Genomic DNA, 144,179 nt, shown 5'->3' on the forward strand with positions numbered 1-144,179 from the left:
GTTGACTGAAAACGTGGGCAAACTCCCGCAGGAGAACTCGCAGCCTCTTACGCTGTGAGTCGGACAGGTCCACTGATCCCGCGCAAAGCGCATCCAGCCATCCGTCATCACGGTCCGAATGCGGTCGCGACGGAGGATCGGTGTGCACCTGACCCACGAGCGGTTCCTCACAGGGTGCCGGCGTCGCGTGTGCAAGCACGGTCCCTTGAGGAACCACGGCCGTTCGCGATCCCACATTAAGGACTGCAATGAAGGGGTCCCCGTCCCCTTTTACCAAAGTCTGAGCCGCTAGCAAATCGGGTCCATTGACCCCGGCTCGAGATGGTCCCAACAAGACCCCCTGATCCGCAACCCCCTTAGCAAACGGCCGACGCAACCTAAGAGGGATGAGCATCTGAGCTCCCGGGGGTACGCGTACAGTCCTCGCCACGAGCGCCTGCACCATCGCAAATGCCCGATGCTCCGTGGCGGGGGAAGACAAAAACATTATACGTCGGCCCGACGGGAGTTCGATGCACCCCTGGTCGATCAATATACGGATAGGCATTTTGGCCAAGAAATCCGTCCCCAACAGGCACGGAACCGCCAGTGAGGAGGAAACTAATACCGGCCCGGATAATTTGATGTCCCCAATGCAAATTTTCGCGCGGATCTGCCCAATGATGCCCAGCGAGCCCCCGTTAGCAGCATAGCATGGCACGTCAACGGGGAGCAACGGACGGCTTTGAACGGGGAGGATGTTATAAATCAAATCAGATATAATGGTCGCCGATGCTCCCGTGTCAATTAAAACCCGCACCTCAACCCCATCAATGTGACCGACCACGACCGACGACCCCGCCGACGCGGCAACGACACGATGGGTGAGCTCCGACCACTGGCCCGGTTGGAGCGCTCACCGCATTTCGGAACACTCCGACGCAACACCCGGCGATTTGCGAGCCCTGTTCGTTTCAGCGAGTGAGTGTGTGACAGATGTGTGCATAGGCCAAACGTGTGAGGTGCCACGACTCGCCGTATTTCTCTGCTGGAGCTTGGGTGGAGGCGGCGCGGCGTCCGGACGAGGCGTCGCTCCGCGCCGTCGAGGAGCCCGGCATCTTGAAGCCACGTGGCCCTGAAGGCCACAGTTGTAGCAGCGTGTGAGCGCCCCAGATGGCCTGGGCTGCTCCTGGCGGCTCGGTCCGTTCCGAGCCTGTGGTCCCGCAGATCTCCACTCCCCCAGCCGCTCCAGCCCGCAGACCTCCTCCGATGGGAGGGTGGTAGCCGCCATGGCATGGCCGGCCACTCCCTTGCCGGCCTTGCGATGCAGGGACCGCAAGCCCGCGTGGATGTGGCGCGCAACCAGCAAGGAAGACATCTCTGTGTCGTCTTGTGCCAAGACGGCAACGTCCAACTCGTCCGCGAGTAGCAACAGCTTTTCCGCCACCATAGCGTCCACTCCCTCCTCGTCCATCCGCGGAAAAGCTGCCTTCGCCAGGGCCAGGAGAGCCGTCCGGAAAGCCAGAGGCGATTCGTTGGCGCCCCGATGGCGATCGTGGAACAGCTGCCTGCAGTCCGAAGGTGGGCCGTAGACAGCAGACAGAAGCTGCAGCTCCAACTGCAGCGTGGCGCGCTTTTCCTTAGGCGCCGAGGTGAGGGTAGCCAGGGCGTCGTTGTCCAGCATCGCCGGCAGCGTGCGTAGTGCTTCATTGTCCGTCCAATTCGCCATCTCCTGATAAGCGAGGAACCGTCTCTTGAAGCCACCCCAGTCCCCGTCCGCGCCCACGAACTCTTTGAGAGGCGGTAGTCGCTGCTGTAATGTGACGTCCGTGGTCGTGTATCGCGCCCCGTTGTTCCCGGCACTCGATACAGTGTGGGCGGGCCGAGCGCATGGCATCGCCGGTTGCTCCGTTGGCGACGCGCTGGCCGGTGTTGATGACGTTGCGGCTTCTGCTTGGTACTCGGCAGTCACCTGACGCAGGCCGGCCCCGCCCTCTGCTCCCACCATAGCGATGGCGGGAAATTTGACCGCGAGCCGCGTCGAGGTGGCGCGAAACGGTGCTGCGTGTCGGCCGCCGTCGCCCCGTGCAGCCTCTCCAGCCCCCAGCCGCGTGATCTCTTCCAACGTGGCGGCCGCTGCGTAGAGCAGCTCCGCCAGGCGGGAGTGAGCCAGCCGAAGTCCCTCGGCCGACGCTCCCCACCCTTCCTGTCGTTGCGGCGCGGGTGTACTCGGCCCCGGCTGCTCGGATCCGACTTCGGCCATCTCTGGTGCCGAGTCGGCCGAGGTGTCCTCCATCTCCGGCTCCCTGGTACGAGTCGACCCTCGTGTGTCCATCGTTGAACGATCACTTCTGACAACAGATGTTGTAAGATGCAGGAGGCTCGGACGACGTAGTTGGAGGCACACTCATTTATTAACACCAACTTATGTACAGAGACGGGGATACACAACACTTGAAGGGGTATCGGCCCCTTCACCCGTCTAACAGGGAGACCCAATGTCTAACCCGGCTAGCCTACGCCCAGGTCCTCCACTACGGAGCTAGGGGAGGCTATCTATCCCAGCCCTGGTCAAGCTGGGATCCCGGCACCCTGAGTCTCCAGACCGGCTCTTATAAGAACATCAGTCTGGGCTCTCGGGGCCACGCCACCGGCTTTCCCTGGTCGGTCCTGACAAGGACAGCGAGCCAGGGGAGTTCCGGGGCCTACTCTAACTGGTCTTCACTCTTCGCTGGTTAAAGCTAACACTCGACCCCGAGCCCTCCGGCTCACCACCTTTTATAGCAATCGGCCCCCGGGGGGGGGCCGTGGGGGATGCAGGTGCGGACGTCGGTGTGAGCACCTTCTCTGTGTACGGCCATAACCACGCCCCTTGTGTTTGTTACCCATCCGTGCCCATACACCTTCACAATTACACCTCTACACATGCTTTGACAACAGAAGTGCATACTGAATGTGGGGGTACCTACGATGATTACAGCAGTGCATACTGACTGTGGTGGCACCTGCTATGATTACAGCAGAGCATACTGTGGTGGTAGCTACTCTCACTACAGCAGTACATACTGTGGTGTAACCTCCTATCATTACAGCAGTGCATAGAGGCAGTGGTGGTACCTGCTATGATTACAGCAGTGCATACTGACTGTGGTGGTATGTGCTATCACAACAGTAGTACATGCTGACTCTATAGCAGTATATATCGACTGTATAGCACGAACCTGACAGAGTGGCGTGGTGGGGCCTAGTCCCGTGCAGAGCCCCCGGCCTTGCCTAGATTGCCCAGCCAGCAGGCTGGGCTGCTACCCCCACCATCCCCCCGGTCGCGCAACAAAATACTATCTAGGCGCTATATTAATATGTACGGACTCTATAACTGTATGCATCGGGGTGGGGGGGGGGTAAGAGGACATCACACAGTGAAGAATGTACCTCAGCATTGTGTGTTTGTAGCATTTTTTCCGCGAAACAAAATTTCCCCCTCACCCCTACCGGACGCGTGTGACTTGGCATGGTCCTTCCCCCCCCCCCCACCAAAAATGCGTGAGTTGGTCGTGGTCGAGAGATCGTATTAAATAATGAAATAAAAAAATCGCACTAAATCGCTCATTTAACTAATTTAAAGGTGAGGGACGTGTACAAGGAATAGTGCTTGCCTAACGAGGGGCTTACGGCGTGGTACCTGCCAATTCTTTTTTTACGTCAACCCCACCGTTTGAGAGCCAAATCCCTCGCAGGAGCAGGAACATAGACAGACGGACAAAAAGTGACATATATAAGATGACTTCGCACTGCTTACGTTTTGGGTGACGCTCGCTCTCCCATTGGCTAGGTTGCCACACTGAGGTGCTGCTCGCCTCTCGACACTTGTCGCAAATTGAACAGTGTAGTCTCCGACGACGATTCCCCCGACGCATCACCTTGTCAGAACGCGTTTTTACTTTCAAGGCCACCGTGCTATCGAAGAATGTATCAAAGTTGATGTTCTTCTTGGTTGTATCGGTATGTGACTTTACCGAAAGAATCAAGAAGATGAATCCCTGCAGTCACGAAAGCTTTAAATCGAAATTTAAAGTTGATGTTCATTCGTGATCGTGCACCACTGCCGATGCAGCAAGTATCTCCATGGCTTGAGGTAAGGGGGTGGTTCAGGGTTGGGCTATGGCGAGAGTAGTGCGTAAGACAAAACAATCATTGTCGCCCTTGTGGAGGATACAAGTAACATGATTCATACGCAATATATCTCCTTTGTGGATGCAGACAACGTATCTACACAGACGCGTGTTGAGTATCTTTTTTCTTGTCTAAATTAGAGCGCCACTGTGGCGAGATGTTAACTACCTCGCCTGGTGTGAAGGAGATCATGGGTTCGACCCTGACACCTGTATATTTGGAGTTTGCATGTTCTCTGTGGTCGCGTGGATTTTTCTCCGGGTGCTCTGGTTTTTCCATCCACATTTTGAATGAACGTGCATTTAGAGTATTTGCTGATATAAATATCCACGTAATAAGCCACTTCGTTGGCCTATTTGTGGGCAGGTTGCTTCTGAAAAGGAGCTATATAGCTCAATGAGCCTTAGTTGGTAAACTAAATTTCAAAAGTAGTTTAAATAGATTACATTTTTATTTTCCAAGGTTCTCAAATGCTTTGTGGCTCTTTCAGTTTCAAATAATTGCATCTTATATTTTAAATGTTGATGTTCAAACGCAGAGTTTGGGGGTGTGAATATATTAACACCAGGTTTTTTTGCCAGAAAGGCTAAAATCCTATTCTTATTTTCATAATTTTGGATAGATACTGGGACAAAGGTCCCAAAGATATAAATGCTTGACCCGAGCTATAAGTGTTCAGACACTGGTGTTGTGGGTATTGTTAGCGTTACACGCGGTTACCACGACTTACCTGGTGTAGCGTCAGCCATGGGTCAACAGGGGTCAACGGCGAGTACGGCCTGTATCAAGTAACGCCGTGAGGCCAGGGAACCCAGAGGGCGGCTGGGAACTGGAGGTATATACCGACACAACATCGGGGAGGGGGGCTGGGGTGAAATATTAAGTGAGCAGAGCAGACTATGAGGTCATGGGATCGCAGTGCCACGCCCTCCCCCAGACCAAGTACACACTCGCAGGGTGTGTATTCGCCAACCGGATGCCCTTCCAGAGTAAACAGGCTTAGTCAGACATTAATGAGTACAGGTGCATAGACAATAGGTCGAGAAGTAACCGTCGCAACGCTCCATGTAAGGGAAGGAAAACGATTGAAAATCACAGGTAGGCGCACAATTGACCGCGCACGATAACGTAACTCCGGATTTTTGAAGTCAAGGGGCATAAAATGGGGAGCCAAAAACCATTCAGATCAGAGTTCATCTCCAACCTCTTGGCCGCCAAGACCGACTCCCTGCCATCCTGCCTCCTTGAGCCGCTCACAGCATCGACGCCAACGAGTGCCGCTACGAGACAGCGATAGATCCTGTTCTCTTCCATCTTCGTCCCTCCGACTCTCACAGCGTCCATGCGACGCCGTGAGTACAGCTGCGAGGTAAGTAATTGGGCGTGTGAGTATTTGGGGACTTGGATAGCAGTAGGCTAGGCTCTGCTCGCAGAATATTCTCTCCGGGCAGTGAATAAAAATTAGCACAGCGCATCGGTGTAGTGTCTGTGATTTGTGTGTGTGTGGAGCGACTGCGTGGGGGAACGCGTGCTGTGGTGTGTGCGCTTGTTAGGTTATAATCGCCTGCAGGGGCGCGCGCGTTTTCGCCGCCGTGTTAGCATTAGTGATGGTGTACGCGGGCGTTTGTGGAGTAACTCCGTGTGGCTGTAAGCCAGCAGCTTGAGTATGTCCCTCAGAGAGGGCGCTAGCGCGGTCGGCGGGGGCCCGGCGGGAGCCGACCAACGCGGTGGAGGAGGGAGTGGAAGGGGCAGACATCGCGCCTCACCTGCCCGGCGAAGGCGGTGGGGTGGACGTGGCCCCCACAACTACATTAACCCCCCTTGCCCCCACTTTGGTCGTCGCACCTGATTGGCTCTCAGTGACGACGTCACAGTTACTCCCCTCTAAGACAAAAAACGTGAGGATTTCTCCACAACTCTGGCTGTCTCCTGATGATGCCGGTTGCAATTACCAGCGAAACGTCAGGGTACTCTGTAAATGTTGTAGTGAGTGTACTCTCCAACACATAACCGGTGTGCTGAACTCGTAACTAACTTCCACGTTTTGTTTCCGTGACAAACTTTACTAATTGGCTATCTCGCGTGGTGGTGGGTTTAACGACATTCATATTTCCGTGATCTAACCCAAAAAAAAAAACTCTTTTGGCCAATAAAAGCCGACTGATCGGGGCCACGGTGGCGAAATGTTAACTGCCTCGCCTGCTATGCAGAAGGGCGCGGGTACGATCTCAACCCTGACGCCTGCTGCTGTATATTTGGAGTTTGCGTATCTCGCTTTCCCCGTGCTCGTGGTCTTTTTTTTCCTCCGGGTCCTCCGGTTTCCCCCTCCACATTTAGAATCAACATCACGCGTTTAGAGTTTGGAAGCCACAAATGTCCACGTGATAAGCCACTTCGTTGAGCTGTCATTTGTGGTGAAGTCGCTTCTGAAAAAGAGCTTGGTTTCAATTAATTAAAGACAACGCGTTTTTAATTGTTCAGATTGCCGTGGCTGGGGCGCTCGAAGCTGCCGCGTTAAGTGGTCGCTCAGAGTTTCAGCGACGTTCTAAGGCGAACTGGCAAACGACATAGAGGGGCCTTTGTTTACATATGGGCAGATCATCAGTATTGGTTCAAGCAAAGCCCGACCGCTGCTGATGAGACCAGTGCCTGCCTATACACACCTGGGCAGCTCACCTGCATGGGATCAAGTGAGCCTGACTGCTCATGATGAGACACTGCATGTCGAAACCAGTCGCTGCCTGTCAACATCTGCCAATTCACCTGCATGGGATCAGGCGAGCTTGGTTCTGCTACTGATGAGACCAGTGCCTGTCTATACACACCTGGGCAGCTCACCTGCATGGGATCAAGCGAGCCTGGCTCTGCTACTGATGAGACGCTGCATGTCGAAACCAGTCCCGACCTACAAACTACACGTCAGTCCAGTCGGTGAGTGACGTCACCACACAAGCGTAAAATGATGTCACTCGTTAAGTCCGCGCGTGAAGTTACGTCACCGCGCAACGTCGAACGGTGGAGTGACGTCATCGCATTGGCACGGCCCGTGGCGTGACGCCACCACGTAAATCCTACGTGGCATGACGTCACCGCGTACTGCGTCGTGACGTCACTCGGGCGGCCTGCCCCGAGGAGCTGCAGGCGGAGGAGACCGTGAGGCTGGTGAGGCTGATGGCGGGCGGAGCGGAGGCGCGCGTGGCGGGGAGAGTGAGCGAGTGGGGGGGCCCGGGCCGGCGAGGGAGACGCGGCGAGGGGGTCGCGGCGAGGGGGTCGCGCCCCCGGGGCCCGCGGGACTCGGCCCCGCGGGCCCCGCGCGTCCTGGGCCCCACGGCCGCTGCTTTGGATCCCGTAGAGCGGATGCGCGCGGCGGCGACTCCCATTAGACGAGGCGCTCGCGGCGGTCGCCCAGCAGCCAATGGGAGGCAAGCTGGCGGTGGCACGCGCTCGGAGCAGCTGAAGTGGACTGCGAATTGTAGCGCGAGGATAGACCCCGGGATAGGGGTCCCGGGTTTAGAGGTCCGGGATGTCGAGGTCCAGGTCTCAGGGTCCCGGATGTCGAAGTCCAGTTCTCAGGGTCCCGGGTTTAGAGTTCCAGGTCTCGGGGCCGCGGATTTAGAGTTCCAGGTCTCAGGGTCCCAGGTTTAGAGTTCCAGGTCTCGGGGCCCCGGGTTTAGAGGTCCAGGTCTCAGGGTCCCAGGTTTAGAGTTCCAGGTCTCGGGGCCCCGGATTTAGAGTTCCAGGTCTCAGGGTCCCAGGTTTAGAGTTCCAGGTCTCGGGGCCCCGGGTTTAGAGGTCCAGGTCTCAGGGTCCCAGGTTTAGAGTTCCAGGTCTCGGGGCCCCGGATTTAGAGTTCCAGGTCTCAGGGTCCCAGGTTTAGAGTTCCAGGTCTCGGGGCCCCGGGTTTAGAGGTCCAGGTCTCAGGGTCCCAGGTTTAGAGTTCCAGGTCTCGGGGCCCCGGGTTTTGAGGTCCAGGTCTCGGGGTCCCGGGTTTAGAGTTCCAGGTCTCAGGGTCCCAGGTTTAGAGTTCCAGGTCTCGGGGCCCCGGGTTTAGAGTTCCAGGTCTCGGGGCCCCGGATTTAGAGTTCCAGGTCTCAGGGTCCCAGGTTTAGAGTTCCAGGTCTCGGGGCCCCGGGTTTAGAGGTCCAGGTCTCAGGGTCCCAGGTTTAGAGTTCCAGGTCTCGGGGCCCCGGGTTTAGAGGTCCAGGTCTCGGGGTCCCGGGTTTAGAGTTCCAGGTCTCAGGGTCCCAGGTTTAGAGTTCCAGGTCTCGGGGCCCCGGGTTTAGAGTTCCAGGTCTCGGGGCCCCGGGTTTAGGGGCCCAGGTCTCGGGGCCCCGGGTTTAGGGGCCCAGGTCTCAGGGTACCGGTTTTAGTGGTCCCGGGTTTAGGGGGCGCAGCTGTCGGTGTCCCGGGTGTCGATGCCCCAGGTTTAAGGGCCCAGGTTTCGAGGCCCGGGTTTAAGGGCCCATGTTTCAGGGTCTCAGGTATCGGGGTTTAGGGTCCCGGGTCTCCGGGTTTAAGGCCCCAAGGATCTCGGTCCTGGGTTTCGGGGCCCATGTCCCTGGTGTAGTGGCCGAGGTCTCGGGTTTTGGAACCTTGGATCGGGGTTTAGGGATCCGAGTCGGCGCAGTTATGAACTTGGGTGTGGAGACCTGGGAAGTGGGTTCATATTCCTGAACCTGGATCGTGGTGTTAAGAGACCTAGGGTTAGGAACCCGTGTTTTACAACCTGGGGTAAGAGACCCAAGTAAACGGGGTTAGAGGCCTGGGTTTCTGGTCGTGAGTTTAGGGTTCTGGATTAGAGCCTGGGTTTCAGTGTGAATGCAGTTTTACAACATAATTGCTATTATTAAGTGTGTTTTTAAATCTGTAATTATGAGATGATTTGGAGTCTGCCTTCAAAAGGAGCTTCTTAGCTCAGTGGGCTTAACTCGAAAATTCACTCCTGATTTTGTTAAAGTTCTGGGGTTTTGCAACCCGGAGTTAAGTATGCAGGGTTTACGTTCGTGTTGAGAAACATGAGTTCATGGTCCTGGGTTTATGGGACTGGGTTTAGCAACTTGAGTATAGGGGCCTGGATTTAGGGATCCGTGTTACGCTTTCTGGGTTTAGGTTTCTGTGTTTAGGGTCCTCAGTTCAGGGGCTTCGGTTTAGGTTCCTGGGTTTAGGATTCTGGGCTTAGGGGTCCGTTTAGGGTGTTGAGTCAATTTCAGCAATCATGACAAATTATACTGAGCAACTATAAGTCAGCCCGCCATCACTCTGACACGGCTGCTGCGTGGAAGGAAAACTAGGGTATCCGTGTTTGTCGTTGTGTTTGTCGTTGTGGTTGGTGATGTGGGTGTGTAGTTGTGTTTGAGCGGTTGTATTTGTGTGTAGAAGGTGTTATTCTTTGGTTCTTTTCGGTTAAGTCACGTCTAAAAATAAAATAATAAATTAAAATAACATATTACGACGTTTCGATTGCAACACAAGCAATCATCATCAGGTATAAAAGAAATAGCAACAAAAATCTAACTAGAAAACTATAGACAGACATACAAGCAAACAGACATCACAACGGCACACAGCAAGAGGACACACATCGGCACAAAGAGAGGGGTCGTTTCTGTGACGGTCCCTTAAATATAGAGAGGGGGGGGGCAGGGATGGAGAGAGGGAGGGGGCAGAGAGAATTAGCATATCAATGAGTGTACGGCCACGTACTCCTGTTGCAAGTAAGATGACAATGTGGAAGGGGCACGCAAAATTGAAAATTAGGAGACAGGCACACGAAAATTAAATAACCTAGCAAAATATCGAAATGTGATGTAATACAACACAGAGAGTCGGTTAACACACAATTAACGCATAGCCTGGTTGATTACGTGTTTCAAAATTTGCTAAGTTAGAATTTTAAGTGTGAAAATTCCGAAGAGAGGACACAGGCAGAGAGAACAAATAGCCAGAAAGAAAAAGGATAAGCTTAAAACTTCCCCGTAGAAGTGGTTCAATCTTAATTTAGGAGCTTTCGTGACTGCAGGAATTATTCTTTGGTTCTTTTCGGTTAAGTCACGTCTAAAAATAAAATTTAAAGAAACGTTTAAAGAAACGTCGTAATATGTTATTTTAATTTATTATTTTATTTTTAGACGTGACTTAACCGAAAAGAACCAAAGAATAATTCCTGCAGTCACGAAAGCTCCTAAATTAAGATTGTAGAAGGTGTTGTTACACTGGTCTGGTTGTGGTTTACGATTCTGCTTTGTGCACATGTCGTGCTTGTCATTGAACATTTGTTCACGGTTGTGGTTGAAGAGGTTGTGTATGGTCGTGTTTATGTGCTTTGTGTGATGTATGATTGTTCCAGTGGTTGGTGTTTATGGTCCTTGTTTTAGGGTCTTGAGTTTAGTGATGAGGGTCTAGGGTCCCGGACTTGTGGTCAAATAATTTAGAATTCTGAATTTAGGGTCTTGGGTTGAGGGCTTTAGAGTGCTGGGTTTAAGGTCCTGAGTTTATGGTTCATGGACCTGATTTTACGGTGCTGGACTTCTAGTCGTAGGTTATAGGAGCTGGGTTTATGGTCTTGGGTTAGGATCCTGGGTTTAGGGTCCTGGGTTTTAGGTCTTGGGTTGAAGGCTCCGGGTATAGGGTTCTAGGTTTAGGGCTCTATGTTTAGGGCTATGGGTTTAGGGTCCTGGGTTCAGCTTCCTGGGTTAAGGGTCTTGGATTCAGGGTTTTGTTTGAGTTTATTTTATTTGTTACATGGATGATCCTGTTTATCCATTGTCCTGGCTATTTTACAAAGGAGATCCGTGGTGCATGAGCACACACAACAAAGTAATACACCAATAGTGCAGAGAACGAGTACACTGTCCTTAAAGATGATTGCACAACTTACAAATGAATATTTAACGGTTGTATATTAACACCTGAATAAAAAAAACGTGTAAATGTAATATGAGGCGCCAGAGAAAGTTAGGTACACTTGCGAGAGTAACTCCTATATTTTAGTCTTAACAGAAATATAAGCACACGCCAATTGTAAGAGATGATGCAAACGTAGGAGCAAGAGGCGCCAGAAATAAGTTCGGTATATTTGCAATTATGCTGTGTGTTGGTTGAATATAAAAATAAAGAGGGCAAGTGAAGAGAGGGAGCTTTAGATTAGCGGCAAGAGTTTGTAGCGTGTCGCATCAACACGTAACTTTTTCTTTTTACCAAACAAAGTTTTAGTGAATGGATTGTTTAGTAGTAATAAGGAGGTACCTCTGAGGCTATGGGAGGGAGAGGAACGAAGTGGTCCTTGAGGATGAAGACAGCTCTGCGGATGTCCAGTGTGGGGGACAGACTTGAGTTCATGTACAGGTTGCAATGACGAGTTTTGTGGGGGGGGGGGGGGGCGTCACAGAGAGCGGAGTGGTTTCATTGAATGAGACCTTTTAATGTACATTAGTAAGATAGGCGGGAAATGGTGTCACAGTCGTCAAATATGGGCTTTAAATTTCGATTTAAAGCTTTCGTGACTGCATGGATTCATATTCTTGGTGTTTTCGGTAACGTCACATAGAAGGGAAATAATACAATAATAAAAATAAAACATAGTAAGATTAAAATATATATATTTTTATAATTTTATTATTTCCCTTCTACGTGACTTTACCGAAAGAACCAAGAATATGGGCTTTAACTTTATTGAAACGGAGTCGAGGTGGAATACAGCGTTTGTTTCTGTATAGGAATCCATTTTTTTTGTTGGCCATGTGGTCGATATGGGTCTCGAAGACAGTTTAAATTCCAGGATAATGCCTCGAGATTTAAAGTTGTCGGTCTGCTCAACAAGGTTCGAGTCCAGAGCCACGATGTACGTAGGTGGTGAGGCAGGTTTGGGACACCTGGAGAATAACAACGTTGGAGTTTTTACCGTTGAGGACCAGCTTTAGGAAATTAAGGTGAAGATTATCGAAGTCCTGTTGTAGTGGCGTGCATTTTATGTTTGTATGTTGAACTTCTATTGCACCGTACGTAGCCAACCGTGCTACTCGGAGTTGCAGGGAAACATTGGTGAGTGAGGATGGGTGCCCGGGATAAGTGGCGAGCAGTGATGAGTGAGATGGCGAGTGTAACTTTCTGACCCACCTTTTGGACATCTGTGAAAAAGAGACGAATAACTTTATAGATTTCTCCAGGATGAATACAGATTATGATTGTGTTAATCATAGATAATAGTGTTAAACGTTGGTCAGGATTTTTGTGAGTGTGTTTCTGGGAGTGTTAATGAATCATGATGATTGATGGTAAAGTGGTGAGTAATGGTGAGCTTTAGTGAGTAATGATAAGCATTGGTGAGTTTTTACAAGTGTTAGGTGGGAGAAATGGTAGCATTCATGTGGCCCACCACTTCTTAAGTGTCTCATTGCACGACTAATATCATCGCTTCGGCCTTTTTGAAAAACGTTCATATATACGATTTCAAATAAGAGTGTAAATCCTATCCGAGTAGGACCTCCATTCCGAGTGTATCAACTCAACGTGGAAGGCCTCTCGCATGCATAGTGCGACGTGCCTGCCAAGTGTTGACATCAAGAAAAGATTGACGTTGCGCTGCAGGAAACCCAAACGGCAGAAGGCAACTGATTTTGAAAGTAATGGTGAGCGTTAGTAACTTTTGGCGAGTGTTGCTGAGTAATGGTGGACTCTGTTCTCTGCAGGCCAATGGAGCCAGAGCTCATCACTTCGATGACTTCACAGCGGGGGATGCCCCTCTCCTCACAGCAGGGGGGGCCCCTTCAAGACCTGGAGGCCGAATCCCCGGCACCACCCCCTTACCTTGCCCCGCCCCCTTACCCAGATCCGGCCGACATGATTGGTCTAGCCGGGTGTGACATCCCTCCACAAGGTCCGCCTCTGTACCTGGCTTCGTGTAATATCACACACATGGCCCCGCCCCCATGTGATGTCACGTTCCTGGCACCTCCCCCGGCACCACCCCTGCACATGGAGGAGCAGGAGGCTCCATTGGATCTTTCAATGAGCTCCCAGGACAGGGTGACAGGTGAGTGTGTGGGTGTAAGTGTCTCTGAGTATGTGTGTGTGTGGGGAGCGGTGGCTCAATGGTTAGCGCGCTGTGCTGGGAGCCCGGCGACCCGAGTTCGATTCCCACTCGTGGCCAACACCAGTGACGAATATCTTAACCGGTCATGAGCCTCCCCTAAGTCGACTCGGCCACCAGTACCTGGTGTGATGTGTAAAAATTTCCACTGGGGAGACAAAGGCGGCCGGGAGTTGTGTTAGCCACCCACCCCTTCGTGTGCTGTGCCAGCCTTCGTAGGTGCTATTTAACAGCACTTGCCCCAACAGACTCTTCAGGCTACAGGGAGATATTTGTGCACAAGGGGCTGATAATCTCTTCACCTTAGGTTAAATCATGGAGAAAAAATAAGCTTGTGCCAGAGAACACAGAGAGACAGGTGTCTATGATGTCTTCTGGACAAACCCCATTTTGCAGTCAGAAGACTGTACCCCCTCACCTCAGGGTCCCCCAGAAACAGCAGGAAACCACTGCGGTTGGTCACGTGGAATGTTCGATCGGCATTGGAAAAATTCTAGCCTGACTACGATCCATCCTGGGTTTAACCAAGCTGGATTGTGTGAGACGCTCACAAATCCTTGAAAAATCTGGGCAAAGTTCCGTCGGTGAGCTCCTCTGGCAAGCAAGGCTGCATTGGCTGGGTCATGTAGCCCGCATGCCCAGCCGCCGCATGCCCAAGCAGCTTCTGTTTGGCCGGATAGAGGGCGCTAAATGAGTGCGGTACGGGTTTGGGAAGAGATTGACTGTTGTAATATAGGAGGATGTGGAGCTGATTGGACTTGTGGATGACTGATACCAGCTGTGTCAAGATCAGTCTTTGTGGGGGAGGAGGCTTGTGAAGGACGCTACTGGGAAGTTGGAGACAGTCGCCCTCCAACAACGAACGCAGCGGAGGTGGCACAGTGGGGAGCACAGTTTGTGTATCTGCCAGTCATCCCAGTGAGTCAATTCATGGCACCTAGGTCTGTCCTGTGAGCTTCTGCCAGCAAGCCTTTCATACTCCTACTACGTAGCCTCAACATGCACCGAGACTGGCACAAGCATTGTCACTGCCACTTAGTGGTGAATGGCGGCTGTGGTTGTATGTATGTTGAACTGTATGTATGTTGAATTGCTTGCGCGCACCGTATGTAGCCAACCATGCTAATCGGATGAGGACCATGCTAAATCGAAGGTGCTTGGTTAAACCCAGGTGTGTTGTGTCGGTGGAGTGGTGTTGCAGTGGTTACCGGACTGCGCTACAATCCCGGCAACCCAAGTTCGATTACCGATCAAGCCAACATCAGTAAGGAATATCTGAACCGGCCCGGAGCCCTCCCCTAGTTCCACTCAGCCTAAAATGAGTATCTGGTGCAGTGTGTAGTAAACATCATATGCGAGACAAAGGTGGCTGGGCTTGGTGCTGGCCACCCACCCTCTCTTGTGCCATGGCGGGCTGGGTACTCGCAAACAGCACTTGTCCCCAACAGCCTCAAGAGGCTACTGGGGAGATCTCTGTCTTTTTGTGTGTGTGTGCATACGTTTTGTGATTCTGACTTCAACCCAACAGATGAGGCCCTGGATCTTTCCAGACGGACGTGCAGATCATCAACACATAGGTGAAGGAAACACACCACACGTAAACACACACCACACGTAAACACACGCCACACACAAACACACACCACACGTAAACACACACTACACGTAAATACACCACACGTAAACACACACCACACGTAAACACACGCCACACACAAACACACACCACACGTAAACACACACTACACGTAAATACACCACACACAAACACACACCACACATAAACACACACCACACGTAAATACACCACACGTAAACACACACCACACGTAAACACACACCACACGTAAACACACACCACACGTAAACACACACACCACACGTAAACACACACACCACACGTAAACACACCACACGTAAACACACCACACGTAAACACACCACACGTAAACACACCACACGTAAACACACACCACACGCAAACACACCACACGTAAACACACACCACACACAAACACACCACACAAACATACACCACACGTAAACACACACCACACATACACCACACATACCATGCACACACCGTCCGCACACCACACACTCTCACCATCCCTCATCCCTCCCCTCCCCGCTTGCGCTCCCAGGACCCCTAGTGTGTGGACCATGCCGGCAGCTCCGGATCTCGGCTCCAAACCCATGTCGCTCTCGGTTCCGGACCCCGGCTCTTTGCCGGTGCCAATTGTGGGGGGCGGCCCCCTCGAGGGTTTCCTGTCGCGCTTGTGCTGCCAGCACCAGCGGCTGCTGCTGGGCCTCCTCCGCTACGCCACCAACTCCCGCGCCGCCATCGCCGCTGCCGGCGGCGGTCCCGCCGTCGTTCGACAAACGATCGGCACCGCTGAGGAGCCGGGACCGGTGCCCGGCAGTTCGAGGGAGCCGACCGCCGACCTGGTGATGACGCCGGCGCTCGGCTGGGGCCCCTCCGGCCTCGCCGGCCTGGCCGGCGGCCCCACGTGCGACGGCGGCGTCGCCGCGCGGCTCTGCGAGGAGGACTCCGGCGGCCGGGCCACGGCGCCGTTCGGCGTGAACGGAGGCGGCGCCGCGCCCATCCACTTCCAAACACCGGGGCAGCCGCCGTGGCTGCCGGTGCAGGCGGTGCAGCCGCTGCGAGCGCGGCAAGCGGATGCGGGGGGTGCCAGCGAGGCCGGGGCTCGGCCCGTCGACCCGCCGCCGGCGCCTTCCTCTTTCCCGGGCGGCGTCGGCGAGGCGGAAGAGGGGGAGGGGGCGGCCGGTGTCGTCGAGGGGCCGGCGGCGACCACGGAGGAGGATGGCGCGGAGGGATCGACGGCGCCCGGCAAGCGCTCGGCGAAGAAGCGTAAGAAGAAGAGCCGGCGGAGGACGGCGGCGGTGACGGTGGCCGGGGAGGGGACGGAGGCGCGGGCGGGCGGGCTGGGCCGCGGCGCCGGCACCGGCACCGCCCGCAAATCGTTGGCCCCGGGTTGCGCCCGCACCACCTCCTCGATGCCGCACCTCCTCCTCCAGCAGCAGCAGCAGCGGCAGCAGCGGCACCGGCGCCGCCACCGCCACCATCACCGGCGCTGCGGCTACGAGCGGCCGAGCTCGAGCGAGGCGGCGCAGTGCGACGTGGTGTACGTGAGCCGCCCCGTCGACCCCCACGGCGACGGTGCCGGCGAATCCGCGGAGAACGCGGCGGGCTCCGGGAATGACGGCGCCGACGGCGACGACGGCGCCGCCGCGGTGGCTCCCGCGGACGCCGGCGTCTCCATGGCTGCGTCGGCGCCCGCGCCGGTACCGGCGCCGCCGCTGTCGCCGGTGCGGTGCTACGGCAAGCGCTCGGCTCGCAAGAGCACGCGGGGCCACGTGAGCGGCGCCGGCGGCACGTGGGAGGTGCACACGGTGCGCGTGGCGCGGGCGGCGCTCATCGGCGTCCCTGACGTCGGGCGCCGGCGCGCGCTCTCCGACAATAACAGTCGCTCGCTCCCCAACAACGCCGGTGCCGGAACGGGGACCGGCGGTCACCACCGCCGGCGCACGCCGCCGGCGTCGTGCCACGACGCCGACGGCGCTCTCTTCCCCGCTGCTGGCGAGCGCCATCAGGCGCCGTCGGAGAACGAGCCGGGGGGCGGCGGGGGTGGGGAGATCTCGAAGACAGCGGTGCCACCGGTGCCGGCGGGACCCTCGGAGGACGACGTGGTGAGAGTGGAGGACAGCGCCCGCGTCGCTCGGCCCCCACCGCGGGCGGAGCGAGGGGCGCGAGCGAGGATGAGGAGCTGGCGTGGCCTCCGTGCCGGTGCTGGCGCCGCCACCAATGCCAGGAAGACGGCACGAGGCTCCGGTCTCGTCGGCGCCAGCGCCGAGATCGCGGCGTCCCCCTCGGCTCGAGCTCCGCCCGCCTCCTCGTGCCAGATGGTGCCGCCCGAACGGTTAGCCGCCGCCGCTGTTGTTGCCGGTCCATCGATGCCGGCCGCCGAGCTCACGGCGACCGACGGTGATGGCGTCTCCCCGTCGTTCCTCGACCGCGCGGCTCCACCGACACCACCACCACCGGCGGCGGCGACCCTGGCGCCAACGGCCGAGTCCGGCGAGCCTTCCCATTTGCCCAGCACAGACTCGCTCGCCGACGCCAACCGCTCTCCCGTCCCACCGGCATCTCCGGCGGTGAAGGAGGAGGAGTCGGCGCCGCTGGTTAGAGCTGGGACAGAAGTGAAGAGGGAGGAGGAGGAGAGGAGGAGGAGGGGAGGAGACGCGGCGCCACCGCCCACGCCGGAGGTGGCGCCATCTTCTTCCCTGGGAGCTGGCGCGGGAGGGGGCCGCGGGGAGGCTGGCGGTGGAGGGGGGTGTGGGGGATCCCCTGCGGGGGCGGGGGTGGAGGAGGAGGGGGAGGGGGCGCACTCCACCCGCGAGACGCAAGCGGCGACGGCGGCGACGGCGCCAGCTCCTGCCACACCGTGCCCGGTGAGCGGGCAACACTCGGAGACTTCCGGGGACGCGGGGGAGGCGGCGGGGGGGGAGGGGGAGGAGGGAGGGGGCGAGGGCGGGGCGACCCCCCCTGGAACGGCGCGGGGGGGGGAGGAGGGGGTCGAAGGGCGGGGGCCGGAGGCGGCGCGGGAGGCGCCGTTGTGGGCGGCTGTGCATCGCCGCCGCCCGCGCGAGGGCGCGCCGGTGGCGCCCGCCCCCCCCGTCCCCTCCCCCGCCTCTTCCTCCTCCGCTCCCCCCCGCGACGGCTCCGCACGCCGCTCGGACCGCGCCGGAGACGCGGTGGCGCGGAGAGGCCCCCGTGCCACGCCGGCTCGGGGCGCCGGCGGACGCCGCCTGGCGGCCCCCTGCGACGGTGCCGAAGCCGCCGCGGCCGCCGTCGCCGCCGTCGTCGTGGTTGGAGGAGGATGAAGCGAACGCGGCGGCCGGCGCCGTAGCCTTCACCAGGGCGTCCGTTGAGGGCAACGGCGCCGAAGCGGCGGCGCTCCGCGCGCGGGGTCGCAGGCGGCGCCGGGAACCGGCGTCGCCGCACGACAAGAGGAAGAAATGCCGGCGCAACGAACTTCAGCTGCTGTCCATGGCCGACACGCGCAACGGGCGCGTGTGGCGCGATTTCCTCGACTCGGTGGAGACGGTGGCAGCCGTGCCGGCGCCACATCCCGACGCGGACATCGTCAGGGCGGCGCGGGGGCGACGGCACGACTCCGGGGAAGCCGGTGGGGGGGTTGGGGAAACCGTGGCGGCGAAGAGGAGTGTGGGGGGACCCCCTTCTCCCCCGGCATCGCCGGTGCCAAACGACGACTCGGACAAAGACGCGGGCACCCGCGGTGACTTTAGCTCCGATGAGGAGGAGGAGGAGTTTGAGGATGATTACGACGAGTTGGGCGACTACGATGAGGACGATGAGGAAGAGGATGTGGAGGCACTGCTCGCCCGCTGGATTCCCGCCGATTGCGCACGGCGCCTGCGAGCGCTCACGGAGCGCTACCACAACATGGCGGCCGGGTGGGTCACGGCGCCGGCCCATCCGCCGTCCGCCAGTCGAACCCACGGCGCCGAAGCAGAGGCCGAGCGTGAGCCGAGCACCGCCACCCCGCCGAGCCACGCCACCGGCGCGTGCGCTCGCGGGGATGGCGACACGGGGGCAGCGGCGAGCGGTGCGGTGGACGGAGCGGCGAGCGGCCTGCCGTGCGTGAACGGCGCGTGTGAAGCGAGCGGTGCTGGGGCGAGCGTGGGGAGCGAGTGCGGCGCGATCGTCGACGGCGCGTGCGGCGCGATTGTCGACGGCGCGTGCGGCGCGATCGTCGACGGCGCGTGCGACGACAACGATGATGACGACGACGACGACGATGCCGACGACGCCGACGACGCCGACGACGCCGACGACGACCCCGCGTGCGGCGCGAGCGACTCGGGGGGCACGAGCGCGGTGAGCAGCGCCGGTAGCTCGTGCGGCGTAGACGGCGTGGTTTGGTCAACTCGTGGCCCCGGCGCCGTGCGTCTCCTCTTCAGCCGGCCGCTTCGCGTGTCGGATGTCCGCCGTTGGTTCCTGGAGCCGACCACGACGACGACCGCCGGCGGCGGCAGTTCTGGCAGCACCGGCAGCTCCGCGAGGCCGAGCGGGACCGGCGCCGAGACCGCGACCGCCCGGCCGGACCGGGGAGCGAAAGGGGGCTCGGCGCACCGCCACCGGGGCCCACGGGGATCGGCGCGGGCCCCGCGCAGGCCTCGACGGGACGAGGGGCCGGGGAGTCCCCGGCGTCGCCCGGCCGGCGCCCGCGTCGGCGCCGACGACCGCGTCGGGAAACACCTCAAGAAGTTCGCCGACAACGAGCCCACGCGCCGGGCGGGGGCGGCGGTGGGGACAGGGGGGGGGGCTGTGCGGGCTAGAGGGAGGGGTCAGGTGGCACCGCCCCCCACCGCGGAGGTAGCGACGAGGAGGGCGGCGGCGAGGAGGAGGAGGAGGGGCGAGGAGGAGAGTTCGCGAATCCTCCGCAAGTACCAGCACATGAGGGGCAAGGGTCTCCCCAGGAGGGGAGGCCCTTGTCACGGGAACGAGGAGCAGGAGGAGGGGGCGGACTCAACAAGGAGGCGACTGCGGACGACAACGACGATGGGGAAAGTCGATCACGAGGAGGAGGAGGTGCGGCCCCAGGGAGGGGTTAGCATTGCGCGGCGCGGTTTCCATCAGTCGTGAGCGCGCTGTTGTTATTTTAAAAGCGATGTTTCAAGCGGGGTTTGAAGTGTTGCAATGTTACTAGGCCTTTACTTGACACGTAGTAGGTCTTACACGGCCAAATTCATTCGTAATAAAATTTTGGGTTAAGCCACTTAATGATCTGGCTAAACTTTTGCCATGTTTCATCTTCCACCACCCGACACGAACAAAGCCAAACAATTGTCGCATCCTATGCAATCAGCTTTGCAATAATGCGCCCCTTTAAAATCGTCGTTCAGTGCCACGACGTTTTTAAAGGGTCATTATCGCACGAATAGTGCACGATTATATTGTCGTTGAGCCTAATGCAAGTTTCCTGACCTTATGCTCCGTGTGCCGCAGGCTGTGCCGGCGGTGCGAAGAGGAACCGGCAGCGACGGCGGCGGCGATGTCGCCGCTAACCGTGGAGGCGACGTCCCCACCGTGGGGCCCACCGAGACGAGAAGAACGCGTCGGGCGCCGGCAAATGTTGGGGTCGTCGTCGTCACCGGCACCCGGGAAGGACTGCGCGGTGCCGAGACGGCGGCGCTTAAGCGCCGGGAGATGCCAGCAAAGGCCGTGGAGACGGCCGTGCCTGCGGCAGCGAGGGGCGGCATTGGCGGCGGCATTGGCGGCGGCATTGGCGGCGGCATTGGCGGCAGCATTCGCGTTGACGACGATCGGCAAACCGTGCAATGGGCGGGGCCTGCGATGGCCACGAGACACGCCGGGAGGAATGCTTCGCCAGGCGGCGAGAGAATGGCTCGCGCGAGGGCCCACGGCACCGTCGAGGAGGCGGAGACGGTCCGGCGAGGGGCGCCGGGGGCGGGGCTGGTGCGGCGCTGTGGGAAGCCGGGCGGAGACCGCGGGGTGGGCGGGGGGGGCGGCGTTGGCGACGGCGGCACCAAAACGCAGCGGGGGGACGCCGCCAAAACTGCGCGGGATGCCGAGAAGGCCACGAGGCACGCTGGTGGAAGGCAGCGTGGCTGGGAGGTTGTGGAACCCTCAGGGGAGCGCGAGGCGTCGCCGCGCAGGCTCACGCGCAAGAGGAAGGCCGAGGAGGAGATGCTGGCAGCCCACGCTGGCCGTGCCGTCCTCCGCAGGGGGCGGTGAGCTGGCACCGCTCGGTGACGAGAGACTCGCCGGTGGACACGGGGCACACAGTGGGCGGACGAGGTGGATGTGTGGCATCTATCGCAGCGCGGAGAAGACCCGCCGGTTGATTTCCCCACCTGTCTTGACGTGAAACGGTCACTGTGTGCAAGTCACGTCGGTGCCGCGATTTAGTTTTTTTCTATTTATGAACTCCGGGCCGCACTGTAATAACCGCGCTGTGCCGTACGTTTCACATTGTATTAAGAAGCACAGATGAGAGAGGTCAAGCCACAATGTGGTGTGTGAGCCCTCTGTGGAGTGTGGAGAGTGGTATATGGTCAGCGGTGAGTGGTGAGTGGCGAGCGATGAATATTGAGTGGTGAGGGGTGAATGGTGAGTGGAGTGTGGCGAATGGTGTGTGGTGAGCGGTGAGTGGCGGTGAGGTGCGGGAAGCTATAAGCCCCAGGCTACTGTGGGCTTGCCTTCCCATCAACCAGAGGTGAGGAGTGGTGGTGGTTACTTATGCCCCCACCAAAGATGTACATCAGTGGAGGGATATAGGCAAGGCCGATGAGTCAGATGCCTTCTATGACCTGTCACAGGTGCGAGCGTAAGTGGCCCCTCATCCTGTTGGGTGACTTTAATGCCCGAGTGGGTCATGATACTGGCACCTGGGCTGGAGTGATTGGAAGGCTGAGCAGAGATGATCTCCCAAGCAAACTGCTGAGGGAGGGTGGCGTCGTTGCGCAGACTTCTGTGCCGGGAAAGGTCCTGGCAAGGATTATACACTGGTCAACAAAAAAAAAAATTTCTGGCCTGGACTTTTGCAGCTGTTTTAGACTAATTTCAGGGTGCTGATTCCAAATCTGATCTCAGATTTGCTCTATCACATCATTTTTTATGCTATCGGCATACCCCGTTTTCATTGATTTTACCCGAAATTAACTCTTGTCACTTATGATTGCAAGTTGTTGCGAGTCAGTGACTGCTTTAGTGTTAAAATATGGTGCTGTATTTTTAGGATAGTGTTTATATCATTTTATGTAGATATCCACATTTATTTAATATTTTTCTTCTGCAGTTTTTATTAAAAATGCAATATTTGATATCTCAAAAACCTGATGTGATAGACAAAAACTGATGCCAGATGTGGCATCAGCACCCTAAAATTACCTTAAAACCGTTGGAATACCTTATGCCAGAAAAAGTGTGTTGACCAGTATTATTTAATATCGCCTTGACAGGCACGTTGAGGAAAGGTTTGCGGAGCCTCAGTGTGGTTTCAGGCCTGGGCGGTCCTGCACAGATGCCATATTTTTGATCCGTCTGCTACAGCAGAGGTGTAGACACCTACATCTCTACTGTATTGACCTGGTTAAGGCCTAAGATACCATGAATAGGCCTGGGCTCTGGGTTTTTTGTCATGCTTTCGGAGTCCCTGACTCTCTGCTCACAATCATTAAGGACCTTCATGATGGTGGGAAGGCCTGGGTAAAACTACGTTGCCGGGAGTTGGAGCCATTCCCTGTTCACTTGGCAATGCGATAGGGATGTCCTCTGGCTCCCACATATAACATATTTTTCGACTACGTAGTTCATTAAGCCTTCGGTGGCTGTACCGAAAAAAAATCTCTATTTGGTACAGATTCAATGGGAGGCTGATCGATGCCAGGGTGCGGTCAAGGGATGGCTCCCTATTGGTCAACCATGTTATATATGCTGATGATCTGGTGATTGCTGCTCACTCAGCGAAGGAGTTTGAGGCGCTGCTGCTGAACCTGGAGTGTGCCACTAAGATGTGGGGCCTTACCATCAGCCCCACCAAAATTAAGCACCTACCTGGGTATTTTGTACCATCAGACATTCCACCCCAACAACTCCCAATTGGTGATGGGGCAGTTGTGGAGAGAGTGGAGAGTTGTCCATACCTGGGCAGTGTGTTTATGACCAGCTCCGTTTTGACAGCAGAGGTCTCCGAATCAGTTGATCGGCATTATCTTTTCATCGGCCGCGTAACGCTGTGTGGAAGTTACCTGGTCTGTTGCTCCACATGAAGCTTGGGTCTTCTCGGCCATGGTCATGCACTCCCCTCTCTATGCTTGCGAACATCTTCAGTGGTTAGAAACATTAAGGCTGGCTTGCTTACAATCCATCCTGGGCTTAACCAGGCTGGATTTTGTGAGGAGCTAACAAATCCTTGAAACATCTGGACAAAGTCCCATCGGTGGCTGGGTCATGTAGCCCCCATGCCCATCGGCCGGACGGAGGGGGCTAAACGGGCACAGCACGGGCTAGAAAAGAGATGGTGTAATATAGTACAAGAGGATGTGGAGCTCCGTACCAGCAGTGTCAAGATCGTCCTCTGTGGAGGAGGTTTGGGTAGTTGGAGGCAGTCGATGCTCACAACAACGAGTCTGGCACAAGTGCCATGGTGATGTCACCGCCACTTAGTGGCGAATGGCGGTTGTATTGAATGGTGAGGGATGTGTGCTGAGTGGTGAATGGTTCAGTGGTGTATGGTGAGCATTGAGTGGTGGATGGTGTTCAGCGAGCGGTGCGTGGTGTATTTATTTATTCCCAACCTCCCCCCGTGTCGTTAATGTCACCGTCTCCTGGAGGTAAGTTATTCATAACTTCAGCAATTGCCCAAGGAGCACGGAACATGGTACAGAGGGATTGGGCCCTGACACTTCATTTCTCTAGCCTGCTACCCACAGACCTGGGTAGCAGGCAAAAAAAAAATTAGATTTGCAATTTTTTCATAGTACAGTTAGAGGTAGGAAGCAGTGAAAACAGGATGTTTTATTCTTTATGGAATTTTTCTCAAACTGTATTATAGTGCACAATAAAGTATACACAATTTGTAATAATTTAAATCAATACCTCTGCATAGCGCCCAATTGTTAATTTTGGCGCTGCTGGTGCAGCAAGAAATGAGATTACTTTGAGCGACTAAACGGCCGCTGCGTGTGTGGCAGCCGCTTGTGACACCGCCGCAATGGCAAGACGGCAACAAAGATGTTTTTACCCGGCATTGACCACCGCCAAGGAAGGCACTGCGGGAATGACCTCGTTTACAGGGGCACCTATGGTCTCCCCGGCGGTTGCTTCTGGTGAATCAATCGCTGGTCTTTTAGCTGCTGCGGTTGCCACAGAGGACGAGCGTGTGCACTGCTGCGTCGCAGCCGGGGTGGTACCGGACAGCACGGCAGTCGCCGGTCAGTACGATCCTCATCGAGGCGCAGCAGCAGAAGCCCCTGAACGTCGTCGCGGAGAGTGGCGTGCCAGCTGTCATTTGCTGCAGCATGGGGAAGGAGCTGCGTGCACGTGGCATCATCCTGGCCTGTCGACGCGCCTCCATCGGTGGCCATGAAGTGACCAGTCAACTGGACGATGTAGGGCGGAGGGGTGGTGCCGCTTGTCCTGATCTACCCACCCATCAAATTCAGCCGTGAAAAAAATCTTCCTCTAAATCTTCATAAGCCACGAAAGATCTGTTTTTGAAGAGCCACGGATGTGCATTCCGCAGAAACAAACCTCAATTTTCTTCTTGGTTCTTTCGGTAAAGTCACGTAGAAGGGAAATAATAAAATAATGGAAATAAAACAAAATAAAATTCTCACGACGTTTCGGCCACAACACAAGCAGCCGTCCTCAGGTGAAGAACAGGTCTGTTGGAAAGACAGCGTCCGAATGAACACCACCAAGCTTGGCAGCGTATATTTAAGCTGGGTTAGAGGAGGAGAGCGCCTTGACAAATTAATTTACATATCAAATCGAAATTTAAACCTCAATTGCCTACTCCTTGGTTCTGTCGGTAAAGAACCAAAGAGTATGGATCTCTGCAGTCACGAAAACTTCAAATGGAGATGAAACCTCAATTGAGTGCACAGCTCCATTCAAAACAAGTGTTCTGAGTGGTACAATTCGGGTAACTAAAAGTGATGTGGTGAATCGGGATGTGACCGTGCGAGACGAATCTAATGACCGACTGCTGCACCACCCCTTGAAGCTGATTGTGGAGTATCTACGCGAGCTTTTTGCAAGGATCAAAAGTTATTTAATAAATAATAGTTTTATTGACCCTTTCTAGCAATAAAACAGGTGTTAAGATGATCGAACAGCAAGTAAGATACGTTTTGCAAGGTATCAAGTCTGCATTAACCACGCAGACAGCCTTCTGTATGGCCCCGTCTCGCCAGGCCAGAGAACACCCACAGGACAAAGACAATCTTGATTTGAAGCAGAACAAAGACAATGCCAGTCTCACAACACGGAGAGCTCGGGGTCCACCAGTTACATGCACGGGATACCTTTTTGTCACGATCAAAAAAGGATGGAAAACATCGGATGATTATTGTGTTCACACCCTGGTGTGGCTTTAATAATGACAATTCACGACGTCCGCTGCGTGGTGCCTGGGCTGCTTGGAGGTGGAGGGCGGCACCTTGCACGGCACGGAGCGTGTCCCACCGTGTCTCACAGTGTCCCACCGTGTCCCACCGTGTCTCCCCCGTGTCTCACAGTGTCTCCCCGTGTCTCACCCCGTGTCTCACAATGTCTCCCCGTGTCTCACAGTATCTCCACGTGTCTCAACGTGCCTCACCGTGTCTCACAATTCACCTTTGCCGTGGCGGAAGGCGTCGTACTGCACACATTTGTTCATGACACCGTATGTGTGTGTGTGGGGGGGGGGGGGCTGAAGCCCGGACCTGGGCCTCCCCTAGGTCGACTCAGCCTCAAATGAGTACCTGGTGCGGTGTGTAAACATCGCTGCCACTGGGGAGACAAAGGCGGCCGGGCGTGGTGCTGGCCACTCACCCCCTCGTGTGCCGTGCCGTCCTTCATAGGTGCTCGTGAACGGCACTTGGCCCAACAGTCTGTGAAGGCTACACGGGGAGTCTTTGTTTTTGTGGACAATGCCCCTTCATAGCGCACAGAAAGGCCAGAGAGGTAGTCGAGTGGATACGAGTCAAGAGACTTCACTTGTTTACGCCATGGGGCCCGTATTGAGTTATATTTGATTTTGCACCACTGCTAATGTAACAGCAGCGTATAATCAATAAGGACGAGTCAATATTGTGTGCACCAAGTGGAAGACTGACGTAAAGTCGCCATGGCGACCCGACACATCAACATTCACGTCTACTAAAATATCACCAGAGTAGGTCTCCATGTTTGGTGTCGGTGACCCTTGGGCCGCCATGTTGGGTGAGTGTCGGTGACCCTTGGGCTGCCATGTTGCGTGAGTGTTGGTACTCTTGGGCCGCCATGTTGCGTGAGTGTTGGTACTCTTGGGCCGCCATGTTGCGTGAGTGTTGGTACCCTTGGGCCGCCATGTTGCGTGAGTGTTGGTACTCTTGGGCCGCCATGTTGCGTGAGTGTTGGTACCCTTGGGCCGCCATGTTGTGTGAGTATTAGGTTTTTTCGGTAAAGTCACGTAAGTAAAAAATTAAAATTCTGGGAGGTCTTGCCGCCGATGGTTTTAGAGAGGGACGTTTGGTTGGTTCAATTAGGTAAGTCGAACTCGTGATAATTTTGTTGGTTTTTTCGTTAGGCTATTAGTAGGATCGATTTTAATTTTGGAGTAACTCCCATCATTAAGTAGGTCCAGGATTTTGTTGTTGTATGAATCTTTATCCATGATGACCGTGGCATTGCCCTTGTCTGCCGAGAGGATGACTATATCATCTCTCTTTTTTAGGTCCGCGAGTTCAGAGCGTTCGTTTTTGCTAATGTTACTAGTGGGTTTCTTAGCATTTTGAAGAATAGTGGCTATTTCAGCTCTTGCTACATCCGCATGGATGTGTCCTATGCCTCTGAGGGCAACATCAATCTGAGAAATCACATCCTCTACTGGTATATATTTAGGGGTGACGGCGAAATGTAGTCCTTTGGCCAGTACCGTTTTTAGATTGTCAGAAATTGGGATGTTACTCTGATTAATAACGGTCTTGTTAACATCCAGCTTTGTGATGTGTGGCTCTGGTTTCTTCTTAGATAGGAGGTTGAATTTAGAAATCAGGTTAGCTTTGTATTTGGCTGAATGCTAAGAAACCCACTAGTAACATTAGCAAAAACGAACGCTCTGAACTCGCGGACCTAAGAAAGAGAGATGATATAGTCATCCTCTCGGCAGACAAGGGCAATGCCACGGTCATCATGGATAAAGATTCATACAACAACAAAATCCTGGACCTACTTAATGATGGGAGTTACTCCAAAATTAAAAACGATCCTACTAATAGCCTAACGACAAAACCCAACAAAATCATCACGAGTTCGACTTCCCTAATTGAACCAACCAAACGTCCCTCTCTAAAACCATCGGCGGCAAGACCTCCCAGAATTTAAATTTTTTACCTACGTGACTTTACCGTAAAAACCTGAGAATATGAATACTTGCAGTCACAAAAGCTTCAAATCTAGAATGTTGTGTGAATGTTGGTACCCTTGGGCCGCCATGTTGGGTGAGTGTTGGAACACTTGGGCCGCCATGTTGGATGGGGAATATGGTCATTCTGACTGCGCAGTGGTGGCCGACGGAAAGACGCGAGGCGCCTGCGCGCTTGCAATTGCAGCCAATGGGAGGCGAGAGCGCGGACCACGTGAGGCGGCCATCTTGAAATCGTGTTGGCGTCGTCGCAGCTCTCCCGCGTGAATGAGCGCGGATCGGAGGCAGCGTCTTTCCCCCTCAGCCTCTCGCTCCGTGTCTCTCCCCCTGAGCCTCTCGCCTTGAGCCTCTCCCCCTCGGTGTCTCTCCCCCTGAGCGTCTCTCCCCTCAGCCTCCCGCCTTGAGCCTCTCCCCCTGAGCGTGACTCCCCTCAGCCTCCCCCTCGTAGTCTCTCCCCCTGAGCCTCTCCCCGTTTCTCCGTTTTTCTTCGTTGTCTCCCGTTCCAGCTGAGGCATGGCGGACGTGACTGCCCGCAGTCTCCAGTATGAGTACAAAGCGGTGAGTGATACGCAGGGACGCGGGGACATGCCACTAAATAAGCAGGCTACACACAGGAGGCCGCGTGGCTGATGGGATGTGGAGGGGGAGAGTTGTGAAGACGGAAGGCGAATTAACTTTCTTGATTCCACACCGGTAATCTGTGAATTGGTTTGTTTAATTCTCATTCTCGAGGATGCTTATGTCGCCAATTGTTGTGTTGGTGTGTGATTTGTTTACGCCGTGCTAAGCGTTGTGTTAATGATGCAGTGCTCGCACGTGTTGGGGCGTCATGCCGCGTGTGTCGTGCTGCACCACCTCCGTGTTGAGCCCAGCGACACGTGCGGCTGTGTAACCTGCAGTTATTGAGAGCAGCCTCATCACGCAAGACTCTTTCACGAGGGTCCTGGCAGAACGTTTGCAGTAGGTTGGCGATGTTGCTGCACATGCTGCTGTGTGCAATCCGAATTGTGTCATTCGCAGGTTCATTGACTCGGCATTGGGATGTTCCGTGTCGATGAACGGAGTGCGAGCGAGAGAATCAGAATATTTATCCTGGAGAAATACGATGAGCTATAAAGATTTTTTTCACAAATGTCCAGTATGTGCGTGTAAGAAAGTTACATCAACAAACAATACAACAAAAAACCGATAGGGGTGCAAAGGTATAGGAAAGGTAAGCAAATCGCTAAAAATAAACAAACTACGCCTTTTATTTTACCAGGTAAGGCCAACTGAGCGATTCGTTATTTTTTCAGAAACGACCTGGACACAAATCATAGCACAACGAAGTGGCTCATCATCCTCATCACCATCGTGTGGAGATGTCCAGCAGCCGAATAGAGAGGGTCACCCAGGGCCGTGCCCACGAGTGTGTTAACAAAACCCTTGTCACAGTCTGTCAAGATCAGTGTGGCCCTCAAAGTGGGAGACAAACAATCAAACATGTACATCATAGGCGACGTTTTGTGCTCCTTTTTCGTAGCACACACAGAAGCGAGTCGGCGTGGAGGAAAGTTGGCCTCTGTCCGAACAAGGCCCGTTGCACAGAACGTCGCCTATTGCAGGGGTTTTCAAACTTGTTTGGCTACTACTGTTACCTCCCTTGTTGGATTTGGTTTCACCCGAGCGTACCCCCCTTGGCTGACTTACCGTGGTTCCGAGAAATAAATGTGTGAATAATGAACGTCAATATTGTAACCAAAAGTCTTATTTTGTGAGGTATCCTAACTAGCTAGTAACTGCAATCGAATCAAACAAAATTCAAGGGACGCTTTGCACGCGTGACATGTGTTCGTGCACGCTGGTTACTCTTGGAAACCACATTGCTTACCATCAATGAGTTTAGAAAGGTCTTTTATATCGGTCTAGGTTACCATATGGATTACAATGTATCGTAGTTATTTTATATTGGCAGATTCATATATGATTATTCACCAATGTCCCCCATGCATGAAAATTTCACGCATTTTTATAAATCACCTCGTGTACCCCCTGGGACATTGCCACGTACCCCCAAGGGGTCCGCCCACCCCCGGTTGAGAACCACAGACCTATTGTTTCTATTTGTACCTCTTAAGGCTATGGTGTTATTCTGACCCGGAACGTGTCGAGATGTCGTTGTTAATTGTGCTTGTGCACCACCGCCAACGCAGCAGCAGCGGCAGCATCGCCACCAAATACAGATAGTCCCCGAGTTACGATGGTCTGACTTACGATATTTTTGACTTACGATGGGGTCGTCGTAACGCATCTCCATCGTAAGTAGAGAACTACCTGTAATACGTTGTCAAGCGTGGCACGTGAAGTGAGAGTGCAACCGCGTTAAGTTGATGGGCCAACACGCCGAGTGTGTTGGGCGTGCACACCCTGTGCTGACGGTACTGACGACGATCTCAGAACTCGAACCTGGTGCTGCAAGCCGACCGCTCGCTGATCGACCGCACACGGCGCGACGAGGCCACCGGGGAGGTGCTCTCCCTCGTGGGCAAGCTCACCGGCTCCCGCATGGGCGACCGTGCCATGCGCTCCAAGCCCGTGCTGCTCGAGGAACGCAGAGCCAAGTACGTTTGGAAGGTGGTGGGGGTGAGGGGGTGCATGGGGAGGTGGTGTTGAGAGGGTTTTGAGGTGTTAAATCTTAATTTTAGAGCTTTCGTGACTGCAGGAATTACTCTTTGGTTCTTTCGGTAAAGTCACGTATAAAGATAAAATAATAAATTAAATAATAGCATACGACGTTTCGATTGCAACACAAGCAATCATCATCAGGTATAAATGAAATAGCAACAAAAAATCTAACTAGAAAACTATAGACAGACATAAGCAGACAGATATCACCAAGATACATAGAGAGTAACACAGGCACAGAGAGGGAGATCGTCTCTGTGGCGAGGCCTTAAATAGACAGAGGGGGTGGTGTTGGTGGTGAGGTGGTAATGAGAGAGGGTGAGATAGTGGGAAGGAAGGGGGGTGAGGTCGTGATGAGAGAAGTGGTGGGGAAGGGTGGGTGAGGTGTGGATGGGGTGGAGGGGGGGTAAGAGCAGAGGAGGGTGAGGTATTGATGGTGAGGTGATCATGAGAGGGCTTGAGGTGGGGGTGAAGAGGTGGGAAAGGTGAGGTAGTGGTGAGAGGTGGAGGTTATGGTCATGGTGAGGGGGGTATCAATGTATTGAGCAGGGAGGTGTGCGTTCGGTCAGTGTTCTTTCTCCTTATCCCATCTCCCTGCTCGTATTATCTTTCCCTTCGCCGCTGCGCACTCCTCACGACCTCCTCCTCTTGACGCCCGTGCCCTCGGCACCTCTTCTCCGCCGTGTAGGCGACGTAAGCGTGACGAGGACCGGCATGACATGAAGAAGATGCGGGGCTACACGCTGCTGTCGGATGGCATCGACGAGATGGTGGGCATCGTGTATAAACCGCGCACCAAGGAGACGCGCGACACCTACGAGGTGCTGCTCAGCTTCATCCAGGCGGCGCTCGGGGACCAGGTACATCCATACGCGTATGCGCGTCCATGTGTGTGCACGAGACGGTGCCGTGCGTGTGTGCCTGTGCTGTGACTGTGCTGTGTGTGTGTGCCATGACAGTGCTGTGACGGTTCTGTGGGTGTGTGTGTTTGTGGCGTGACGGTGTTGTCGGCGTGTGTGCGCGTGATGGTGCTGTATGTGTGTGCCTGTGTCGTGACGGTGCTGTGTGTGTGACGGTGCTGTGCACATGCGGCAGCCGCGCGACATCCTGTGCGGCGCTGCCGACGAGGTGCTCGCCGTGCTGAAGAGCGAGAAGCTGCGCGACAAGGAGCGGCGGCGCGACATTGAGGGCCTGCTGGGGACCCTGGAGGACTCGCGCTACCACGTCCTCGTCAACCTGGGCAAAAAGATCTCCGACTACGGCGGGGAGACGCACACACAGAACATGGGTAACCTGCTCACCCGCACCGTCACGGCACCCGCCACGGCCACGACCCTCGTCATGGCCATGACCGTGGCTGTCATTTTTCACTTGTCTCTGTGTGTCTGTTCCTGTGTCTGTGTGTCTTCATGTGTCTCAGTGTGGCCATGAGTTAATGCCCGAGCGTGTCGATGTGTGTTGCATGTGAGTTTCTATGTATGGAGTGGTGGCGTAGTGGTGAGCACACTGCACTGCGAACCCAGTGACCCCAGTTCGATTCCCACCCACGGCTAACATGACAGTGACAAATATATGAACTGGTTCTGGGCCCTTGCTAGGTCGACCCGGCCTTAAATAAGTAGAGGTTCTTCAAAAAAACACGTAAAAGGAAATGTAGTAATTCGGAAGAAATGTGTAGGGGTATGTTTCGGACAGTCATTAAAACACTACTCCTAACCTAAAAATGTACACCTATATCACTTTTCACAATGCAAAAACAATAATAAACAACATAAATATGAAAACTATTGAATAATAATTGATTTAAAACTGTATTAATTAACCTTTTCACTCGCCAAAATATCTGCTGTATGTTGGAATGAGTGGCAAGGCGCTCCTGCTGCCACTGCAGGGGCACCATAACGCGGGTGTTGATGGATGCCACAGCCTCCCGGGTGGCTTCACGTTTGATGAGCTCGCGGCGTGTGGCTGTACGTGGTGCGGTGTGTAACAACAAAGGCGGCCAGGCGAGGTGCTGGCCACCCACCTCTCTTGTGGGCAGTGCCCACTCTTTCAGAGGTGCTTCACGCTAACAGTACTTGCCCCAACAGTCTGTTAAGGCTACTCGATGGGGGGGGGGAACTTTGCCTTTGTGTCTGCGTGTGCAGACGACAACATTGACGAGACGTACGGAGTCAACGTGCAGTTTGAATCGGATGAGGAGGTAGGAGCTGAGCCGGCAGGGACCACCATCACCATCCTCACTATCATCACCATCCTCACCATCGTCACCGTCGTCATCACCATCATCGTCGACGACATCACTGTTGTCACTAATACCACTACCACCATCGACACCATCACCATCATCACCACTATCACCACCATCATCACTATCACCATCATTAGCACCATCATCACCACCACTATGCCGTTTATCAACACCATCATCAACATCACCACTTTCACCATTAACACCATTACCATCATCACCGCCACCATGATCACCATTAACACCATCACCACCACTATCACTATCAACACTATTACCATCATCACTACAATTCGCACCATTAAAACCATTACCACCATCATTCCCATGATCATCATGATCATCATGACCATCATCACCAACAGCCATTATCACCATCAATATCACCACGTGTCCCGTGCGTGTGTGTCCTGTGTGCATGTCCTGTGTGCATGCGTGCACGTCCTGTGCTTTGCCACCATCAACGCCATTATTCCATATCACTGATGTGGGTTGGGTGTTGTGACGCGGTTGTGATACAGTTGTGACATGGTTGTGACGCGGTTGTGGGTAGGGTGGCGACGAGGACGTATATGGGGAGGTGCGTGAGGAGGCCTCTGATGAGGACAGCGAGGGAGTGGAGGCGGCTGAGGAGGCGACGCTGTCGGCCAATGTATGTCACACCGCACCTCGTCACACCACGTTACACCACGCCACACCATACACCACATGCTTTATATACCAAACACCGCGTCGTACCACACCAGACACGCACACCATAGTGGTTGTTGTGCTACGATGACGGGCCATCGCCCGAACCATCGCCCGTCACGTACCTTGTTTTTATGACCACGCGCACACAGCTAAACAACGTGCACACACGCAGAGTGCTGAGTTGTGTTGTCATTTGTGCACCACCACCAACACCACCACCATCACCAGATCATTCGTTTGATGGTGCTTGTTGGATAGTTTCTGTGGTGGTGGTTGTGTGGTGGTTGTCGCTGGGTGGAGCGGAGGACACGTCTGTTTAATTGTGTGGTGGTTATGGTTGTGGTTGTAGCTCGGCGGAGCGGAAGACATGCTCTCGGCCAAGAAGAAGGAGCTGCACCCACGCCAGGTGGACGCCTTTTGGCTGCAGCGGCAGCTGTCGGCCTTCTACGACGACGCCATAACCTCGCAGCGCAAGGCCGATGAGGTCCTCCACATCCTCAAGGTGTGAACCGCTCGCTCACTCGCGCACTCGCTCGCCACTTGATCACCCACACCCTCTCTTGTTGATCCCCGCGTGTCAGTGTCAGTCTAAGAATTGGTGGCGTATCGATCTCGTGCGTATCTTGTGTTCACCTGTGCATGTTGTTTGCACATGCGCGGGAGTCCCGTGTGCGTGCCTTTGCATGTGTGCGTGTCCCGTGTGTGCGTGTGTCCCGCGTGTCCCGTGCGCATGTGTGTGCGTGTCCCGTGTGTCCCGCGTGTCCCTTGCATGTGCGTGCTTGTCCCGTGTGTCCCGTGTATCACGTGCGCATGCGTCCTTGTTCCGTGTGTGTCCCGCGTAGACGGCGAGTGACGACCGCGAGTGTGAAAATCAGCTGGTTCTACTGCTCGGGTTCAACACCTTCGACTTCATCCGCACGCTGAGGCAGCACCGCATGATGGGTGCGTAACCATGGCAACCATGGCAACCATGTAACCAAAGCAACCGACAGTGCCCCGCTCCATGGTGGTTAACCGTGTGTGGTTGTTTGGTGATATTGGTATTTTAGTTGATGATGATGTTTCACTAGAGTGCTGTACTACATGTTACTCGTGAGCTCTGAGAGCAACGTTAGCGATGACGATAATAATGGTCGTGACGATGGTGATGATAATGGTCGTGATGGTGCCGTCTCTGCAGTGCTGTACTGCACGCTGCTGGCGAGTGCTCAGAGCGAGCAGCAGAAGGAGGAGATCATCGGGAAGATGGAGTCTGACTCAGAGCTGAGTGCTATCCTGGCCGCGCTGCACGAGACGGACAAGGCCGACCTCGTGCGCGAGGAGCGGACGCGCCGGGAGAGACAGAGGCAGTCACGTCTGGACACAGGGCTGGGCACGACGGAGATGGAGCACGACTCGGAGGTGAGAGATATGCGGGGACATGGGGCTCAGCCCGACGGAGATGGAGCATGACTCTGAGGAGAGAGACGCGCGGGGGCATGGGGTCACGGTGGCGAGATGTTAACTACCTTGCCTGGTATATAGGAGGTCGGTTGGAGTTTGCATGTTCTCCCCGTGGTCACGTGTATTTTCTCCAAGTACTGTGGTTTTTCCCTCCATTTAGAAACATGCGTTTAGAGTATTTGACTGATTTAAATTTCCACACAATAAGCCACTTCGTTGAGCTATTGTTTGTGCCCAGGCCGCTTCTGAAAAAGAGCTTTACAGCTCAGCATGCCTTACCTGGTAAAATAAAAATAGTTTTTTACACGCGAAGACACGCCGAGAGAGACGGAGGCAGTCGCCCCTCAACATAGGGCTGGAGACATCGGCAAGCGGTGGTGGTGGTGGGCGCAGTGGTGGTGTTGAGCGCGGTGGTGGAGAGTGTTGTGGTGGTGAGTGTTGCGGTGGTGCTGGTGGTGAGCGTCGCAGTGGTGATCGTACTCTGTGCCGCGTGTGCAGACCCAGACGCCGCGCCAGTCGCTCGACTTGGAGTCGCTCACCTTCGCCCAGGGCAGCCACTTCATGGCCAACAAGCGCTGTCAGCTGCCCGACGGCTCCTTCCGCAAGCAGCGGCGTGGCTGCGAGGAGGTGCATGTGCCAGCACTCAAGCCCAAGCCGTTCGGACCCGACGAGGTGGGCAGCACCGCTCTCAACCTCCTCACTCGCACGCACACTCTCACAGACACGAGAGAGTGTGGGAGTGATTGCGGGGGGCAGTTTGTGTGTAGTGGAGTGTATGATTGACGAGGAAACGCAGCGTGTTAGAGTGCTGCGCTACAAACCCGGCGGACCGAGTTGGATTCCTGCCCACGGCCAACACCATTGATGCTTATCTAAACCTCCCCTCGGTCGACATGGCCTCAAATGAGTACCTGGTGCGGTGTGTAAACATCGCCAGTCGGGAGACAAGGCCGGCTGGGCGTGGTGTTGGCCACCCACCCCCTCGTGGGCTGTGTCGGCCTTCATAGGTGCTCGCTTAACAGCACTTGCCCCAAAAGTATATTAAGGCTACACGGGGGATCTTTGTCTTCTGTGATTGTCTAGGTGGGCGGCACCCCTGCCACCTCCTCACTCACACAGACACGAGTGTGCGAGAGAGTGTGTGTGTAGGGGTAGTAGTAGTGAATAGGTTAGCACGTCGCACGACAAATCCAGCAACCCGAGTTCGATTCTCGCTCGGCGTCAAAACCATTGAATATCTAAACCGTTTCTGGGCCTCCATTAGGCCGACTACATCCTTAAATTAGTGCCCTGACATGGTGTGTAAACATCAGCAGGGGGGAGACGCACGTGGCCGGGCATGGTACGGGTCCAACCAGCCTCTCATAGGTGCTCTGTCCAGCCTTGATAGGTGCTTGCTGATGGCCCTTTCCCCAGCGGGTTGCGTGGGCGACACGGGGGACCTCTGTGTGATGTTATCCGTGTCGTGCTGCAGCAACTGCTGCCTGTGGAGAAGCTGCCCAAGTATGCGCAGGCGGCGTTCGAGGGCATCAAGACCCTGAACCGCATCCAGAGCAAACTTCACCGCGCCGCCCTGGAGTCGGACCAGAACCTGCTGCTGTGCGCACCCACGGTGAGGGCGGGTGCGGGGGGCGGACGCGGGGGGCGGACGCGGGGGGCGGACGCGGGGGGCGGACGCGGGGGGCGGACGCGGGGGGCGGACGCGGGGGGCGGACGCGGGGGGCGGACGCGGGGGGCGGACGCGGGGGGCGGACGCGGGGGGCGGACGCGGGGACACAGAGATAGCAACGCTTGCCCGAACAGCCTGTGGAAGCCTGTGCGGTGGGTTGACCTGTGTCTCTCGCGTTGTGCTGCTTGTGTCCGTGCAGGGCGCCGGCAAAACGAACGTGGCGCTGCTGTGCATGCTGCGCGAGATCGGCAAGCACATCAACATGGACGGTACCATTAACACGGACGACTTTAAGATCATCTACATCGCGCCTATGCGCTCGCTCGTGCAAGAAATCGTCGGCAGCTTCTCCAAGGTGAGCGCGTGCATGCATGTGTGCGTGCCCAGACAGCTGCCGTTAGGCTGGATAAGGGGGATAAATGGGCATGGCACGGGCTGGAGACGAGAAGGGCTAATGCGGCGGTACAGGAGGATGTAAAACTGAGTGGACTTGCCGATGACCAGCAACAGCGGGTGTCGAGATCGGCTTCTTGTGCAGGAGGCTTGTGAAGGACGCTACTGGGCAGTTGGAGACAGTTGCCCTCCAATAGCAGTGGAGAGAGGAAGAGCGACGCTCACAACAATGAGCGGAGCGCCGGGTGGCTAAAGCGCAGCAAGTTGGCACTGGGGATTATAGTTCGTGCATCTGCCAGTCATCTCAGTCAGTCAACCCATGACACCTGGGTCTGTTCCGCAATCTCTTGCCTTCAACACTTTGAGTGTTAGCCTCAAAGTGCGTCTAGCCTGGCATTAAGCGCTGTGGTGACGTCACTGCCACTTCGTGGCAAACGGCGGCTGTTGTGTGTGTGGGTCTGTGTGTCTTTGTATTAATGTGGGGAGCGGTATTGTAGCGGTTAGCGCACTGCACTACGAATCCGGCCACTCGAGTTCGTTTCCCGCTCACGATTAACACCAGTGACGATTATCTCAACCGGTCCTGGGTCTCCCCTTGGTCGACTCAACCTCAAATGAGTACCTGGTGCGGTGTATAAACAACGTTACTGAAGAGTCAAAGGCTGCCGGGCATGGTGCTGGTCACCCACGCTCTTCGTGTGCCATCCCGGCCTTCATAGGTGCTCGCTAACAGCACTTGCCCCAACAGTATGTTAAGGCTATACAGGGGATCTTTGTCTTTATTAATGTTTGCCCCCACTTTCCCCCCCCCCCATGCACCCTCCCCCAGCGCCTGTCAAGTTACGGACTGAAGGTGGCGGAGTTGACCGGAGATCATCAGCTGTGCAAGGAGGAGATCAACGCCACGCAGATCATCGTGTGCACTCCCGAAAAGTGGGACATCATCACCCGCAAGGGCGGCGAGCGGCCCTACACGCAGCTCGTGCGCCTCGTCATCATCGTGAGTGTGTCCATTGCTCACGGCCCCATGTCACCCACGAGGCCTGGGGGAGGTCCTGCATCCAGCTCGTGTGATCGGTCACCATCGCCGCTACTGCCGGAGCTCCCATCCTGAGACCACATCCACCACCACCACACACTGTGCTGCATAACCCCCTACATACGTCCATTTCACCGTCTTCGTAATTTTCACCACTAGCGCCATTATGCTATCTACACCATCACTGCCATCATCATTATGAGACCTCGATTATCTATACCACCGCCATCACCACTACCAACATCACCACCACAATCATCACCACCACAAGCATCATCACCACCACCATCACTACCACCATCTCATACATCTGCACTCTGTGCACCATCATCATCTTCACCATCACCACCATCTCGTACACGGCCACTGTGCGCCGCCGCCGTCGCCGCGAGAGTAATTTTGCTCGCCCCCCACCCCGCAGGATGAGATCCACCTATTGCACGACGAGCGTGGCCCTGTGCTGGAGGCGCTGGTGGCACGCACGATTCGCAGCGTGGAGATGACGCAGGAGGACGCACGCCTCGTCGGCCTCAGTGCCACACTGCCTAACTATGAGGACGTGGCGGCCTTCCTGCGCGTCGACCCCGCCAAGGGCCTCTTCTTCTTCGACAACAGGTGCGACCCGCCTCCACGGAGTCCCCGCGGCTCCCCCGTGGCCCCTTGTGGGCCCTGGTGGGACCTAAACTATAAAATACACTTTTTTTATTTTACCAGGTGGTAAAGCCCACTGAGCTACATAGCTCCCTTTCAGAAGTGACCTGGTTATCACGAATGATAGCTCAACGACGTGGCTTATCGTGTGGGCGTTTATCGCAGACAAATATTCTCAACGCATGTTGATTCTAAATGTGGAGGGAAAACCGGAGGACCCGCATAAAAATCCACATGACCATGGAGAGAACGTGCAAACTTCAAATATACAGCAAGCATCAGGGTCAGGATTAAACCCACGACCTACTGCATACCAGGCGGGACCAGGTGGGACCAGACGGGACCTGGTGGGACTAGGTGGGACCTAATGGGATCCAATGGGACCTGATGGGACCTGACGGTGCTTGATGGAGGCTGATAGGTCCTGACGGCTCATGAAGGGATCTGATGGACCCTGGCAGCATCTTAACAGCTCCTGATTGGACCGATGGAATCTGACAGTTCCTGATGGCTCCTGATGGCTGATATGATGTCTGCTGATGGGACCTTAAAGGGCTATTGTTACAGGTACCTCAGGTCTTCTCTGATAGCCTGATGTATGTATGTTAACCTTTTGCACAGTACTCAGCCAAACAAACATGCTTATTGGAGGTGTGGGGTAAGGATGACAAACTAATTCTCCCTACATGGCTAATGCATTGCGCGAATACACAGCGGCACGTGCCCCAACAGAGTCTTGTAGGCTATACCGTGGATCTCTGTCTTTGTAGTTTCCGGCCCGTGCCTCTGGAGCAGCAGTACGTGGGGGTGACAGAGAAGAAGGCGATGAAACGCTTCCAGATCATGAACGAGATCGTGTACGAGAAGGTGCTGGAGCACGCGGGCAAGAACCAGGTGACGCATCGCCTACTCGCACGCTCGTTTGCTGGCTTTGCTTGCTTGCTCACTCACACTCACTCAGGTGCTGGAGCCAGTGGGCAAGGACCAGGTGACGCATCGCTCACTCTCAGACCGCTTTTGCGCTACTCGCAAACCATACTGGCACCAGAATGCTGGCACCATACCACAATACACCACGCACACACCACGCGACACGACGATATGTTTCTTGAGCGAGTGCCTTCTGTGACGCCGCACTTCCCCGTGCCTTCCCATGAGTGTGCCACTGTGTCCCGCTCGTCCCCGTGCGTGTTTCCTCGCATGTGTCCCCGTGTCACCCCACGTGCCCCCCATGTGTCATCTCCCTGTGTGCGCGTCTCCCCGCAGGTGCTGGTGTTTGTCCACTCGCGCAAGGAGACAGGGAAGACGGCGCGCGCCATCCGGGATATGTGCCTGGAGAAGGACACGTTGGGCAACTTCCTGCGCGAGGGGTCGGCCTCCACGGAGGTCCTGCGCACAGAGGCCGAGCAGTGCAAGGTGCGACCCAGCAACTGTGACCCCACGACCTGGTGACCCCCTGACCCTTAACTCTGACCATTTGACCCCAACCACTGCAGCCAGTCTTGTCATGATCGTTGCGTGTGCACGTCTGTGTGTGTGTGGGGTAAAATCTGGAGCTCTAGGTCCTGCTACCCTACGGGTTTGCGTGGGGAGCGGTAGTGTAGCGTTTAGCGCGCTGCGCTATGAACCCGGCGACCCGGTTCGATTCCCGCTCACGGCCAACACCAGTGACGATTATCTGAACTGGTCCTGGGCCTCCCCTAGGTCGACTCAGCCTCAAATGAGTACCTGGTATGGTGTGTAAACATCGCTACTGGAGAGACAAAGGCGGTCGGGCGTGGTGCTGGCCATCCACCCCCTCGTGTACCGTTCCAGCCTTCATAGGTGCTCGCTAACAGCACTTGCCCCTACAGTCTGTTGAGGCTTTCCGGGGGATCTTTGTCTTTTTTGTGGGGTAGAATCTGGAGTTGAAGGACCTGCTGCCCTACGGGTTTGCGATCCACCACGCCGGCATGTCCCGCGTCGACCGCACACTCGTGGAGGACCTCTTCGCTGACAAGCACATCCAGGTGCGCGTGCGTGTGTGTGTACATGTGGGTTCGTGTTAGCGAGTGCGTGTGTGTGTGTACATGTGGGTTTGAGTAAGCGAGTGTGTGTACATGTGGTTTCACGTGAGCGCCTGTGTGCGGGTTCACATGAGAGCCTGTGTGCGTGTATACGTGGGTTCATGTGAGCGTCTGTTTGTGTGTACGTGGATTCACGTGAGCGCATGTGTGCGTGTATACGTGGGTTCACGTGAGAACGTGTGCATGTACATGTGGGTTCACGTGAGCGCGTGTGTGTGTGTGTATATGCTCCTACAGTTTGTTAAGGCTATACAGGGGACCTTTGTCTTTGTGTGTACGTGTCTCTCTCACCTGAAGACGGTCGCTTGTTGTTGTGATCAAAACGTCGTGATCTATTATTTTTTCTACCTACGTGTGTTTACCGAAAGAACCAAAGAGTATGTGTGTACGTGTCTTTGTATTTGTGTGTGTATTTGTACGTGTGTGTGCGTGCGTGCACCGTCGTTGCCGTCGCGCACCTCACCTGTCGCGGTTGTCATGCCGCTGGCGCTGGCCATTCGGTTGCCGTGCAGGTGCTGGTGTCGACGGCGACGCTGGCGTGGGGAGTAAACCTGCCGGCGCACACGGTGGTCATCAAGGGCACCCAGGTGTACAGCCCTGAGAAGGGCCGCTGGACCGAGCTGGGAGCCCTCGACGTGCTGCAGGTGACGAGTCTGGGCCCTATCGGTGTGTGTGCGTACCCGTGTGTGTGTGTGTGCGCGTGTGGGGCGCACGGCGTGCGGAGTGGTGGCGCAGCAGTTGCCGAGCTGCGCTACGGACCCAGCGAGCCGAGTTCGATTCCCACCCACTCACGGCGAACACCAATAACAAATATCTGAACTGGTCCTGAGCCTCTGCCCTAGGTCGACTCAGCCTCAAATGAGTATCTGGTGCGGTGTGTAAACATCGTCACTGGGGAGACAAAGGTGATCGGGCATGGTGCTGCTTTGTGTACGTGTGTGTGTAAGTCTGCGTCTGTGTGTGTAAGTCTGTAAATTTGTGTACAAGTCTGTGTGTGTGTGTAAATCCGCATGTGCGCAATGTAGATGCTGGGCCGTGCGGGGCGTCCCCAGTATGACACCAAGGGAGAGGGGATCCTCATCACATCGCACTCGGAGCTGCAGTACTACCTGTCGCTGCTCAACCAGCAGCTGCCCATCGAGAGCCAGCTCGTGTCCAAGCTGCCTGACATGCTCAACGCCGAGGTGGTGCTGGGCAACGTGCAGAACACCAAGGTCTGTCTGCAGCCATTGGCGATCGCACGCTCACAATTGCACCCAAGCAGAGACAACGATTCCGTCTATAGCTTCAACAGACCGTTGGGGGAAGTGTTGTTAGCGAGCACCTGTGTGCCATACTGGCCTTCGTGAGGGGGTGGTTGGCCAGCACCGCGCCCAGTCATCTATGTCTCCCTAATGGGAAATGTTTACACATTGCCCCAGGTACTCATTTGAGTCCATGTCAACCTAGGGGAAGCGCAGGACTAATTCAGATAATCGTCACTGGCGTTGTCCATGAGTGAAAATCGAACTCGGGTTGCCGGTTTCGTAGCGCAGTGCGCTAACCGCTACAATACCGCTCACACGTACACACAATCGCACGCACGATGTCGCACACACACGGGGAGATCACACACACGTGATTTTCCCACATTTCTGCGTGTCTCTCGGTGTCTCACCATGTTTCCTCCCCGCGTGTCTCCTTGCAGGATGCGGTGAACTGGCTGAGCTACACGTATCTATACGTGCGCATGCTGCGCTCGCCTGCGCTGTACGGCGTGAGCGCCGATGCGCTGCGCTCGGACCCCGCACTGGAGGCGCGGCGTCTCGACCTCGTGCACACAGCAGCGCTCGTGCTAGACAAGACCAACCTGGTGAAGTACGACAAGAAGACGGGCCACCTGCAGGTACGCGCACCGTTATACGCGAATGGGTACACAAGCATGGGTACACGCGCACACGCTGGTACACGCGGGTACACGCGTACACGCGCACGGATACACGCGTGCGCACGCACGAGTACAAGCATACACGGGTACACGCGCACGGCGACACACGCTCGCACAGAGATGGAGCGGTGAAATGGTTGCCAGGCGGGGTGGTGTTTGGCGGCGCCGTAAAGGATGGCTAACGCTTGTGGGGAGGCCTTTATCCAGCAGTTGATCGATCATGGCCGATGACGATGCTGATGGTGACGATATGCATGTGTCGCTGTGTGCGTTTATTGTCTGGAGAGCGGTTAGCGTTGCAGCGATTAGCACTGCACCGCGCTACGTACCCGGCGGCCCGAGTTCGATTCCCGCTCGCGGCCAACATCGGTGATGATGATCTCAACCGGTTTTTGCGCCTCCCCTCGTTCGACTCGGCCTTAAATGAGTACTTGTTGCTGTAGAAACAGCATGAGGGACGCAGGTGGTCGGGCATGGACCTCGCTTAGCAGCAAACTCCATTGCATTAGCTGGGCCGGTGCTGGTGGCTTCGCTGCACGTGGCGTAGCCTGTAGTCCAGCACTGGAGACAGCAGTGAGGGTTGTTCCATCACCACACAAATATTACACAACTCCCTTCCCGTGGGTTTCAAGGAGGAAGCCATACCCTGGTTTGCCAGGAGATGGCGGTACAGCAAAATCAGGACTCCACCTGTCTTTATCTGTATGGGATAGAGGTTATCTCCGGGTGCTCCGGTTTCCCCACACGTGTTAAAACACTAATTAATTGTCCGGTAACATCTTAACATGTAGAGGACTGCAGAGCTCAGTGGAAGGGGAGACTTCGAACTGGCTCTCCACCACGTGGCTGCTGCTGAATCCTTCCCCGCTCGCGCCTCCGAGTCGCCGAGTGTCTCGGCGAGAGCGAGCTCTGCAGCGTTATAAGTTGAGTGTCTGTGTGAAGGCGAGGAGTATTGGGGGGATGTGTGTGCGTACGCGTGTGTGCAGGCCACGGATCTGGGCCGCATCGCCTCACACTACTACTGCACGCACGAGAGCATGGCCACCTACAACCAGTTGCTGAAGCCCACGCTGAGCGAGATCGAGCTCTTCCGTGTCTTTTCCCTCTCCTCCGAGTTCCGGCACATCAACGTGCGCGAGGTGGGTGCATGCACGCACACGCGAGGTTACACTCGCACACACATAGGTCTCTACACACACAACAACAGCCACCATTCGCCACTACGTGTCGGTGGTGTGTCACCACGGCGCTTGTGCCAGGCCATGTGCACTTTTTGAAGCAACATGAAGTGTCTAAGGCTCGCTGGCAGACAGGTGACAATCATGTCAACCCATGGGCAGATGCTCCCCACTGTGCCAACTTGCTGTGTTTTATCCACCTTGGGCCTTGCTCGTTGTTGTGAGCATTGCTCCTCTTTCCTCCACTGTTGATGGAGGGCGACTGCCTCCAACTACCCAGTAGCATCCTTCACGAACCTCTTCCATAGAGGCCGATCTTGACACTGCTGGTACCACATCCTCCTGTACCACATCAGTCCATCTTTTGTCTAGCCCGTACCGCTCCCGTTTAGTGCCATTTATCTGACCAAACAGAAGCTGCTTGGGCATGCAGTGGCTAGGCATACCGGCTACGTGACCCAGCCAATGCAGCCTCGCTTGCCGGATGAGCTCACCGAACTCACGCGTTCGGTGGGGGGGAGGGCCCCTGCCAAGTCAAACACGTTCGAGGGGGGAACTATCTTTCATGTGGACACTGCACAAGGTAACACACGCAGGTTTTACAGCTCCCTTCTAACATTTATTACCATGACTGTTTACTCATTACAAATTGTCTTTTTATAGGTTAGATTTAATAATGACAGGGATGAACCAATGTTTATGAAAAATTGCCTTTTTCTGTACTCTTGAGGCATAAGCAGCCACGCAATATCACTGCACAGGGGCAAACCAATAAATATACTGAATTACGTCTTCATTCTATCATATTTACACTTGCCCCCTCAGTAGGGGGGTTGAGCAGTGACGTTATGTCAATTACGCTTGATTGGTGCTGCTCATAGTTACAGGTAGGTTAGGTTAATTTTGTATTCGTTGACTTTCATTAATTTGCACCAACATGGCGGAAGACCCTCGCAGTCGTTCCTAATTACTTACTTATTATACAGTGTGCATTTCCCCTCTCCTTGCTTCTTTCGCTAAAGTCACGTACATAGAAAACTATTATTTACAAACTTATTTAGTCCATAAAAGTTAGAGTGTGCGTGTGTACATCCATATGTGCATGTGAGTCCATATATGTGTGTGCGTTGTGTCTGTGCGAGTCCGTGTGTGTGTGTGTGCGTCAATGTGTGTGCGAGTCAATGTGTGTGTGTGACAGTCGTTGTGTTTGTGTACGTCCATGTGTGTGTATGCGGTGTGTGTGTCAGTCGATGTGTGTGTAAGTCCATGTGTATGTGTTAGTCGATATGTGTGTGTGTGTAAGGGGGAGCGGTAGTCTAGCGGTTAGCGCGCTGCGCTACAAACCTGGTGACCCGGGTTCGATTCCCGCTCACGGCCAACACCAGTGACAATTATCTGAACTGGTCCTGGGCCTCCCCTAGGTCGACTCAGCCTCAAATGAGTACCTGATGCGATGTGTTAACATCGCCACTGGGGAGACAAAGGCGGCCGGGCGTGGTGTTGGCCACCCACCCCCTCGTGTGCCGTGCCGGCCTTCATAGGTGCTCGTGAACAGCACTTGCCCCTACAGTCTGTTAAGGCTATACGAGGGATCTTTGTCTTTGTGTGTGTCTGCGTGAGTCCATGTGCGTTTGTAAGTCGACTTGTTTGTAAGTCGATGTGTTTATGTGTTGGTTGATGTGTGTCAGTCGATGTGTGTCAGTCGATGTGTGTGTGTGTGTAGGTCCATGTGTGTGTGTGAGTCGTTGTTTGTCTGTATGTCGATATGTGCGTGTGTTAGTCGATATGTGTGTGTTAGTCAATGTGTGCGTGGTGTGTGTGTAGACGTGTGAGTGCGAGTCGATGTGCGTGTCTGCGTCGATGCGTGTGTGTGAGTCGGTGTGTGTGAGTCGGTGTGTGTGTATTTCTGTGTGTGTGTGTGTATACAAGTCGATGTGTGTGTGTGTGTATATAAGTCGATGTGTCTGCATGTAAGTGGATGTGTGTGTAGCTCTTTGTGCGTGTGAGTCGATCTGTGTGTGTAAGTCGATCTGTGTGTGTAAGTCGGTGTGTGTGCGTGGGGCCATGTGTGTGTAAGTCCATGTGTGTGTATGTTAGTCCTTATGTGTGCGTGTAGGTCGATGTGTGTGTGTGTGAGTCGATGTGTGTGTGTGTGTGAGTCGATATGTGTGTGTGTCTTTTTCGCCCGAGCAACGCCGGCTACTTCCCGCTAGTTGTTTATGTGTGTGTATTTGTCTGCGCGTGTGTCTATATAGATGTGTGCGTATGTGTCTGTCTATATATGTGGCCTTAATCGGCACATAGCCTGGCACAAGCGCCGTTGTGACATTACCGCTACTTAGTGATGAATGGCAGTTGTTGTGTGTCTGCGCGTGTGTCTATATATATGTGTGCGTGTTTGTCTCTACGTGTCTGTGCGTGTGGGGAGCGGTAGTGTAGCGGTTAGCGCGCTGTGCTACGAACCCAGCATTCCGAGTTCAATTCCTGCTAGCAGCCAACACCGGTTATGGTTATTTGAACTGGTCCTGGGCCTCCCCTAGGTCGACTTATTTGAGGCTGAGTACCTAAACAATGTGTAAACATCGCTACGAGGGAGACAAAGGTGGCCGGGCGTGGTACTGGCTACCCACACCCTCCTGTGCCATGCCGGCCTTCATAGGCGCTCGCTAACAGCACTTGCCCCAACAGTTTGTTCGGGGCTATCTCTGTCTTTGTCTTTGTTCATATGTATCTGTGTGTGTGTGCCGATATATATGTGTGTCTGTGTGTGTATATTTGTGTTTGTGCACAGGAGGAGAAGCTGGAGTTGCAGAAGCTCCTGGAGAGAGTTCCCATCCCAGTGAAAGAGAGCATCGAGGAGCCCAGCGCCAAGGTGAATGACCACAATAACTCGTTCACTCATGCACCCGCATTCACACATTCATTCACACACATTCACTCACACATTCACTCACATTTATTCACTCACACATTCACTGACATCTACTCATTCACTCACACACATTCACTCACACTCATCGATTCACACACACTCGCACACATGCACACTCATCGATTCACACACACACTCGCACAAATTCACTCACGCACTCGCGTATCGAGGAGACCAGTGCCACGGTGCGTGAGCATACACACACACGCACATAGACTGACGAACACACACACAGTTGCACATGTGTGTGCTGCCCTAGTGCGTGTGTGTGCTAAGTGTGTGCTGTGTGCGTGTGCTTCACGTGTATTTGTGCTGTGTGTGTGCTGCAGATAAATGTGCTGCTGCAGGCATACATCTCGCAGCTGAAGCTGGAGGGATTTGCCCTGATGGCAGACATGGTGTACGTCACACAGGTACGAGCGCACATACGCACGGACGGGGCCACACGTGTGGGCGGAGAGGAAGGGGTCAGTGTGTGTGGGGGGAGTGGTGGTGTAGTGGTTAGCGCATCACACGAAAGGCTTGTCAATCGGAGTTCGGTTCCCGCTCACGGCCAACACCAGTGATGAATATCCGAACCGGTATCTGAGCTATCCCCTCGATCGACTCGGCCTTTCAACGAGTACCTGGTGTGGTGTGTCAACATCAGCATTGTGGAGACAAAGGCGGCTGCGCGTGTGCCATGCCCGCCTTCATCAGTGCTGCTCGTTAATAGCACTTTCCCCTACAGCCCATGTGAGGCGACACAGGGGATATTTGTTCCAGTGTTTGTGTGTGTGTGTGAACGGTCGTATAGTGGTTATCGTGCTGCGCTATGAACCCGGCAACCTGAGTTCGACTCCCGCTCATGGCCAACACCAGTGGCGATTATTTGAACCAGTCCTGGGCCTCGCCTAGGTCGACTTTGCCTCAAATAAGTGCCTGGTGTGGTGTGTAAACATGGCCACCCACCCCCTTGTGCACCATGTCGACCTTCATAGGTGCTCGCTTCCCGCATTTGCCCCAACAGTCTGTTAAGGATATACGGCGGATCTTTGTATGAATGTGTGCATGTGTGTGCGTACAGTCTGCAGGAAGACTGATGCGCTGCCTGTTTGAGATGGTTCTGCACCGCGGCTGGGCCCAGCTCACGGACAAAGTGCTCAGCCTCTGCAAGATGATTGACAAACGCATGTACGCACACGCGTACACACGTGCCTGTGCACACCATGAACAGATGCACGAGATGCGTGCACGTGTCGTGTACACGCACAGACATGCACACGCACGCATATTCATTTGTGTATACACCTATAAGGTGCCACGGTAGCGAGATGTTAACTACCTCACCTGGTATACAGCAGCTCATGGGTCCGATTCCGACCCTGACACCTGTATATTTGGAGTTTGCATTTTGCGTGGATTTTTCTCTAAGTCCTCCGGTTTGTCCTTCCACATTTAGAATCAACATGCGTTTAGACTATTTGCCTGCTGTAAATTTCCCCATGATAAACCACTTTGAGTTATCATTCATGGCCAGGTCGCTTATGAAAAATAACTCTACAGCTCAGTGGACCTTACCTGGTGAAATAAAACTAATCAATAGTAACATACACACCCCTGCATACGCATATTTACACGTGTACATGCACACACGCTGTGTACACATACACATGCGGTTTCACCGTGGATTCACTGGTCATCAATGCCGTGTCACCATTGGTTTACCGCAGTTTTTATTGTAGGTACTGTGGATTACCCATAGTTCTTACAGCACTTTTACCATGCATTCACTGCAGTTTCACTGTACTTATCAGTTACACCGTGGATTCACCATGAAGTCGCTGTAGTTATGGTAGTAGCCGTGGTTGTGACCATGGATGTGGCCATGGGTGGGGTTGTTGTGATCATGGTTGTGTTTGTTATCGGGGAGCGCAACAGTTAACATGCTGTGCTATGAACCTAGCGACCTGCGTTTGATTCTCGCTCATGGCCAACGCCAGTGACGATTATCTGAATCGGTCCTGGGCCTCCCCTAGGTCGACTCAGTCTCAAATGAGTACCTGGTGCAGTCTATAAACATCGCCACTAGGGAAACAAAAGCGGCCGGGCGTGGTGTTGGCCACCTCCTTCTTCGTGTGCCGTGCCAGCCTTCATAGGTGCTCACTAACAGCACTTGCCCCAACAGTATGTTAAGGCTATACAGGGGATCTTTGTCTTTGGTTGTAACCGTGGTCGTAGTTGTCAATGTGCTTGTGGTGCTGGCCGTGGTTGTTGCTGTGGTGGCCGTGTTTGTAGTTGTGACAGTGATGGTAGCTGTGGTGGTGGTTTTGACCGTGGTGGATGCCATGTTGGTGGTTGTAACCGTGGTTGTTGCCATGCTGGTGGTTGTGCTTGTGGTCGTGGTTGTTGTAGACTTGGTTATGGTTGTGGCCATTGTCGTAGCCGTGCTGGTGGTTGTGATTGTGACGGTGGTGGTTGTGAACGTGGTGGTGGTTATGGTTGAGACAGTAGTAGTAGCAGCTGTGGTTGTGACCGTGGTTGTGGTTGTGGCGGCGGTGGTTGTGGTGGTGTCCGTGATTGTGGTTGTAGACTTGGGGGTTGTGTTGGTGTCTGTGGTGCAGGTGGCAGTCGATGAGCCCCCTGCGCCAGTTCAGGAAAATCCCGGAGGAAGTCGTCAAGAAGATCGAGAAGAAGAACTTCCCCTGGGAGCGCTTCTACGACCTCAATCACAACGAGATCGGTGAACACCACCACTATTACCACTACCAACACCACTGCAACCACCACTACTGCCACCAACAACAAAAACAACCGCTATTCCCCACTAAGTGGCGGTGACGTTATCACAGTGCTTTTTCCAGGCTTATGTGTACGTTAAGACCATGTGAAGTGTCGAACGCCCACTGGCAGGAGGTCACAGGACAGACCCAGGTGCCATGGGTCGAATGACTGAGATGACTGGCCGATGCACCACCTGTGCCCCCTACTGTGCCAACTATGTTTTAGACGCCCGGTGCTCCGCGCGTTGTCGTGAGCATCTGCCCTCCGTTGATGCTGCAGGGGAACGACTGCCTCCAACTGCCCAGTAGCGTCCTTCATGACCCTCCTCCACAGAGGCCGATCTTGACACCGCTGGTACCAGTCCACGCCCTCCTGTACTACATCACTCTCGTCTCTTCTCTAGCCCGTGCTGCTCCCGTTTAGCCCCCTCTATCTGGCCGAATAAAAGCTGTTTAAGCATGCTGTGGCTGGGCATGTGGGTCACATGACCGAGCTAGCCTTGCCTGCCAAAGGAGCTCACCGATGAGACTTTGTTCAGATCTTTCAAGGATTTGTGAGCTCCTCACACAATCCAGCCTGGTTAAACCCAGGATGAATCCTCGGCAGGCCAGCCTAAATGTTTCTAACCGACAAAGATGTTAAGGGGGGTCCACGTTTCGCAAGCAGCCGAAGATAATGCTGCTCGACTGATTCGGAGTGAGGCTTCTGCTGTCAAAACGGAGACGGTCATGGGCACACTGCTCAGGTATGGAAAACTTTCCACTCTCCACAACTGCCCCATCACCAATTGCGAGTAGTGGGAGTGGAGTGCTTGATAGCACAAAATACCCAGGCAGGTGCTTAGTTTTGGTGGGGCTGATTGTAAGACCACCCACCTCTTAGTGGCATGCTTGAAGTTCAGCAGCAGCACCTCAAACTCCTCCTCTGAGTGAGCAGCAATCACCAGATCATCAGCATATATAACGTGGTTGACCAATCGGGAGCCATGCCTTGACCGCACCCGGGCATCGATCAGCCTGCCATTGAATCTGTACCTGAAGTAAATTCCTCCGGTAGAGCTTCACGAACTTCGTGGTCGAAATAGATGTTAAATAATGTGAGAGCCAGTGGACAACCCTGTCGCACCCCAAGGAACAGGGAATGGCTCCAACTCCCGGCCACGTAGTTTTACCCGGGCCTGCCCACCATCTTGCTTTTGGGACTCAGAAAGCACAAAGAACTACCCAGAGCCCAGGACGAGTGATGAAGCGGAGATGTAGGTCCTGTTGGAATTCCCTACACCTCTGCTGTAACAGACAGACATAAAATATGGCATCTGTGCAGGACCGCCCTTTCGTGAAACCACATTGGGGCTCCGCAAGGTTCTCCTCAGCGTGCCTGGCAAGGCGATGTTGAATAATTGTTGCCAGGACCTTTCCCGACACACCGAGGAAGCAGATGCCCCTGTGGTTGTTACAGTCTGTGCGGTCCCCCTTCTTAAAGAGGGGGACCACCAGGGCTTCATTCCAATCCTGGGGAACCCGTCCTGTGGTCCAGACTGTTATTATGATGTCATATAGGGCAGTGTGCGCACAAACACCACCCCACTCCCTCAGCATTTTGCTTGGAAGATCATCTCTGCCCGGTGCTTTTCCTGGTTTCAGACTTTGGATCGCCTTCTGTACTTCCTCAACAGATAGCACTTTAGCCAGCCACTTACAGGGGGTGACTACTTCTTCCAATATTTAAGGCATGGCAGCCGAGAAGACACTTTGACCCATAATGTTTTCCAGGCTGAGAGATTTCCTCTCTGCAAACCTGTTCCTGGGGGTCAGAGATCGGATCACCTTTCTTTCCCCTCATGATATGGTGATGGGTGTGGCGCTGCAAGTTACCACCACCACAACTACCACCACAAACAACCAGCACAACGAGATTAGTGAACACCACCACAGCCACCACCACAACCACCACCACAAACAACCACCACAATGGAATCAGGTAACACCACAACCACCACAACCACATTCACAACCACAAGACCATCTGTGACCACTGCACACAACCACCAGGTAGACCACAGCACCACTTACACGCACCACTTAAACCCACACAGCCTCACTGCAACCTCTTCCCAACCCTGCCCTGACCATTCACGGACCCCACCCTACCTCCCCGTGACCTCTGCGAGCAGGTGAGTTGATCCGCATGCCCAAGATGGGGAAGACGATCCACAAGTACGTCCACCAGTTCCCGCGGCTCGAGTTGTCCACCCACATCCAGCCCATCACCCGCTCCACGCTGCGAGTGGAGCTCACCATCACGCCGGACTTCCAGTGGGACGACAAGGTGCGGTGCCTGCCACCTCGCCCGCCACGACACCCGCGAGCTCACCCACGAGCTCACCGGCTTATTCACGAGCTCACCGGCTTATTCACGAGCTCACCTATTCTCGTGTTGACTCGCCTATGAGCTCACCCATGAGGTCACCTGTTAGCTAGCTTGCTCATCCGCAAGTTCACCTATTCGCTTGCTTACTCACTCACATATTTGCCGGCTTGCTTACTAATGAGTTCACCTATTCACTTGCTACCGCGCCTATGAGCTCCCTCATGGCCTCTGGGTCACTCGCTCACCCACCCACGCGCCCATGAGCTCACCGCCTCACATCATTGCCTTACTCGCTCATCCGCTCATTCTCTCACCCACGGGTTCACCCACTCACCAGCTTCTATGATAATGTTGATGGTGACAGTGAGCCAGCCAGGTGCACGGGCAGAACGATGCATTCTGGATCCTTGGGACGATGTTGATGGTGACGATGTTGATAGTGACGACGTTGATGTTGATGTTCATGATAACGACGTTGATGGTGACGAAGTTGATGCTGACAATGGTGACGGTTGATGTTGACGACGTTGATGGTGACTGACGGTGAGCCAGGTGCACGGGCAGAGCGAGGCGTTTTGGATCCTCGTGGAGGACGTGGACTCGGAGGTGGTGCTGCACCACGAGTACTTCCTGCTGAAGGCCAAGTTCTGCGAGGACGAGCACCTCGTCTCCTTCTTTGTGCCCGTTTTTGAGCCGCTGCCACCACAGTACTTCATCCGCGTGCTGTCCGACCGATGGATCAGTAAGCGGCTCCTCCACTCGCTCGCTCAGTCACTCACTCACACCCACTCATATTCACGCTCGCTCATACTCTGCTGTCTAACTGCTGGATCAGTGAGCGGTGCCTCCGCTCGCTCACTCACACTCAATTACTCACGCTCACTCACAATCACTTTCATGTGTACACGCACACTGACACACACTACTATCTGACCACTGGATCAGTGGTGGCACGTCCGCTTACTTGCTTACTCATACTCACACTCGCTGACATTCACTCACTTACACTCGCTCATAGTCATTTACACTCGCTGACATTCACTCACTCACACTCGCTCATAGTCATTTACACTCGCTCACACTCACGAACACTAACTCTGTCACTTATATACAAAGACAAATATCACCTGTATAGCCTTAACAGAACATTGGGGCAAGTGCTGTTAGCACCCATAAACGCACGCGCGCACACAAACGTGTTTACAATAAGACACCTGTCTATGGTTTTGTTTCCTCATTGTTGTTTCTCCCTGCGTGTCTCCCCGCGCGTCTCTCCGCGTGTCTCCCCCTGCGTGTCTCCCCCTGCGTCTCCCTGCGTGTCTCCCCCTGCGTCTCCCTGCATAGTGTCGGAGACGCAGCTGGCCGTCTCGTTCCGGCACCTGCTGCTCCCAGAGAAGTACCCTCCCCCCACCGAGCTGCTGGATCTGCAGCCATTGCCCGTGTCTGCGCTGCGCAGCCCCCAGTATGAGCGCCTCTACCAGAGCGCGTTCCCCTTCTTCAACCCCATCCAGACACAGGGTGTGCACCCCCACAGGACTCCTGTAGTCCGCTATACACTCCTCTAGAATGCTATACACTCTCATAGTCCACTGTACGCTCCCGTAGACCACTATACGCTCCCATAGACCGCTATACACTCCTGTAGACTCCTGTATTAGACTCCTGTAGACTCTTACAAACCCCTATAGACTTGAACACACAAACCCCTGGAGATTGACGCATGCACCTATAAAGCTAAAGCTGCACAGCGATGTAACGTACGTGCATGTGTGCGTGCTTGCGGTTCCGGCCGCATCACGCGCACACGGAGCATTCGTAGGTGTTTGTCGCCAACGGCACTTAGCCTGCAAGTCTGTTGAGGCTACACGGGGGACTTTTGCCTGTATGTGTGTGCAGTGTTCAACGCCGTGTACAACAGCGACGACAATGTCTTCATCGGTGCGCCGGCCGGCAGCGGCAAAACAATCTGTGCGGAATTCGCCATCCTGCGGCTGTTCATGCACAACCCGGAGGGGCGCTGCGTGTACGTCACCCCACTGGAGGCACTGGCGCAGCAGGTAACACGGGCTCACACGCACGCGCACACACATTCTGGGTCACAGTGCGTATGTGTGTATGCGCACACGTGTGATGTGTGAACATTGCCACTCGAGAGACAACCACGCGTAATGGCTACCCTCTTGTGCCGTTCTAGCCTTCATAGGTGCTCGCTAACAGCACTTGCCCAAACAGTTTGTTAAAGGCTATACAGGGATTCTTTGTGTTTGTGCTCGGTGTGGGGAGCGGTGGTGCAGTGGTTAACGCACTGCGCGACGAACCCGGCGACTTGGGTTCGATTCCCGCTCACAAAGGCGGCCGGGAGTGATGCTGGCCACCCACCCTTTCATGCGCCGTGCCGGCCTTCATAGGTGCTACTCGCCAACAGCACTTCAACAGTCTGTTAAGGCTAAGCGGGGGGTCTTTGTCTCTGTGTGTAGGTGTACAGCGAGTGGGTCGACCGTTTCCAAGGAGCATTGGGGCGCCGCGTCGTTCTGCTCACAGGTGTCAACCACCACCACAGCTGCACCACCGCCTCCACTACCACCTCCACAATCACCTGCACCACCACCACAATAATCACCACCTCAACCTAACCCTCCTCTACCACCACAGCTGCATCTCCACCACTACAACCTCCACCACACCCTCCACCACACCCTCCACCACAACCTCCCCCACAACATCCAGCACAACATGCACCACCTCCTCCACATCTCTAACACTGCCCACGTGTGTATGTGTGTTTATGTACGGTTTATGTATTAGTGTACATATGATTGTGTATTTGATTGTGGAGCGGTTGGCATGCTGCTCTGCGAACCCGGCGACCCGAGTTCGATTCCCGCTCACTGCCAACACGAGTGACAATTATCTGAACCGGTCCTGGGCCTCATCTAGGTCGACTCAGCCTGAAATTAGCACCTGGTGCAGTGTGTAAACAACGCCACTAGGGAAACAAAGGTGACCAGGCGTGGTGCTGGCCACACCCACCCCCTCGTGTGTGCCGTCCCGGCCTTTATAGGTGCTCGCTAACAGCACTTGCCCCAACAGTCTGTTCAGGGTATACAGAGGGGGTCTTTGTGTGTGTGTGTATGCGTGACTGTGCGTGAGAGCATGACTGTGTGTGGCTGTGTGTGCGTTAGGCGAGACGGCTGCGGACCTAAAGCTGCTGGCGCGGGGCCAGGTGATCGTAAGCACGCCTGAGCACTGGGACGTGCTCTCCCGGCGCTGGAAGCAGCGCAAGGGCGTGCAGGGGATCAACCTCTTCATCGTCGACGAGACGCACCTCATCGGCGCTCACAACGGGGTGCGTGGGGCCCACAGTGTGCGCGTGCACGTGTGTGTGACGGTGTGTGGGATGTATGTGTGGTGTGTGGCGGTGTGTGGAATGTGTGTGTGACGGTGTGTGGGATGTGTGTGTGGTGTGTGGCGGTGTCTCCGCGCATGCAGTCCTTGTATCTCCCCGTGTATCTTTCTGTGTGTCCCCTTGTCTCCCTGTGTGTCCGCGTGCAGCCCGTGCTGGAGGTGATCTGCTCGCGGATGCGCTACATCTCGTCCCAGATCGAGCGTCCGATCCGCGTGGTGGCGCTCAGTGCGTCGCTTTCCAACGCCAAGGACGTGGCCCAGTGGCTCGGCTGCTCGGCCACCGGCACCTTCAACTTCCACCCAAATGTCCGCCCCGTGCCCCTCGAACTCCACATCCAGGTGGGGAGGAGGGCCACGGAGAGAGTCGTCATCAAGTGCTTCTCCTGCGGACGACACGGCGCTCGTGTCGGCAGCACGGGAATCGGTTTCATTGGCTCATCAATAATCATTTACACTCGCCTCCCCGTGTCTCCCCGCTCCACCCCGTGTCTCTGCTCCTCCCGTTGTCTCCTCGTGTGCAGGGCTTCAATATCAGCCACACGCAGACGCGACTGATGGCGATGGGGCGGCCCGCGTACCATGCCATCCTCAAGCACTCCCCGCACAAACCCGCGCTCGTATTCGTGCCCTCACGCAAGCAGACGCGCCTCACCGCCATCGACATCCTCACCTACTGCGCCGCCGAGATCCAGCCGCACCGGTACGGTGTACGCCGAAACGCGACCCGCGGCCCGCCGCGTTTCCCCACGGGTGTCCCCGCGCGTCCCACCCCGCGCACGTGACCCCGCTCGCGTGACCCCATGTGACCCTGCGCACCCATCCCCAGCTTCCTGCACTGTGCCGAGGAGGACCTGGCCCCATTCCTGGAGCAATTGTCGGATAGCACGCTGCGCGAGACGCTTGCCAACGGCGTCGGCTACCTGCACGAGGGGCTCACGGAGACAGAGCGGCGCACTGTGGAGCAGCTCTTTCACTCGGGTACACGCAGCGCACACGCATCACACACGCAGCACACACACAGCGCACACGGAGCGCACACGCAGCACACACGCAGCGCATACGTCACGCATGCGGCACGTGCTGCACACATGCACATTTAGCGTATACACGTAGCACATACATACACAACGTACGCAGCGCACTCGGCACACGCAGCACTTATGCAGCACAGCACACATGCAGCACACACGCAGCACAGCACACATGCGCAGCGCACGCGCAGGACCCACACATGCAGCACACATGTAACGTTTCCTAAATGTTGCTATATATAAACAATAAGAGAAGATCTTCTTGGTTCTTTCGGTAAAGTCACGTAGAAGGGAAGTAATAAAATAATACAAATAAAACATAATAAAATAATTCTCACGACGTTTCGGCCACAACGCAAGCAGCCGTCCTCAGGTGAAGAATGAAACACCACCAAGCTTGGAGCGTATATTTAAGCTGGGTTGGAGGGGGGAAGAAGAGCGCCTTGACAAAAGAATTTGCATATCAAAAGGAATTTAGCATATTTATGGGAAATGCGTAGGAGGTGGGCGGGGGGTTTCAAAGTCATATTATGCCCGTGCATTATGCAGGATTAGCAGTATCAAAGGGAGGGGATGGGGGTATCATTAACAAAGGGAAGGAATGTTAATAGTATGTAGCTCCAGTTACTGAACAACCACGTAAAAAACTAAAGTATAAACTACATAGTATCATCAGTATACTAAATATACTCTCCAATAAGCTGAGCTATTAACAGTAAGTAATACATTACAATTCTATGTCGCAAAAATATAATATGCTTCCAGCTAAACTTTTTTCTCTTACATCACACGGGTCTACCCCGTACTATATACAACCATAGACAAACCCAACATTAAATTATATACTGTATTACTATACACCACTCTATACCTTCGTCTATAATATTACCCTAAGTATTATTCTACCCACCCTACTGTATACCACACTGCTGTATATTCACTATACAATTACGATACTGTATATTACCTTATACATTGTATTAAACATTACAATTTTATACTATTTATACAAACTGCTATACACTATACCATTGACCGTCGCGTGAAAGATACTAAGAGGAAGCAGCGAAATATGTCAATGGGAGAGTGGTGAAAGGAGACTTGCAGCGGAGCAAAGAATCCATTCCCTGTGGAGAATACAAGATATATAGTCAACTAGCGGAAGTACCCGGCATTGCCCGGGTCAAAAATATATTTCTTAAAAACCTTACATATATATACACAGATACTAAGGTATTGTCAAAGCCCGGTGGGCTGTTTGTACATTTCTCCACCAACAAATATATAAGAGGCTTGCACAAGTCCAAAAAGTTGTAGAAAGTGTGGGGTAAATAGTTGATGTCAAAAGGTTTCCGAAAATTGTGGTCTCCCCCCCCCCCCCCTCAAAAAATATCTTTACCCCTCATAGGTATATATACTAACAACACCTTACATACAACAGAGGAAGTGGTATCTATTGACTCTGTAGTAGTATCTACTGACTGTACCGTAGTATCTACTGACTGTACAATAGTATCTACTGAGCCAGTAGTAGCTACTGACTGTGTAGTAGTATTTAGTGACTGTCATAACTACTGACCATAGTATTTACTGGGCCTAGAGTAGTATCTACCGACTATATAGTCGTAATGACTAACTGTATAGTATCTGCTGACTCTATAGTTGTGAAGTACCGTTGATGACTCTTGGACACCGTTGGTGAGGCACACGTATTTATTCCGTACAAGTAGTCACAACTGTGGACATACAATACTAGAGGGGGTATCGGCCCCCTCACCCGGCTAGCTGGGAATACACTGCTAGCTATCTCTGACCTACCTCCTAGTCCTCCACTAACGGGCTAGGGGAGGCTGTCTGGCCCGACACTGGTAAGTCGGGCTACGGTACCCGGAGTCCCAGAGCACTAGCTCTGGTTCTCGGGACCACGCCGCTGGCTCGGTCCTGCGCGGTCCTGACAAGGGCGGCGTCCCAGGGGAGTCCAGGGCTCTAGCTAGACGATCTTCGGTCTTCACTGGTTTAGCTTTAACATTCTGCCCCGAGCCCTCTGACACATCCCCCTTTATACTCCACCCCCGCTGAGGGGTGGGGCCCCGGGCTGCCTGGTGCGGACGTCGTTGAGAGCACCCCCCCCGTGCACTCACGTAGCCCCGCCCACTGTGTTTGTTTCCCATAAGCTGCCATGCATAACGGCTCTCTCTCTAACACCCCTACATCACCCCCCCCGCATAGCTTGCAGCCGTCCCGGCTGCCAACATACAAAAAAAAACGACAATAAAAGCGCATTTACCCCCTGACCGCGCGTGTGCCTCACTATTTTTCAACATAACGCGAAGAGAACAACAACAAGAACCAGAAAACCCCGAAGGGAAAACAACCCGACGCACCCCCCCCGAATAAATACGAATTCCGTAAAAGCAACGTATATACAAATCGCAAGGAACCCCCAACACACAACACAACACAATGTGCCAGGAGCACACCACCGACGCAGCGCACAGTAACCATACACGTGAAAATAAAAAAAAAAAAAAATGTCTTCTTTTTGTGCATCACAAGAGTCTGCGCATTCTTGCGCGCGTCCTTGCCGCAGGCCCGTCACACGGGGCAACCCCGGATGGCGGACCATCCCGGTGGCAGCTGTCCATTTCGAAGTGAGTCTGCGCTTGATGTCGCGAGACCCTCGGCATCCCCCGTAGGGGTTGTTGGGCGGGAGCCCGTCATTCCTGGTGCACCTGGGGGCGGGACAGCCGGCAACACGTCAGGCGAGAGCAGCAGAGACGGACCCTTTGAGTCGGCCGACCCCCCACATGTTTGGCCACGCGTGTGTGGAGTGGGGCCTCGCACCGCAACGAAGGGTTTCAGCCTAGAGGGGTGCACAAACCACCGGCGCTTCCCCCATTTGATGCGAACGCACTGAGGCCGCAAAACCTCGACCACCTCGACGGGGCCCCGCCACGGCCGCACCAGTTTTGAGGAGGTCGCGAGTGGTACCTGGGGACAGTGCAGCCATGCCCTGTCCCCCAGCTTCCACTGTAGCACGTGCGCGCGACCCAGTCTGAGGCGCTCATTCGCTTTCTGACGCCTGTCGGAATTTAGCATGGCAGCATCCTGTGCCTCAGTCAATTTCGCAAGGTTAAATTTAACATGGTCGGCCAATTTAGTTTTTCCCAGCGGCGCGGGGATCTGCAGCTGTGCTTGAACAGGTGGGTCAGGTTCGCGGCCATACATGAGGAAGAAGGGTGAAAATCCCGTCGCAGCATGGGGGGCCAATCTGTATGCTGCCAGGACCCCTTGAATTTGCAAGTCCCAATCGGTCTGTGAGTCCGAAACCTGCTGCGACAACATAGACGTGATGGTTCGATGCAGACGTTCGACCATCCCGTCAGTTTGCGGGTGATAGGGAGAGGTACGAATTTTTTTCGTTCCCAGGAGCTCACAGACCTGTTGGAGGAGTTTGCCGGAAAAAATGTTTCCCTGGTCGGTCAGCAGCCGCTCCGGAGCACCTTTGTCCATGACGTAACCTTGGACAAAGGCCTCCACGATGGCTGCTGCCGACTGGTTGGCCAGGGGCCAGGCCATAGGCCAGCGCGTAAAGTATTCCACCCCGGTCAACAAATATCTATTGCCCCTAGGGGTGGCGGGAAATGGCCCCAGAATATCCAGCGCGACAAGTTCGTTCACTCTGGAGACTCTGATAGACTGCAAAGGCGGGTTTGACTCCCGTGCTGGTGGTTTTCGCTGCGCACACGGAGGCCATGATGCCAACAGATCTGCGACATCCCTCGTCATGCCTGGCCAAAAAAAATCAAGCTGGAGCAAGGCGAGGGTCTTTTGGGTACCCAGGTGGAGGAGGCGCTCATGAGCAGCCCACACCACCCTACCTTGTAACCCAGAAGGGACCACCAGCCGGTGTTGATGGGATTTCCCGTCCCAATGCATCAGCAACCCCGCGTGCATTTCCCATGCGTCGGCATCACCCGTCCCCCGCCCCGCCTCCCCGGCGCGACGACGCGACGCGAGGAGGGAGGTATCCTCCATCTGGAGGCGCCCCCATTCATTAACAGGCAAACCCAGCAGGGAATCTTTTCCCTGTTGTGCGATAGAATTTGGAAGCAATGTTTCGTCGTCGGCGGCGGCCGCCAGGACCGGAACCGGCATGTCCCCTGCTGGCTTGCAACGTCCCGACCCCAGGAGGCATGCACATTCGGAGGTGGTTGGCATGCGCGACAGAGCGTTCGCGTTGGTGTGGCGAACGCCCTTACGGTAGGTGGTTTCGAAATCAAAATCCTGGAGGATCTCCAACCATCGGGACAATTGTCCCGATGGCTGTTGAACTCGCAGGGCGTACTGCAGTGCCGCATGATCTGTGCGGACGGTGAAATGCCGACCGTACAGATATGGGCGATACTGTTGGATGAAATAGACAATTGCCAACAGTTCCCTACGGGTGACACAATATCTTTGCTCCGCTGGAGACAACACCCGACTGCCGTACGCAACCACCCATTCCACGCCGTCAACCACCTGGGAAAGCACGCCCCCAATACCCGTGTTGCTCGCATCGGTGTCGAGCAAAAATGGTTCCGAAAAATCGGGGTAAATCAAGGGAGGAGCTTTTACCAGGGCGTCCCGAAGGGAGCAGAAAGCAGCCTCCTCCTCCTGACCCCAGTGGAACCGAACCCCTTTTGATGTTAAAGCGTGTAGGGGTTTGGCAATCGTCGCAAAATCAGCGACGAACCGTCGGTAATACGACGCGAAGCCAATGAAACTCCTGACCTCTCCCACTGAGGTGGGAGTCGGCCAGGAGCTGACACACTGCGTTTTGGCGGGATCGGTAGCAATACCTGAGCGCCCCACGATGTGCCCCAAATAACGCACCGAATCGCGTAACAAATGACATTTTTGGGGTTTGAATTTAAGATTAGCAGCACGCATCTTTAGGAAAACCGCCCGCAACCTCTGGAGATGTTCGTCAAAAGTTTTACTAAAGACGATAACGTCATCCAAATAAATCAGGCACGACTCCCATTGCAATCCAGCCAAAACCAATTCCATCAAACGCTGGAAAGTTGCCGGCGCTGAGTGTAAGCCCATCGGCAACCGGTTGAATTGGAACAGGCCGTGCGGTGTACGGAAAGCAGTTTTAGGCTTTGAATCATCGTCCAGAGGAAGCTGCCAGAATCCCGAAAGTAAATCCAGTGTGGAGAAGAATCGCGCTCCCGCCAAGGCGTCCAGCGATTCGTCCATCCGTGGGAGCGGGTATGCGTCGGCAACCGAAATTTTGTTAAGGCGTCGTAAATCAACGCAAAACCGCAACGAGCCGTCCTGCTTTTTAACCAGGACGATTGGCGCTCCCCAAGGGCTGGTAGAAGGAGAAATGATGTCGGCGGCTAACATGTCATCAATAGCCGATTTGACATGGTCCTTTTCGGCGGGACTTAACCGAAACGGATTCTGGCGTATTGGCGCGCTGTCACCTGTGTCAATATGGTGACGCAGCAGATGAGTGCAACCCAAATCGTATTTGTCCCGACTGAAAACTTCGGAAAATTCCCGCAGTAGTGTTCTAAGCTGTTGGCGCTCTGAATTTGACAGGTCCGTCGATCCCGCACAAAGCGCATCGAGCCACCCTCCATCGCTGTCCGAATGTGGGTGCGGCCGGGGAGCAGTGCCGACGTGATTCGCAACAGGTTCCTCGCAGGGCACCGGTGTCGCGTGAGCAAGCACCGTCCCTTGAGGAACTACCACTGTCTGCGACCCCACATTGAGGACCGCGATGAAAGGGTCCCCGTCCCCTCTTACGACGGTCTGGGCCGGAATCAAATGAGGTCCACTAGCCCCGGCCCTAGATGGTCCCAGCAGAATTCCCTGGTCCCCAATGCCCTCAGCGAAGGGCCGACGAAGTTTTAGAGGCACCAACATTTGAGCTCCCGGTGGCACACGAACTGTTTTAACAACGAACGCTGGTACTGTTACGAACGCCGTCCGAGCCGCAGTAGGGGAAGGCAGGAACGCCATGCGTCGTCCCGACGGGAGCTCAATGCATCCCTGGTCTATTAAAATACGAATCGGCATTTTGCCCAAGAAGTCCGTCCCCAGCAGGCACGGAACCGCCAGCGAGGAGGAAACAAAAATCGGGCCCGACAATTTGATATCCCCGATACAAATTTGCGCTCGAATCTGTCCAATGATGCCAAGAGAGCCCCCGTTAGCAGCATAGAATGGGACGTTAACCGGCAGTGAAGGACGGCTCTGGACAGGTAGAATATTGTAAATGAGTTCGGAAATGATGGTCGCCGATGCCCCCGTATCGACCAGGATGCGTACCTCCACCCCGTCAATGTGTCCCACCACGGCCGACGACCCCGACGACGCGGCCACAACGCGATGGGCCAACATGGACCACTGCCTGGGTTCGATTTGAGTCCCCATAGTGGTGCGTGTTGGCCCGTCGCAGCGCAATGTCGGCCCCCCGTTCGTTGCGGTGTGCGAGTGTGTGACGAGTGTGTGCTTGGGCCAAACATGAGGGGTGCCGCGACTCGCCAGATTATGTTGATGGAGCTTGGGAGGAGGAGGGCCGGCGTCCTGTCGAGGCGTCGTCCCGCGCTGCCGAGGAGAGCGGCACCCCTAGGCGACATGGCCCCGGAGGCCGCAGTTGAAGCAACGCGGGAGCGCCGGCGGCGATGACGGACGGTCGAAGCGGCTCGACCCATCCCGGCCCGACCGTGCTCCCGTTCCCTGCTGCCGTCGACGGTCGACGGCGTAAACCTCCTCCACCGGGAGGGTGGCTGCAGCCACCGCACGCCCGGCCGCTGCCCTGCTGGCTTTCCGACGCTGTGACAGCAGGTTGGCGTGGAGGAGCCGCGCAGCCTGGATGGAACTCATCTCCGTGTCCTCCTGTGCAACGACGGCGATGTCCAGGTCGTCTGCCAGCAGGAGGATTTTTTCTGTGACCATGGCGTCCACGCCGTCGTCGTCCATTCGAGGGAAGGCCGTCTTCGCCAGTGCCAGGAGACTCGTCCTGTACGCCAGGGGCGACTCCTTTGCACCCCGCTGGCGATCGTAAAACTGCTGCCTGCATTCCGCTGAAGGTCCGTAGACCCCGGCCAGCAACTGCAGCGCCATCTGTAGCGTGGAGCGCTTCTCCCTCGGCGCCGATGTAAAGGCGGCGAGTGCGTCGCTGTCGAGGAGCGCTGGCAGCGCGCAGAGAGCCTCAGCATCCGACCACCGTGCCATTTCTTGGTGGGCGAGGAAGCGTCGCTGGAAGCCGCCCCAGTCGCCCTCCGCGCCAACAAACTCTTTGAGCGGAGGCAGCCGTTGGTGCAGCGCAGCGGTCGCCATGGAAGCTCGCAGGCTGCTGTCCCCGTAACTCGGCTGCGCTTCGGCGCGAACGGCAGATGGTATCGCCTGTCGCAGCCGTGATGACGCTCCCTCCGCTGGCGGTGACGCGGCAGCCCCAGCGAGAGCGATGTTGGACCCGAGGTTCAGGCCGTCTACGCCCTCAGCAGCTGCTGCGGCGATGGCGGGAGATTCAAAGTTTGAATCCGATGAGATGGCGGGAAGGCGCATCGGACGTCGGTTCTCCTCGCCCCGTGGTGGTCCACCAGCCCCCAGCCGCGTGATGTGTTCGAGTGTGGCGGCAGCGGCGTAAAGCAGCTCCGCCAGCCTCGCGTGAGCCAGCCTCAGCCCTTCTGATGGCGGCTCCTCTTCATCCTGATGCCCCGGTAAGAATGCGTCCGGCCCCGGCTGCACGATGTCTTGTTGAGCCGTCTCGGGCTCGACAATTTCAGCGGTGTCCTCCACCTGCGGTACTCCGGCTCGAGCTGTCCGGCGCGTGTCCATGTTCGTAGTTGTTCTGACACCAGATGAAGTACTGTTGATGACTCTTGGACACCGTTGGTGAGGCACACGTATTTATTCCGTACAAGTAGTCACAACTGTGGACATACAATACTAGAGGGGGTATCGGCCCCCTCACCCGGCTAGCTGGGAATACACTGCTAGCTATCTCTGACCTACCTCCTAGTCCTCCACTAACGGGCTAGGGGAGGCTGTCTGGCCCGACACTGGTAAGTCGGGCTACGGTACCCGGAGTCCCAGAGCACTAGCTCTGGTTCTCGGGACCACGCCGCTGGCTCGGTCCTGCGCGGCCCTGACAAGGGCGGCGTCCCAGGGGAGTCCAGGGCTCTAGCTAGACGATCTTTGGTCTTCACTGGTTTAGCTTTAACATTCTGCCCCGAGCCCTCTGACACATCCCCCTTTATACTCCACCCCCGCTGAGGGGTGGGGCCCCGGGCTGCCTGGTGCGGACGTCGTTGAGAGGACCCCCCCCGTGCACTCACGTAGCCCCGCCCACTGTGTTTGTTTCCCATAAGCTGCCATGCATAACGGCTCTCTCTCTAACACCCCTACAGTTGTATCCACTGACTGTAGTAGTAACTACAAAATCTATAGCAGTATCTACTCACTCTATAATAGTATCTACTGACTCTAGTAGCTACTCACCATGGTAGTATGTACTGACTGTATAGTAGTATATACTGACTGTAGCAGTATTGACTGACTGTAGTGGTATATACTGACTGTTTTAGTATCTACCAACTCGATAGCAGTATCTACTATCACTACAGCAGTGTATACCGACTGAGGTGGTACCTGCTATCACTACAGCAGTGCATACTGACTGGTGGTACCTGCTATGATTATAGCAGTGCATAGTGACTGGTGGTACCTGCTATGATTACAGCAGTACATACTGTGTTGGTACCTGCTATGATTACAGAAGTGCATATTGTGGTGGTACCTGCTATGATTATAGTAGTGCATATTGTGGTGGTACCTGCTATGATTACAGTAGTGCATATTGTGGTGGTACCTGCTATGATTACAGCAGTGCATATTGCGGTGATACATGCTATGATTACAGCAGTGAATATTGTGGTGGTACCTGCTATGATTACAGCAGTGCATACTGACTGTGGTGGTACCTGCTATGATTACAGCAGTGCATACTGCTGTGGTGATACCTGCTATCACTACAGCAGTGCATACTGACTGTGGTGGTACCTTCTATGATTACAGCAGTGCATACTGACTGTGGTGGTACCTGCTATGATTATAGCAGTGCATACTGCTGTGGTGATACCTGCTATTATTACAGTAGTACATACTGTGTTGGTACCTGCTATGATTATAGTAGTGCATATTGCGGTGATACCTGCTATGATTACAGTAGTGCATATTGTGGTGGTACCTGCTATGATTACAGCAGTGAATATTGTGGAGGTACCTGCTATGATTACAGCTGTGCATACTGACTGGTGGTACCTGCTATGATTACAGCAGTGCATATTGTGGTGGTGCCTGCTATGATTACAGCAGTGCATATTGTGGTGGTACCTGCTATTATTACAGCAGTACATACTGTGTTGGTACCTGCTATGATTACAGCAGTGCATATTGTGGTGGTACCTGCTATGATTACAGTAGTGCATATTGTGGTGGTACCTGCTATGATTACAGCAGTGCATATTGTGGTGGTACCTGCTATGATTACAGCAGTGCATATTGTGGTGGTACCTGCTATGATTACAGTAGTGCATATTGTGGTGATACCTGCTATGATTACAGCAGTGCATACTGCTGTGGTGATACCTGCTATCACTACAGCAGTGCATACTGACTGGTGGTACCTGCTATTATTACAGCAGTACATACTGTGTTGGTACCTGCTATGATTACAGCAGTGCATACTGACTGTGTTGGTACCTGCTATGATTACAGCAGTGCATATTGTGGTGGTACCTGCTATGATTACAGCTGTGCATACTGACTGGTGGTACCTGCTATGATTACAGCAGTGCATATTGTGGTGGTACCTGCTATGATTACAGCAGTGCATATTGTGGTGGTACCTGCTATGATTACAGCAGTGCATACTGACTGTGGTGGTACCTGCTATGATTACAGCAGTGCATACTGCTGTGGTGATACCTGCTATGATTACAGCAGTGCATATTGTGGTGGTACCTGCTATGATTACAGCAGTGCATATTGTGGTGGTACCTGCTATGATTACAGTAGTGCATATTGTGGAGGTACCTGCTATGATTACAGCAGTACATACTGTGTTGGTACCTGCTATGATTACAGTAGTGCAAATTGTGGTGGTACCTGCTATGATTACAGTAGTGCATATTGTGGTGGTACCTGCAATGATTACAGCAGTGCATATTGTGGTGGTACCTGCTATGATTACAGCTGTGCATACTGTGGTGGTACCTGCTATGATTACAGCAGTCCATACTGCTGTGTTGGTACCTGTTATGATTACAGCAGTGCATACTGACTGGTGGTACCTGCTATGATTACAGCAGTGCATATTGTGGTGGAACCTGCTATGATTACAGCAGTGCATATTGTGGTGGTACCTGCTATGATTACAGCAGTGCATACTGCTGTGGTGATACCTGCTATGATTACAGCAGTGCATACTGACTGTGGTGGTACATACTATGATTGCAGCAGTGCATACTGCTGTGGTGGTATATACTATGATTACAGCAGTATATACTGCTGTGGTGGTACCTATGATTACAGCAGTGCATACTGCTGTGGTGGTACCTGCTATGATTACAGCAGTGCATATTGTGGTGGTATCTGCTATGATGAGAGGAGTACATATTGTGGTGGTGGAACCTGCTATGAATGACAGCAGTACATACCGAGTGTGGTGGTACCTGCGATGATGACATTAGTACATACTGTGGTGGGGGTGGTGGTACCCGCTCTGATGAGAGCAGTACGTACTGTGGTGATGGTACCTGCTATGATTACAACAGTGCATATTGACTGTACTCACCACTCACCTTCACCACTCAGCTCACCCTCACCACTCATCCTCACCACTCACACTCACCACTCACTACTCACCACTCACCACTCACAACTCACCACTCACCAATCTCCCTCACCACTCACCCTCACCATTCACCCTCACCATTCACCCTCACCAATCACCACTCACCCTCACCACTAACCCTCAACACTCTCCCTCACCCTCACCACTCACCCTCACCACCCTCCCTCACCACTCACTCTCACCATTCAACTCACCATTCAGCCTCACCACTCACCTTCACCACTCACCCTCACCACTCACCATCACAACCACCACTCACCCTCACCACTCACCCTCACTACTCACCACTCATCCTCACCAATCACCACTGACCAATCACCACTCACCCTCACCACTCTCCACTAACCCTCACCACTCAACCTCACCACTCACCCTCACCACTCACCCTCACCACTAACCACTCTCTCACCCCTCACCACTCATCCCTCACCACTCACCCTCACCACTCACCGCTCGCCACTCACCTTCACCACTCACCCTCACCACTCACCCTCACCATTCATCCTCACCAATCACCACTCACCCTCACCGCTCACCCTCACTTATCACCGCTCAGCACTCACGCTCACCACTCACCACTCACGCTCACCACTCACCATTACCCCTCACCACTCACTAATCACCACTCACAACCGCCACTCACCCTCACCAATCACCATCACCACTTACCCTCACAACAACCACTCACCCTCACAACAACCACTCACCCTCACCGCTCACCCCTTACCACTCACCCTCACCACTCACCACCCATCCTCACCAATCACACCCTCACCAATCACCACTCACCCTCACTGCTCACTGCTCACCCTCACCACTCACCCTCACCACTCACCCTCACCACTCACCCTCACCACTCATGCTCACCACTCACCATTACCCCTCACTAATCACCACTCACAACCGCCACTCACCCTCACCACTCACTCATCCTCACCACTCACCCTCACTACTCACCACTCATCCTCACCAATCACATCCTCACCCTCACCACTCACCCTCACCACTCACTAATCGCCACTCACAACCGCCACTCACAACCGCCACTCACCCTCACCACTCACCCTCACCACTCACCCTCACCACTCACCCTTACTACTCACCTATCATCCTCACCAATCACACCCTCACCAATCACCACTCACCCTCACCAATCACCACTCACCCTCACCACTCACGCTCACCACTCACCATTACCACTCACCCTCACCACTCACTAATCACCACTCACAACCGCCACTCACCCTCACCACTCACCCTCACCACTCACCCTCACAACAACCACACCCTCACAACAACCACTCACCCTCACCGCTCACCACTCACCCTTACCACTCACCCTCACCACTCACCACCCATCCTCACCAATCACACCCTCACCAATCACCACTCACCCTCACTGCTCACCCTCACCACTCACCCTCACCACTCACGCTCACCCCTCACCACTCACCCCTCACTAATCACCACTCACAACCGCCACTCACCCTCACCACTCACTCACCCTCACCACTCACCCTCACCACTCACCCTCACTACTCACCACTTATCCTCACCAATCACACCCTCACCAATCACCACTCACCCTCACCACTCACGCTCACCACTCACCACTCACGCTCACCACTCACCCTCACCACTCACTAATCACCACTCACAACCGCCACTCACAACCGCCACTCACCCTCACCACTCACCCTCACTACTCACCACTCATCCTCACCAATCACACCCTCACCAATCACCACTCACCCTCACCAATCACCACTCACCCTCACCACTCACGCTCACCACTCACCCTCACCACTCACGCTCACCGCTCACCACTCACCATTACCACTCACCCTCACCACTCACTAATCACCACTCACAGCCGCCACTCACCCTCACCACTCACTCTCACCACTCACCCTCACCACTCACCCTAACAACAACCACTCACCCTCACAACAACCACTCACCCTCACCACTCACCCTTATCACTCACCCTCACCACTCACCACCCATCACCAATCACACCCTCACCAATCACCACTCACCCTCACCGCTCACCCTCACCAATCACCACTCACCCTCACCACTCACGCTCACCGCTCACCATTCACGCTCACCGCTCACCCTCACCATTCACGCTCACCACTCACCCTCACCACTCACTAATCACCACTCACAACCGCCACTCACAACCGCCACTCACCCTCACCACTCACCCTCACCACTCACCATCACTACTCACCACTCATCCTCACCAATCACACCCTCACCAATCACCACTCACCCTCACCAATCACCACTCACCCTCACCACTCATGCTCACCACTCACGCTCACCACTCACCATTACCACTCACCCTCACCACTCACCATTACCACTCACCCTCACCACTCACCAACCGCCACTCACCCTCACCACTCACCCTCACCACTCACTCTCACCCCTCACCACTCACCACTCACCCTCACCACTCACGCTCACAACAACCACTCACCCTCACCACTCATCCTCATCAATCACACCCTCATCAATCACCACTCACCCTCACTGCTCACCCTCACCGCTCACCACTCACGCTCACCCTCACCCCTCACTAATCATCACTCACAACCACCACTCACCACTCACCACACTCACCACTCACCACACTCACCACTTACCCTCACCACTCTCCCTCACCACTCACCCTCACCACTCACCAGTCACGCTCACCACTCACGCTCACCACTCACCCTCACTACTCACCCTCACCACCACCACTCACCCTATTCCCGTTTTAAAAAAAAAACTTGCTTACGTGTCGCCAAGTATACACCACTCACGCACACCACTCACCCTCACCACTCACCCTTACTACTCACCACTCATCCTCACCAATCACACCCTCACCACTCACCCTGACCACTCACAACCGCCACTCAACCGCCACTCACCCTCACCACTCACCCTTACTACTCACCACTCATCCTCACCAATCACCACTCACCCTCACCACTCACCCTCACCACTCAGGCTCACCACTCACGCTCACCACTCATGCTCACCACTCACCCTCACCACTCACTAATCACCACTCACAACCGCCACTCACCCTCACCACTCACTCTCACCACTCACCCTCACCACTCACCCTCAACAACCACTCACCCTCACCACTCATCCTCATCAATCACACCCTCACCAATCACCACTTACCCTCACTGCTCACCCTCACCGCTCACCACTCACCCTCACCACTCACCACTCACGCTCACCCTCACCACTCACCCCTCACTAATCACCACTCACAACCGCCACTCACCCTCACCACTCGCCACGCACCCTCAACACTCACCCTCACCACTCACCCTCACTACTCACCACTCATCCGCACCAATCACACCCTCACCACTCACCTTCACCACTCACCCTCACCACTCACCCCTCACTAATCACCACTCACAACCGCCACTCACCCTCACCACTCACCCTCACCACTCACCCTCACCACTCACCCTCACCACTCACCCTCACTACTCACCCTCACTACTCACCCTAACCACTCGCCCTCACCACCACCACTCACCCTATTCCCGTTTAAAAAAAACAAACTTTCCTACGTGTCGCCAAGTATGCTTAACATTTCTTACAGACACACACATTCACTAATTTAGCTTTTGACATTACACATACAAAACGTCAGCTTGTACTACTGTCATGATAGCAGGTACCACCACCACAGTGATGGTGAGTGGTGAGGGTGAGTGGTGAGCAGTGAGGGTGAGTGGTGAGGGAGCGCGGTGAGTAGTGAGGGGTGAGGGTGAGTGGTGAGGGTGAGTGGTGAGGGTGAGTGGTGAGTGCTGAGGGTGATTGGAGAGGGTGAGTGGTGAGTGGTGAAGGTGAGTGGTTAAGGTGAGGGTGAGTGGTGAGGGAGAGTGGTGAGGGAGAGTGGTGGTGGTGAGGGTGAGGATGGTTGGTGAGGGTGAGTGGTGAGCGTGAGTGGTGAGGGAAAGGGGTGAATGGTGAAGGTGAGTGGTAAGGGAGAGTGGTGAGGGTGAGTAGTGGTGGTGAGGGTGAGTAGTGAGTGGTGAGGGTGATTAGTGAGTAGTGAGGGTGAGGGTGAGGAGTGAGGAAGAGTGGTGAGGAAGACTGGTGAGGAAGAGTGGTGAGGGTGAGTGGTGAGTGTGAGTGGTGAGGGAGAGGGGTGAGCGTGAGTGGTGAGGGTGAGGGTGAGTGGTGAGGGTGAGTGGTGAGGGTGAGTGGTGAGTGGTGAGGGTGAGTGGTGAAGGGTCTGTGGTGAGTGTGAGTGGTGAGTGTGAGTGGTGAGGGGTCTGTGGTGAGTGTGAGTGGTGAGTGGTGAGTGTGAGTGGTGAGGGTGAGTGGTGAGGGTGAGTGGTGAGTGGTGAGAGTGAGTGGTGAGAGTGAGTGGTGAGGGTGAGTGGTGAGAGGTGAGTGGTGAGTGGTGAGAGGTGAGTGGTGAGAGGTGAGTGGTGAGAGGTGAGTGGTGAAGGTGAGTGGTGGTGGTGAGGGTGAGTGTTGAGGGTGAGTGGTGGTGGCGAGTGGTGAGGATGAGTGGTGGTGGTGAGGGCGAGGATGATTGGTGAGGGTGAGCGTGAGTGTTGAGGGAGAAGGGTGAGTGGTGAGAGAGTGGTGAGAGTGGAGAGAGAGTGGTGAGGGAGAGTGGTGATGGTGAGTAGTGGTGGTGAGGGTGAGTGTGAGTGATGGTGAGTGGTGATAGTGAGTGGTGAGTGATAGTGAATGGTGAGGGTGAGTGGTGAGGGAGAGTGGTGAGGGTGTATATATTTTTGCCTATGATGACAGCAGTACATGCTGACGTTTTGTATGTTAAATGTAAAAGCTAAATGTGTGAATGTGTGTGTCTGTTGGAAATGTTAAGCAAACTTGGCGAAACGCAGTTTGTTAAAAAGGGAATAGGGCGATTCTAAAGTAATCTACAACCCTCGATTCCTTCAACGATTGCAAAGAATCGCTTCTTTTCGCGCTTGGGCTACATTTTTAATTACAGAGTTTTATTTTCATTGGTATGTTATGTTTTAAAGTTTTCAGGAGTTTTTAATTATATTTTTGCCCCGGATATTTCCCATTCGTAGCAGTTTATATCAACTCTATAACCAACTTATATTAAACGGGAATAAGCCGATTCTTAAGGAGTCGACAACCTTCGATTCCTTTGCGCGATTCAGAGAATCGATTCTTGGCGCGGTCGGTTTTAAATTTTAAATTACACAGTTGTATTTTCATTGGTATGTTATCTTTTAAAGTTTTCAGAAGATTTTAAATGTATTTTTCTCCCGGGCAATGCTGGGTATATCGAGTTTATAGCACAAAGTCTTCGCCTGACAAGTGTGGGGTGTCGAGGCCTAGTACCGTGCAGAGCCTCCGGCCTCGCCTAGATTGCCCACCCGGCCGAGGCTGGGTAGTAGGGTCGCTACCCCCCCCCCCCCGCGCTACAATAATACTGTCTAATCGCTAGAATTTTATTATCTACCGACCCTATAATAGTAATTGCACACATTGGGGTGGGGGGGAGTGAAGAGGACGTGAAACTTTGATGAATTTACCTCAGTGTTGCGTGTTAATGCGTGCGCATATTTTTAACGGGAATTAAAATGGCGTCCACCCAGCAGCGACGGCGTTGCTGCCCGTTACCAGGGGCAACCGCCCTTTTGCCAGGGGCCAACCGCCCGTTGCCAGGGGCAACCGCCTTCGCGCATGCGCAATGGCGTGCTTTGTCACGTGCCGGTCGGCAAGAGTAAATAAATAAATAAAGAGAAATCGCACTAAATCGATAATCGGTCCGATTTAAAGTTTAGAGACGAAAAATCGGAAATGCCTATGTTCACCGCGGGGCTGGGGGCGTGCCCAACGGCAAAATTTTATCTCGGCGAACCCCATGATCCGAGAGCCAAATCCCCCGCGAGCGAGCGTACGCAGACGGACAGATGGACGGACAGACAGACAGACAGACAAAAAATGAATTATATAGGTTAGATGCCAGTGAGTGGACTGCGGTCTGAAAGTCACCGTAAACGTGAACACAATCAGTTAAGATCCAAAATGGTTTATTACGTCCGTCCAATGATTGCTGAGCCAGAATCCATCTTCTCGGTTGAAATTGTCTCTGTGTTTGTATATGTGGATCGCCTCATGAACGAATCTCTCATGGTAGCCAGATGGCTTGCAGAGAACCTCTGTCTTGGAGAAGTCAATGTTATGTGAGCCCACTGAATTGTAACAGTGATCTGCCATGGCTGAGGTGTTTGTCCTACCGTGTTTCAGGTCTGCTTTATGTTCACGGATGCGGTCCGAGACATGTCGTTTGGTTTCTCCAATGTAACTGCTACCACAGAGGCAACTTAGTTTGTAGACGCCAGGGTACTGTATGTCTGGAGCCACATATTTTACAGATGGGACCAGATCACGGATTTTATGTACTGTGTTGAATCGGACCTGGATCTTGTGTTTAAGGGAAATTCCCTTGATTTTCGATGTCCCCAGACAACCTGCTTGTCAGTTTTGATGTGGTCTCATTATTCACCAAAGTTCCTGTACCTGACACCATCGCAATCATTGAAGACTTGGTTCATCAAGGACTGAATACTGAGGTACCCCTCTTGGTGAGACACTGCTTAACCAATACATACTTCACCGGGAATGGAACTTTCTACAAATAAACTGAGGGCACCCCAATGGGCTCCCCCCTATCTGCGGTTGTAGCCAACGTTTTCATGGAGAAATTTGAGACTGACGCCATCCAGACTGCCACTCTACGCCTGACCTTATGGAAGAGGTACGTAGATGACACTTTTGTCATCTGGCCACATGGCCGGCCTGCTCTAGACCAATTCCTCGACCACATCAATTCCATACACCCAGCCATCAGATTCACCATGGAAGTCGAAAAAGATGGCAAGCTACCCATTTTGGATGTCCTAATTAAATGGAGACCTGATGGTTCAATGAGCCATTCTGTCTACAGGAAAGCCACCCATACGGATGCTTACCTAAAACCGGATTCCCACCACCATCCATTCCAGAAGAGCTCCCTCATCAAGACTCTATACCATAGAGCCCAATTCATCTCCGACCAGGAACACATTGCCAGTGAACTCAAACACGTACGCCAAGCTCTTAAGGCTAATGGTTATTCCGCCTATACCAGGGGTCGGCAACCAAAACAACAAGAAGAGCCATTTCTTTCCAATTCGGTACAAAATTCAGTATTTCAAGAGCCGCAATGCATCTATGTACATACGTACATATCGTCAAGAAGCAGCCCGTAAAGAGCCGCATGCGGCTCCGGAGCCGTAGGTTGCCGACCCCTGGCCTATACAATCCGCAAAGCCATCACTCCAACCATCAAGAAGGATCCTGTTGAGGAGCCTTTCAAAACCATCACCTTACCCTACATTGTTGGGGTCACAAAAAAGATCTCCAAAATCCTGATTAAACACAAGATCCAGGTCCGATTCAACACAGTACATAAAATCTGTGATCTGGTCCCGTCTGTAAAAGATGTGGTTCCAGACATACAGTTCCCTGGCGTCTACAAACTAAGTTGCCTCTGTGGTAGCAGTTACATTGGAGAAACCAAATGACATGTCTCGGACCACATCCGTGAACATAAAGCAGACCTGAAACACGGTAGGACAAACACCTCAGCCGTGGCAAATCACTGTTACAATTCAGTGGGCTCACATGACATTGACTTCTCCAAGACAGAGGTTCTCTGCAAGCCATCTGGCTACCATGAGAGATTCGTTCATGAGGTGATCCACATATACAAACACAGAGACAATTTCAACCGAGAAGATGGATTCTGGCTCAGCAATCATTGGACGGACGTAATAAACTATTTCGGATCTTAACTGATTGTGTTCACGTTTACGGTGACTTTCAGACCGCAGTCCACTCACTGGCATTGACTATATATCTTGTATTCTCCACAGGGAATGGATTCTTTGCTCCGCTGCAAGCCTCCTTTCACCACTCTCCCATTGACATATTTTGTTGCTTCCTCTTGGTATCTTTCACGCGACGGTCAATGGTATAGCGTATAGCAGATTGTATAAATAGTATAAAATTGTAATGTTTAATACAATGTATAAGGTAATATACAGTATCGTAATTGTATAGTGAATATACAGCAGTCTGGTATACAGTAGGGTGGGTAGAATAATACTTGTGGTAATATTATAGATGAAAGGAATAGAGTGGTGTATAGTAATACAGTATATAATTTAATGTTGGGTTTGTCTATGGTAGTATATAGTACGGGGTAGACCCGTGTGATGTAAGAGAAAAAAGTTTAGCTGGAAGCATATTACATTTTTTGCGACATAGAATTTTAATGTATTACTTACTGTTAATAGCTCGGCTTATTGGAGAGTATATTTAGTATACTGATGATACTATGTAGTTTATACTTTAGTTTTTTACGTGGTTGTTTAGTAACTGCTGCTACATACTATTAACATTCCTTCCCTTTGTTAATGCTACCCCCATCCCCTCCCTTTGATGCTGCTAATCCTGCATAATGTACGGGCATAATATGACTTTGAAACCCCCCGCCCACCTCCTACGCATTTCCCATAAATATGCTAAATTCCCCTTGATATGCAAATTATTTTGTCAAGGCGCTCTTCTTCCCCCCTCCAACCCAGCTTAAATATACGCTCCAAGCTTGGTGGTGGTTTCATTCTTCACCTGAGGACGGCTGCTTGCGTTGTGGCCGAAACGTCGTGAGAATTATTTTATTATGTTTTATTTGTATTATGTTATTACTTCCCTTCTACGTGACTTTACCGAAAGAACCAAGAAGATGAATCCCTGCAGTCACGAAAGCTTTAAATCGAAATAAGAGAAGACGCTGACAATTGTGTATATTTTGTACCCAGAATGGGTATCACAATTAGAAAAATATATTACTTCGCATTGTAACAATTGGCAATTTGTTGTTTACACTCCTGTACTTATTTATCCTATAACTTCCTATGGAGCTCTCACAACCTCGTCACTCCCTTTCATCTCCAGACTTAACTGCCCCCAATTGCTATTTGACCCCTTTTTTACATCTGCTGTCCTATTCCCTAAATTGCCCCAACTGACAGCCTCGTGGCTGTCCGTTGACTGCCCGCCACACTTCACCTTGCAGCCACAAGCTGCAGAAGCGGGGTTCCATCCACTCGGTGGCGCTGACAGCGCTCACAACTGTGGTGGTTGTGGTGTTGCAGGGGTGGTGCAGGTGGTGGCTTTATTAGTGGTGGTGGTGGCTACAGTGGTGGTTGTGGTGGAGCAGAGAGTGCAGGTGGTGGTAGTGGTGGCTCGATAGTGGTCGTGGTGGAGGTGCAGTGCAGGTGGAGGTGACTATAGTAGTGACTACAGTGGTTGTGGTGGTGGTGCAGGGGTGGTGTTAGGTGATGGTGGTGGTGGCTATCGTAGTGTTGGCTGTGGTGGTGATGGTGGCTATCGTGGTGGTGGTGCAGAGGCGGTGCAGGTGGTCTCTATAGTAGTGGTGGCTATAGTGGTGGGCGTGTTTGTGGTGGTGCAGGTGATGGTGGTGGTGGCTATAGTGGACGTGGTGGTCCAGGAGCGGTGCAGGGTGGTAGTGGCTATAGCGGTGGTGATGGTGGTTGTGGTGGTGCAGGTGGTGGCTATAGTTGTGCTACAGTAATTGTGGTGGTGCAGGGGCGGTGCAGGTGGTGGTGGCGTCGCGCTCGCTCTGCTGGGGGATGAAGGTGGCGGCGCACCTCGTGGTCGTCATGGATACGCAGCACTACAACGGCAAGATCCATGCGTGAGTACTCACCCTCACCATCCCTCGCTCACCCTCACCATCACTCACCCTCACTCACCCTCACTCACAATCACTCACCCTCACTCACCCTCACTCACCCTCACAATCACTCACCCTCACTCACAATCATTGACCCTCACGATAATGTCAAGATCCACGCATGAGTACTCGGCCTTACCATCCCTCGCTCGCACTCACTAAAATGGCAATATCCACGTGTAAGAATTCGGCCTCACCATCACTTGCTCACCCTCGCTCACAATCACTCACCCTCACTCACAATTGTAAGTTTCTCGAGCGAGTCCTCACCATCAGTCACCCTCACTCACTGCACCCCTCACTCCCGCTCACCCCCAACTCCCCAGTACTTAAATGCTCACCTCACTACCTGTGGTGTGCGGTATGTGATATGTAATGTGGTATATGTGTCGCGTCTCTGTTGTGTGTGTGTCTGGTATAACATGGTGTGGATGTGTTGGGGGAGGGATAGTGTCGCAGTTAGCGCGCTGTGCTACGAACCTAGCGACCCAAGTTCGATTTCCACTCACAGCCAACACCAGTGACGATTCTCTGAACTGGTACTGGGCTCTCCTTTAGGTCGACTCGGGTTATATGGGTGATATTTGTGTGTGGTACGTTATGTGGGACATGATGCGTGTGTGATGTGGTGTACGATGTGTGTGATGTGGTGTATGATGTGATGCGGTTCGTGATGTGGTTTGTGATGTGATACATGATGGCAGCTACGTGGACTACCCAATATTCGACGTGCTGCAGATGGTCGGCCGTGCCAACCGCCCCCTCGTCGACGACGACGGCAAATGCGTCATCCTGTGCCAGGGCTCCAAGAAGGTGAGTCACCACGGCAACCCCTCCATGGCAACCCCTCCACGGCAACGCGCCACAGCAACCCCGCCATGGCAACCCGCGATGACGTGCAACCGTTGGTTATGGCGGGTGATAACGGTGTGTGTGACTGTGGCGCTGTGTAGGACTTCTTCAAGAAATTCCTCTACGAGCCTCTGCCCGTGGAGTCGCACCTGGACCACTGCCTCCACGACCACTTCAACGCCGAGGTGGTGACCAAGACCATCGAGAACAAGCAGGATGCTGTGGACTACCTCACCTGGACATTCCTGTACCGCCGCATGACCCAGAACCCCAACTACTACAACCTGCAGGGTGCGCGCACGGCCGGACACACAGACACATGGACACAGAAACATGCCGCCACAGGGACACACACACAAAGATACAGGGACACACACAAAGATAAGGGACATACACACAAAGATACAGGGACACACACACAAAGATAAGGGACACATACACAAAGATATAGGGACACACACACAAAGATACAGGGACACACACACAAAGATACAGAGACACACAGATACAGGGACATACAGGGACACAGACACAGGGACACATAAGGACAAAGAGACACAGGGACATACAGGGACACATCGATACCTCCGATTAACATGAATGGTTACGTACGGTGTGAAAGAAGTTCAACATCGAGTACATACACACAGAAACGTTGACACATGGGTTAGACAGACACACAGGGACACACAGGGACACACAGGGACACACAGGGGCACACGGACACAGGGCCCACCTACCGGCCACACCGTCGGCCATCTCGTCCGGCACCGTTAATGCTGCTGTACTTACTCGCATAAGGCCGTGTGGATAACGGGATGTGTAATATAATGCGTGTATTATGTGGAGAGACCGATATGGAAAGTGGTTAGCGCTATACTGCGCTACGAACCGGGCGACCCTGAGTTAGATTCCCGCACCGGCCAACACCAGTGATGATTATCTTAACCAGTCTTGGGCTTCCCCTAGGTCCACTCAGCCTCAAATGAGTACCGAGTGTGATGTGTAAAACCTTTGCCACTAAGGAGATGAGGGCGGCCTGGCGTGGTGCTGGCCACCCACCCCATCGTGTCCCGTGCCAGCCTTAATAGGTGCTGACTAACAGCACTCGTCCCTACAGTCTGTTAACTCTAAATTGTGGGGGGTCTCTGTAGGTGTATCCCACCGGCACCTGTCGGACCACCTGTCGGAGCTGGTGGAGAGCACCCTGGGTGACCTGGAGCACAGCAAGTGCATCAGCCTGGAGGACGAGATGGACGTAGCGCCGCTCAACCTGGGCATGATCGCAGCTTATTACTACATCAACTACACCACCATCGGTACCGCTTGCTCACTCGCACTACTGCAACTACACCATCATCGGTACCACTCACTCGCACTACTACATCAACTACACCACCATTGCCACCGCTCACTCACACTCACTATTCCATCAACTACACCACCATTGCCACCGCTCGCTCACACTCACTACTACATCAACTACACCACCATTGCTACCGCTCGCTCACTCACTACTACATCAACTACACCACCATTGCCACCGCTCACTCACACTCACTATTCCATCAACTACACCACCATTGCCACCGCTCGCTCTCACTCACTACTACATCAACTACACCACCATTGCTACCGCTCGCTCACTCACTACTACATCAACTACACCACCATTGCCACCGCTTACTCGCACTTATTACTATATCAACTACACCACCATCGGTACCACTCACTCAATACTACATCAACTACACCACCAACAGTACTGCTCGCTCACTACTACATCAACTACACCGCCATCGGTACCACTCACTCACAACTATACCACCATCGGTACCGTTCACTCACTCGCTACTACAGCTACACCACCATCAGTACTGCTCACCCACTCACTACTACATCAACTACACCACCAACATGTCTCTATGTTTGTGTGTACCTGTTCACCATGCCCTGTGTGTGTGTACCTGTTCAGCATGTCTCTCTGTGTACGCCCTCAGAACTGTTCAGCATGTGTGTGTGTACTTGTTCAGCATGTCTGTGTGTGTGTGTATAGGGGAGTGGTAGTGTAGCGGTTAGCGCGCTGCGCTATGAACCTGGCGACCTGAGTTCGATTGCTGCTCAGCCATCACCCAGTGACGATTATCTGAACCACTTGGGAGACAAAGGCGGCTGTGCGTGGTGCTGGCCTCCCACCACCTTGTGTGCTGTGCCGGCCTTCATAGGTGCTCGCGAACAGCACTTGCCCCAACCGTCTGCTAAGGCTATATGGGAATCTTGTCTCTGTACCTGTTCAGCATGTCTCTGTGTACGTGCCCTCAGAGCTGTTCAGCATGTCTCTAAATGCGAAGACGAAGATCCGCGGCCTCATCGACATCGTCTCCAACGCGTCCGAGTACGCGGCCATTCCTATCCGCCACCACGAGGACGTCCTGCTGCGCCAGGTGTGCCACACGTGGTAACCACACCCGCGGTAACCACACAGGCGGTAACCACACCCGCGATAACCACATAGGCGGTAACCACACCCGCAATAACCAGTCAGAATAACCACAACTGCGATAACCACACTTTTCTAACCAAGATTGCTACACCCATGATAACCACAATAGCCGCAGCTGTGTGTCTGTGTGTGTGTATCTGCCTGTGTGTGTGCGCGTGCTCACCTGCCCGTGCACGTGTGTGCGTGTGCGGGAGAGCAGCTGGCACAGAAGGTGCCGAACAAGCTGACGAATCCCAAGTTTAACGACCCCCACGCCAAGGCGAACCTCCTGCTGCAAGCGCACCTCTCACGCATGCAGCTCAACGCGGAGCTACAGTCAGACACTGAGGACATCCTCACACAGGTGTGCGCACGCGCGTGTGTGTACGCGCGTGTGTGTACGTGCGCGTGTGTACGTGCAATAGTGTAGCAGTTGGCGTGCTGCGCTATGAAACTCGGTGGGCCGAATTCAAGTCCCGCTCATGGCCAACAGTCTGTCAAGGCTATATGGGAGGGATCTTTGTCTTTGTTTATATGGCCGCAGGTGCCCGTATGTGTTTGCGCAGGTGAGCGTGTGTGTGCCTACTTGTATGTATAGTTAGGTGAGTGCAGGGGTTGGCAACGTACGGCTCCGGAGCCACATGTGACTCTTTAAGGACTTTTCGTAACGTCATTTATTAAGGACCACCGTCTTGTATTCCCATACATTGCGTGTTTTGAAATATTGAGGTTTATTTTTTTTTATAATTTGAAAAAAATGACTTCTCGTTATTTAGGTTGCCGACCCCTGGGTGAGTGCGTGTGAGGGGCTGGCAACCCCTCCATCTGGCACTTTTTCTACCAAATACCACGGTGGAAACACCCAACTAATAAACTCTTGTTCAAGGCCCCAGGGGACAGGCATTCATGATACCTTCTGGCCAAACCCCATTTAATAGAGCCAGACTAAACCCCGCCTGTCAGGGTTCCTCCAGGAACAGGAGACTACTGCGGTTGGCAACGTGGAATGTTCAAACTCTCGCTGCGGAGGAGGGGCTTCCATTCCTCTGTCGGGAGATGGACTGGTACTGCCTGGACCTCTGTGAAATCCAGGAGGTCCAGTGGACTGGTTCTGGCTCCAGGGTGGACAGTCCTCCACTCGAGGCAGGAAACTGCCAACAAAAAACAGGGAGTGGCATTGGTGTCGGAGTGTGCAGGCGAGGTGTGGGAAACTGTGAGTCCCAGCCTGCTGTGGGCTCGCCTCCCCATCAACAAGAGATGAGGAAACATGGTGTTGGTTGCTTATGCCCCAACCGAAAATCAACATCAGTGGAGGGATGCAGACAAGGCCAATGAGTCAGATGCCTTCTATAACCTCCTGTCCCAGGTGCTAGGTAAAGTGGCCTCTCAGGATAGAGTCACACTGTTGGGAGGCTTTAATAACCGAGTGGATAACCTGGGCTGGAGTGATTGGAAGGCATTGGCCAGATCAGCTCAATAACAGCGGTAGGAGGCTGTTAGACCTCTGTGCAGCCCATGGGATTGTACTTGCCAACATACTGTTCTGACATTGGCATATCCACACAAAATCATCAATGAATGCCGGTTCTAAGCGAGAACATCTGCTGGACTATATTGTGACGGAACAGCAGATGCGAGCCTATGTTCTTGACACCATGACCTACCGTGGAGCGGATATCTGCCCACTGACCATCGGCTTGTCATCTGTAAGCTGCACATGCCATGCTTCCACTCCAGTGGTAGGTGTCTACCTAAGACCCCATTCAAATGACAGAGGACGTGTTCCAGCTGGCTGAGAGAAAACAACAGGCCCACTCTCGTCATCTACAACATCCCTCGTCGGAGAATGAGGAGGCTTACCCGCAGCGTTCGCTGGGAGGTTCGGAGAGCTGTGTAGGATGAGTAATGCGCACGGGTTACTGAGCTAATGGAATCTGCCTCAATATCCCATTATCACAGGTCACTCTTTAATTCATCAAAAAGTACTCTTAGGCTTTTTCGGTAAAGTCACGTAGGTAAAAAATAAAAATAAAATTAATAGAAGTAATAATAGAAATAAAATCATTTTATTTTATTTAGTTCATTTTATTTTATTTCTAGATTTGAAGCTTTCGTGACTGCAAGGATTCATATTCTTAGGTTTTTTCGGTAAAGTCACGTAGGTAATAAATTAAAATTGATAAAAAGTAAAATAAAAAATAAAATAAAAATCACGACGTTTTGGAGGCAACACAAGCTTCCGTCTTCAGGTGGAACAGTCCCAGAACGATAGCTGTATTAAGTGAGAGAAATTCCAAGAAAAACCGTATTTTTATATATATATACTGGTTGAGCGTGGGAGGAGCCAAGGTAGGCCCTGAATATTATTTTTGTGAGGTTCGGTGCAGCTGAAAGCACGCTGTTAGGAAAGAGCTCTTGTTGTGTAAACTAGGTACGGATGATGTAAAGGTGCATGTAAAAGGGACTGAGCCTTTTTGTAATGTAGAGATGATGCGGCTTAAATCGCTGCCAGCAAATTAGTCTTTGTTGTGTAGAATGGTTGACTGAGCCTATTGTTATGTAGAGGTGGTGCGGCTGAAATCGCTGCCAGGAATGCTCCAAATATGTGTAGTTAAATCTTTTTTGCATGGTTAATAACATCTTTCCAATGATTACTAAGTTTGTACCCATCATCACGGTTGAAATTATGTCTGTGTTTGTATATTTGGATGGCCTCGTGTACAAACCTTTGATGGTAGCCAGGAGGCTTGCAGAGCACCTTAGTCTCGGAAAAGACAATTTCATGAGAGCCCACAGCGTTGTAGCAATGATCGGCAACGGCAGAAGAATCAGTTTTGCCGTGTTTCAGATCTGACTTGTGCTCACGGACACGATCAGAGATATGACGTTTCGTTTCTCCAATGTAGCAATCACCACAACTGCAACTCAGTTTGTAGACTCCAGGGTATTGTAAGTCAGGAATGACATCTTTCACAGATGGAATTAGATCACGGTCTTGTTGACATCCAGCTTTGTGATGTGTGGCTCTGGTTTCTTCTTACATAACAATAGGCTCAGTCAACCATTCTACACAACAGACTAATTTCCTGGCAGCGATTTCAGCCGCATCATCTCTACATAACAAAAAGGCTCAGTCCCTTTTACATGCACCTTTACATCATCCGCACCTAGTTTACACAACAAAGGCTCTTTCCTAACAGCGTGCTTTCAGCTGCACCGAACCTCACAAAAATAATATTCAGGACCTACCTTGGCTCCTCCCACCCACAACCAGTATATATATGAAAATACGTTTTTTCTTGGAATTTCTCTCACTTGGTACAGCTATCGTGCTGTGACTGTTCCACCTGAAGACGGAAGCTTGTGTTGCCTCCGAAACGTCGTGATTTTTATTTAATTTTTATTTTACTTTTTATTAATTGTAATTTTATTTATTTTATTTATATTATTACTTCTATTATTTTTTTTACCTATGTGACTTTACCGAAAAAGCATAAGAGTATGAATCCTTGCAGTCACGAAAGCTTCAAATCTAGAATTCATCAAAAAGGTTACTTGCATTGCCTTACCTATCACCATCCTTTAGGGCAAGCACAGTGATCCGATCTCCAACACCCAGGAACAGGTCTGCAGGTTTGCAGAGCATTTCTATGAGGTTTCCTCAGCCCTGCATGAGCTGTCGTGCCTCAAATATTGGCAGAAGTAGCCACCCCTTGTGAGTGACTGGCTGAAGTTCCATCTGTTGAGGAAGTATGAGAGGCGATTTGTAGTCTGGGACCAGGAATGCGCCGGTCAGATATGATCTCCCAAGCGAACTGCTGAAGGAGGGTGGCGTCTGTATATAGACTGCCCTACGTGACATCATCACAATTGTCTTGACCACTGGACAGGTTATGCAGGATTGGACGGATGCCCTGGTGGTCCCCCTCTTTAAGAAGAGGCACCACACAGATTGCAATATTCCAGAGGCATCGCCCTCCCCCGTGTGCCGGGAAAGGTCATGGCACGGATTATTCAACATCGCCTTGCCAGGCATGCTGAGCAGAGGCTTGCGGAGCCCTAATGTAGTTTCAGACCAGGGTGTTCCTGCACAGATGCCATATTCTCTGTCCGTCTTCTACAGCAGAGGTTTAGGAAATTCAAAAAATACCTATTTATCTGCATTATTTACCTGGTGAAGGCCATCAAATGGTCAGGGCTCTGGGTTGTTCTTCGTGCTTTCGGAGTCCCTGCCTCTGCTCACAATCATTAAGGACCTTCATGATGGTGGGCAAGCCCGGTTAAAGCTAGGTGGTTGGGAGTCAGAGCAATTCCTTGTTCACCTTGGAGTGCCACAAGGATGTATGTCCTCTGGCTCCCACATTATTTACCATCATCTTTGACCACGTAGTTCGAGAGGCTTTCCAAAGCTGTACCAGAGGTATTTCCATCTGGTACAGATACAGTGACAGGTTGATCGATGCCCGGGTGCTGTCGAGGGATGGCTCCCTGTTGGTCAACCATGTTATGTACGCTGATGATCTGTTGGTTGCTGCTCACTCGGAGAAGGAGCTGGAGTGTGCCACTAAGAGTTTGGGCTTACCATCAGCCCCATCACAACTATTTTGTGCCTTCAAACCCTTCAACTCCCCATTGGTGATGTGGCAGTTGTTTAGAGAGTGGAGAGTTTCCCATATCTGAGCAGTATACTTATTACCAGTTCTGGTTTGAGAGCAGAGGGCTCACTTCGAATAAGTCGGGCAGTATTATTTGTTCATCGGATGCGTAACGCTGTCTGGAAACTGCCTGTTTTTTTGCTCCATGAAGTTTCGGGTCTTCTCGGCCACTGTCATGCCCTCCCTTCTCTATGTTTGCAAAACATGGACCCCCCTAATGGAACATCTTTGCCAGCTAGAAAGATTTAGGCTGGCCTGCCTACGATCCATCCTGGGTTTTACCTGCAGGCTGGATTGTGTGAGGAGCTCACAAACCTTCAAATTATCTGGACATATTCCCATCCGTGAGCTCTTGCAGCGGGCAAGGCTGGGTCATGTAGCCCACATGGCCAGCCACCACATGCCGAAGCAGCTTCTGTTTGACCAGATAGAGGGGTCTAAATGCTTGGGACATGGGCTGGAGAAGAGATGGTCTGATGTGGTACAGGAGAATGTGGAGCTGAGTAGACTTGCTGAAGACTGGTACCAGCAGTGTCAAGATCGGCCTCTATGGTGGAGGATCATGAAGGATGCTCCTGGTCAATTGGAGGCAGTCGCCCTCTAACAACAATGGAGCGCTGGGTGCCTAAAATGCAGCAAGTTCGCACAGTAGGGGGCACAGGTGGTGCATCTGGCAGTCATCTCAGTCAGTCCACCCATAGTACCTTGGTCTCTTCTGTGACACATCACGTAGCCTCGGAGTGCACCTGGTCTGGCACAAGCGTTGTGGTGATATCACCACCACTGAGTGGTGAATGGTGGCTGTTGTTATCTACGTGTTCATCCATATGTTTCCGCGTGTTTCGGCACGTGCGTCTTCTGGATATCTGCCTGACCCAGGCATGCGTGAACTTGCATGTAACATTATTGATATTCTTGCGTGCATTTCTCTCCCTGTATCTCCGCGTGTCTTTGTCGGCGCGTGCGTCTGCAGGCTATCCGCCTGATCCAGGCATGCGTGGATGTACTGTCGAGCAATGGCTGGCTCAGCCCGGCGCTGGCCGCGATGGAGCTGGCGCAGATGTGCACGCAGGCCATGTGGTCCAAGGACTCGTACCTCAAGCAGCTGCCACACTTCACAGCCGACCACGTCAAGCGCTGCACCGAGCAGGTGAGCGGGCCTCACCCACACTCGCCCACACTCGCCCACACTCACCCACACTCGCGCACACTCGCCCACACTCGCTCACACTCACCCACACTCACTCGCCCACACTCGCCCACACTTGCCCAGACTCACTTGCTCACACTCGCCCACACTCGCCCACACTCGCCCACACTCGCCCACACTCACCCACACTCGCAAGAGACTCACAGCTGGCTTGCCCAGACTTACCCACCAGGTGAATCTCACGAACTCGCCAAGTCCCAGGGTGGGTGTGTAGTGTGTGGGCTGCAGGGTGTGGAGTCTGTGTATAACGCGGCGGTGTGTGTGGTGTGACGGGGTGATGCTGGACGTGGTGTGCAGGGAGTGGAGAGCGTCTTCGACGTGCTGGAGATGGAGGACGCCGCGCGCTCCGCGCTGCTGCAGCTGGATGATTCGAAGATGGCCGACGTGGCACGCTTCTGTAACCGCTACCCGAACATCGAGCTCTCCTACGAGCTCAGCGACAAGGAGAACGTGCACAGGCACGTTGGGGCATGTGGTTGGGCATGAGGGGGCGCGCAGGCGGAGAGACGTAGCAACGCGGGGATATACAGAGACACAAGGACTATGAGAGACACTGGTACAGGGGGACAAATGGAGACTCTGGGACGGGAAGAGACGTGGAAATTCACGGACCGGGAGACACGGGGACGGGGAGATGCCGAGACGCAGGACACGGAGATATGCGGGGACGTGAGACAGGCACGGGACAGGGAAACAAGAGGATCAGTGGAAGGTTATTTTGTGTAACCGGGGTGAGGACTCGACCAGGAGCCTCATTGCAAGAGTGATCTGGGTGCAAAAATGACAAGTAAAATATATAAAATACAGCAATGGAGCGAACCACAATTGGTAATGAACTAGGTCATTTGAGAAGTCTACACTATTGCACAAACATAAGTAAATGTTAATACATTCCCTCAAGTCTAAGTTGCCTAGGGTAGGTTATTTTTAGACTGATCATAGCACAATTACAATATTAAGTTACAGAAACATTAACATGTAAATAGGCGATATATAAAGTTAAATGTAATTGCAAGTGAATTTATAAAGAATTCACAGCTCGGCATCATTGTAGGACACAGGGAGACGAAGAGGCATGGGGACACCCGGGAGACGCGTATGAGGCACGGGGGACATGGGGACACCCAGGAGACACAGGGACACGAAGAGGCATGGATACACGGGGCAGCACATGGAGACATGGGGTACACGGGGGAGTTACGGGGACGTGAGTTCTCGGGGGAGCATGTGTCGTGGAGTCACATTGACCATGTCAGTGTGTCACGTGATGTTGTGGGATGTGTCACGTGATGTGGGGTGTGACGGTGTCATGTGATGTGTCGTGCGACAGTGGCTCGGCCGTGGTGGTCATGGTGCAGCTGGAGCGGGAGGACGAGGTGACGGGGCCCGTCATCGCGCCATTCTTCCCACAGGCACGGAGCCCACACTCCCTCCCCACGCTCCCTCCCCACACTCCCTCCCCACACTCCCTCATCGCAGTCTACGTGTGTGTATCTGTGTGTGTCGTTGTGTATGTGTATTTATACATGTGTCTGTATCTGTGTATGTGCCATTTTATGTGTGTATCACTGTTTGTGTCTGAATATAATGTCTTGTCTGTTCCTATATGTGTGTTTATCTGAGTATCAGAGTGTCTGGGTCATCGTGTGTGTGTCTATATGTATGTGTCATTGTGTCTTTTTATCGTTGTGTGTCTGTGTGTGTGATGGTGTCAGTGGGGAGCGGTCATGCAGCGGTTAGCGCGCTGCGCTATGAACCCGGCAACACGGGTTCGATTCCCGGTCACGGCCAACACCAGTGACGATTATCTGAACCTGTCCTGGGCCTCCCCTAGGTCGACTCAGCCTCAAATGAGTACCTGGTACAGTGTGTAAACATCGCCACTAGGGAGACAAAGGCGGTCGGGCGTGGCGCTGGCCACCCACCCCCTCGTGTACCGTTCCGGCCTTCATACGTGTTCACTAACAGCACTTGCCCCTACAGTCTGTTAGGGCTATATGGGGGATCTTTATCTTTGTGTGTCTCTGCGTCTACGTGTAGAAGAGGGAGGAGGGCTGGTGGGTTGTCATCGGTGACCCGAAGAGCAACAGCCTCATCTCCATTAAGAGGCTCACGCTGCAGCAAAAAGCCAAGGTACCAACACCACCACAACAACAACAACAACACCACCACAACAACAACACCACCACAACAACAACAGCAGCAGTCGCCGCCAATCAACATTAAGAGATGACGATCTCACCATGGTGCCTGTGCCAGGATAGGTCCACGTTAAGGTGACATGAAGTGTCGAAGGCTCACTGAAAGGGACGAAACCAGACCCAGATGCCATGCGTTTACTGAGATGACTGGCAGAATGCACTACCTATTACCGCCACTGTGCCAACTCCCACTCCCTTTTAGCTGCCCTACAATCTGCTCATTGTTGTGAACGTTGCTCCTCCACCCTCCATTGTTGCGAGAGAGTGACTGCATCCAACTGCCCAGTAGCCTAAGAGTGCACCTAGCCTGACACTGTCCAATAACATCCTTCATCAGCCTCCTCCACCGATGCCGATCTTGACACACAGCTGGTGCCAGTCATTAGCAAGTCGACCGCCGTATCTGCCTGTACCACCCGTTTCTTCTCAAGCTGATACTGCTTGCTCACTCACACTTGCCACACTCCTGTAAATCTCGGCTAGCTGGCCGGATTTCACAATTAGCTCAACCGAGTCGGCGCATATAATAAAAACGTGACCCCACATGATCCCCGTGTGACGTTGTGTGACCCCGTTGCAGGTAAAGCTGGACTTTGTGGCGCCAGCCCCCGGCACGCACCACTACACGCTCTACTTCATGAGCGATGCCTACATGGGCTGCGACCAGGAGTACCGGTTCAGCGTGGAGGTGCAGGAAGCGGTGGAGAGCGATCGCGGTGCCAGCGACTCGGAGTGACAGCTCTCGCATGCAGAGACACAGAGCTGACACGTACACACCGAAACAGACGCGCCCACACAGACGTGCACACGACTAGGAATGAAGATGCTCGCATACTCGTGCAGTGAACACGGTTTACACAAACAGTTAACTCATAACCTACACGCACACAGTTAATGTTAACGCGCGCACATACACGCAGGGAACAGAAAGTTAACATAGACCCGCGCACCGTTAGGGATCACGGGAATTGGTGAGCACACTGAGCATTCGGCGCACACCCAGCACACACCCCACGCCCTGGCGCCACCTATCCTGGCACGGAGCCACGGGACTTGCGAGTCCCCCTTGCTCCTAGCAGTACCTCCTCCGTTAGGACCGACGCTCTACGTATTAAATTACAAATGCTGGGGGCAGAGTGGGGGGACAACCTGCGCTGTGACCCATCCGTGACCCCTCTGAGACCCCTGTGTAACCCCCCTGTTTTTATTACAATTCTAATAAATGTCACATGACATACCTGGAGTTGGAGTGTATGGGTGGACGGGGTGTGCGTATCTGTGGGGTGTGGGAATGGTGGTGTGTGCTGTGCGCCTCTTGTGTGGTCCTGTAGGGTGTGCCTCTGAGGTGGTGTGCACCTCCACTTCCCCAGTGATTAATGGTCAGTAACGCTGTTGTGGCTGTGAACAATGCCATTGGAGGAAAGCCGATTCCAATCGGCTGTTCCCCTCATGGCGCTCGTAGCCACCACAGCGGGCAACGGGGTCTCTAGATGGGCGTGAGAGGCTGGTGACCCCTCGACATTAAATTAACACAACCACGTTTTAAATAGCAAACTAAGCTTCTGCTAGAGGCCTGGGAAGACAGGCGTCTATGACGTCTCTTGGCCAAACCCCATTTGTTAGCGCCAGGAGACTGAACCCGCACCCTCGGGATTCCTCCAGAAACAGCAAAAAGCCTCTGCGAGTGGCCACGTTCAATGTCCGAATACTCCCTGTGGAGGAGAGGCTCCCACTTCTCTGTCGGGAGCTCAACCAGTACCACCTGGACCTCTGGTATTCAGAAGGTCCAGTGGACTGGTTCTGGCTCAAGTCAACTGCCAAACAGGTAGTGGCTCCTCTTCTGAACAAAATAATAAAAGGGGGGCATGGGAGTGTGGTGGTGAAGTGTATGCAGCTTCTGTGGGTTCACCTTCCCATTGGAGGCGAGGAATGGTGGTGGTGGTGGCTTACGCACCCACCGAAGATAAACATCAGTGGAGGGATGCAGCCAAGGCCGATGAGTTAAATGCCTTCTATGACCTGTCACAGGCACTCGCTAAAGGGACCCCTCTGGATAGGGTCATCTTGTTGGGTGACTTTAATACCCGAGTGGGTCATGATTCTGGCACCTGAGCTGGAGTGATTGGAAGTCATGGCCAGATCATATCCAACACTGTTCCTGCATCAGTACATCCCCACAACATCATGGATGCACGCTGGGTCCAAGAAAAAACAAACGTCTGCTGGATTATATACTGACAATGGATGCGGCCCATTGGAGCTGATCTGTCCAATGACTGCTTATTGTCTGTAAGTTGATGCACCTGCCCTTCCACTGCAGTAGCCTGGTCTCAGCTAGCTGATGAAGGTTGTAAGTGAAAATTTCAACATCGCTTGGAGCTGGGGTCCACATGGTCCCCTGCCTGCTAATACGCAGGGAAAATGGGTGAGGTTTAGGACTGTGGTTCATGCAGCTATAATGGCTGCGTTGGGTATGCAGTCCAGACCTTCCCAGAGATGGAGGAAGTGTTCCGGCTAGCTTTTCAGTTTCATTTATTTGGTATAGCCCTGTGAGCCATTCGGCTCTTGAATCGGATGCCACCGCAACAAACAAGAACATAAACAAAAAAATATCTTAAAGTGACTATGTGCAAACAGAAAAATCCAGGAAAAAACATCAAAAATCTTCCAGAAAAAGCACCGTACACCAACGCTGCGTGCAAAATCCCAGTGGGATGCAAGTGTAATAAAGGTCGTTGAAGCGACTTCTGGAATCCGGTCTTTATTTGTCTTTCATTACAACACTCCTTCACGCTGCTGACAGACAGCGTGAGAGGGATAGAAAGAGAGAGACGCGCGCAGCCACGTGGCAGCCTAGACCCCCGCTCTCGCGTGGCCTCTTCCCTTCGTTCCAGTTCTGACCAGGTGTTGTTCGTCTCCACCCCTATTTAATACCCGGGTCACGTGGTACGTTTCCACCAATCCTGGTTAGCCTCTATGGAATCTTCCGGACCACGCCCCTGACTCGTCTCCCCATTGGCTGTGGCTAAAGCCAGCAGAACCAATCCTCTACTTACAGCTGTCACCTTTCCATTACGTCAGGGCCATGCCCCTAGTCTTCCCCCCATTGGCTATGGACCAGCACCGGCAGAGCCAATCATCGTGACGAGTTGTGATCCGTCAACGACCTGGATATATCCTCACATTACATCACCCCCCCCCTGTAAAAAGTCAGCCGTCTCGGCTGGGAAAAGGGGTGACAGGCCGAATCCCTTTGAATAAATCTTAGGGCGTCTAAGACGCATTAACAAGGTAAGGGGGAGTAGGCGTCAACGCGCCGAGGAATTAAAAACATTAAAACAACAGACATACATTAGGGCGCCCCTGTAACGCAGTAACACTAGGGTGACAGACCGCAAGGCAAGCAGTATTAGCGAAATGGGAGAGACTTCGACCGCGTACGTGACGCCGGACCCTCTCCTCCCTTCGTTCGTGTTTGCCTCGCTGACTTTTTCAGCAGGAGGTGGTTGCCGTGGAGAAGAAGAATTTTCGGTTTCCGTTGTATCTGGGACAGGCCCCGTTGGAGGTGGAACGTCCGGGGTCTTGTCATCCTTCAAAACCTGTTCATCTGTGGGGGGTATAACGCAGCCCCGCTGGGAATCAATTGGCGAGGCAAGTGGCACATTCGGTACGCTAGACCCCAGCAGGTCAACAAGTGGAGATGAAGGGTCAGCACGCGGGTCAATGTAGGGCTTGAGCCGCGACGAATGGACATACCAACGACGGCCGTACTGGATGCGAACACTCTGCCCGCCGTACCTTTCTTCATTATTGACAACTTGCAGCTCAGCACACGGCAGATGCCTGCGCAGCGCGACTCACGACCTCTTGATACCAAGATCCAGGATGGTCATGTCTATGCGCCGCTTCTCGGTGGCAGCCCCAACATTCTGGAACGATATCCCTCTGCACATTCGCAGCATCACCCCAATCGCCTCCTTCAAGAGAGACTTAAAAACTCACCTCTACAATCATGCTTTTGAGCGACTCTGAGCTTGGCTCCGCGCCTCTGAGTTGCGGCCACTACGTCTGCAAATTTGCGCGCGTTACAAATTGAACTATTATTATTATTATTCCGAATGTCCACCAGCCTCACAGGCCCCCGCCAAGGCTTGTGCAGTTTAGGGGACGTACCCACTGGCACCTGAGGGCAATGGAGCCATGCCATATCGCCCACCGACCAAGGCATGTCAGTTCGCGATCGATGCGCATACCTCTTGTTCCTTGCCTGCGTACGGGCCGTCGCACATCTGGCGGCCTCTCGTGCCTCCATAACCCGTTTAAGCGAGTCCCGCACGTGGTCAGGCAAGGAATGGGACAGTTGTTTCCCCACTGCACCAAGTTGCACATCAATCGGGGGTACATTCTCACGGCCATACATCAGGAAAAATGGTGAATATCCTGTGGACACATGCGGAACCATGCGGTATGCCGCCAGGACGCCCGGTATGTGCAAGTCCCATTCGGTTTGTTTTTCACTCACCGTGTGACAAAGCATGGCCGAAAGGGTGTGGTTAAATCGTTCCACCATGCCATCCGTTTGCGGATGGTAAGGGGAAGTGCAGATTTTCTTTGTACCCAAAGCAGAGCACACGTCTTTGAGCAATTTGGAGGAGAAGTTACGTCCTTGATCTGTGAGCAGCCCTTCGGGTGCTCCTTTATCCATGACGTATCCATTCAAGAAAGCCTCGGTGATGGATGAGGCCGTTTGGTCAGGCAAAGGCCAGGCCATAGGCCAGCGAGAAAAATATTCGACCCCAACCAAAAGGTATTTATTTCCCCTAGCCGATGGAGGGAACGGGCCCAGGATATCCAGAGCAACCAGCTCATTAATACGGGATACCTCGATCGAACGTAGGGGCGGGATATAATTTTGACGAGGCGGTTTCCGCTTTGCACAATCATGGCATGACCGGATAAAGTTAGTGACATCTGCTGTCATGCCGGGCCAAAAGAAATCCTGCTGCATCGCGGCCAATGTTTTCTGCACGCCAAGGTGCATCAGCTTGTCGGCGTGCAGAGCGCGGACCAGATCGTGGCGAAGGGATGTCGGCACAACCAGGCGTGAACGGTCAGACAATCCATTCGTACACAGTAATCCCGCCTGGCCATTTCCATCTCGCCAAATGAGATCTCGGTTTCCCGATCAGCTCCCGCAGCGGAGCCAGAGAGGCATCAGCCTCCTGCTCACGTAGCCACACCGAGTGCGGCAAATGCAGCGTATCGTCGGCGCCAACGGGTACATCCTGGCCTTCGTCGTTCGACATCGCCCCCATGACCGGACAGGGCGAGGTAGGCAGCGCCGCACAGCGGTGCGTACCCGTCAGACAGGCGCAGGGAGGAGTCGGGGGCAACCTAGAGAGAGCGTCCGCGTTGCCATGGCGAGTACCCTTGCGGTACGTGATATTGAAGGAAAACTCCTGTAATGATTCCAAGCACTGAGCCAATTGACCGGACGATTGTTCCAATTTCAAAGAATATTGCAAGGCAGCGTGGTCAGTGCGCACGAGGAATTTCCTTCCATACAGGTACGGCCGGTACTGGCGAACAAAATGTACGATTGCTGGCAGTTTCCGTCGCGTCACGCAATATCGCGTCTCGGCAGGGGACAGAACCCTGCTGCCGTATGCCACCACTCGCTCGACCCCGTCTTTCCATTGCGACAAAACAGCTCCTATGCCGATATCGCTAGCATCCGTGTCAGGGATGAACGGCTGGGAAAAGTCTGGGTAGTCGAGCGTCGGAGCGGTGGCCAGGTGATCCCGGAGAGATTGAAAAGAGCGCTCCTCTTCCGGGCCCCATTTAAATCTCTGATTTTTCCCCGTCAGAACATGCAGCGGCTTAGCCAGCGTCGCGAAATTCTTAACAAATCGGCGATAGTAGGATGCGAACCCTATAAACCGCCATACGTCGCCCACCGAAGTGGGCGTGGGCCACTCTCGGACACACGCCGTTTTCTGAGGGTCCGTGGACACACCGTCAGAGCTGACGATGTGTCCCAAGTAGCAGACGGATCGTTGCAAAAGGTGGCACTTTTTTGGTTAAAATTTTAGGTCAGCCGAGCGCATTCTCTGAAAGACAGTCTCCAGTCGTTGGAGGTGTTCTTCGAAGGTGCGGCTGAATACGATGATATCGTCCAACTATATGAAGCACGTTTCCCACTGCAGCCCTGCTAGCACCAGTTCCATCAGGCGTTGGAACGTCGCCGGTGCTGCATTCAAGCCTATAGGTAGGCGGTTAAACTCAAAGAGGCCTTGTGGCGTGCGGAACGCCGTTTTCGGTCTGGACGCGTCATCGAGGGGAAGCTGCCAAAACCCAGACGACAGGTCGAGGGTAGAGAAAAAATTTGCCCCTGACAAAGCATCCAACGAGTCTTCCATCCGTGGCAAGGGGTATGCGTCCGCCACGGATATCTTATTCAATCGGCGGAAGTCTACACAAAATCTCGTCCCACCATCCTTTTTCTTAACCAGCACCACCGGCGCACCCCAAGGACTGTTGGACGGCGAAATTATATCGGCCGCCAACATGTCGTCCACCGCGCCACGCACGTGTTCCCTTTCTGCAGGGCTCATGCGATTCAGGTGCATACAAATTGGTCCTGCCGCACCGGTGTCGATATGTTGCGACGAGCGAGGTATGGCCCAAATCAAAATCGTTTTTACTGAAAACGTCAGCGTACTCCGACAATAATGAATGCAAGGCGCTCCGCTGCGTGGCCGACAAAGACGTATTTTTCCCGCACAAATCTGCGATCCATCGGTCGTCCGAACGATCGGATCGTGGCCCGCCAGCGGCCATTTTTGTGGGTTGTTCACCCTCAAAGCTGGTGAAATCGGTAGTAGCGTGAGCCAACACCGAGCCAGCCGGGACGACGACCCGGTCCGGGCCCCCATTTAACACTTGTATAAACGGGGCCTGACCAGGCCGAACGATAGTTTGAGCCGCCACTAGGGAAAAGGATTTTGCCACAGAATTCGATGGGGACAACAGCACACCCATCGCACCGTCCGCAGCTTCCAATCGCTTCAGGTAACGCAGCGGAATAAGCATTTGTGAGCCTGATGGTACTTCTACCGTGACAGCAACAATCGCGTTAACAGCATTTCCTGGGGGCGAACGGCCCAGTAGGGACGGTAGGAACGACATTTTACGCCCCCCTGGCATTTCCAAGCAACCTTGGTCGACGAGTATTTTAACAGGCATGCGGCGAAGGAAATCGGTGCCCAATAGGCATGGGACGGCCAATGAATGGGAGATCAAAACTGGTCCCTCCGCGGTGATATTCCCTATAGCAATGTGCACATCTGTAATAAAAGACTTGACCACGATCTCTGGCTCAGTGTCCTTTATTCGGTCCGTACTGCGTTCCCACACGGCTGTCTCTCTTATTCTCTCTGTGCTGGTTCCGATGTCACTCCAGTCCACATCAGCAGCCCCGCTGCTGTTCTTGTCGCTCTTGCAGCCCCACAGCAGCTCCGCTGCTGTACTCTCACACAGCTCCCTTGGCTGTTCCTGCTGCAGCTCTGACAGCCTCGTGCTGTCTCGCCTTCTCGTCGCTCCTGCGACTCTTGGCAGCCACCCCGCTGCCCCTCACACACAGCCTTACTGCCTATCTCTATCTGCAGCTTTACACCTCCCAGTAGCTCCCTACTGTTCCCAGGGTTGGCTCCCGCTTCTGACGGTGCCCCCTCGGCTCGTACGCCCGCGTGGCCCCACACCTTTCCATTCACACCCCGACTGCCTTCTCCTTCCGGTTTCCCCGCTTAAGGACCCCCTACCTTTCACCCACGTCACCTGGCTCCGCCTCCTCGTGACGTCACATCCGGAAGGTCGCTTTCGCCCGCATTACACATCTACTCGCCCCAAAATACCCATGCTACCCCCCCTAGCCAGTCGGAACCGCGACGTAGGAATGGACAGGAGATGAAAAATAACATCGGAAATGATGGTAGCAGACGCGCCTATGTCCACCAAAATATGGACATCGATCCCATCGAAGGTACCCCGTACCGTCGAGGACCCCGACGCGGCTGCCACCACTCTACGGGCCAATTTCTTCCATTGTGTAACCGAGTGCGGCATCGACACAGGTGACCCACAATTCCCTTCTGGAGTGCAAACGTGTGCAAGTGGATGGGTGATGTGTCAAGACCTGCCGGGTGTCCGATATGTGCCGACTTGCCCGAGGGTGCCGTGGATCCGCGTCTGGTGGAGGAGATGGAAGTCGGCCCGACGGGAACTGAGGAGGTTGAAGTCGGCAGTGGCAATTCCGGGCGAAATGGCCTCGTCGGCCACACTTAAAACACGTGGCCGCCGCCGCCCGGCGGTCGTTCGCCCCGGTCCCCGCTCGTGGTCGTCCGGTCCCATCATGCTGCTCGCGTGGCCGGCGTTTCGGGACCCAGCGAGGAACAGCAGCCATCACCTCGTCGTCGCTGGAGTCGTTGGAGCCGTGGATGACCCGACGTGGAGACCACCCCAACGGTGGCCCGTCTATCTCAGGATCCCCCGTCCATGCAGACATCTGATCCCAGTGATTGAGGTTGAACTTGGCGTCCAAGCAGCGCGCCGCCCATCGAGACGTAAACAGTTCGTGGCCGCACACCGGTAATGAGATGTTAAGTTCCTGGGCTAACTCAATTATTCTGGAAAGGATGAGAGGATCCAGGAGATCGGCTGACGAATTGGGGTAGGCAGCCATGGCAAGCGCTAACAGCGCCCCTCGGTAAGCCAAGGGTGATTCTTCTGCTTCTCAACGACGCTGCATAAATTTCCTGGTAGCCGCCATTGGCGGCTCGTAGAACTCCGCCATTTCCGTGAAAGCGTCACGCAGCGTCTTCTTCTTACTCGCCGGGATGGATCGGAAGACTGCCAAGGAGACATCATCCAACAGCGTGGGCAGAGCCTCCAGCGCCTCTGCCTCCGTCCATCGCACCGACCGAAAGGCTCGAACCGCCACGTGAACGCGCTCCAGTCGCCCCCGGCGACAAATTCTTTAATTTGAGGAAGGCGATGGCCGCGGCGAATGTCCGAGGCCTCGAGCGTCTCCAATCCCGCTCCCCACGCAGTACGCAGCTCCGTCAAGACGGCGTCCGGCGGCCGCGTGGCAGCAGCCCCGCCCAAGATGGCGTCCGGCGGCCGCGTGGCAGCAGCCCCACCCAAGATGGCGTCCAGCGGCTCCGTTGCAGCAGCCCCGCCCAAGATGGCGTCCGGCGGCCGCGTGGCAGCAGCCCTGCCCAAGATGGCGTCCAGCGGCTCCATTGCAGCAGCCCCGCCCAAGATGGAGACCTCTCCCTCCGCGGCAGGAGTAATGGCGGACATTGTTTCCCGCTGAAAATCTTGATCATCGGCCCTTGGGTGAATTCCACGCGGCCGACCGAGGGCTGATGATGACGCGACCGCCGTTACAAGATTTAGCAGGATCGCACGGAGCGATTCTATCTGGTCCGCCAGCCGACGCCACCCCTCGTCCGCAGCCGGAGACGTTGCTTCGCCGGCTTGTCGGCAATGAGCGGCGTTGGGGAGAGCAGCAGACGGAGGTAGAGGACCCGCAGCTCCCACCAGCTCGTCCTCGTCCGCCTCAACCTCTTCCTCCGACGGAGGGTCCGGTGGGTTTCTCTTCTTGAGGTGCTTGGACATTTTGTAAGAATCATCCAAACGGTCTCAACAGACACTTCTGTCACCAATGTAATAGAGGTCGTTGAAGCGACTTTTGGAATCCGGTCTTTATTCGTCTTTCATTACAACACTCCTTCACGCTGCTGACAGACAGCGTGAGAGGGATAGAAAGAGAGAGAGAGACGCGCGCAGCCACGTGGCAGCCTGGACCCCCGCTCTCGCATGGCCTCTTCCCTTCGTTCGTTCCAGTTCTGACCACGTGTTGTTCGTCTCCACCCCTATTTAATACCCGGGTGACGTACGTTTCCACCAATCCTGGTTAGCCTCTATGGAATCTTCCAGATTCCACCGTAGGCTCCCGGGACCACGCCCCTGACTCGTCTCCCCATTGGCTGTGGCTAAAGCCAGCAGAACCGATCCTCTACTTACAGCTGTCACCTTTCCATTACGTCAGGGCCACGCCCCTAGGCTTCCCCCCATTGGCTATGGACCAGGACCGGCAGAGCCAATCATCGCGACGAGTTGTGATCTGTCAACGACTCGGATATATCCTCACATTACACAAGTCAAACAACAACAACCACAAGACAATTTTGATTAAAGCCATCATTCTTACTCCGTACTCAGCGGTCATCCGGAGCGAAACATTTTATTTTATTTTAGGCCACTGAATAGCAGTGGCAGCTAGGGGTGTATAACTCCTCTAGAGCAGTTTTGAGTGAAGATCTCATAGGTATTGATTCAAGTTGCAGTTTATTGGCAAGAGCATTCCAGACCCTGGGGGCATCATTAGCAAAAGCCCTTCCTCCAGTATTTGTACTGCAATAAGGAATGTGAAGCTGGTAAATGAGCGAAGACCTTAGCTCAAATTTGTTCTTTGAAACAGAGAGGAGATCCAGCAGGTAGTCTGCGTATTTTTTTGTAAGTACATCGTGAATAAATGAGATCTGGTGCGCAAGCCGTCGAACATGAAGAGATGTTAAGTTTGACCCAATGTACAGATCACAGTGGTGAGTCCTATATGGGCAGTTCAATGCAAATCATAAGGCCGAATGATAAATTGAGTCAAGCTTCTTCACTACAGTACTTGGGGCTGATTTATATACGATGTCACAGTAATCAAGTAGAGGCAGTATGGTAGCTTTTATCAATTCCAAACGGAACATAGGGGGAAAGCAGTGCTTGTGTTGATACAGAAAACCAATTTTTATTTTTATCTTTTTACTAATATAATCAATGTGATTTTTTTAAATTCAGTTTTGAATCCAGGATGACCCCAATATACTTATAGATCTTGACTTGCAATATTTGATCATTATTTAAGGAATGTAATTGGGGAAAATCGACTTCCTGCTTTAGTCCTGGTGAGAAGCATAGCACCTTGGTTTTGGAGGTATTCAGGACTAGTTTAAGAGCAACTAGCTGATGTAGTTTGTTGAAATCACATCATCCGGAGAGTGGCCAGCAGTAATCAGTATCGTTCTAGATTTGAAGCTTTCTTGACTGCAATGATTCATACTCTTAGGTTTTTTTGGTAAAGTCACGTAGGTAAAAATAAATAATAAATAATAAAAATAATAGAAATAAGAGAAATTAAAAATTATTCTATTATTATTTATATTATTTTTATTATTTAATCAGTATCGTGTCATCTGCAAAAAGATTTACCCTGGAATGATCCAGGTCAGTGCCCAAGTCATTGACATAAAGAGAGAACAAGAGGGGGCCGAGGATGGAACCCTGTGGAACCCCTTTTGTTATCTTAACACTGTTTGACCTCCATCTGTGAATACAGTTTGGGTGCGAGAAAAGAGGTATTTTTTACCATTTTACTGCGTTTTCGGAAAAACCGAGGCAACTTAGTTTACTAAGCAGGGTGTTGTGGTCTACTGTATCAAAAGCTTTGGACAAGTCAAGAAAAAGACAAGCGCAGTACTACTTATTATCAAGGCTACTGTAAATGTGATTCGGAGAGTCTAATGCAGCAAATGTGGTGCTGTTATTTTTTCGGAACCCAGATTATTTTAGATGTTATAGATTGTTGGCGGACAGGAAACAACTAATTTGGAAATTAAATACATTTTCAAAAATTTTCATCAACGGGGACAAAATTGAGATAGGTCGGTAGTTATTTGGATCATCTTTAGGGCCCCCTTTGTGAAGTGGACGAACATAGGAATGTTTCCATTCTAGAGGTACTGAAGCTTATTTGATGAACAGGTTGAAAATGTAATAAAGGACTCTCAGGCGATGTTGTTCTCCGTGTCCTTTATTGGGTTCTTGCTCGCACCCCGCGATGTCTCCGCTCGGACCCGCACCTTCCCCGCCTCGTGCCTCCGCACGTCATCTGAGTCCTCCACTCTCTCTCTCTGCAGCCACACCGCTGCCCGTGTGCTCCGCACACTCCGCAGCCCCCCTGCTGCTCCGTGTGACTCCGCACACCCAGCAGCCACTCTGCTGCTCCGTGTGCTCCCGCACACTCTGCAGACACCCCCGCTGTCCCACGAACACCGCTGGCCGACGGTGCCGTGACTCCAGCCTCGTGGCAATCGCGCCACTCCTCGCCAGCACTCCGCGTGGCCTCTCCCTTCTCTATCCTGTCTCCACTCCCGATCCCCTTCCGGTTCTCCCCTTATATCCTCCCCCTCACGTGACCCTGACTCCTCCTCCTCACGTTACCTGACTCCGCCCACACTCACGTGACTCTGTCCTTGCTCGCATTACAAAAATATGGGCTATTGGTTTGTATAGTTGGTGACCAACAGTTAGCAGAGCAAAGACGGTAATCCTATCTGTTCTGGTAGAGGAGGACTCTTTGAGATAGGACAGTTGTTTCAGAACATTACTTTCGTGGATTGGCTGGAAATTAAATTCGTTGAATGTTTGGACAGGGGTGTAGGAATTTGCATGAGCAGGGGTGATTTTCAATACATTATCAAAAAGGTTACCAGCTTCAGAAAAATGAAGATTAAAATTGTCAACTATTTTTTGGGGATCTGAAAAATATTCCCCATTTCGGTTAAGCTCAACGGGCAGATTATCTGTTTGAATGCCTTTTCGATACATTTGATTGTTTTCCAGAAAATCCTGGCATTTTCATGTGATTCCAGGAGAGTGGAGGAAAAGTAGGCATTTTTTGCATGCCGTATTTTTTTGACGCATATTTTCCTTAAAATCCTGTATTCTAGCTAGTCATTCACCAAATTACTTTTCTGAGCACATGCCCAAGCCTTGTCCCTAGTTTTAATGAGCTTTGTAATCAAAGGATCAAACCATGGTGGGCGGTTGCCTTTAGTTTTAAATCTAACCAACGGAGCATGTTTGTTAAGAATTTGTAGAAACGTGTACCTGAAGGTCTCCCAAGCCGTAGTCAGGTTGGGGATATCACAGACCTTGTCAATATCCGAGTGAAGCACATCATTAGTAAATGCCTGAATGCTGAAGTGTCTCATGGAGTGCTTCTCAAACAATTTAGGGGGGGCTTTGGGTCTGGCTGATGATCTCATCCCAAATATGAAGGAGTGCTCACTAAGGTTATTACCCAGAACACCAGTCAGTGCGAAATTGTGAGGGGCATTTGTCAATAGGATGTCAAGCAGAGATGACTGTCCCGGATTTTTTAGGTTGGGTCTTGTGGGGACATTTATTAATTGAAATAGGTTAAATTCATCGGCAAAATTTGTGGCCACGGCCGGCGGGTTTAGCCAATTTCAATTCAGATCACCCATTAAAATGATTTCACCTTTAGGGAGGCCCCCAAGAAGCTCCCTCAGTGCGTTCCCAGCTTCAACATCCTTACCACTAGGTGGTCTATAGCAGCACATTACCAATATCTGTTGATTTTTAGGGAGAGTGATTCTGAGAGCCAGACCTTCAAAGCAATATTTATTTAACAAGGTATGAGCTGGTGAACATGCAATAGTACTACGAACATAAATGGCAATTCCACCTCCTTTAGACCCTCGGTCAAGTCGAAAAAGGTTGTAGTTGTCAATCGTAATCTGCAAGTCATTGACGGCCAGAGTGAGAAATGTTTCTGTAAGGCAGAAAATGTTTGGGTCCAGATTTGCCACTTCTAGTTTTAGTTGACTTAATTTAATCACACGCCCTCTGATGTTGACGTGTAGAACACCAACACATTTTCTGCCAGAAAAATCTACAGAATTAAATGAGTTATTTACATTTGGGCCATGGTGAAGCTCAATACCTCCCAGAAATAATAAAAGTAGAATGAATAGTTTGCACAAGTATTTTCTGTGAAAGGATTAAGAGCGACGAACCTTGGACGAATAGCAGATGCTTACATATGGCGACATTTTTAAGAGCAGAATTAAGTTAGGAAGGAGTGCTGGTGAAGTAATAGGACAGAGATAAGGTTTCAAATGATACAATGATGGAGTGTAGAAGTGGCTATAAGCTGTTTCACTAGCAGGTGTAGTGGCAAATGGAGCATCAAGTATGGACGAGAAATAACGAGGGCTGCCAGTGGTTGAGTTGTGTTTGGCACTAGATGAGAAAAAGCAACAGGTCCACTCCCATTGCAGCATCCCACATCCGACAATGAGGAGGCTTACCACAGCCTTTGCTTGGAGGTTCGGAGAGCCTCCGAGCGGGTTGCTGAGAAGATTAAATCTGCCTCGGTATCCCGCAATCACAAATTACTTTAATTCCATCAAACAAGTAACTTGCATACTCTTTGGTTCTTTCAGTAAAGTCATGTTGGTAGAAAAAATATATATATATCACGACGTTTCGATCGCAACACAAGCGGTGGAACTGCTGAACCAGCGAGAGGGCTGTTACAAGCAAGCGGGGTCTGAGCTGCAAAGCAATTCCATCCTCAGACACAAGCACGTCAGTTGTGTTAATGGGGGAGATTAGGGAGAGGGAGATTAGCATGAAATGAGCTTCCGTCGCCGCATAAGAGTGTCATCCCCGCATATGCGCACAACAGCAGTGTTAAATGGAGATTAGCACTATGTTGATGGAAGAGATTAGGCAGAAAGATTAGGGGGGTTTGTAAGTTAATGTCATATGTCTATGTGTAATACAAGCTGCGGCGCTGCCAACTGTTCTGAGGCAAGTGCGTCCATGCAAGAGAACCACTGCAACGGTGGTCGCGCCAGTGAAACACAAAGCCCATCACACAGCCAGAACCATCGATACATCGAGGCTAAGGGAGCAGAGGTGGCCATGTTAGTGAGACCCCAACCCGTTAATGCAGAGGCACCAAACAGGGCAATACAACTCAGAGAGTCGGAGATAGCAGCCAAACGGCAGGGAAGATTGGAAGCACCACAGCAAGTTACGACTTTGCTTGGTTAATAACGTCCTTCAAATTATTGCTCAGCTTATACCCATCTTCTCGGTTGACATTGTCTCTGTGTTTATATATCTGGATGGCTTCATTGATGGTAGCCTGAAGGTTTGCAGAGTATCTTGGTCTCGGAAAAAACACTATCGTGCGAGCCCACTGCGTTATAACAATGATCAGCCACTGCAGAGGTATTGGTTCTGCCATGTTTCAAATCTGCCTTGTGTTCGCGAACACGGTCTGAGACATGTCGTTTCGTTTCCCCAATGTAACTGCTGCCGCAGACACAACTTAGTTGTATACACCAGGGTATTGCATGTCAGGGATCAAGTCACGGATTTTGTGCACTGTATTGAATCGGATCTGGATCTTGTGTTTGTTTAAGATTTTGGAAATCTTTTTGGTAACACTTTCTATGTATGGCAAAGTGATGGATTTGATTGGGTCCTCAGATGGTCGTCTCCCATGGTTGGGGCTACAGCTTTGCGGATTGTGCAGTCTGAGTATCCATTCATCTTGAGGGCTTCGTGTACATGCTCCAGTTCACTGGCTAGGTGGCGCTGATCGGAGAAGTGTCTCCATTGCTCGCCGCCATGTCAAAGTCAGGCGCGAGACGACAGAACCCACGCACGGTGCATTCCGAAGACAACGACAGCACGGAGGAGGGTCCCACAGCGATCCCGGAGACCGGGGCCCCGGAGATACGCCTGTGGAGCCGAGCCGCCCGGAGCAGGAGGAGAGAGCAGTCGGGGGTGCCTGTGCGCCGCCACCGGACACGTCGAGTGTCCTTTCGGGCCAGTTGGAGCTGCTCATGCGGACAGTGGCGCAGCTCGCCGTCTCGGTGGCCGAGGTGGGAGAAACAACGCGCACACCCTACACATTTTTGGAGCGGGAGCGGCGGTTTCCCACCATTTCGGCTCCCGCCTCATTCGAATTTGGCGCCATTTCCCCAACGGGCGCTGCGGGAGTTGGGCGCCATTTTGAGCGCGCCGCCGCCATCGGACGCCATTTTTCCCGCGACGCTGCAAACGGGCCCCATTACCGCCGCGACTTCGCAAACCGCCGCCATTGACGCCGCGACTCTGCACACCGCCACCGGTGCCGCCACGACTCCGCACTCCGCCGCTGTTGCCACCGCGACTCCGCAGCTGGGCGCGGGTGCTGATGTGGCTCGGCAACCCAGCGTCACTGCTGTGCCCTTGGCGTCACCGTCGGGTGTGCCAGCGTGCGCGTCCTCGCCGGGGCTCACATCGGGCGACCAGCGGCTATGGCAGTTGCCACCTGTCCAGCCGTTCATCGCGACAGGGGGCGACTGGCTGGCGTTCCAAGACCGCTTCGATGTGGCATACACATTGGTGGGCTGACCTATGGAGGAGGCTCTGCGGGCGCTTCCTACATGCCTGGATGACAGGGCACTGCAGGCATTTCAATCGATTTCCCCAGTGGACAGGGCATCGCTCCCGGCGGCTTACCAACAGATGGCTGCGGTGTTCGAGTCACCATCCAGCGCGTGCCTGAAATTCTCTCGCATTCTGCTGCTCCCTGCTGGCGCTGGCACAGGCTGCCTATGCCGACCTTGAGGGCAAGGCGTTCGACTCACTGGCCCTGGAACGACTGCTCTCCCTTGCGTAGGAATTCGGGATCGCCTTATCTATCGCCGAGGAAGGCCAGATCACATCCTTAAAGGTGGCGTAAAATATACAAGCCCACCTTGCCCTGCGACAGTCGCCCAGGGTGGCGGCGTGCGCAGGGGTCCGAGCGCCTGTGGGGGCAGCCGCACCTCAGGGGGAGGACACCCTCGCGGCCCTGGCGGTGCCCGACTGCCACAGGAGGGGTGCTAGAGGTCGCCGGCCGGAGCAGCGATGGCGGGCGGGACCTCCTCGGCCGCAAGGCTCTGTAACCCTGGCCTGCTTCCGCTGTGGGCAGCAGGGCCACATTGAGCGGGGCTGCCGCAACGCTCCCGGGGCCTTAAACAAGGCCTCCCCTCCTTCCCCCGGCTGCTTGTCAGCATCAGCTACTGGGCTCCAGGCGAGTCGCGACGCATCGATCACACGGCCGCTCCCCTCACCTCACACATCTAGCGGGGTTAGGGTCCATCATTGTAGGGTCATCTCTGGGGGGTCAGGGTCACCCCCTTTGTGCTCGTTGCCATTTGCCGTGTGACCTAGGCAGACCCGCCAATGGGATGCGCTTGCACATCGGGTTGTGGCGGCCGCTGCTGGGTCCTCGGGGGTGACCGGGTATGTGCAGGGGGTTGAAGTGCGGGTCTTGGTGGACACGGGCGTGTCCGCAACTATTATATCCGAATGCATTTTTCAGTTGTTGCTACACAACGTTGGTCTGTTACGGCCGGTTCAGGGGGCTTGTGTTGCCACAAATGGCGGCAGTTTGGACATTTTGGGCCACATTGTGGCTTTGGTCAGGTTTGGCGAAATTGAATTGGTGGGGCCCATTCTAGTTTCCAGGACCTAGGCAGTGCCATGTCTTTTGGGGACTGACTTTTTGGCCAAGATGCCCATTAAGATCCTCGTGGACCAAGGTTGTGTGGAAATGCCGTCAGGGGGTCGGTTGCACTTCTTGCAATCTCCCACGGTTCTGTCCCCCCTTGCCGCCATTGTGCAGGCCTTGAACAAGGTGTCCATGACCGTTCTGCCGGTGTCACAAATCCTGCTACCCCTCAGGCTGCGCAGACCCCTGAAATTGGACTCCCCGGAGACGGGCATCCTTTTGTCTCCCTCCAATTACTTTTCGAGAATGGATGGGTTGGTAGGCGCCTTGACGGCCATGTCAGAGTGCCAGGACCCCTTTTTACAGGTCCTCAATTCGGGGCCCTTGCCGATTGTGGTTCTGGCCGGCACCATTTTGGCACATGCAATCCTGGTTCCTCCACCCGATGACGCTAGGCCGGCTGGAGGGGTTGTGGCGGGCATGATGCACGCGGGGAAGACTGACGTATCGTGGATCGATGCGCTGTGTAATGAGAATGCCTCGTTATCCCCCAAGGAGCACCAGCAAACTCATTGAGAGGTTCACTGATGTGTTTAGTCAGAGTAAATTCGATCTTGGTCGCACCACTTTTTTGGAACATCACATAGACATGGGCGATTCGGCTCCTATTCAGCTAAATTCGCACCGCTTCAGCCCAGCGGAAAAAGAGCATGTCCGCTTGGCCGTCGACGAGATGTTGGCAGCGGACATTATCTCCCCATCCACTAGCCCTTGGGGTGCCCCTATTGTGATTGTCAAGAAACGGGATGGGAGTCTCTGGTTCTGCACCGATTTTCGTAAATTAAACAAGATCTCGGTGGCTGATGCGTATCCATTGCCTCGCATGGATGATTCCCTGGACACCCTCTCGGGTGCGCAGTTCTTTTCAACTCTAGACTTGCTCTCAGGCTTCTGGCAATTGCCACTGGACGAGGCCTCTAGACCCAAGACAGCGTTCCGCACACCCCAGGGGCTGTTCCAATTCAATCGGCTTCCTATGGGTCTCCATTCGGCCCCGGCCACCTTCCAGCATCTCATGGAGATGGTCTTGGCAGGGCTGCAGTGGGAGTCTTGTTTAATTTACTTGGACGAATGTTATTGTTTTCGGCCGTACGTTTGACGAGCACTTGCAACATCTTGAGTCAGTGTTCGTCAAAGTGCGTGCTGTGGGCTTGAAATTCAAACCCCAGAAATGTCATTTGTGGCAACTATCGATGAAGTATTTGGGACATATTGTTAGTGCGTCAGGTGTCGCCACGGATCCAGAGAAGACAACTTGTGTCCGGACGTGACCGACTCCCACATCTGTCGTCGAGGTGCATAGCTTTGTCGGCTTCGCATCGTATTATCGCAGGTTTGTGCGTGATTTTGCAACGATAGTGAAGCCACTGCATGCACTCTCTGCCAAAGGTCAAACATTTTGCTGGAGCATATAGGAGGAGGCCGCATTTGTTGCGCTTCGCACATCTTTGGCGGATGCGCCGCCCTTGGGGTACCCTGATTTTTCAAAACCCTTCCTTCTCGACACCGATGCCAGCGACACGGGCATTGGGGCAGTCCTGGCTCAGGTGGTCGATGGAGTTGAAAGGGTGGTGGCCTATGGCAGCCGCATTTTGTCCCCCGCTGAACAGCGGTATTGTGTGACCCAGAGGGAGCTGCTGGTCATTGTATTCTTCGTGCAGCTGTACAGGCCCTATTTATATGGCAGGCGGTTTACCGTCTGGACCAACCATGCGGCCCTGCAATATTCGCTGCGGATTGACCAGCCCTCGGGTCAGCTGTCCCGCTGGCTCGATGTACTCCAAGAGTACCCCTTTGACGTCATCCACGGGAAGGGGGCACAGCATGGAAATGCTGATGGGCTTTCCAGGTTGCCTATTGAGGGCAGGTGTGCTTGTGCCCTGGGTTCTAGCCGCTGCAAGGCCCCAGTGGACACCGCGGCCCAGTTGGTTGCATCGGTGTGGTGTTGCCTGTTGATTTTGGCCTGGGACTCCCCCGAGAGGTATGGTCCAAGTTGCAGATGGAGAATTCCTCTATGCTGAGGCTATGACGCCGTGTTGGGCCAAATGCCCAGAGCTCAGCTCCGTTGGCTGCCTCGGTGATCGCTGTACATGACGGCCTCCTCATACGTTGGGATGCCCAATTGGAATGTTATTGTGTGGTTGTACCCACTGCCTTGTGAGGTAAATTGAACCGAGCCATTCACGAGAAACGTATGCACCTTGGCTACAATAAGACCTTGTTGACACTTAAACGGGACTACTACTGGACGGGTATGGAGGGTGATGTGGCACTCATTTTTAAAGGTTGCCACGAATGTGCATGGAGGAAGGCCCCAGTTGGCCAGAATCAGTCCCCGCTGCAGTCCATCCGGGTTTCTCGTGTTAATGAGCTCGTGGCACTCGACATTTTGGGCCCATTCCCAGCATCCCAACGGGGCCATAGGTACCTCTTGGTGGGAGTCGAGTACCAGAGGCCACGCCTATGGCATGGCCTTTGGTGGACCAATCGGCCTCTTCCATCACCGAGGCGTTCGTCCAAGGGTACGTTCTGAACAATTGTTAACTGACCAAGGGCGGAATTTTTCTTGTCGGTTGCTCAAGGAAGTGTGCGACCTCCTTGGCACCAAGAAAATCCGCACTTTTCCCTACCACCCTCAGTCCAACGGGATGGTAGAGCGGTTGAACCGCACCCTCACGTCCATGCTGTGCCACCACGTGAATACGTCCCAATCGGACTGGGACCTGTTCGTTCCGGGGGTTTTGGCTGCGGACAGGTTGGCTCCTCATGCCTCAGCGGGGTTCTCGCCTTTTTATTTAATGTATGGAAGAGAACCTGAGCCCCCAATGCACGTCCAAATGGACGTAGGGTCTTCCAAAAAGGGGTAATCAGTGCCCGCTCAAATGAGGGTCACGCTCGACCGGCTGCGCGAGGCACGGCAAGCAGCATGAGGACATTTCAACCAACCGGCAGGCGGCTAATGAGCACCTGCCCAAACATCAAGCTGCCGGCCTTCCATGGGAAAGGGGCCAGAAGGCGTGGCTATACTGCTCCCAAGTACCAGTTGGCACATCTCGTAAGTTGCATCGCCCTTGGCAGGGCCCTGTTGAGGTCGTGGAAGTCTATCGGCCGCAATGTGTTCGGATTCGGTTCGGTCGCCGGCACTGGATAGTGCACCTGTCCCGGCTCAAACGATATGTGCCAACGAGCCTCGTGGATTCATCCCCACTTCCTGAGCGGCCGGTGATTGATGCGTCCGACGAGCCGGACCGCATGGATCGTGATGGCAAGAGCGATGTTCGGCCTGTGTGTGCGCCTGCAGAGCCCTCGCCAGTGCAGAGGCGTAGCTAGGGGGGGCAGGGGGTACATGTGTCCCCGGGCGCCAAGGTAAAGGGGCGCCAAAATGAGGCTTACAACGTTACATGATAACTTATTGCGGCGGGCGCGGCAGCCTGGAACTACTGCACAAATCTACACCTCAACCTAAAAGTTTATATATCCCGCCACACACAGCCTACATGTCTTGTAATTACATTTTGGTATGTGATTAAACGGGGGGGGGGGCGCCAATTTTATAGTTCGTCCCCGGGCACAAAATATCCTAGCTACGCCACTGCGCCAGTGACACCTGCGACGACGCCTCGTCCACTGGAGGCCCTGGCGACGGGCCTGTCGCCTGCTGGCGGGCCGCCTGTGCCGGCGGCCGACGCCGTGCAGGGGAGCGGGCCTGTGGCACATACACGCTCGAGGGGCACGCGGCTCCGGTGATGGCCAGTGCGGCCGTTTTCATCGGCCACCAGCCGTCATCGCCCAGTTACACGTTGTCCCGTGTGATGAAGGTCTTCAAACTTTTTGTTTTTACCGTGCTGCCCTAATGTTGGGTTCATGTTCTTGCAGGCGGTCCCGCCTTCACACACATGTCACATGCGTTCTATCAGTGTTGTTATGTCTTTCTGTCCGGGTTGCCGGGCTCCGCTTTCGTATTGGTTACAGCCGGGTCGGCTGATTTTTTTTTCACGGGGGGGGGGGGGGGTAATGTAGAGTAGTCGGGGACGTTACGTCACACGCACCTTCCGGTGCGATGACGTCATAGGATGTGACGTCATGCGCGCCTTCCGGTGATAGTTGGTGGCACAGTGGTGAGCACGCCGTGTTAGTCTGTGCGAGGGGAGTAGCGGTGCTGTGGTTCACTCTGTGTGAGAGTGTGCATGGGCATCCTCGCGCAGTGCCTCGACGCACGTCGAGGTGTGGTGCGCGTAATTCCCGCCGATAAGTTAATCCCGAGCAGCCCCAGTTGGCCAGCTTGTCTTCTCGAGACGACGTGAACAGGCATGTGCCAGGTGACCAAGAGGGAAGAGGAGAGAGTGGCGTCTCACCCTCCCCGTGAGGTCGACGGGGTGGGCGTGGAGCCCCACAGCATCTGCCAGTCATCTCAGTTAAACCATGGCACCCGGGTCTGTGCCATGACCTCTCCTACGAGCCAGCCTGACACTTGACGTGGCCTTAAAGTGCACATAGCCTGGCACAAGCGCGGTGGTTACGTTACCGGCAATGAGTGGCGAATAGCAGTTGTGTGTGTACACGTTTGTTGAACTTCTTTTACACAGTACGTAGCCAAACCATCCCCGTACAGGCGTACACACACATCAGTGCAATAACTGGCACATCTGCTGCATAGGCCAATTATACTATCAATAGACCAGGGCTCTGGGTTATTCGTGCTTTTGGAGATCCTGAGCACTGTTCATGATGGTGGGCAGGCCCAGGTAAAGCTATGAGTTGGAGCCATTTTCTATTCACATTGGGGTGGAATAGCAATGTCCTCTGACCCTACACTAACATGTTTGAGAAACCTTCGATGGATATACTGGAGGAATTTCCATCTGATACACACACACGCGGCACACACACACACACGCGGCACACACAAACACGTGGCACACACAAAGTGTATTCGAAGAAGACGCAGACTCTGGATTTTGTTCCCAGCACTTTTACTGTTCCCAGCACCAAGCAAAAGCCGGGGTGTGCGTCCTCAGCCCCGCAGACAGAAGCAGGCAGCTACACGGGACCAGCGCGGTGTGCGATGCCCAGCGGTCCAAGGCGCGGTGTGCATGGGGTGGTTGTGTGCACGTGGTGTGCGCGTGGTGTGCGCGTGGTTTGCACGTGGTGTGCGCGTGGTGTGCGAGGTGGTGAACACCGCATGGTGTGCGAGCTGTCTGCGCGTGATCGGAGTGCACTTGTGGTTTGTGTGGGTTGGTGTGGGGTGATGTTGATGTGGGGTGTTGTTGATGTTCGCTGGTGGGGAAGGTTGTTTCAGTGGTGGTGTGTGGAGTGGTCGTGTCGCGGTTAACGCGCTATGCTACAAACCCGACTACACCGGTTCGATTTACGCTTACGGCCAACACCAGTGAAGATTGTTTGAACCGGTCCTGGGCCTCCCCTAGGTCAGATCAGCCTCAATTGAGTACCTGGTGCAGTGTGTAAACATCGCCACTGGGGTGTGGTACTGACCACCAACCCGCTCGTGTGCTGTTCCGGCCTTCATAGGGGCTCGCAAACAGCAATTGCCCCAACAGTCTGTTAAGGCTATACGGGGGATCTTTGTTTGATGTTCACTGGTGGTGGTGGGTGGTGGTGGTTTTCGTGGTGGTGTGGGATGGCGGTGGATGTGGAGCAATAGGTGTTCACTGGGCGTGCGACACAGTCTCCAGGTGTGTCAGGGTTCTCTGGGTGTGCGGCAGCAGCAGCGGGTGGGTGAGTTGCTGGAGTCCGTGTGAGCAGCTCTTTCAGCTTTAAGCATTCAACCTGAAACAAAAAACCGCACCACACACAGGGTAGAGTTGGTGGTTGAGCGCGTGTGGTCAGGATGCGGTGGTTTGTGATTGTTGTAGTGGTGACGTTAGCAGTGTGGAGTGGGGCGTGTGGTAGTGTATATTGCGGTTGTTGTGGTTGGGTAATGGCGTCTGAGCTGGTGGTCGTGGTGAGGGACACATGGCGTTTGCGGTTGGGTTGTGGTTGTTGGAGCGGTCGAGTGGTTGACAGTACTGTCGAACGGGTGAGCGGGTAGTTGATGGAGGAGCGGGTGAGTGGGTGGTTGATGGAGGAGCAGATCAGCATGTGGTTGACGGACGACCAAGTGAGCGTTTGGTTTACGGAGCAGCGGGTGAGCTGGTGGTTCATGGAGGAGCAGGTGAGTGGGTGAGCTGACCACGGAGGCTCAGTGGCACTGACACCCCTCGGGCTGCTTCCCCCACCAGGAGGAGGCTCCTCCCTCCAGGGGAACCCAGCGGCAGTCACACTTGCGGCTCCACATGCGTCCCCCGGCGTAGGCCACGGGCCCCCCGGCGTAGGGCCCCCCGGCGTAGGGCCCCCCGGCGTGGGGTTCCCCGGAGTAGGGGCCCACGTTATAGGGACCGCTGACCCCCAGCTCAGCTAGGCTGGGCGCGGGGCCCCAGGGACCCTGAGCCAGGGCACCATACGGGACCCCCACGGGGTTGAAGGGGGCCCAGTCGGAGGCGGCGCGGGAGTCTGCAGGGAGAGGAGAATGTGGCAGAGGAGAACATGGGGGTGTGGTGAGCGTGTGTGCTGTTGTGAGTGTGGTGAGTGTTTGGGAGCAGTAGCGGTTAGCGCGCTGTGCTACGAACCTGGCGACTCAAGTTGGATTCTCGCTCACTGCCAACACCAGTGACGAATATCTGAACTAGTCCTTGGGCTCCTAGGTCGACTCAGCCTCAAATTAATACTTGGTGTTGTGTGTAAATATCACCATTGGGGAGACAAAGGTGGCCGGGTGTGGTGTTGGGCACCACATTCAGATAAGCCCCTCCCCCCTCCTCCCCCCTTAACTTGTATTTAAGAGCTTGTCTCTTGGAATTTTGCCTCACTTGATACAGTAAATTTAGCTGTGATGGTCCCACCTGATGACGGAGACTTGTGTTGCCTCCAAAACGTCGTGATTTTTTATTTTATTTCTATTATTATTTCTATTATTTCTATAATTGAGTTTTATAATATATTTTATTTTTTTATTTTTTTTACCTACGTGACTTTACCGGAAAAAAAAAAAAACTAAGAGTATGTGGTGTTGGGCACCCACCCCCTGTTAGCGAGTAGGTGCTACTCGCTAACAGCACTTGCCCCAAAAGTCTGTTAAGGCTACACGGGGGATCTTTGTTTGTATGACTGTGTGTGACTATGTGGAGGAGGAGACTGCGGTGAGTGTGTGCTGTGGTGAGCGCCCTCACTCTGCACGTAGACGGTGCGGTATCTGTCCACGGCGTGCTCAATGGCTGCGAGGGAGGCTTGGATGTTGGCCGGGGAGTTGATGACAAAGCCGATGCCAGTGGTCGGGGCGGCCATGGGGTGCCCCTCTCCTGGACGGGGGTGGACACGGTGGGGGAGGGGGGGGCACGGGGGGGGGGGGGACACGGTGGAGGGGGGGAAGGGGGGGGACACGGGGGGGGGGGGTGAGGTGTGTGTCGCACGCTCGCACACAAGAGTGCCGGGCGACACCAGCGTCCTCTATGATCGCTCGACCCAGACGCTGCAATCCCTTGACCATGACCTTTGAGCCGCAATGCCTGACCACGATCTCACCGTCGACCAGGCTGGGCGTGGGCGCTCCGTCGAGCAGCTTCCAGTCGCGCAGCGCAGAGAGCCAGCCGTCCACGGAGCTGCTCAGCTCCACCTGCAGCGGCACCACCGCCTTGCCGAACATCCGCGCGAACGAGTACTCTGAGGAAGGGGGGGGAGCGATAAGAGAAAGGGGGGCAGCAGTGTCAACACAGAGGGAGAGGGCAGATGATGAGGCATGGCCGGGAGTCAGAGCCATTCCCTGTTCACCTTGGGGTGAGACAGGGATGTCCTTGGGGCTCCCACATTATTGGATGCTACCTGGTCATCACTCTATACAAAGTTTCGGGTCTTCTTAGGCACAGTTATGCCCTCCCTTCTGTATGGTTACGACACGTGGAGCCCTTTAAAGGAACATCTGTGCTGGTTCCATACATCCAGGCTGGCCTGCCTACGATCCATCCTAGGTTCAACCAGGCTGAATTGTGTGAGGAGCTCACGGAATATTGAAAGATCTGGATACAGTCCCATCAGCTCCTCCAGCAGGTGAAGCTTTGTTTGCTGGATCATGTAGCCTACATACCCAGTCACCGCTTGCCCAAGCAGCTTCTGTTTGGTCAAATAGAGGGGGCTAAATGTGTGTGGCATGGGCTGGAGAAGAGATGGACTGATGCAGTCCAAGAGGATTTGGAGCTGAGTGGACTTGCCGATGACTGATACTAGCGGTGTTAAGATCAGCCTCTCTGGAGGAGACTATTGGGCAGTTAGAGGCAGTTGCCCTCCTACAACAGTGGAAGGTAGAAGAGCGACGCTCACAACAATGAGTAGAGCGCCGGGTGGCTAAAACTTCTAGTAGAGGGCACAGTAGAGGGGTACAGGTGGTGCATCTCAGTCAACCCATGGCCCCTGAGTGTTTCCCGTGACCTTCCAGCAGCGAGGTCTGCACACCTTACGTGGTAGCGTCAAAGGGCAATCGGCTCGGCACGTCGAGCACGGTGGCGACATCGCAACCACTCAGCGGCGATGTCGCCCGGTGGTGTCGTCGCCGGTGGGATGAGCGCATGGAAAGCTCACCAGTACGGCACCGTGGGTTGTCCTGGTAGGCGTTAGTGGCCGTCACGAAGACGACGCCGGCCGCCTCAATGGCTGCGAGCGTCTGGTCCAGGGAGTGCGGACTCAGGGGCTCCGTGTTCATCCACACTCGCACGCCGCGCGCCTGGGCCCACAGGGGCACACGGCGAACGCACGGGAGACAAGGGAGAAGCGGGTGAGGCGGGAGAGGCAGGAGGCGGTGAGGCGGCCCGTGCCCCTCGCCACGTGGCCACCCGCCCTTGCGTGCGAGCGAGTGAGGTGAGCGCGCCTCACCTGCAGCTTGTCACGCAGGGCGGTTGCCGTGGCGACGTGGACGCCGTCGTGGCTGATCACCACCCCTCCCTCGCGAGCCGCGTACACGGGGAACACTGCACGGACACCGAGAGAGCAGGTCCAGGGTCATTCTATGTCTGGTGAGGTGTGTGGTGAGGTATATGGTGGGGTGTGTGGTGAGGTATATGGTGGGGTGTGTGGTGAGGTATATGGTGAGGTGTGTGGTGTATCGTGGGTGGGGAGCGGTAGTGCAGAAATTAGTACGCTGCGCTACAAACCCGGCGACCTGAGTTCGATTCCCGTTCAAGGCCAACACTAATGAGAATTATTTGTATCGGTACTGGGCCTCCCCTAGGTCGACTCAGCCTCAAATAAGTACCTGATGCAGTGTGTAAAATATCGCCACTGGGGAGACAAAGGCGGCCGGGCGTGGTGTTGGCCACCCACCCCTTCGTGTGCCGTGTCGGCCTTCATAGGTGCTCGCAGACAGCACTTGCCCCTACAGTCTGTAAGGCTATACAGGTTATTTTTGCATCGTGGTGGTGTATCGTGGTGGTATGTGTTTGGTATGGCTGTGCTGCTGCAGCGCGGTGCGGCTTCTCACTGTGTGGGAACGTCTCCCACTCGGTCCACGCTTTGCCAAGCCGCACCTCCTGACCTGACTCCGCTACCCATAATGCACCAGGGCCAGCTCCACCTGTGGGGGGGGGGCACAGTGAGATTTTGATGAGAGAATGACGAGTGAGTGTAAGTGAGTGAGTGTGAGTGAGTGAATGAGAGTGAGTGCGAGTGAGTGAGTGAGAGTGAGTGAGAGTGAGTGAATGAGAGTGAGTGAATGAGAGTGAGTGCGAGTGAATGAGAGTGTGAGTGAGTGTCAGAGTGAGTGCGAGTCGTACCAGGCTGGGTGCCCTCGCGAGACAGCACGTATCGTGGAGACTTCTCAGTGAGGAGGAGGAGACCAATGCCGCGCGCGGCCCCCGCCAGCCAGGGCGAACCTCCCCTCAGCAGCACGGACAGCTCCCTCGCCAGCTCCTCATCTACACCACCACCACCACCATCGTCACAGCATCATCATCATCATATCATCACCGCAACATCACAACATCATCATCACGTAATCATTGCATCATCATCACAACATAATGTTATCGTCACATCATCACAACAACATCATCACATCATCACAACAACATCAATGGATGCGGTTCCTGCGGTGTAGTGTGGTTCCCACGGTGCGGTCCATTTCCTGTGGTGCGGTGGGGTGTGGTGTGTGGCGCAGTCTGGTTTGTGGTATGGTGCGCTTTTGGTATGGTTTGTGGTGTGGTGCGGTGTAGTATGGTGTGTGGTGTGTTGGGGTGTGGTTCCCGTGATGCGGTGTGTTATGGTGTACGGTGTGGTGTGGTGTGGTTCCCACGGTGCGGTGTGGTGTGTGTTATGGTGTGTGGTGTGGGGGGGTGTGGTTCCCGTGATGCGGTGCAGTGTGGTTTGGTGGAGGCGCACCATGGCGCATGGCGTTGCGTAGGCCGGGGTGGAAGGCGAGCTGCCACACGATGGTGGTGGCTGCGCGCCGCTCCTCCTCACGCCCACGGCGCAGAACCTGCACCGCCAGCGGCACCGCGCCCGCCTCCAACAGCTACGCAACGCACACATCACACCACACGCATCACACACATCACACCACACGCATCACACCGCATGCACCACACCGACCACACACCGCACCACATACACCGCATGCACCACACCGCACGCACCACACCGCACCACACCGCACCACACCACACCATACCACAGAAACAGGGCACATCGTCTCAGGTTAAGTAGGGTAACCTCCTCTACTCTCCCTACACATACACGCACGTACACGCACGCACACACGCGCACACACACACGTACATGCACGCACGCACGCACACGCGTGTGTCTATGGTAGTGTAGCGGTTGTGTCTATGGTAGTGTAGCGGTTCGCGCGCTGCTCTACAAACCCAGCCAGCCGAGTTCAATTCCCGACCACGGCCACCAACACCAGTGACGATTAACTCAACTGGTCCCGCGTACCTGATGCGGTGTGTAAACATTGCCACTAGGGAGACAACGGTGGCTGATCGTAGTGCTGGCTGCCAACCCGTGCCGGCCTTCGTAGGTGCTGCCACTCGCCAACGGCACTTGCCACCAAATGGCTAGACGGGGGATCTTTGTCCTTGTGTAGGCTTGAGCGTACCGGCGTGGCGCAGGCGCTCAGGCGGGCGAGGTGAGCGAGGGTGGTGAGGATCTCCAGGAGGCTGTGCCCCTCGTGCTCCAGCAGGACAGTGTTGAGCGCCGCACGCAGCCAGCTCACCGTGGAAGACAGGTGCCCTGCACCGCACACACACCGCTCACCACTCACCACATCGCTCATCACTCGCCACATCGCTCACCGCTCACCACATCGCTCACCACTCACCACTCACTACACCGCTCGCCACATCGCTCACCGCTCGCCACATCGCTCACCGCTCACCACATCGCTCACCGCTAGCCTCACCGCTTATCACTCACCGCTCACCACATCGCTCACCGCTCACCACACCGCTCACCACTCACCACACCGCTCACCACTCGCCACACCGCTCATCACTCAAGACATCGTTCGCAATAGCAATCACTGCTCACCGCTCGTGACACCTCCTATTCCACCTCTATTCCTCTCCCACACTCCATCCAAATCACTTCACTTCACTCCTCCCCCTCTCACCCCTCCCTCTGCCACCCCCCCATCCCTTCTACCCCTCCCCGAGTGGCGTCTCACCCGACTTAACGGCGTGCTCCTCGGCCGTGCTCTCGCCGAGCGCCAGGCAGGTGGTGAGCGTGGCCCCGACGCGCACCTGCGCGTTCTTGAGGGCGAGCAGCGCGCCCAGCGACGCGCGCGCCGCCTCAGTGCGCAGCAACGCGCGGTTCTGCCGCTCGGTGGCCACGTGCCACAGCGAGCTGATCGCCAGCCGCGAGATCAGCAGCTGAGCGAACGCCGTCTGTCACCGGAAGACGGCGTTCACACCACACCACATGCACCACGCCACGCCACACACCACACGCCACACACACCACACCACGCCACACACACCACACCATACGCACCACGCCACACGCACCACGCCACACGCACCACGCCACATGCACCACGCCACATGCACCATATCATGCACGCCACACACACCACGCCACACACACGCCACACGCACCATGTCACAGCACGCCACACACCCCACGCCACACACACACCACACGCACCATGTCACAGCACGTCACACACCCCACGCCACACACACCACGCCACACGCACCACGCCACAGGCACCAAACCACACCACACGCACCATGCCACAGCACGCACCACGCACATCTTGCTTGCGTCACGACTTACGAGGCGCTGACGAGCAACCGCAGACGAGTGGGAAGGCAGCAGCAGCAGCAGTAGCCACCCGGCGCGACCAACGATCGCCCAAGCTCTGCGATCCTCTAAATGTTTACATCATAATATTTTTTCCTGTAACACTGCCCTCTGGTTGGTTGGTCATGGTGACGTCACGCACTCCAACCAATCAGCGTGTGTAACGGGACTCCTTAACATAATTTATACTTTAGCACAATCGTGCAGGCTGGGTGGATGCTTGCTGAGCGTTACGTCATGTGCCCATGCCCTGCAAACGTGATGATACAAACTTCCGATAACAGTGTCACAATTTTTTTTTGTTCCTGGGTAGTAAGTGTTATTTCCTAATTGCTTATGCCTCAAAAGTACAGAAAATGGATATTACTCCCCATAAACTTTGCTTTTGTGACCAGGACAGTGATGTTGAAATTTACCTATTTTCCAGAACATTCCAGATAGATTCAGTGCTGAGTAAACTTGGAGTAACTTCTAGAACATTCTAGAACTTTGCAGTAATATAAATAATATAATAAATACCGGGGCCTTAAGCCTACCAGTTCAGTTTAGTTCATGCTGCCTAAGTGGATACATCTCTGCATTTTTCTGAGATGGCATCAAGAGGCTGCAAGCATCCGGCAGACGCATTTTGCGATGTATTTTTATAATAAAATAAAGGTGGCTATGCAATAATTAATAATCCTGTTTTGAAAATGCAAAAATTTTTTGCAACTCGCCGTCATCTACGGCCCGTTCATTAGTCCAACTGGTGATCGTGGGTCAACACACGGACGAAAGCCCCACTCAAGACAACACGTAGATAACAATTCCGTGCTAAAGCTGTTTCAACACAACGTGCAGATGCATACTCGCACTGGCGAAGCAAACCGGCAAACTTTTTGGTTTGGCAGAGGATAGTTTGGCGGAGGACAGCTGTAATCCTAGCATCACCGATGGGAGTGTGTGCACGTTGAGAGTGTGTGTGCGCGTTGAGAGTGTGTGTGTGTCAGGAGCGGCAGTGTCGCGGTTAGTGCGCTGCGCTACGAACCCGGCACCCCGAGTTCGATTCCCCCTTACACTCAACCCTAGTGACAATTATCTAAACCGGTTCTAGGCCTCCCCGAGGTCGACTCAGCCTAAAATTAGTACCTAATACGGTGTGTAAACATCGCCACGAGGGAGACAAAGGTGGTCAGGTGTGGTGCTGGCCACCCACCCTCTTGTGTGCCGTGCAAGCCTTCAGATGTGCTGCTCGCTAACAGCACTTGCCCCAAACAGTCTGTTAAGGCTATACGGGGGCGAGGAGGGGGCGCAAGGAGGGGGGGGAGGGGTGACGAGGAGGGGGGGGGAGGGGGGACGAGGAGGGGTGACGAGGAGTGGGCAGCACCTCGTCATCGGCGGAGTCCTTCACTGCGGCGAGGTTGCCCAGCAGGATCTGCACTCCGCCGGCGCGGCCCAGCGCCGTGCGGAAGTCGGCGCTCAGCTGCGAGGCGTGCAGCACGAGGCGCAGCGCGGAGCCCCCCACGAACTCCAGCCCCTCGGCGTCCAGGCCCGAGAGGACCTTCACCAGAACCCCTGCACATCGCCAACATCGTCAACATCCACATCGCCAACATTGTCATCATCACCAGCCCCGTGAGGATCTCTCCCTCGTGCCTGTCCGAATCACGGTGTGGTGAGCGTGGTATGGTGTGGTTGGTTGGCGAGTGAGTGGTGAGCGTGCGGTGAGCGTGGTATGGTGTGGGTGGTTGGCGAGTGAGTGATGAGCGTGTGGTGAGCGTGGTATGGTGTGGGTGGTTGGCTAGTGAGTGGTGAGCGTGTGGTGAGCGTGGTATGGTGTGGGTGGTTGGCGAGTGAGTGGTGAGCGTGGTATGGTGTGGGTGGTTGGCGAGTGAGTGGTGAGCGTGTGGTGAGCGTGGTATGGTGTGGGTGGTTGGCGAGTGAGTGGTGAGCGTGTGGTGAGCGTGGTATGGTGTGGGTGGTTGGCGAGTGAGTGGTGAGCGTGTGGTGAGGGTGGTATGGTGTGGGTGGTTGGCGAGTGAGTGGTGAGCGTGTGGTGAGCGTGGTATGGTGTGGGTGGTTGGCGAGTGAGTGGTGAGCGTGTGGTGAGCGTGGTATGGTGTGGGTGGTTGGCGAGTGAGTGGTGAGCGTGTGGTGAGCGTGGTATGGTGTGGGTGGTTGGCGAGTGAGTGGTGAGCGTGTGGTGAGCGTGGTATGGTGTGGGTGGTTGGCGAGTGAGTGGTGAGCGTGTGGTGAGCGTGGTATGGTGTGGGTGGCTGGCGAGTGAGTGGTGAGCGTGTGGTGAGCGTGGTATGGTGTGGGTGGTTGGCGAGTGAGTGGTGAGCGTGTGGTGAGCGTGGTATGGTGTGGGTGGTTGGCGAGTGAGTAGTAAGCGTGTGGTGAGCGTGGTATGGTGTGGGTGGTTGGCGAGTGAGTGGTGAGTGTGCGGTGAGCGTGGTATGGTGTGGGTGGTTGGCGAGTGAGTGGTGAGTGTGTGGTGAGCGTGGTATGGTGTGGGTGGTTGGCGAGTGAGTGGTGAGCGTGGTATGGTGCGGGTGGTTGGCGAGTGAGTGGTGAGTGTGCGGGGAGTGGTGAGTGGGTGGTGAGTGGTGAGTGCGCGGTGAGTGAGTGGTGAGTGCGCGGTGAGTGAGTGGTGAGTGTGCGGTGAGTGAGTGATGAGTGGTGAGTGAGTGGTGAGTGAGTGGTGAGTGAGTGGTGAGTGTGCGGTGAGTGGTGAGTGTGCGGTGAGTGGTGAGTGAATGGTGAGTGGTGAGTGGGCGGTGAGTGGTGAGTGGTGCGCTGCTCACCCGCCCAGCCCTGTGCGGTGAGCGAGTCGGCCAGCTGGACTCGTCCACCCAGCGTGCTGCACTGCTTGAGGGAGGTGGACAGCTCCTGGCACCACCCCACGAACTCCAGGCTGGCATAGCTGCACAACAACAACATCAACAAAGATCCCCTGTGGCTGCACAACAACAACAACATCAACAACATCAACAACATCAACAACAAATACAAAGATCCCCCGTGTAGCCTTGATATAATGTTGGGGCAAGTGCTGTTAGCGAGCAATACCTATGAAGGCCGGCACGGCACACGAGGGGGTGGGTGTCGGAGACCACGCCCGGCCGCCTTACGCAACAACAGCTACACCGTGACACACACCCTGACACACACACTGACACACGCCCTGACACACACCCTGACACACATCCTGACACACGCCCTGATACACACAGTGATACACACCCTGACACACGCCCTGACACACACAGTGACACACACCCTGACACACACCCTGACACACACCCTGACACACGCCCAGACACACGCCCTGACACACGCCCTGACACACGCTCTGACACACACCCTGACACACGCCCTGACACACGCCCTGACACACACAGTGACACACACCCTGACACACGCCCTGACACACACAGTGACACACACCCTGACACACACCCTGACACACACCCTGACACACGCCCTGACACACGCCCTGACACACAGTGACACACGCCCTGACACACACAGTGACACACACCCTGACACGCACCCTGACACACACAGAGACACACACCGTGACACACGCCCTGACACACACCCTGACACACACCCTGACACACACCGTGACACACACCCTGACACACACCCTGACACACACCCTGACACACACCCGGCCATTCACACGGCTACAGCTGCCCCGATTCTGGCAGCCTCAAAGGTGCAGGCGGCGGTGGTGGTGGCGGTGGCGGTCGTGGTGGCGGTGGTGGTGGTGGTGGCGGCGGTGGTGGAGGCGGTGGTGTAGGCGGCTCCCACCGGCAGTGGTTTCGGTGAGTCGAGGCGAGGTAAAGTAGTGAGGAGTAGTTGATGCGTTGTCGTAGTGAGGTGTGATGAAGGTGCTGTGGTGAGATGCAGCAGTGAGATGTAGTGGCGAGGTGTGGTGAAGTGTAGTGGTGAGTAGCAGTGAGTAGTAAAGCGGTGAGCAGTAGTGGTGAGTAGTAGTGGTGAGGAGTGGTGGTGAGGAGTGGTGGTGAGTAGCAGTGGTGAGGAGTGTCAGTGGTGGATACCAGTGAGTAGTGGTGGTGAGGAGTGGTGGTGAGTAGCCCTGGTGAGGAGTGTCAGTGGTGGATACCAGTGGTGAGGAGTGGTGGGTAGCAGTGGTGAGGAGTATCAGTGGTGGATACCAGTGAGTAGCAGTGGTGAGGAGTGGTGGTGAGTAGCGGTGGTGAGGAGTATCAGTGGTGGATACCAGTGAGTAGGAGTGGTGAGGAGTGGTAGTGGTGAGGAGTGGTGGTGGTGAGGAGTGGTGGTGAGTAGCAGTGGTGAGGAGTATCAGTGGTGGATACCAGTGAGTAGTAGTGGTGAGGAGTGGTGGTGAGTAGCAGTGGTGAGGAGTGTCAGTGGTGGATACCAGTGGTGAGGAGTGGTGAGGAGTGGTGAGGAGTGGTGGTGAGTAGCAGTGGTGAGGAGTGTCAGTGGTGGATACCAGTGGTGAGGAGTGGTGAGGAGTGGTGGTGAGTAGCAGTGGTGAGGAGTGTCAGTGGTGGATACCAGTGGTGAGGAGTGGTGAGGAGTGGTGGTGAGTAGCAGTGGTGAGGAGTGTCAGTGGTGGATACCAGTGAGTAGTGGTGGTGAGGAGTGGTGGTGAGTAGCAGTGGTGAGGAGTGTCAGTGGTGGATACCAGTGGTGAGGAGTGGTGGTGAGTAGCAGTGGTGAGGAGTGTCAGTGGTGGATACCAGTGAGTAGGAGTGGTGAGGAGTGGTGGTGGTAAGGAATGGTGGTGAGTAGGAGTGGTGAGGAGTGGTGGTGGTGAGGAGCCACTCACTTGTCGCTCGCCTTCATCTTGCCCAGGAGTTGCTGCGCTGCGCTCTGCACCTTCATCGTCTGCTCCAGACTCATGGAGCCGAGCCCCATGGCGGACGAGCTGGGCCACGGGGACGGGGGGGTTGGGGACACGTGGGAGACACAAGGACAATGGTTGAGATGCCAGGTCAAACAGGGAGACACAGCGGGACGCGTGGGGACGTGGGTAGGAGACACGTGGGGACGTGGGTAGGAGACGCGTGGGGACATGGGTAGACCTGGCAGTCACCGGTGACCTGCCAGCTGAGGCCATCAACTCGCTGCACGTGGGGGAGCTGGAATATCAACTCGGGCTGAGTTCACGCGCTCCCACAAGGCCGTGCGTGTGCGTGACGGGGTGTGTGGGGGGGGGGTCTGGTTAGCTCAGAGTGTGACGGGGTGTGGGGGGGGGTCTGGTTGGCTCAGAGTGTGACGGGGTGTGAGGGGGGGGTCTGGTTGGCTCAGAGTGTGACGGGGTGTGGGGGGGGGTCTGGTTGGCTCAGAGTGTGACGGGATGTGAGGGGGGGGTCTGGTTGGCTCAGAGTGTGCGTCGCTCTCATCAGAACAATGGGCGCGGGACGTCTCCCCGGGCGAGCACTGCCGTGTGTCCTCACTCGGAGGCACTTTGTCGATTTAGTTTTTCATTTTCTGAAATTTTTTCCTTTTTTTTTACTTACTCCTAACAAAATGTCCTCTAAGCGAGGTTCGTCTGTACACTGCGCCCTCATCTCGAGGGGCAGAGCTGTGTGGGGGAGAGGGAGGAGGAGGAGGCCAAGTTGCCTGCGGGCCGACTCGCACCGCTGCTGCTGCTCGAGGAGGCTCCGAATGAGGTTGTGGTTACCCGAGACAACCCGGCCTGTTGCTATGGTAACGGTAGAGACAGCCGCTCTTCTCGCGGTCCTCCCATACTCGGGGGAGCCACAGGGACACCGCTTTTTACGTAATCGTAGTCGTGAGGTCGATTGCTTTGTTTGTTCATATTCTCGAGGGTGTGAAGAATATTCTGACGAAAGAATTACGGACCAAAACATAACTTTAACTTTAAGACGTAAACAGGAAGACTTCTTCAAAACTACGGCGGATCGCCTGATGGTGCTGGTTGTAAATACCGGCGAAACGTGACGATACTCGAATTGTAAACGTTGTGGTGGGTTCATTATCCAACACACAACCGGTTTAGTGATGAACTCGTAACCAATTTGCACGTTTTGTTACGTGTCAACCCTTCCTAATCGGCTGTCCGGTTGTGGCGGGTTTAACGACACATTTATATTCACGCGATCTAACCCAAAGCTCTGCAGTCCTCTATATATCAAGGTGTTATCAGCTAATTAATGAGGGGAAACAACTACAAGAAAACAGACACAAGGAGACTCGGGAGAGATAGAGATATACGGAGACACAGAGACACACGAAGACACAGACACACAGAGACACAGAGACACGCGGAGACACAGAGACACACGAGAGACAGAGACACACAGAGACACACGGAGACACAGACACACGGAGACAGAGACACACGGAGACTCAGAAGAGACAGACACACAGAGATCCAGAGACACAGAGATACACGGAGACACACGGAGCCACAGAGACACGGAGACACGGAGACACATAGACACACAGACACACAGAGACACGGAGACAGAGACACACGAAGACTCAGAAGACACAGAGACACACGGAGACACACGGAGACTCAGAAGAGACAGACACACAGAGACACAGAGACACACAGACACACAGAGACACGGAGACAGAGACACACGGAGACTCAGAAGAGACAGACACACAGAGATCCAGAGACACAGAGATACACGGAGACACACGGAGCCACAGAGACACGGAGACACGCAGAGATACGCAGAGACACACGAAGACTCAGAAGACACAGAGACACACGGAGACACACGGAGACAGAGACACACGGAGACTCAGAAGAGACAGACACACAGAGACACACAGACACACATTGACACGGAGACACACGGAGACACAGAAACACACAGAGACACGGAGACACACAGAGACACACAGAGACACACAGAGACAGACACAGAGACACACAGAGACACAGAGAGACACGGAGACACACAGAGACACAGAGACACACAGAGACACGGGAGACACAGAGACACACAGAGATACACGGAGACAGAGACACACGGGAGAGACGAATCCGATCGCTGCTCACCTGGAGCTCGCGGCCCCGGAACTGGACGAGCCCGAGGCGGAGGAGGAGAAGCCGGAGGAGGAGGAAGAGGAGAAGGAGGAGGAGGAGGTGCTGAACGAGGAGGAGGAGGACACGGTGAAGGAGCTGGCCGGGATGGCGCCGCCCTCCATCTTCAACATGTGTGCCATTCTGCGTGGGCGGGGAGGAGTTTGAGGAGGTGGTGGATTGAGGAGGTGGTGGATTGAGGAGGTGGTGGATTGAGGAGGTGGTAGATTGAGGAGGTGGTGGATTGAGGAGGTGGTGGATTGAGGAGGTGAAGAGCCGCGTGGTGGCAGTAGTTGAGTGAAGAGGTGGTGGTGGATTGAGGATGAGCAGCGGGTAAGAGTGTGGGGTGGTCATGGTGGATGCAGGTGACAGTGTTGGTAGGGAGGTGGTAGTGGTGAAAAGGCGGAGTTTACTATGGTGGTGGTGAGGATGCGGAGGTGGTGGTGAGTTTGCGGTGGAGGAGGAGGCGAGCTCAAGACGCATTCTCATCGTCAGGGTGTGGGGGTGTGGAACGGTGGCGCAATGGTTTGTGCGCTGCGCTCGTGAACCCTGGCTTCCAGGGCACGGCCACCATCAGTGGCGATCAGTGGTGTCTCAATCGGCTCCGGCTCCTACCCTCACCACAGCACTCCTGGTTCACCATCCCGCACTAACCAGCGCGGTGAAGTATGGTCAAACAACGGCCGCGGCGTGGAGAGGCTTTCATCCAGCAGTGGATTGTGTTCAACACAAATTGATGTTCACAACGCGTTGTGACCGCCACCGCTCACAACAGCGGCTTTGTAGCGGCCGCTAGTGGCTGCAGGAGCCCTGATGGGATATCTTCTCTGTCGCGAGGTCACCGACGCGACGGCGTTCTCACAACGCGGTTCTTGTTTTAGCCTCCCCCACAGAGGCCGCTGCTGATGGCACCCCTCCCACTCTCTTCAGAGAGAGCGCCTTTTCGTTCCGCAAGGCGTGAGGCCAACTCCACAAGAGGTCGGGTACACCACAAACATTCTACACACGTTGTGAAGACGCTAATATAATACTAATAATTTAAACACGTAAGAGTGAGAAGAGGGAAAAAAATTAAACGGTAAAATAATCACAAAATGCCTGAATAAAACTACCATTCGAAATTATAGAAACAGGTCATAAGCCTTGAGTTGAAGATGATGTGGATGGTGGTGGTGTGATTCAAGTTGGTGATGTGGACCGTGAGGATGCTGATGTCGACGATGATTATGATGTTGATGGTGATACCGATGTGCTGAGGGTTTCAAAGTTTCGATGGTGAGATCGATGGTGATGATGGTGATGTTGATAGCGGAGGTGATGATGATGTTGATGGGATTGGTGGTGGTTCCGATTTTGATATTTTAGACAGCGATGCAGATTGCGATGATGATGATGATGGTGATGTTGCTGCTGTGTTGAGGATGTAGATGGCGAGTGTGATGATGATGGTCGTCATGTTGCCAGTGAGTTTGAGGAATCGCACCTGTGCTGGAGTTCGGGGTCCTGGATCACCTGCATGGACCCAGGACGAGCCTCCTCTTATAGCGACCCAAGACTCCTCCTCTTCCACCCTCCCCTATAGCCACCCCTACAGCCTCCTCTCTACAGCCACCCCCCCCCCCCCTTTGGCCAACCGTACAGCCTCCCCTACAGCCTCCCCTACAGCCTTGCCGACACCCCCTTCCACTACAGCCTTCCCTAAAGCTTCTCCTACAGCCTCGTTCCGAAAGCCACCTCCTATGCCCTCCTCCCCTGTCGCATATCCCCACTGTCGCCTCCCCTACAGTTCCCCACCTACAACCTGGTCCAACGTCGTCGCACATGCACAGAAACATGCACACGTATTCACACAAAGACGAGACAAATATTCCCCGCATAGCCTTAACAGACTTTTGAGACAAGTGCTGTGTTTGCACACCGCAGGTTCTGTGCTCAGTTGAGGCTGAGTCGATCCAGCGGAGGCCCACGACCGGTATTGACCGGGAGTTGAACTCGGGTCGCCGAGTTCGTAGCAGAGCGCGCTAACCTCTCCCCATACACATTCACACACATACACATGCTTACTAATGAACCCACACGCATGCATACATACATACACATAGGTATGCAAGCCTCACACACACGTAAGCACACACACGGCACGTTGACACCCTAACACACATAACGACACTTACACGCATACATTTATCGCAAAATGCGCACATACACAACAACTGGCGTTCGCCATGAAGTGGTGGTATCAGAGTGTATGGGTTGACTGCCTGAGTTGACTGACAAATTCACCTCCTGTGCTTCCCACTGTGTCAACTTGCGTCTTAGCTACCCGGCCTTGCCTGTCAGGAGGAGCTCACTGATGGTGGGACTATGTCTAGATCTTTCAAGATTATATGAGCTCCTTACAAAATCCAGTCTGGTAAAACCCCAGGATGGATCGCAGGCAGGTCAGCCTGAATGTTTCAAACTGTTGCAGATGTTTTAAAGGGCTCTACGTTTTGCGAGTATAGAAGGACATTACTGTGGCCAGGAAAACCCGCAACGTGGTATGGAGCGATAGCCCAGGCAGATCCCACAAGGTGTTATGGAGTCGATGAAAAGATAACGCAGCGAGATTGAATTACGTGAGACCTCCACTGCCAAGTTGTGGCTGGCGATGAGCACACTGCTCAGGAATGGGAATTCCTCCACCATCTCAACAACCACTCCATTACTCATGGAGAGTTTAACACGTTGGAATGTTCCATGATATCAAACGCCCAAGCATGTGTTTTGTTTTGGTGAGGCTGAAGGTGTTGACATGCTCCACGTTCAACTTTTCAGAGTGAGTCGCAATTACCCTATCAACAAATTTAACATGGTACCTGGGCATCGATCAACCAGCTCACTATCGCAAGGGTCATGAATAGAAGGTAAAGAAACCTGAAAGCAAGGAGAATAAACCTAATCCCTAGTCTCTTGATGGTATACGAGGCCTTGACCAGATCAATAAAGCATAGATGTAGGTTCTGTTGAAAATCTCTACGCCTCTGCTGTAGAAGACGGACAGAGAAAATAGCGTCCATGTAGGACCACTCCAGACTGAAACCACATTAGGGCTAAGCAAGCTTCTCTGCGTGGCTGGCAATGCAATGTTGAATATTCCTTCCCGATAACAAATACACATTGATTGATTGCCAGGACATTTCCACGACTGAGGAGAGAGATTCCCCAGTAGTTATTGCAATCAGTGGGACCCCCACCCCCGTTTTAAGAAAGGGACCACCAGGGTATCCTTCCAATCCTGCAGAACCCGTCCTGTGGACCAGCCAGTTGTAATTATGCATGTATGTTGAACTTATTTCGCACCGCACGTAGCCAACCGTGCTAATCGGAGGTGCTGATTATGTCATATACGGTTATCTGGGCTGAGGGAATTCCCTTTCCCCAAGACCTCACAGAAATGCTCTGCAAACCTCCAGACCTGTTCCTGGGGGTTGGAGGTCGGATCACCGTTCTTTGCCTTAAGGATGGTGATAGGTGAGGCGCTGCAAGTAACTTTTTAACGGAATTAAAGGGCGATTTGTGATCATGGGATACTGAGGGAATATTCCAGACACAGCATCCCTAGCAGGGTCAGCCCCGCCTTACCCTCACGATATTATCTGAAATGAGGGATTTCCTCTCTCAAAAATTCCACACAGAAACATTCAGCAAATCTGTTCATTTACGTAGATCGGATCTTAACCTCAAGGATGGTAATAGGTGTGGCGCTGCAAGTTACCGTCTTAAAGAGTGAATTGTGGTCACGAGTTGCTGAGGCAGTTTTTCATCTCCTCAGAAACCCATGACCACCACTCATCCATTGTCGCATTGCCGCACGGCTCTCTGAACCTCCGAGTGAAGGCTGTGGTGAGCCTTCTCATTCTTAGGCACGATTCTTACCTTCTTGTCATAGTGGCGAGATATTAACTACTTCGCCTGGTGTACAGGTCATGGGTTTCGATCCAGACCCTGACGCCTGTATATTTGGAGTTTGCACGTTCTCCCCGTGGTCACGTGGATTTTTACGTGGGTCCTCCGGTTTTCCCCTCCACATTTAGAATCAACATGCGTTTAAAGTCTAGATTTTAAGTTTTCGTGACTGCAGGGATCCATACTCTTTGGTTCTTTATTTTATACCTACGTGACTTTACCGAAAGAACCAAAGAGTATGCGTTTAAAGTATTTGGCCGCTATAAATGTCCACGTGATAAGTCACTTAAATGAACTATTATTTGTGGCCAGGTCGCTTCTGAAAAAAAAGCTATATAGCTCAGTGGGCCTTACCTGGTAAAATAAAACATAGTTAAGTTTAGTATAGTTTTAACTTTTCCCCGTCAGATAGGGTTTCTGGGGAAGTCTGGACTGCCAATTCTGTTGGCGAACATCTATGAAGGCCAACGCCACGCCCGGCCGCCATTGTATCCCAAGTGTTGTTGTTTACACACTGTGCCAGATACTCAAATAAGGCTGAACTGATCTAAGGGAGGCTCAGGACCAGCTCAGGTATCTGTCACCGATGTTGACTGTGAGTGCGAATCAAACTCGGGTAGCCAGGTTTTTAGTGCAGCGCGCTAACCACAGCCTCTTACCTTCCACACACACACAGCCACCTCGACACACACTTTACCCTTCCGCACGCACACCTGTCCTGGATTCAGATCTCACATCCCGATGTCTCCGTGACATGTGGCTCCCACCTCCCATCCCCCACACCTGCAGGGAACTTGAGGACGCTGCCACGTCGGCTAAAGCAGACGTACCAAATTTCGATTTAAAGCTTTCGTTACTGCAGGGATTCATCTTCTTGGTTCTTTCGGTAAAGTCACGTAGAAGGGAAGTAATAAAATAATAAAAATAAAACATAATAAAATAATTCTCACGACGTTTCGGCCACAACGCAAGCAGCCGTCCTCAGGTGAAGACCAGGTCTGTCGGGGAGACAGCGTCTGAATGTCTCCCCGACAGACCTGGTCTTCACCTGAGGACGGCTGCTTGCGTTGTGGCCGAAACATCGTGAGGATTATTTTATTATGTTTTATTATTTTATTACTTCCCTTCTACGTGACTTTACCGAAAGAACCAAGAAGACAGACGTACCAAAGTTGAGGAGGTGTAGATGTTGAGGTTGTGTAGGTGTTGAGGTTGAGGAGGTGTAGGTGTTGAGGTTGAGGAGGTGTAGGTGTTGAGGTTGAGGAGGTGTAGGTGCTGAGGTTGACGAGGTGTAGGTGCTGAGGTTGTGTAGGTGTTGAGGTTGAGGAGGTGTAGGTGTTGAGGTTGACGAGGTGTAGGTGTTGAGGTTGTGTAGGTGTTGAGGTTGAGGAGGTGTAGGTGTTGAGGTTGAGGAAGTGTAGGTGTTGAGGTTGAGGAGGTGTAGGTGTTGAGGTTGAGGAGGTGTAGGAATAGGTGTTGAGGTTGTGTAGGTGTAGGTGTTGAGGTTAAGGAGGTGTTGAGGAGGTGTAGGTGTTGAGGTTGACGAGGTGTAGGTGTTGAGGTTGAGGAGGTGTTGAGGTTGACGAGGTGTAGGTGTTGAGGTTGAAGAGGGGTAGGTGTTGAGGTTGAGGAGGTGTAGGTGTTGAGGTTGAGGAGGTGTAGGTGCTGAGGTTGAGGAGGTATAGGTGTTGAGGTTGAGGAGGTGTTGAGGAGGTCTAGGTGTTGAGGTTGACGAGGTGTAGGTGTTGAGGTTGAGGAGGTGTTGATGTTGAGGAGGTGTAGGTGTTGAGGTTGAGGTTGTGTAGGTGTTGAGGAGGTGTAGGTGCTGAGGTTGAGGAGGTGTAGGTATTGAGGAGATGTAGGTGTTGAGTAGGTGTAGGTGTTGAGGTTGAGGAGGTGTAGGTGTTGAGGTTGAGGAGGTGTAAGTGATGCGAGGTAATCAGCTGAGATCGCCCATAATGTGTTGAGGGCAGCAGCTGCCCCCCCCCCGCCCACCCCCGACGCGTGCCCCGACTCGCGCCACGCCGCGTGGCCTCCGCGTGGCGAAGTCAGCAGCTGCGCAGGTGTGGGTCGTGACCACGTGTGCACCTGCGCGCGCGTCCAGCCTGATCTACCCACACCAACACACGGACACCCACCGACAGCAAAGACACATGTTCCCCATACAGCCTTAACATACAATTGGGGGAAGTGCTGTTAGCGAGCACCTATGAAGGCTGGTACGGCACACGAGGGGGTGAGTGGCAAACACTACGCCCGGCCGCCTTTGTTTCCCTAGTGGGGATGTTTACACACCGCACCAGGTACTCATTTGAGCCTGAGTAGACCTAGGGGAGGCCCAGGAGCGGTTCAGAAAATCGTCACCGGTGTTGGCCGTGAGCGAGAATCTTACTCGGGCCGCCGGGTTCGTAGCGCAGCGTGCTCGCCGCTACACGACTGCTCCCCACTCACCTACATACACCTCCACATACATTCACGTATATACACCAACACTCACACACGCGCACCTATATACACTAAAACACCAATACCAATATCGCCATTCGTGACTAAGTTATGGTGACGTCACCACGGCGCTTGTTCCAGGCCAGGTGCACTTTAAGTTCACGTGAAGTGTCCAACGGTCGCTGATAGGAGGTCACGGGACAGACACAGATGCTATGGGTTGACTGCCTGAGATGACTGGTATATGCACCACCTGTGCCCCCTACTCTGCCAGCTTGCTACAATGTATCTACCCAGCACTCCACTCGTTGTTGTGAGCATCGCTACTCTGCCCTCCGTTGTTGTTGGAGAGCGAGTGCCTCCAACTGTCCAGTAGCGTCCTTCACGAGCCTCCTATATAGAGGCCGATGTTAACACCACTGGTACCAGTCTTCGGCAAGTCCACTCAGCTCCACCTCCTCCTGTAACGCATCAGTCCATCTTTTCTCCAGCCCGTCCCACGCCCGTTTGGCGCCCTCTATCCCGCCAAATAGAAGCTGCTTGGGCATGCAGTGGATGAGCATGCAGGCGATGTGATCCAGCCTATACAGCCTCGCCTGCTGGAGGAGCTCACTGCTGGGAATGTGTTCAAATGTTTGTAAGCTCTGCACACAATCCAGCCTGGTTAAACCCAGGATGGATCGTAGGCAGGCCAGCCTGAATGTTTCAAAACAGCGCAGATGTTTTAAAAGGCACCAAGCTTTGCGAGCATAGAAGGGAATTACTATGGCCAAGAAGACCCGCAATGTTGTATGGAGCTATAGCCCAGGTAGCTTTCACACAGCGTTAAACAGCGGATGAAAATATAATGCCGCTCGGCTGATTTAGAGTCAGACCTGTGCTGCCAAACCGGAGCTGGTCAATAGCAAACTGCTCAGTTACAGAAACTTCTCCACTCTCTCCACAACTGCCTCATCACTCATTGAGAGTTGAGAGGGTGGACTATTGAATTATACAACATGCCCAGGCAGGCGCTTAGTTTTGGTGTGGCTGATGGTAAGGCTCCAACTCCTGAGATTGAGCAGCAACCACCAGATCGTCAGCGTCTATAACATGTTTGAAGCAGACGCGTAGGAGGCTGGCGTGTCTTGGGAAGAACACTGGTTTCGAGACTGTCCAACTCGCGTACAGAGCCACCTGCAGATCTGACACAAGAGATATCCACTTTAAAAACTAAATTGAAAACTCATTTATTTATAATTGCGTTTTGTGTTTAGTTTGTTGTCCTTCACCCGCACCTCCGATAAGCACGGTTGGCTACGTACAGTGCGGAAGAAGTTCAATATACACACATACTTCCCTTGACCGTACTTGGGCATCGATGAGCCCTCATTGTATCTGTACAAGGTATAAATTACACTAATATTGCCATGGAAAGGTTCTCAAACTACGTGGTTGAAGAAGAATTTAAATAATGTGGGAGCTAAAGGACATCCATGTCGCACTGCAACTTTGCCAAGTAGCTTTATCCGAATCTACCCACCATCATGAAGATCCTTAAATATTGTGAGCATCGAGTAAAAGACCCCGAAAGGACGAAAAACAATCCAGAGCCCTGGCCCACTGATGGTATCATAGTCCTTGACCAGGTAAATAAAGCCGAAATGTTTTCCACCTCTGCGGTACCAGACGGAGAGAGAATATGGCATCCATGCAGGACCCACCTGGCTAGAAACCACATTGGGGCTCCACAAGCCTTTCCTCGGCGTGTCTGACATGGTGATTTTGAATAATCCTTGCCAGGACCTTTCCCGTCACACGGAAGAGGAAGGTACCCCAATAGTTACAATAAGTGCGGGCCCCCTTCTTAAATAGTGGGACCACTAGGGCTACCTTACAATTGTGTGGTTCAGACAATTGTTATGATGTCATGCAGAGCAGTCTGCACACTTGGATGATCGTCTCCACCTTGTGCTTTTCCTGGTCTCAGACTTCCCCTCGTAATTCTTCAACAAATGGCACCTCAGCCAGCCACTATCAAGGGATGGCTACGTCTGCCAATATTTTAGGCACGACAGCTCCAGCAGAGTCGTCCCCACCTTGTCCCATGATGTTGTCTGGGCTGAGTGAATTTCCCACCCCTAAGACATCATAGAAATGCTCTAAAAACCCGTAGACCTGTTCCTGGGGATCGGAAATCAGATCACTGTTCTTTCCCTTAAGGATGGTGAAAGGTAAGGCGCTGCAAATAACTTTTTCTATGACATTATACGTCATCGCTGGCTACTGAGGCAGATTCTACTCGCTTAAGACGTTTTCTCTACCCGGCGTTTTACCTGGTCTCGGGCTAGAGATCGCCCTGCTCACATTGCCAACAGATGCCACCTCAGCCAACCACTCACAAGGAGTGGCTACTCCCTCCAATAATAAAGCAAAATAACTAACTATTTTTGTAGCAGGTAATGCCCACTGAGCTATGTAGCTCTTTTTCAGAAGCGACTTGGCCACAAACGAAAATTCAACAAAGTGGCTTATGACGTGTAAATTTATAGCAGCTAAATATTAAAAACGCACGTTTATGAATGTGGAGGGAAAACCCAGAGTAGCCGGAGAAAAATCCACGCGACCATGGGGAAAACATGCAAACTCCCACGCCTTTGGATTGCGCTCTCACGCCTTTGGATTGCACCCTCACGCCTTTGGATTGCACTCTCACGCCTTTGGATTACACTCTCACGCCTTTGGATTTCACTCTCACGCCTTTGCATTGCACCCTCACGCCTTTGGATTGCACCCTCACGCCTTTGGATTTCACTCTCACGCCTTTGGATTGCACCCTCATGCCTTTAGATTGCACTCTCACGCCTTTGGATTGCACTATCATGCCTTTGGATTACACTCTCACGCCTTTGGATTGCACTCTCACGCCTTTGGATTGCACCCTCATGCCTTTGGATTGCACTCTCACGCCTTTGGATTGCACTCTCATGCCTTTGGATTGCACTCTCACGCATTTGGATTGCACTCTCATGTTTTTGGATTGCACTCTCACGCCTTTGGATTGAACTCTCACGCCTTTGTATTGCACTCTCACGCCTTTGGATTGCACCATCATGCCTTTAGATTGAACTCTCACGCCTTTGGGTTGCACTCTCACGCCTTTAGATTGCACTCTCACGCCTTTGGATTGCACCCTCACGCCTTTGGATTGCACTCTCACGCCTTTGGATTGCACTCTCACGCCTTTGGATTGCACTCTCACGCCTTTGGATTGCACTCTCACGCCTTTGGATTGCACCCTCACGCCTTTGGATTGCACGCTCATGCCTTTAGATTGCACTCTCACGCCTTTGGATTGCACTCTCACGCCTTTGGATTGCACTCTCATGTTTTTGGATTGCACTCTCATGTTTTTGGATTGCACTCTCACGCCTTTGGATTGCACTCTCACGCCTTTGGATTGCACTCTCACGCCTTTGGATTGCACCCTCACGCCTTTGGATTGCACCCTCATGCCTTTAGATTGCACTCTCACGCCTTTGGATTGCACTCTCACGCCTTTGAATTGCACTCTCACGCCTTTGGATTGCACTCTCATGTTTTGGATTGCACTCTCACGCCTTTGGATTGCACTCTCACGCCTTTGGATTGCACTCTCATGCCTTTGGATTGCACTCTCACGCCTTTAGATTGCACTCTCACGCCTTTGGATTGCACTCTCACGCCTTTGGATTGCACTCTCATGTTTTTGGATTGCACTCTCATGCCTTTGGATTGCACTCTCATGCCTTTAGATTGCACCATCATGCCTTTAGATTGCACTCTCACGCCTTTGGATTGCACTCTCACGCCTTTGGATTGCACTCTCACGCCTTTGGATTGCACTCTCACGCCTTTGGATTGTACTCTCATGTTTTTGGATTGCACTCTCACGTCTTTGGATTGCACTCTCACGCCTTTGGATTGCACTCTCACGCCTTTGGATTGCACTCTCACGCCTTTGGATTGCACTCTCACGCCTTTGGATTGCACTCTCATGTCTTTGGATTGCACCCTCACGCCTTTGGATTGCACCATCATGCCTTTAGATTGCACTCTCATGCCTTTGGATTGCACTCTCACGCCTTTGGATTGCACTCTCACGCCTTTGGATTGCACTCTCATGTCTTTGGATTGCACTCGCACGCCTTTGGATTGCACCCTCACGCCTTTGGATTGCACCCTCATGCCTTTGGATTGCACTTTCATGCCTTTGGATTGCGCTCTCACGCCTTTGGATTGCACTCTCATGTCTTTGGAATGCACTCTCATGCCTTTGGATTGCACTCTCACGCCTTTGGATTGCACTATTGCACTCTCATGTCATTGGATTGCACTCTCATGCCTTTGGATTGCACTTTCACGCCTTTGGATTGCACTCTCACGCCTTTGGATTGCACTCTCATGTTTTTGGATTGCACTCTCACGCCTTTGGATTGCACTCTCACGCCTTTGGATTGCACTCTCATGCCTTTGGATTGCACTCTCACGTCTTTGGATTGCACTCTCATGCCTTCGGATTGCTCTATCACGCCTTTGGATTGCACTCTCACGCCTTTGGATTGCACTCTCACGCCTTTGGATTGCACTCTCATGTTTTTGTATTGCACTCTCATGCCTTTGAATTGCACTCTCATGCCTTTAGATTGCACCATCATGCCTTTAGTTTGCACTCTCACGCCTTTGGATTGCACTCTCACGCCTTTGGATTGCACTCTCACGCCTTTGGATTGTACTCTCATGTTTTTGGATTGCACTCTCACGTCTTTGGATTGCACTCTCACGCCTTTGGATTGCACTCTCACGCCTTTGGATTGCACTCTCACGCCTTTGGATTGCACCCTCACGCCTTTGGATTGCACCCTCACGCCTTTGAATTGCACCCTCACGCCTTTGGATTGCACTCTCACGCCTTTGGATTGCACCCTCATGCCTTTAGATTGCTCTCTCACGCCTTTGGATTGCACTCTCACGCCTTTGGATTGCACTCTCACGCCTTTGGATTGCACTCTCACGCCTTTGGATTGCACCCTCACGCCTTTGGATTGCACCCTCATGCCTTTAGATTGCACTCTCACGCCTTTGGATTGCACTCTCACGCCTTTGGATTGCACTCTCATGTTTTTGGATTGCACTCTCATGCCTTTGGATTGCACTCTCACGCCTTTGGATTGCACTCTCATGCCTTTGGATTGCACTCTCACGCCTTTGGATTGCACTCTCACGCCTTTGGATTGCACTCTCACGCCTTTGGATTGCACTCTCATGTTTTTGGATTGCTCTCTCATGCCTTTGGATTGCACTCTCATGCCTTTAGATTGCACCATCATGCCTTTAGATTGCACTCTCACGCCTTTGGATTGCACTTTCACGCCTTTGGATTGCACTCTCACGCCTTTGGATTGTACTCTCATGTTTTTGGATTGCACTCTCACGTCTATGGATTGCACTCTCACGCCTTTGGATTGCACTCTCACGCCTTTGGATTGCACTTTCACGCCTTTGGATTGCACTCTCACGCCTTTGGATTGCACTCTCATGTTTTTGGATTGCACCCTCACGCCTTTGGATTGCACCATCATGCCTTTAGATTGCACTCTCATGCCTTTGGATTGCGCTCTCACGCCTTTGGATTGCACCCTCACGCCTTTGGATTGCACTCTCATGTTTTTGGAATGCACTCTCATGCCTTTGGATTGCACTCTCACGCCTTTGGATTGCACTATTGCACTCTCATGTCTTTGGATTGTACTCTCATGCCTTTGGATTGCACTCTCACGCCTTTGGATTGCACTATTGCACTCTCATGTCTTTGGATTGCACTCTCACGCCTTTGGATTGCACTCTCACGCCTTTGGATTGCACTCTCGCGCCTTTCGATTGCACTCTCATGTTTTTGGATTGCACTCTCACGCCTTTGGATTGCACTCTCACGCCTTTGGATTGCACTCTCATGCCTTTGGATTGCACTCTCACGTCTTTGGATTGCACTCTCATGCCTTTGGATTGCTCTCTCACGCCTTTGGATTGCACTCTCACGCCTTTGGATTGCACTCTCACGCCTTTGGATTGCACTCTCATGTTTTTGGATTGCACTCTCAAGCCTTTGGATTGCACTCTCATGCCTTTAGATTGCACCATCATGCCTTTAGATTGCACTCTCACGCCTTTGGATTGCACTCTCACGCCTTTGGATAGCTATCTCACGCCTTTGGATTGTACTCTCATGTCTTTTGATTGCACCCTCACGCCTTTGGATTGCACTCTCACGTCTTTGGATTGCACTCTCATGCCTTTGGATTGCTCTCTCACGCCTTTGGATTGCACTCTCACGCCTTTGGATTGCACTCTCACGCCTTTGGATTGCACTCTCATGTTTTTGGATTGCACTCTCATGCCTTTGGATTGCACTCTCATGCCTTTAGATTGCACCATCATGCCTTTAGATTGCACTCTCACGCCTTTGGATTGCACTCTCACGCCTTTGGATTGCACTCTCATGTTTTTGGATTGCACTCTCATGCCTTTGGATTGCACTCTCAAGCCTTTAGATTGCACCATCATGCCTTTAGATTGCACTCTCACGCCTTTGGATTGCACTCTCACGCCGTTGGATTGCACTCTCACGCCTTTGGATTGCACTCTCATGTCTTTTGATTGCACCCTCACGCCTTTGGATTGCACCATCATGCCTTTAGATTGCACTCTCACGCCTTTGGATTGCACTCTCACGCCTTTGGATTGCACTCTCACGCCTTTGGATTGCACTCTCACGTCTTTGGATTGCACACTCACGCCTTTGGATTGCACCCGCACGCCTTTGGATTGCATCCTCATGCCTTTAGATTGCACTCTCACGCCTTTGGATTGCACTCTCACGCTTTTGGATTGCACTCTCACGCCTTTGGATTGCACTCTCACGCCTTTGGATTGCATTCTCACGCCTTTGGATTGCACTCTCACGCCTTTGGATTGCACTCTCATGTTTTTGGATTGCACTCTCATGCCTTTGGATTGCACTCTCACGCCTTTGGATTGCACTCTCATGCCTTTGGATTGCACTCTCACGCCTTTGGATTGCACTCTCACGCCTTTGGATTGCACTCTCACGCCTTTGGATTGCACTCTCATGTTTTTGGATTGCTCTCTCATGCCTTTGGATTGCATTCTCACGCCTTTGGATTGCACTCTCACGCCTTTGGATTGCACTCTCATGTTTTTGGATTGCACTCTCATGCCAGTGGATTGCACTCTCACGCCTTTGGATTGCACTCTCATGCCTTTGGATTGCACTCTCACGCCTTTGGATTGCACTCTCACGCCTTTGGATTGCTCTCTCACGCCTTTGGATTGCACTCTCATGTTTTTGGATTGCACTCTCATGCCTTTAGATTGCACCATCATGCCTTTAGATTGCACTCTCACGCCTTTGGATTGCACTTTCACGCCTTTGGATTGCACTCTCACGCCTTTGGATTGTACTCTCATGTTTTTGGATTGCACTCTCATCTCTTTGGATTGCACTCTCACGCCTTTGGATTGCACTCTCACGCCTTTGAATTGCACTCTCACGCCTTTGGATTGCACTCTCACGCCTGTGGATTGCACTCTCATGTCTTTGGATTGCACCCTCACGCCTTGGGATTGCACCATCATGCCTTTAGATTGCACTCTCATGCCTTTGGATTGCGCTCTCACGCCTTTGGATTGCACCCTCACGCCTTTGGATTGCACTCTCATGTCTTTGGAATGCACTTTCATGCCTTTGGATTGCACTCTCACGCCTTTGGATTGCACTATTGCACTCTCATGTCTTTGGATTGTACTCTCACGCCTTTGGATTGCACTATTGCACTCTCATGTCTTTGGATTGCACTCTCACGCCTTTGGATTGCACTCTCACGCCTTTGGATTGCACTCTCACGCCTTTCGATTGCACTCTCATGTTTTTGGATTGCACTCTCACGCCTTTGGATTGCACTCTCACGGCTTTGGATTGCACTCTCATGCCTTTGGATTGCACTCTCACGTCTTTGGATTGCACTCTCATGCCTTTGGATTGCTCTCTCACGCCTTTGGATTGCACTCTCACGTCTTTGGATTGCACTCTCACGCCTTTGGATTGCACTCTCATGTTTTTGGATTGCACTCTCATGCCTTTGGATTGCACTCTCATGCCTTTAGATTGCACCATCATGCCTTTAGATTGCACTCTCACGCCTTTGGATTGCACTCTCACGCCTTTGGATTGCTATCTCACGCCTTTGGATTGTACTCTCATGTTTTTGGATTGCACTCTCATGCCTTTGGATTGCACTCTCATGCCTTTAGATTGCACCATCATGCCTTTAGATTGCACTCTCACGCCTTTGGATTGCACTCTCACGCCTTTGGATTGCTATCTCACGCCTTTGGATTGTACTCTCATGTTTTTGGATTGCACTCTCACGCCGTTGGATTGCACTCTCACGCCTTTGGATTGCACTCTCATGTCTTTTGATTGCACCCTCACGCCTTTGGATTGCACCATCATGCCTTTAGATTGCACTCTCACGCCTTTGGATTGCACTCTCACGCCTTTGGATTGCACTCTCAAGCCTTTGGATTGCACTCTCACGTCTTTGGATTGCACTCTCACGCCTTTGGATTGCACCCTCATGCCTTTAGATTGCACTCTCACGCCTTTGGATTGCACTCTCACGCCTTTGGATTGCACTCTCACGCCTTTGGATTGCACTCTCACGCCTTTGGATTGCATTCTCACGCCTTTGGATTGCACCCTCACGCCTTTGGATTGCACCCTCATGCCTTTAGATTGCACTCTCACGCCTTTGGATTGCACTCTCACGCCTTTGGATTGCACTCTCACGCCTTTGGATTGCACTCTCATGTTTTTGGATTGCACTCTCATGCCTTTGGATTGCACTCTCACGCCTTTGGATTGCACTCTCATGCCTTTGGATTGCACTCTCACGCCTTTGGATTGCACTCTCACGCCTTTGGATTGCACTCTCACGCCTTTGGATTGCACTCTCATGTTTTTGGATTGCTCTCTCATGCCTTTGGATTGCACTCTCATGCCTTTAGATTGCACCATCATGCCTTTAGATTGCACTCTCACGCCTTTGGATTGCACTTTCACGCCTTTGGATTGCACTCTCACGCCTTTGGATTGTACTCTCATGTTTTTGGATTGCACTCTCACGTCTTTGGATTGCACTCTCACGCCTTTGGATTGCACTCTCACGCCTTTGAATTGCACTCTCACGCCTTTGGATTGCACTCTCACGCCTGTGGATTGCACTCTCATGTCTTTGGATTGCACCCTCACGCCTTGGGATTGCACCATCATGCCTTTAGATTGCACTCTCATGCCTTTGGATTGCGCTCTCACGCCTTTGGATTGCACCCTCACGCCTTTGGATTGCACTCTCATGTCTTTGGAATGCACTTTCATGCCTTTGGATTGCACTCTCACGCCTTTGGATTGCACTATTGCACTCTCATGTCTTTGGATTGTACTCTCATGCCTTTGGATTGCACTCTCACGCCTTTGGATTGCACTATTGCACTCTCATGTCTTTGGATTGCACTCTCACGCCTTTGGATTGCACTCTCACGCCTTTGGATTGCACTCTCACGCCTTTCGATTGCACTCTCATGTTTTTGGATTGCACTCTCACGCCTTTGGATTGCACTCTCACGCCTTTGGATTGCACTCTCATGCCTTTGGATTGCACTCTCACGTCTTTGGATTGCACTCTCATGCCTTTGGATTGCTCTCTCACGCCTTTGGATTGCACTCTCACGCCTTTGGATTGCACTCTCACGCCTTTGGATTGCACTCTCATGTTTTTGGATTGCACTCTCATGCCTTTGGATTGCACTCTCATGCCTTTAGATTGCACCATCATGCCTTTAGATTGCACTCTCACGCCTTTGGATTGCACTCTCACGCCTTTGGATTGCTATCTCACGCCTTTGGATTGTACTCTCATGTTTTTGGATTGCACTCTCACGCCGTTGGATTGCACTCTCACGCCTTTAGATTGCACTCTCATGTCTTTTGATTGCACCCTCACGCCTTTGGATTGCACCATCACGCCTTTGGATTGCACCCTCACGCCTTTGGATTGCATCCTCATGCCTTTAGATTGCACTCTCACGCCTTTGGATTGCACTCTCACGCCTTTGGATTGCACTCTCACGCCTTTGGATTGCACTCTCATGTTTTTGGATTGCACTCTCACGCCTTTGGATTGCACTCTCACGCCTTTGGATTGCACTCTCATGCCTTTGGAATGCACTCTCATGTCTTTGGATTGCACTCTCACGCCTTTGGATTGCACCTTCACGCCTTTGGATTGCACCCTCATGCCTTTCGATTGCACTCTAATGCCTTTGGATTGCACTCTCACGCCTTTGGATTGCACTCTCATGCGTTTGGATTGCACTCTCACGTCTTTGTATTGCACTCTCATGCCTTTGGATTGCACTCTCATGCCTTTAGATTGCACCATCATGCCTTTAGATTGCAATCTCACGCCTTTGGATTGCACTCTCACGCCTTTGGATTCCACTCTCACGCCTTTGGATTGTACTCTCATGTTTTTGGATTGCACTCTCACGTCTTTGGATTGCACTCTCACGCCTTTGGATTGCACTCTCACGCCTTTGGATTGCACTCTCACGCCTTTGGATTGCACTCTCACGCCTTTGGATTGCACCCTCACGCCTTTGAATTGCACCCTCACGCCTTTGGATTGCACTCTCACGCCTTTGGATTGCACCCTCATGCCTTTAGATTGCTCTCTCACGCCTTTGGATTGCACTCTCACGCCTTTGGATTGCACCCTCACGCCTTTGGATTGCACCCTCATGCCTTTAGATTGCACTCTCACGCCTTTGGATTGCACTCTCACGCCTTTGGATTGCACTCTCACGCCTTTGGATTGCACTCTCATGTTTTTGGATTGCACTCTCATGCCTTTGGATTGCACTCTCACGCCTTTGGATTGCACTCTCATGCCTTTGGATTGCACTCTCACGCCTTTGGATTGCACTCTCACGCCTTTGGATTGCACTCTCACGCCTTTGGATTGCACTCTCATGTTTTTGGATTGCACTCTCATGCCTTTGGATTGCACTCTCATGCCTTTAGATTGCACCATCATGCCTTTAGATTGCACTCTCACGCCTTTGGATTGCACTTTCACGCCTTTGGATTGCACTCTCACGCCTTTGGATTGTACTCTCATGTTTTTGGATTGCACTCTCACGTCTTTGGAATGCACTCTCATGCCTTTGGATTGCACTCTCACGCCTTTGGATTTCACTATTGCACTCTCATGTCTTTGGATTGCACTCTCACGCCTTTGGATTGCACTCTCACGCCTTTGGATTGCACTCTCACGCCTTTGGATTGCACTCTCATGTTTTTGGATTGCACTCTCACGCCTTTGGATTGCACTCTCACGCCTTTGGATTGCACTCTCATGCCTTTGGATTGCACTCTCACGTCTTTGGATTGCACTCTCACGCCTTTGGATTGCACCATCATGCCTTTAGATTGCACTCTCATGCCTTTGGATTGCGCTCTCACGCCTTTGGATTGCACCCTCACGCCTTTGGATTGCACTCTCATGTCTTTGGAATGCACTCTCATGCCTTTGGATTGCACTCTCACGCCTTTGGATTGCACTATTGCACTCTCATGTCTTTGGATTGCACTCTCACGCCTTTGGATTGCACTCTCACGCCTTTGGATTGCACTCTCACGCCTTTGGATTGCACTCTCATGTTTTTGGATTGCACTCTCACGCCTTTGGATTGCACTCTCACGCCTTTGGATTGCACTCTCATGCCTTTGGATTGCACTCTCACGTCTTTGGATTGCACTCTCATGCCTTTGGATTGCTCTTTCACGCCTTTGGATTGCACTCTCACGCCTTTGGATTGCACTCTCACGCCTTTGGATTGCACTCTCATGTTTTTGGATTGCACTCTCATGTCTTTGGATTGCACTCTCATGCCTTTAGATTGCACCATCATGCCTTTAGATTGCACTCTCACGCCTTTGGATTGCACTCTCACGCCTTTGGATTGCTATCTCACGCCTTTGGATTGTACTCTCATGTTTTTGGATTGCACTCTCACGCCGTTGGATCGCACTCTCACGCCTTTGGATTGCACTCTCATGTCTTTTGATTGCACCCTCACGCCTTTGGATTGCACCATCATGCCTTTAGATTGCACTCTCACGCCTTTGGATTGCACTTTCACGCCTTTGGATTGCACTCTCACGCCTTTGGATTGCACTCTCACGTCTTTGGATTGCACTCTCACGCCTTTGGATTGCACCCTCACGCCTTTGGATTGCACCCTCATGCCTTTAGATTGCACTCTCACGCCTTTGGATTGCACTCTCACGCCTTTGGATTGCACTCTCACGCCTTTGGATTGCACTCTCATGTTTTTGGATTGCACTCTCACGCCTTTGGATTGCACTCTCATGCCTTTGGATTGCACTCTCATGCCTGTGGATTGCACTCTCATGCCTTTTGATTGCACTATTGCACTCTCATGTCTTTGGATTGCACTCTCATGCCTTTGGATTGCACTCTCACGCCTTTGGATTGCACTCTCATGTTTTTCGATTGCACTCTTACGCCTTTGGATTGCACTCTCATGCCTTTGTATTGCACTGTCATGCCTTTGGATTGCACTCTCGTGCCTTTGGATTACACTCTCATGCCTTTGGATTGCATTCTCATACCTTCGGATTGCACTCTCACGCCTTTGGATTGCACCATCATGCCTTTAGATTGCACTCTCACGCCTTTGGATTGGACTCT

The 144,179-nt window shown here is 53.5% G+C and overlaps 3 protein-coding genes across 4 annotated transcripts; 2 read left to right on the forward strand and 1 right to left on the reverse strand.

The window, feature by feature from the left end:
- Positions 1–7,254: 7,254 nt before the first annotated feature.
- Positions 7,255–21,044, forward strand: LOC144942502 (uncharacterized). Its single transcript, XM_078869362.1, has 7 exons — positions 7,255–7,314; positions 12,840–13,183; positions 14,769–14,817; positions 15,385–17,595; positions 17,912–19,048; positions 19,142–19,877; positions 20,295–21,044. The coding sequence occupies exons 2-7, from the start codon at positions 12,844–12,846 to the stop codon at positions 21,042–21,044; spliced, it is 5,223 nt and encodes a 1,740-aa protein (XP_078725488.1). The 5' UTR covers positions 7,255–7,314; positions 12,840–12,843.
- A 5,480-nt stretch (positions 21,045–26,524) lies between these two features.
- Positions 26,525–89,282, forward strand: SNRNP200 (small nuclear ribonucleoprotein U5 subunit 200). Of its 2 annotated transcripts, none has more exons than XM_078869268.1 (46): positions 26,525–26,542; positions 27,927–27,978; positions 29,857–30,020; positions 30,773–30,944; positions 31,180–31,372; positions 32,232–32,287; positions 32,889–32,987; positions 33,378–33,530; positions 33,871–33,970; positions 34,209–34,429; positions 34,970–35,143; positions 35,946–36,083; positions 36,340–36,495; positions 37,363–37,533; positions 37,994–38,187; positions 38,994–39,117; positions 39,490–39,639; positions 40,122–40,232; positions 40,802–40,933; positions 41,315–41,503; positions 41,977–42,174; positions 43,203–43,355; positions 46,186–46,266; positions 46,656–46,739; positions 47,393–47,499; positions 48,930–49,048; positions 51,263–51,417; positions 52,012–52,201; positions 52,804–52,977; positions 53,356–53,516; positions 53,937–54,000; positions 54,642–54,805; positions 55,012–55,203; positions 55,386–55,564; positions 55,691–55,842; positions 76,498–76,606; positions 77,350–77,458; positions 77,599–77,788; positions 78,652–78,816; positions 79,820–79,941; positions 80,200–80,343; positions 85,608–85,784; positions 86,142–86,302; positions 87,175–87,256; positions 87,885–87,977; positions 88,626–89,282. In XM_078869268.1, exons 2-46 carry the CDS (start codon positions 27,934–27,936, stop codon positions 88,779–88,781), a joined length of 6,423 nt encoding a protein of 2,140 aa, XP_078725394.1. In that variant the 5' UTR covers positions 26,525–26,542; positions 27,927–27,933; the 3' UTR covers positions 88,782–89,282. The 2 variants fall into 2 exon arrangements, with proteins under 2 accessions (XP_078725394.1, XP_078725393.1); XM_078869267.1 differs by lacking the exon at positions 26,525–26,542 and adding an exon at positions 27,358–27,496.
- A 21,211-nt stretch (positions 89,283–110,493) lies between these two features.
- Positions 110,494–126,432, reverse strand: LOC144942507 (uncharacterized). Its single transcript, XM_078869367.1, has 16 exons — positions 126,398–126,432; positions 124,891–125,058; positions 122,677–122,775; positions 120,656–120,774; positions 119,236–119,423; positions 117,232–117,451; positions 116,665–116,798; positions 115,944–116,076; positions 115,340–115,480; positions 115,048–115,140; positions 114,444–114,538; positions 114,153–114,294; positions 113,103–113,240; positions 112,751–112,879; positions 111,761–112,034; positions 110,494–111,311 (listed from the first exon to the last, which is right to left on the reverse strand). Exons 1-16 carry the CDS (start codon positions 126,430–126,432, stop codon positions 111,299–111,301), a joined length of 2,121 nt encoding a protein of 706 aa, XP_078725493.1. The 3' UTR covers positions 110,494–111,298.
- Between the last annotated feature and the right edge of the window lie 17,747 nt (positions 126,433–144,179).

Source organism: Lampetra fluviatilis, chromosome 27, assembly GCF_964198595.1.
Source record: "Lampetra fluviatilis chromosome 27, kcLamFluv1.1, whole genome shotgun sequence".
NCBI classification, from domain to species: Eukaryota; Metazoa; Chordata; class Hyperoartia; order Petromyzontiformes; family Petromyzontidae; genus Lampetra; species Lampetra fluviatilis.

Coding starts and splice junctions, on each gene's coding strand:
- SNRNP200 (XM_078869268.1), top strand. CDS start 27,934: ATGGCGGACGTGACTGCCCGCAGTCTCCAGTATGAGTACAAAGCG. Junction 39,640..40,121: donor CAGAGGCCGAGCAGTGCAAG/GTGCGACCCAGC, acceptor TTTGTGGGGTAG/AATCTGGAGTTGAAGGACCT. Junction 77,789..78,651: donor CAACTACTACAACCTGCAGG/GTGCGCGCACGG, acceptor GGGTCTCTGTAG/GTGTATCCCACCGGCACCTG.
- LOC144942502 (XM_078869362.1), top strand. CDS start 12,844: ATGGAGCCAGAGCTCATCACTTCGATGACTTCACAGCGGGGGATGCCC. Junction 14,818..15,384: donor TGCAGATCATCAACACATAG/GTGAAGGAAACA, acceptor TTGCGCTCCCAG/GACCCCTAGTGTGTGGACCA. Junction 19,049..19,141: donor GGCGCGATCGTCGACGGCGC/GTGCGACGACAA, acceptor GTGCGGCGCGAG/CGACTCGGGGGGCACGAGCG.
- LOC144942507 (XM_078869367.1), bottom strand. CDS start 126,432: ATGCAGGTGATCCAGGACCCCGAACTCCAGCACAG. Junction 122,776..124,890: donor TCCGGGGCCGCGAGCTCCAG/GTGAGCAGCGAT, acceptor CCCGTGGCCCAG/CTCGTCCGCCATGGGGCTCG. Junction 120,775..122,676: donor AAGATGAAGGCGAGCGACAA/GTGAGTGGCTCC, acceptor GTTGTTGTGCAG/CTATGCCAGCCTGGAGTTCG.